Source organism: Acanthochromis polyacanthus, chromosome 9, assembly GCF_021347895.1.
Source record: "Acanthochromis polyacanthus isolate Apoly-LR-REF ecotype Palm Island chromosome 9, KAUST_Apoly_ChrSc, whole genome shotgun sequence".
Taxonomy (NCBI): Eukaryota; Metazoa; Chordata; class Actinopteri; family Pomacentridae; genus Acanthochromis; species Acanthochromis polyacanthus.
In genome coordinates this window covers 40667128-40811306 of record NC_067121.1, presented here as the reverse complement: position 1 = coordinate 40811306, position 144179 = coordinate 40667128, and the positions used below count along the sequence as shown (strand labels likewise).

The 144179-nt window shown below is 41.2% G+C and overlaps 1 protein-coding gene across 1 annotated transcript; it reads right to left on the bottom strand.

Annotated features, from left to right (window-relative positions):
* Window positions 1-31432: 31432 nt before the first annotated feature.
* LOC110954286 (cadherin-6-like) lies at window positions 31433-142559 on the bottom strand. Its single transcript, XM_022198759.2, has 12 exons — window positions 142430-142559; window positions 105396-105741; window positions 81013-81307; window positions 80773-80892; window positions 76334-76507; window positions 64098-64285; window positions 62004-62254; window positions 56059-56195; window positions 51103-51224; window positions 45166-45283; window positions 42017-42268; window positions 31433-35305 (listed from the first exon to the last, which is right to left on the bottom strand). The coding sequence occupies exons 2-12, from the start codon at window positions 105615-105617 to the stop codon at window positions 34758-34760; spliced, it is 2427 nt and encodes an 808-aa protein (XP_022054451.2). The 5' UTR covers window positions 105618-105741; window positions 142430-142559; the 3' UTR covers window positions 31433-34757.
* Window positions 142560-144179: the final 1620 nt, after the last annotated feature.

The following is a 144179-nucleotide window of genomic DNA, read 5'->3' as shown; positions in this document are numbered from 1 at the left end:
GCCTCCACGGTCACCCAGCTGAACCCAGCTCAGATGTGAAGAGATGGAGCGTGGAGTGAAGAAAAGGCAGTCAACCAGTGCTCAGTGAAGGTGGGAACTCCTTCAAGAGTGTTGGAAAGTCTCCAGAGGATGACCTCATGAAGCTGGTCGGAGGATGAAGAGCGTCTGATGTGAACGGAGGCGACTTTGAAGAAAGTAAAATTCAGAACATGTTTCTCTTAGTTTATTATTTTTTAGCTACTAAAATATGTACTTTCATGGTGTTGATCTCTTCAGTTTAAAAACAGAGTAAAAATAAAGAAAAACCCTTGAATACGGTGATGTGTCCAATCTTTGGAAAAGGACCGTACATTTGAATTTTGCACATGAGCGATTCCAGCCACAAAGAGGCAACACTGACATGCACAGATGCTGCAGGGTTATTACTGAAGTACATCATGTATTTATTGCACATTTAGTATAGAGGAAGTACTATTTAGGATTTGCATGATGCTGCAAGTTGCCCTCTGTCTGTGATAGATGTGGAGAGAATAGAGCTTTTGAAAAACAGACCTTGTGGTCATGTTTCCTGGTAAATGGAAAAGCATGTGTGTTGTCTGCTGACATCAGTGATGACTCTTTTCCATTTAGATGTGTTAATATGAAATTAATTTGAAACAAGAAACATTTCTTTTCTAAAGCCACATCAAACAAACCACACTCTCCCTCCTCTTCAGCATTAAAAGGTGGACGGCAGAGTTCTGTTTCCTATTCAGACGTGATGCGATAAGACTGCTATCCCAATCCAATTATAGATTAATGAGTTCAACAAGATAGGGTCAGTGGGATTGGAGGTGTCCAGGGAAAAGGCCTAATTACTCTCAAGTCCACTCTTACTGGTTATTATAGTGGAGTAGTACCACGATCTACTGTGACTGAAAGCTCATAATCTTATTTACATGAACATCACGTGTAATTATGTTTTCAATTTGCCAAAAGTTGATCTTCAGGTAGTGCTGACCGTGCACTGGCACTCTCAGCCATTGGGGCACCTTTTACTCTGAACATACGCTGGCTTTGGAGCCGTTTCTTTGTGGTGAGTGCTGACTAAGTGTGTGGGCTGCAGGTCATTGTAGGTTTGTCTGGATTATCGCCACTCCAAAGCTGACGAAGCCGTGACTGAGCTGAACCTGATCCGCAGCAGATTTAAAGTATTATCCTGTATACAACTGGAAGGAGCTGTCAGTTTATTATACCAGCACAGTGAAAGAAAAACATTAGAACCTGCTATCTTCGCCGACAGTTTTCAGAATTGTACAGTATAGCTGCCACATTTTAATAGATTCATGGAGGGAGGGAGGGTTTGAACTGTTGTTTGAGTAATTTTTTCCATAACTTCAGTTGAAGTAGTTTTCTTATTTTACAGACCATGTTTCCATCTGAGAGTGCATCCAATGGAGCATCACAATAAAATGAGCCATGATGTGTTAATTCCACCACTGGAGATATGAGATGTTAGCTAGAACTAGCTAAACAGCCCACAGATATCGGTATCGGCTGATATTGGAATTGAAAATTGAGAGTTGGACGATATCGGCGTATCAGTTATCGGTTAAAAAAGACAACATCAGACATCCCTACTTAGAACCTAGATGAACTCTGTGCAGTAACTCACATGAACTCATTTGTTCTTTGTGGCATGAAAGGTCATTTGAAGGAATTAGTACTGTTCACCAGTTTTCTCTTCTTTATATTGTAGAATCCATGAGGTCCATAAAAACGCTGTTCCAGGAGTGACAGAGTTTACCAGACTGCAGCAAATACAATGAACACTGCTGCTGCACACAAGAATCACTGCATTCAAGACATCAAGACAAAAGAAGTATCTCCAATAAATAGCCGCTCTCACACTTTCCTTCCTCAAACTAGAGATAATACTTTTAAAAGACGGCAGTAAGTCACAGCCTCAGCAGCTATTGTTGAGGTGACTGAAGCCCAGCCTGCTCCTATAGAGCCCGAATGTCCTGCAGCTGAATGGATGTGGAGCAGAACGCTTTGTCAACTCTTTTGGACAAGAAAAGAAAGAGAAAGAAGAAAATTATTCATAGAAGCCTCTAAAATCCACCATCATTTTTTTCTAGGTGACATGTCTGACACGGACATCGCTGTAAATTGTTGTGTTTTCAAGTTAAGGGTTTGGGTTATCAGTGATTTGGATGGATCAGCAGTCAGAGGCAAAGGCTGCGGATTGGACCGAAGAGCTCGAGGATGCACAAACAGCTTTAGGCGGCACAGCCCACACAAGGCTGGCACAACGGCTTCTGAAAGCGTGAGTGGGTGGGTAAGCGTGCACATGTGTTTATATGCATGCATGGTGGGTGTGTTTGTGAGTGCTGATTGTGTGCGGACGTGTGCTCTGTTACGCCAATAAGAACATCAAGACTTGGTGCTGTGCACTGAGTGACGTGAGGCTGAGTGTGTGTGTGTGTGTGTGTGTGTGTGTGTGTGTGTGTGTGTGTGTGTGTGTGTGTGTGTGTGTGTGTGTGTGTGTGTGAGGGCAGCGTCTCTATCTGCCTTCTTGTACGAGCATGAAAAGAGAGGCTGAGGGTGCGCCGTCCCTTTAAGTGTTGGTGGACTTGTGCGTGTCCGAATGTTCGCCTGTCAGTTCTAGTTTTTGTGTTTTACTCTTGAGCATGCCCCACGAATGTCAAGTGAAGCATGAAAGATAATACCGCAAATCAATAAAAGCTTGGCTCGGATGGTGACAGACAGCCTCAAGGAGACCTGTGTTTTTGGACACATCTCAACTTCTGAACCTTTTCAGGCCTGGCTGATCAGAACCAATTTTCTATGTGGCTACACCAGAGCAGCTGTGAACACAGCACATTGGATGTGTGAACGTGTTTAGCCAGTGGATCAGAGAGCAGCAGTCCCAGCCAGACAACAGGCTGTCACAGATCTTAGGGGACCGAGGACTGGAGGAAAAACCGATTCGCTGCCTGCAAGCACAAAACGAGCACTTGGGACAAACACATTTCTTATTTGCCCGTCCTCGCTGAATGATTTCAGCGCCAACAGGACATTCTCTTTAAAACGGACTTCATCAGCCGTGACCACGACAAATTCTTCCCTGTTTCCTCGTCCATTGTCGTCCCTACGTGACCTCACATTCTGGCCCTATTTCCATCTTCTGGAGATCTGTAAACAGAGGAAGATCATGTGTCTGGTATTATAGTCAGTATACAGAGGTAAATATGAAAATACCTGCTCCATCTGCCGATCTGCTTTTCTTCTCTTCACTTTTGTTGTTCACAGTTCTGATATTCTCTCACCTCTGAGGTTTATGAGGAAAACATTTAGAGTTTCTGTTCACCTGATCCAATATTCACTCTCTTGTAGTCAAATATCTGCCAGATGGAGTGTTTTTAGGTGAGTAAATCCTGCTGCTAGGTAGAAATATTGAATATTTCTGCTCGAACTGAGCAATTTTAATTTTCAGTTTCATTTATTTATTCCATTCATGTCTATGTAGAATTTAAAAAAACAAGCAAAAAGCAAAAATGATATTTTTTCCCTCAGTCAAAACATAAGTAAACAATAGGAACAGACGGTCTGCCAGTTCTACCTACGGATCAGTCAAAAACATAATGGTCATGCAGTCTAAACGGTTTTCTCTGCACATTTTCACACAAACAAACTCAACCGTAAAGAAACATTTCTACATTTTCCAAACTGCATTTAAATCAGCTAAATCTGTTATTTGACATTATTTTACAAATATTTGCTTTTATTTGAAATAAAATAATGTTTATTGTTCAGGATTTGGAAATGGTGGACAAATTTTTATTTTTATTTTTACAGATTTTCCAGTTACATCAAATTATAGATTATAGCGAGTAAAATAAAAAAAGGATAAACGTCTTTAATTTAAATGTTGAAAAAAAACCTGCCAAATATGCACATAAGGTTGACATCAAAATGTCTGTTTTTACTAAATAGTAGTCTGATCTGTTAGAGTGCATGTGCATAACATTACTCTGTTTTACTGTATTTAAACCGGTAAAAAAACATCGTTATTTTTAAGATCTGTGACGTTACTTTCACTGGTTTTAAAGTTATTGACTAAAACTTTTTCAAACACATTTTCTCTTGAAGTACTGCGTGTATCCTGATGCCTAACATAAAATATCTTCACCCTCAGACCTGAGAACAAATAAATTCTGTACATTTCATTGCAGTGTTTGATGCTTTTCAAGGTAATGTTTGGTTCTCAGCTGGTTTTCAGTTTAAATAATTAAAACTACCGGTGGCCGGATATGATGTCAGTGATGAATGAAAGAGATTGTGATGAGTGGAAAAGAGGAAGTGATGCAGTCGATGTAAAAGCAGGACAACAGCATGAACTCACAACTGAAAGAGAAGTGAGAAGATGTGAAGCCGAAGCAGCGTCGCCTTTCTGTTGTTCTGCTGCTGAAGCTGAAAGTTTTCTCCATCTGAGCACAAACGAGGCCTGTAAGCAGGTTTAATAAAGCTCAACGCATCATGATGCTGCAGCTTCTGTGACTCTGGTGATGCAGCAAACTGAGACCAGGTTGAGGATTCAGAATTAAACTCATTTTCTGCCTGAAGGAACAGACTCAAATTCAGTCACTTCACAAATGGAAATGAGATCCAGACGATTTGTAAAGTCTCTCCGTCAGCATCAGCAGGCTGGAGACGACACTTTTACTTCTGCTGAATCAAAATTATACATTAAAGAGTGAAAACAGCCTGATAGCAGTTCCTCATGAGACACTGAGACCTGGTCTGCTCCAAAAACTCTCACCTGCAACTCCAACGTATTTGATGCAACGAGAACGACGCTGCAGCCATTTTCATCACTGCGGTTTCCTCATTTTAACCGTTTAAAGAGCTTTAGAGAGTCGGTTCTGGTTATTTGTCAGGGTGGAGACGGTTAAACTGCAAACAGATTGGCACTGCTGACCGTAATAAACTCTGTACTGACGCTACAAAACTCTTTTCCTGCGAATAAAAAGCAGGACAAAGCGGTTGTTTTTGCTGAGTCTTCCTTCTGCTGCTGTACATCGCTGAGTGAAGGTTTCCCTGAATGAGTCTCTGGAGGGAAAATAAGGTCAGATTAAAAGAAGCGTTTGCTGTTAATCAAAAGAGGAAAGGGCAGAGGAAATGAAAAACATTAGATGGAGATTAAATTCATTTGTTGTAGCCGCAATAACCTGTCAGGTGGTGCATCCGTTCATGGCGTTAAATTAAATAATCGATTACTTTAATGGAGAAGTCAGATGGAATGTATTGCTGCTCATGCTAATGCTACCTTTCACAACTGGTTATTTCCCACCGTGCTCTGATGAAATATATGGATTTCAAGGTCAGAATTTCCTCTTGTATTGCATGAAAACAAATATCGCCCTTGTGTCCTTTTCTTCCCCACTGCTGCTTTTTTTTTTTTTTTTTTAACAGCAAACAGGATCAGTGGTACAAGAAAAAGATGAGTCAGTGATGTCCAGAGGTTCAGTCTCAGGACTAATAAAGTCATAGAAGAAGGACCTGAGACATGAAATGAGATCACGGAACATTCACTTTTTGTTTCCAGATTAGAAATGACAGCATCAAACTACAGCAGGGTAACCAGGATTAGACTTAAAACATCTTCTGTTTCCTGCTTTTCCACTGTTTTGGTGTCATAAAAAGGAAATGAAGAAAATATAAATACCAAAAAACTAAAAGTGGAACACCTAATAGTTTCATTGGTTTTCTTTTTTTTTATTATTCTAACAGCTAAGATGGTTTTTGCATTTTGAATTACAGATGAATTATGCATCAGCGCTGTGTCTGCTGCTCACAGAGCTGCCAGCAGGTCTGCAGAGTCCACGCTGTGTCCACTTTTACAAGAGATGCACAAAAGATCAGCTGTTCAACAGGATTATTTCCTACTATGTTTCCTGTTACTGTTCACACAGTTTCTTCTTCTGTGTCTGAGTTCTGTCAGAGAACGTTTTCCTTCCTTTCAATGAGGTCCAGAAAAGTTCAGTCCCTCCAGATTTATCAGACAAAACCGCCACTTTTATACTAAAACAAACAAGGAAACCGGTTATGATTTCATGACAGATTAGCTTGTGGTGGATTGCAGTCGTAAGAAAATTCCAGACATCTAATCTGATTTAGCTTCTTGTCATGTGGACGCTCACTTGGACCGTTCTCTGATTGGTTGGTGTTTGAGTCCGATGAAGACAGAATTTTAGTTTATACTCTGCAGGGGGAAGAGAGAACAAGTGGAACAAGCATGACCTAAAGTCATACGGCACTGGCACAGAAACTATTCAGCTGAACGAAGAAAGGACAGAACAGATGATATTTGGTTTTCAATATAGAAAATAAAAGAAAACAAACCTGAACCTCTCTGTGATTTGAGAAAAGACCTTATTGGTGTTCAGCAGCAGAGCTCTCGAAAGCCTCTCAGGATATTATGTGCACATAAGGACTTTTTGAAATATTTCAGAACTATTCTCCTAGCTTCCAGTGGTGGAGTCTGATGGTTTTTTATAGATGTGGTCACACTGAGACCTTTCAGCAAATCACTGCAGGATAAACGGACGTTTCTTAGAAAGCAACTCATCATTTGTTTCTGCATTCAGGACTGTCATGTAGAACTACAAGAGACCTCATACAGAGTGAAACGGGCATTTTTAAGTAGACCTCTAAAGATTCAAATCTGGAATGGTTTCTAAAGTGATGCCTTTTAATGGCTGATAAGATAGCTGCATTTTAAATGACACCAGATAAATACAGACTCCCATGTGGAGCTGCTCTGCTCAGGAAACTCAGTGTGGTCATCCTTTGGTTTCTCTCTCTTGGCTGCAGGTTCTGGATCAGTGCTGTGTTCTTCAGCAGTTTGTTTTCAGAGTTCTTTGAAGCAGATTTTGTCTCTGAAGTCTGTACCAGAGCTTCAACCAAACCCACAGCTAAACCTCAGAAAAACACACGGATTCTTTATTTACATGTAAAAATTAGTGCATTCTCCTCTGTCAAGAACAGAAAAATGTTTGCATTAAAATCATGCCGAGCAGTGTCTGGTGTATGAGGATGGCTGTACTGTTAAAATGCATCTGAATCTGCAGAGAAATGTTCTGCAAAATGTTCTCACAAAATAACAGGACTTACTGGATTTCAGTCTAGTTGTACGAGCACGCGGCGGCCAGAGATCCATCGGCTCCGTCACTGCTTGTATTTTATGAATGTTTGATAGATTCTGTCTAAGGTTCCCGCATCTGAAAACCTCCCTCTTGGTGCTCGTGTCCTTCAGACCAGCAGTCGGTGTTCAACTCCTGCTTCCTTCTTCTCCAACTATTCTGCATCTGACTGGACAATCACATCAACTTCGGAGCTGTTGGCTCGGTCGCAAACTTTCTCTTTTATTACGAAAACAGTTCACTGAAAAGTATTTCTGAAAGCATTTGAGGTGAGAAATAATCTGTGCAGCAGCTGAATCTGTCCTGGTTTTAGATGTTTGACCAAAGTGCTGCCATGCGTCGGGCCTCCGGACGCTGCATTGATCTGCACAAAGTAGAAGTGGAGTCTACTTTATGACGCACCGGATCACAGCTCAAAGCGCACCGCAACCGGACCAGCATGCAACACGGTGCGCTTCACATAGACAATGAATGGGAAGCAGGAAATTACAGTATCTAGTGGACACATCTTCACAAATAAGACACTCAAGCTGTGTCTCTTTTAGCATTGATTAGGAAATCACTCATTTAATCAATCAATGAATCAATCAGTCAGTCAATCAATCAATCAGAGTTTCTTTCTATAACCTTTTCCAGCAGCCCAAAGGGTGACCAAAGAGCTTCACAGCAAAAAAAAACAACAAGAAAATAAAAACACTACACTAACTTAAAACAGGCCAAACACTCACAGGTAAATTCAGAGCAATCAGTTAACTTCAGCATGTTTGTTTACTGTGGGAGGAAACCCACCATTTACAGGAGAACATGGACTCCATGCAGGAAGATCCAGGAAGGCCAGGACACGAACCGGGGATGTTCTAGCTGTGAGGAGACAGTTCTAACCACCACTCCACTGTGCAGCCCGTGAAATATACAAAAAAACCCACAATAAAATAAACAGCTCTGAAATACAACATCTAGAAGAACTAAAAGTAATGTGACCATGTCGCTGGGTGTAAAAGTCATTTCAAACAGGAAGGTTTCAGCTGTGATTTAAACAGAACCAGGTCAGTGATGGTCCAGAACCTGAGGGCAGCTACACAGAAAGACTAAAAAAAGTTCAATAAACTTGTTATTTAGATGCAGAAAGTGTGCTGACCTCCTCCATACGGGTCACATGGTTCCTAAAACAAACATTCACAGCCTCGTTTCCTTCAAGTAAACTTTACATTAGTGTCACACACCCGGTCACACACAGCTGCTGTTCTCTTTCATCAGAGGGCTCTTCCACGTCTTCTAGATAATCAGGCAGCAGGCTCCAGCAGCATGTCTCAGTCTCATGGCCATTCAGAGATACGTTGCACACAATGCTGCAGGTTAAGGCACGCCGTCAGCCTCCATAGCAGTGAACGGATAATGGTTGATGCACAGCTGTGGGCAGAGCTGGAACAGCCAGTGCAGCAGCTACTATCTATTATTTAGCAGCAGCACAGAGAGTGTGAGGAGGTATGAAGAATTCAGAGAGGTGCAGGAAGAGTTCCCCTCTTCACAAGCCTCAGAGGCCGCCTGCCGCACACACACACATGTACAGCAGAGAACAGTGTGTCCTCCGCTGGGAGGTCTAAAAGCAGATACCATTAGTTCTCTAAAGTCCACACCTGGGTGGACTTGAATCAGTGATTTGTTTTTCTGTTTCAACTTCACGGGTGGACATCTACTTTCCCTTAAGCATCCCCTGCTTCTTTTCAAAGTTCACAAAGTTTGTGCCCAGAGTGTTTTGATAAGTTTATTTCACATAATGCCAGTTTGACGAATCCATTCATTTTCATTTTTTCTTTGACAACTGTGCTCTTAAAGCTGCATTATATTCATCTTTTTACTTTATTTCATCTGCTTTAATATGAGAATTAGTGAGTACAAGTTCAAAGAGCCCAAGGTCTATTATGTGATTTTTCTAAGGGGTTGAATCAAATCCCGGCTAATGTTTTATGTATGGGACTTTGTAGCTCGTCCTTAGAAAATAATAGAGAAAAATTAGCATTTACAATGATTACAAAAAAGCTAAGAGTTGTAAAGAATTAAAATAGATTAAATGTTTACTAGTAAATTTAATTTAGCACCCTATTTATGTCCTTTCTTGTACAAGCACAACACTGAATCTGTCGGTGCTTTTTCCACTCATCCCTTATTAAACAGTTTGGTTAACGCTTTTGCAAATATTGCCTTTTTGCACATACAGAAGCCACGCAGCATCATTATCATTAATTTATGTTTGTGTCCACCGGATGAATCTAAGTCCAGTGTGCACTCTTTTCTGCTCTCTGCTGTTTGTTTGTCTGTCAGTGAAATTATGCAAAAGCTACCAGGCTGAAGTTCATGAAACTTGGTGGAGATGTGGAACACGGGTGAAGGAAGAGCACTTTAAAATTCTGAGAAACACTGAGAAAGACTGAGAGAGTGTTACATGGTGTGAGATAGTGTGAAATAATGTCAGACAGTGTGACATAAACCGCTACCATCAGGCAGGCGTTTCAGGAGTATCAGAGGAAAAAGGAGAACGATAAACAGTTTCATTACTCAGGAAATCTATGATTACAGTTTTTCTCGATTGCTAAGACACATTCCTGGAAAGCTGCTCTCCTTTTCCCTAAACTGTGAACACAAAAGCCAGTTTTCAAGCTACATTCACAAAACCTCTGACTCTTCTTGCAAAACCAAACTTTCACCCCAAAACAGTTCAATCTGTGCTCAAAACTGAACTCTGCTGTCAAATCATGCCTCAAGTCAATCTAAATTAAATACTCTACTGAGCAGTCACTAAACACTGCATAGAAAAAAGGAAATGCTAAATGCATGTTGCAAAACTAAATACCTGGGCATGTGTAACACCTGTACATAGAAAAAAGAATTTGCAAAAAAACAGAAATCCTGTGCATTTACATGGAGCACTTGTATGTAAAAATAAAGCACAAAAATGTACAAATGAAGTCCAAAGAAAAGAAGTGCATTACTCTGCCACAGCATCATTTCTCTGTACTGGGTCAGACCACAGGACTTCATCTACATCACAGGACACATTTTCTCTGGCCAGGCAACGAAGGAAAACCCCTGGCATGCCGTATCCATGCTCCTCTTCTTAGATTTCTGTCCATTGTAGTGCCTCACAAACCAGTGCTCTGGCTTATATGTACCCTCACATCATTAGCCACAAGTGTGATCAATTTTCAGTTGTTGTGTTCAACTGGTGACGCCTGAGCTTTAACTGTGTTTGACTTTTGCCACCAGTGCTCACCATTATGCAACACAATGACAATGTGTTGACAAGACGTGTCTAAACAGGTGAAAAAGGTTTATGGTTCAGCCAAAAGAGTGACTGATTCAATAAGTGGGTTCAGGCAACTCAGAATTTGGTTCAGACAATAGAGTTTAGTGTTTTAGCAACTGAGAAAAACTGTATATCAGAGTTAATCCAAACGAGGAGAGCAGAGCCTCCTCCATAGGACCTGTCAATCATTCCAGATCAGACTGTACATCAAGTAGCCCCGCCCCCTGGCTTCACTAAACTTTATCGCTCTATAAAAAATTCAATATTGATTTATTTAAAGCCTGATCACCTGATCTCTCATTTGACCATGAAAACTAAGGAAAAAAATATTGTATACACTCTCTGTGCTGTACTCTGTTTGGCGCCTCACTTGCTGATGACCATTTCCGGTCTCAGAAAATGAAAAAAACTGACCTTTTTTTGTTTCTGTCTCTTACTGATTTTATTTTCTTGTTATTGTAAATACAAAATGAAAATCAAAGCATTTTTAAAATGTCATTAGCAAGTTATGTTATACTGTGAATAACAAACTTGCAGACTACAGGTCAATAATTATTCTTTATTCATGAGGATTAGATATCCAAATCTGTGAACACCAATTTGCTTGATATTTCATATTGCAAAAAAGGACATTGTGATGTTGTAAAGAATAGTGTTGGAGATTAGCCCTTTAACTGATGTTCTCATATTTGTGAAGTTTAAGTTGTGATGGAACTGTTTCCTTGCAGAGAAAAAAAGATGATAGTGTTCCTAGAAAGTGGAACACCTTTTATTTTAGTTTTAAAATGTATTTCTTCTTTTATTTCATTTTTAAGGTTTGGATATCCTATTTGAACAGAATATAGAATCAGAAGTTGTAAAGAATAATGTTGGAGATGTGCACTCATGTTGGAATAAATCCTCATTGTGAAGCAACCCTTACTTGAGCTAAATAGGAAATATTTTAGAAAAACACACTGAATTACAAGACAAGGCCAGAATTACATGATTTAATAGTAATAGGTCGTGATCTAAAGCGGGCCCGTCTGAGGTATGAAAGTCCAGGGCTGAAAATGAGTCCCACTCTGGCCTCTCTCTGCCTCCTCTGTCCTTCTCAACCCCCCCGGCCAGCAGGCAGATGGGTCCCCCCTATATAGAGCCGGGTTCTGCTCGAGGTTTCTTCCCTGTTTAAAGGGTGTTTTCCTGCCACTGTCTCCTTTGGGCTGCTCTGGGGGTCAGGCATATGGGTTCTGTAAAGCGTCTTGAGACGATTTGACTGTAATTGACGCTATATAAATAAAACTGAATTGAATTAAATTGAATCTGACATAATTGGAGATAATATGAGATATTGTGAAATAATGTGAGAAAGTATGAGAAAATGTCAGATAGTGAATGATAATGAGAGATGTAAGACAGCGTGAGATTGTTTGAGATAATCTGAGATAATTTGAGATAACATGAGATATTGTGAGATATTGTGAGATAATGTGAAATACTGTGACATAATGTGAGATAATTTGTGATGGTGTAGGGAAATGTGAGTTAGTGTGAAGGAGTTTGAAATAATCTGATATAATATGAAATAGTGTGAGATAATGTGAGATATTATGAGATACTATGAGATTGCATGAGATTATGAGATAGCGTGACATAACGTGAGAAAGTGTGAGATAGTGAAGGAAAATGTGAGTTACTGTGAGATACTTTGAGATAATTTGATATGATATGAGATAATGTGAGATAAAGTGACATAGTGTGACATAGCATGAGATAATGTGAGGTTGTGGGAGATGGTACAGGAAAATGTGAGATAGTGTGAGATAATTTGCTTTTATATGAGATAGTGTGAGGTTGAAGGAGATAATGTGAGATACTGTCAGATTGTGTGAGATAATATGAGGTAGTGTCAGATAGGGTGAGATAATGTGAAATAATGTGAGATAGTGTGAGATTGTTTAAGACACTGTGGCATCATTTCAGAGAGTGTTACCTACAGTGAGATAAATTGTGTGCTTTGGCAAAGATCTGCAGTCTTTGTTCAGCTCTGTATTTGGGCTTCATCAGTTCCAGAGGGAAATGTCTGACTCTTTATCTTCTAAATGCTCCTCTGTGCTCATCAGCAAGCTGCTAACTTTTCATTTGTTTCAGGTTTCCAGCAGCAGGAAGCTTACTGTGGGTTCATCAGCGTCCTGCTGCTGGAAAAACCAACAGGATGACAACAGAGTGGCAAAATGAGCTGAAAGCAGGAGGGCAGTGCTGCTAGAGAGGAATGACAGAGTATTTGCAGGTCACAGAATCCATTTTGAAATCCATATACAGTTTTTTAGGCTACGGAAGCTTGAATCATCATCAAAGTGTATGTCATGCAGGATAGCCACTAAAACAAAAGGAACTGTCAAAGTTTGAAGTCAGTGCTTGAATTCATTCAATTCAGGAACATGCAAGAAAACATTTCACCTTCAAAGTTACCAACATCCTTTAAGCAGCTCAGTGAATGGGATCCTGTTTCTGCTCAGATAACATTAACTAGTAAAGATGAAACACTAGCAGAACATCCTGTCATTCATCACTCTCTCTTCTGATGGTTCCTCTTCATAACTAGTTGGAGCTGATTTCTTCATTTACAAAGAACCACTCCAAAGCCGCCCTCTTAAACTTGGGCAGCTCGTGCTGCAGTCACAGCGCCTGCAGCAGCTCAAAGCTTGTGTAGTTTTGTTTCCAGACCCGACCTGTCAGACGAGCCCGACCTCTGCCTGAACTGCAGCATTTCCTCAGAATGGATGTTTTGAATGGAGCTTCATTTTCTCTGCACAGGAAAATAAATAAAATCATTCAAAACACAAAGTGCTGGTGTTGATTTGCATGTGTTGCTGCCACAGTAATGGATTAATGCTGTTTGGCTGTTAATATTGTCAACATGAAGAAACTCTTCATGAAAGCAGCAGAACCAATGCACAACACTGAATTTTGCCAATATTTAATAGGGTGATATTTTCCTACCCTGTGAAACTTTGCCAAGAACTGTACATGTGCATAGTTTTTCACATAAAGGCAGAGAACACCATGTTTTTCCTGTAGTGGAATCAACATTTTACTGTATTTGCTCTTACCACGATTTTCCAAAGGCAAATGCAAACAGAAAATTCAATATTTTCATATATACTATATATAACAGTATTCAGCTTACATGCCATCGGCTATTTATTCTATCCATCTGTCTGTGAGTGTTTATTCTGGGCTGATGAGATTTCATTTTAAAGTCTTTCTCAGCTCATACCAATGATGTGCCGATGTCACTATGGCTCTGTAGTTAAAAATACACACTTTGATTTGTGAAGTTTGTGACTTTGTAATCTGAAAAATAAATGCTAGTTAAGTGAGTTTGAGTTGCAGCAATAATCACAAGTCTGTGTCCAATATAATGCAACTCAGAAAATGTTTTTGATGCATTTTTAATAGAACAAATAAAGAGAGAATTATACGATACCCAAAACAAAACAAACAGTGTTTTTCTAGTGGGTTTTATTACAATACAGTTAAAAAAATGATTCTTTTCAGTGTGGCGTTCCTTATCATGTATTTGTGATATACACTGCCATATTACTGAAATAAAAGCAGTTTTTTTTCCAATGAAGTTAACATTAAATGAGTGATAAATCCAGTGTAGACATAGTTAATGTGGTAAATGACTATTCTAGCTGTAAACAGCTGATTTTTAATGGAATATCTCCATAGGGGTACAGAGGAACATTTCCAGCAACCATCACTCCTGTGTTCTAATGCTACATTGTGTTAGCTAATGGTGCTGAAAGGCTCATTGATGGTTAGAAAACCCTTGTAGTTATGTTAGCACATGGATAAAAGTGGGAGTTTAATGGAAAACATGGAATTGTCTGGATGACCCCAAACTTTTGAACGCTAGCGTTTTGGAGGTGAAACTCACACTCTACATTTATTTACCAGGCTTCTAATAATTAATCAGCAAATTAGAAAGTAAATGGTGCAGTTTATTTTAAAAAAATGAATAAATAAAATAATGATAAATGATTAAGAATCCAATATGGTAAGGCAAAAATAACACCAGTAAATGTCAGCTCTGTGCTGGCTCTGGGTGTTAAATGAAAAAGCAATACATTTGCAGAATGAAAATAAATGAATAAATACATTTATAAAACAGCGTATAGCAGTGCTAGTCCTATTGCTACTATACGTCACCACACAGGCTCCCCTCTATATGCTACACACGCACGCACGCACGCACGCACGCACGCACGCACGCACGCACGCACACACACACCATACCAAAGGTCCAGCTCCCTGAGCAGTACAGTCTTGATAAGCTAATCTCATAAAAGGCCCAGAGACTGCACAGAGACCAGCCCGAAATAAAAAAAAAGAACCCAACTGGTCTGAGTTACACGATATAAAACAGTAAAAGGTAAGAGGGGAAAGATTTAATATGATGAAAGTAGAGACAAGACTGCCGCAGGTTCATAAAGTATCGACTGCAAGCAACCGGAAACAGCATCAAGCTTTTAAAAGTTACTCCTAAAGACTAATTTCAGTTCTTATCTGCCAACCTTCTTGTCACCTCTATGGAGGAAACCAAGACACAAGCTGCAGGAACAAACCTCCCAAGTCCAACTCTGCTGATTACCATGAGGTCTGTAATCGCAGCTCTGCAGAGGATAAGAGGCTGGAGACAGCGCTGAGGGCAGTAGGTTGTAGAACAGCGGCTGATATTTAGGTTTGAAGCCTCCTTATGGACGTAACAGGAGTGGTGAGGCATTCAGGTTAAAGTCCTGCAACATAAACCCCAACTGGACTCTGCGTGTTTCTGAAGGTGGCCTGGAGTTTTTTTGTTTTTGTCAAGTTTGAAAGAAAACCACAGTGCACCGGTCATGTTTCAGTCTTTTACGGCAGCTTTTTAGTCCTGTGTTTTTCAGTTTAGTCTGTTTTTTCTTGATGCCAAACGCAGAGGAAATGGATGGAAAAGACCATTGCTGCCGTTGCTCAGTGGAGTTCTACCTGCGGAGCAACAGAGCCAGCCGGATATTATTTCCTCCCAACAGGACACTCTGATCTCACTGAGATCTCCTGAACTGACGCAATGTTTAGACGTGATATTCTGGAGGAATTTCTATGGAAGAGACGTAGAGGGAGATGAGCTGGAGTAGAAAGGGAAAGAGGAAGGGAGAGAGAGTTTGGAGAGAAGCTTATAGAACGGCTCTTCATCTGTTTTCATTTAAACATTCTCTCTATGGGTGATAAGATGGAGGAGTTGGAGACACTCGTCACTGGAAAGCAGCCTCATGTTTTACACGGAAACATGGCTGAAAGACTGTATTACTGAGAATAACACCAGAGTCAGAGGCTGTGGGACTCTACGAGCGGTAAGAGGAGAGGTGGAGGACTTGATGGATGATGGAACCCTGCACATGTTAGCATCAGAGGACAGATCTGTGGTAGGACAGTCAGTCTGAGATCATACTATCTGACATGGGAGTCCACTGTGATCGTTGCTGTTTCCATTCCTCCTACTGCACACGCTCAGACTGGAGAGACCTGGTCCTCCATCTCCTCCACCCCAAACTTCTACCTTCAACCTTGACCGCTCTGGACCTCTACTGCAACCATAAAATCAGTGTTGTTCACCTCACGCTGTGAGTGGTTTTAATGTTTTGGCTGTACATTTTTGGTTGCGTGTCCAAAAGGAGCCCCGAGCCCTTATTCCTGACAATAGAATGTTCTTTCGTCCTATTTTTATTCGAGGTTTTATTCACATGGATTCTAAATCAGGAAATTTACAGTACACCCCAAATCCAATTTAGCAGCCGTGTGTGAAATGCTGAGAGTGTAGCGCTGAATAAAATACCACGTGTTGTTCTGGCTTTTAGGCATAAATAGAGCATCTTATCCCGTCACAAACCTCAGATCTCGTTTCGCTGTGTCAGAATCAGATTGAGGGCTTATGCATGGAAACAAAGAGGACTGATCTGCTTTGCATCATTGGCAGGTCGGCTCGTGATTTGTCTGTACTGTATTTGCTCGTCTTTAATTCGAACAAAGAGGCCACGGAAATAATCACGTTTAGCCTGTGTTACAGTAGAAAGGTCTCGCCTTTGATGGTGAAAAAGAGAATTACGTAGGCGTGCTTAGTTCACATTTTACTTTTACCCTCGCGTCGTCCTGTGGGTCAAAACTGATCCGTTTTAAAGTTTGAAAATGTGGGAAAATAAATACTATCTCAGTGAAACTTCTGATGTCCACATTTTCTTTTTTTTCTCTCTTTTCTTAATTTGTCTACATCTATTCTCATTGTTTAAGCCCACAGAAGGGGAGTCAACATTTTATGAGATCGATGCATGTTTTAGTCTTGCAGCCAAATATTTTAATATTTAGTGCATGTGTGTGACCATCACCAGCCCTCCCTGAAAGCTAAGCTGATATTCTTTATTAGAATTCCCTATTAAGAGCCAGGGAGGGCAAACAAAGGGTGGACAGGACGGAACAGGACAAACAGGGATACGAACTAACAGGTGGTGTGAATTTTGCTGGATTTTGGTTGATTTTTATGTGAATTTTCTTAAAGAAAAAATTTGAAGATTTACTGATATGTTTGTAATCATTTTAGATATTTTTAGGATTTTTATGGAAGATTTTTACTAATTTTAAAAAAAAATATTTACAAGAATTTTCTTGCCAAATTTGAGGAAATCTAAAAAAAAAACTATGAAGGGAAACTTTTAAGGAATTATTGTAATTTTCTTCCTGAAGGTTTTGCAAATTTTCTGAAATTTGGGTAATTTTTTTGCTAAATTTCTGGATATTTTTTCGGACACGGAAACAATATTTTTGGTGCCCATAAATGAGGACAGCAGCAGGGTTAAGCAACAGTCAGGTCAGAGTGGTACCTGTGCAACACGGTCTCACGGGGATTCGTGAAACTGTCACGTCAGTTTTTGTTTCGGTTTCGTGCGCACCAACACGATGTCGTCATGTTTTTCGTGCCGCTCACCACGAGCGAAACCCGCTGTGGTAATCACATCTGAAAGTGGTTTATACCGGCGGATTCATGACGATTTAAGCTGTCGCCATTGCAGCCAGATGTCTGGCGGCCGCCGCAAACGCCGATGGACAGCTTAAATCGTCATGAATCCGCCGAATTTGCATAGGAATTTAAAGAATGTCCGGCGGCCGAAGTGGCGGCCGCAGCGGCGGCCGCAAACGCCAATGGACAGCTTAGATCGTCATGAATCCGCCGGTATAAACCACTTTCAGATGTGATTACCACAGCGGGTTTCGCTCGTGGTGAGCGGCACAAAAAACATGACGACATCGTGTTGGTGCGCACGAAACCGAAACAAAAACTGACGTGACAGTTTCACGAATCCCCGTGAGACCGGGCTGACCTGTGCTACTTAGTCTGTGCAAAATTCAGCACTTTGGCTTCCGCATGCCTTCAGATGGTCTCAGTCGATGGGACAGCGGAGAAAAACGTCCAGTTTTAGATAAAGGAGGGATGTGAGGTGGACATGATGAGTTTTAATTACTGCATTCAGAAATAGTCACAGCGCCTTCACTATGTTGTCCTGCAGAGACGTGTCTGGTTTCAGCTCAGCCGTCCGTCCCACGTTGGACATAATTGCAGAGTTTTATGTTCTTCAAATGAAAGCGCCGCTCAGCAGCCTGGGAGAGGATTACAATGCTGCTCCACTCTGTCCTGGGGTAAGCAGGTCACAATGAACTCATGAATTTAGTTTACCGTAACGCTGGAATATGAGAAAAACACCCCATCTACTTAATGCAGCACATTATTCTGATTTTTCTTGCAAACAGGGAGCAGCGTTAGCAGACAGCAGGGCACAACCTAACGCATTTTGGCTCGTCTAGATAAATTTAATAACATAAGAGCTATATTAATCATGCTTTTACACCAGCAGCACAGAAATCTTTGTTAGACATGGACTCTCAAAATCTGCTTCTAGGACCTACTGTTTTTGTACAAATCCACCAAAGTAGAGAGAAATAAAATGTTAAACTTACCCAGTGGATGTGTTTAAATGGAGTTATGCGTGAAAGGTAAAAGAAACACTTGTTTGAATGAAATTAAGTTCAATAGAAAAGGATAAATATGTGTGTGAGTGGGTATCTCTAGATCTTTCCAGCTATACCATGGATGGATATGGACACCTATCCATACAGGTCTGTTTATCCATCATCTATCAGCCTTTTTCACCCCATATGATGACACCTCCACCTCCGTGCTTCACTGTCAGGACTCTGCGTTCACTGTGGTGGTCCTGGTCAAGTTATTACCAAACAAGCTGGAGCCAGCGTGAGTCAAACTAATTTATCTGAGCTCCTAATATTCATCAGGCTTCTCCTCATGTTCCTGAGCAAAGCTTGCTCTTCTAAAGAGAAAGCAAAGGTGTTTTTATGGCTGCTGTCCCTAGAGGTTAACATTAAAACAGAGTCCTTAAAGCTGTTTGAGTTCTCACAAAAAAAACAGATTTCCTCTAATAGCCCCTGAAGCAGGTCTGAAACATTTGCACATCTGTTTTTCAGAGCTAGATAGTGGAAGTAGTGACTGTCTGTGTTCATTTTAGGGGATGACTGCAGCCCTGGTTATTGCTGCAGCTGTGTTTCTACTGGTTTTTAGTTGGTAGTTGATCTTTCTGCATCATTTTCTGTCTTGGTTAAGCCTCACAATTAGATACTTTCAATTCCTCTTACTATTCCTCTCCTGTGCTCATATGATTAGTTTAATTGGAAGGTCTACTCGGTTTAGTTTCAGCACAAGTGTATTTACGTTTATTTCCTGTATTTTTTATATAGTGTTCATAAAGCATTCGTTCTGTAAATTAGAAGTAATGCAGTTATCAAGTGATGTAGTTTAAATCATTTGGCTTTGAAGTGATGTTCTGTTTACATTATAGCTGCAAAAAGCAGCTCTTACTCTTGGACAATTACTAGTCTTTTCTTGAGTGCTCTTCAGAAATATGTGTAAAGGAAAAATGAAGTGATATGAAGCTTTGCTCTGCTATTTGCAGAAAATGACTTCAAAATGAGTGAGTCTATATTTAGCTGCTTGTTCTCCAGAGCCATGTTTAATTATCATAAGCAGACCTGAAAAGGAGCTGAGAGTCACTACTGCACAAAGAATGAAATGTTTCACAGTCAAAGCATCTTTGGCCTTTTTCTTTCTTTTTCCACTGCTGGAGTTTGACTTTCAAGCAGCTGATATTAGCAGCGCAAAGCGCAGCGAGATGTGGTTTCAAGTGCTGGTCTGAGGTCAGCAGATGAGAAAAGCTTCCTGACACTGAACTGACAGACAGGATTAAGGATGTCTGTTGTGTTAATGCTTATACATTGAACACCATTTACAGTCAGGATGGCGTGCTTTCAGAGCTACCACTCCTGCTGCCTGCTGCCATTCTGAAGATAACCGGTACGTCTTTGCACCTGCATGAACTGTGTCACTTGTTTTATTCATCATGCAGCCGGATCGAGACAGACTGGAAAGTGGAGAGACAATTATGCATGCAGGGAGGTCTAAGACTGTGATCCTCAGGTGGAAGTGAAGATGTGAACTCACTTGGATTTAAGAGGCAATTTATAATGAAACATCACTTCATTAACTCCTAATGAGCCTGAATCAGTCATCTGATGCTGGACGTTTTTAATTAGATTAAAGGTTCCTTCAGGCTTCTTTTAAAATATCTTTCAACACTTTGAATAATGTTTCATGTCTGATTTGGTTTTTCTGTTCAAGTGTTTAACTACAAATTCCTCACTTAATAACAAATCAAGAAACTAAGAAGATAAAAATGTTTTTACCGACATCAATGGAAGTCCATTCCCAGTGTTTATGCCATGCAGGCTTCAGATTTGGGTGCTTTTTTACCACAACACATCCTGGACAATGAAGCTCAGACATCCAGGGGCAGGAACAGCCATCAGCTGTGAGTGGAAGAGGACATTAAAGTAATCTGTCTTCCTGTGTTTGGAGAGGTCTGGATGTCTCCCATCTGATGCTTAATGGTCCATAAACGTTACTGGGACTTCTGGGACGTCCATACTGCACCTATCCATTTAGATTAAGGACTCAGTTCATGCATATACTGTCACATTTCTAGCACCACCCGTACATCTGTTGTCCTTTAGGATTTTTCCAATCAGCCAATCGTGTGGCAGCGGGACGATGCTTCAAATCCTGCAGATGCAGCTCAGGAGCTTCACTAAACATTCACATCAAACATCAGTGTGAGGACAAAACGCCACCTCAGTGACTGTGATCCCGGCGTGACTGTTGGTGGCAGATGGGTTGCTCTGAGGGCTTCTGCAACCGAATCTCCTGGATTTTCACCACAACAGTCTGTAGAGTTTACTCAGAATGGGGCAAAAAAAGGCAAAACATATCCAGTAAGTGTCAGTTTTGTGGGAAGAAAAGCCTTGTTGGTGATAGAGGCCACAGGAGAACGTCCAGACTGGTTAGAGCTGCAGCTACGCTAAATCACACGGTCACTCTTTCCAGCTGTGCTGAGCAGAAGAACCTCTCAGAGTGAATGTCTCATTCAGACTTAAAATGGATCATTTACAGCAGCATCAAGTGGGGAACAGAAAGCTGAGGCTGCAGTGGGCACAAGTTCACCATCACTGGACATCAGAAGCTCTAATGAATCTATGGAATGCCTGGTGTCGACAGTCAACGCTGCTGCTGCTGTTTTGGATGTTTGTGGACTTTAACACCAACAGTGTTGTCACTGACGTTGTGCATCCCTGCATGCTCACAGTGTATCATCTTCTAATGGTCTGTCGAAGCAGGCAGCTGGTAACTGATTTCGTGAAGATGACAGTGAGTTCTTTGGGCTCCACAGCATCCAAACCTGAATCCAGTACAACACCTTTGGGATGCGGTAGAGCAGCATGAATTTGCAGCACCAGTGATGTTAGGAATCAGGTCAATGTGGTGCAGAACCTCAAGGGACGGTTCAGAACATCCCATCAAAAGCTGAGGGAGCAGAGGAAGGCCTGACTGACCCAGTGCTGGTTTGCCCTTCCCGATAAAGTTCTAGGTGAGCATATTGCATATTTTAATAGCTGGCAGGAAGTGGGACAACAAGCACAGGATAGGATATTAGGATATGAAGAAGACTGTCTGATCAGGAGATGACGATGTGACATTTTATCCCAAAGTGGCCATGAATACAGATGTGTCTAAACTTTCTGACCACCTCCACTTTCAGTCATCTGTAGTTTGTCTAAAGTAAATAAGTTGTAAATGTGAGTTAACTTTGTGGATCCCGGTGGATATTTCCACAACATCTCTGCTCAAAGACTTCAACAAATCTTGATTCCATGTGAGAGCCGGCCCTCTTCATCATGCCGTTTTTAACAACACACTCCAAGCAGTTAGTGTTTGCTGGAGAAGACTTCAATCGCTGCTGAGAAGTTTCTGCTTCTTCTTGTCTAGCTGTACTGGGCTTTTCTCTCAGGCCATCTGTGGCGTGTCTGATTCACCAAGAATCTCACCAAAGACAGTAAGATCCACTGAGTCTGCTCTGAAGCAAATGTTCAAATCATCTGTTTCTCTTTTTATATCAACAGCCAGAAGGAGGAGGATTGTGCCATTTTGATGTGCGGCATTGCCAAACCTTCAACAAGAGTCTACATCTTCTGAAACTTAATATTATTTCACACTGATTTTGCAGCAGTTTCAGTGACACACACAGACACACACACACATATGTACCCATCATATGTGAAAGTGGTTTTTACATGCTGAATATAATTGTCCTTTAAGGCTTATTAGCCACGTAATGCTTCTGTATTTGACCGAATGCTCAGTGTCTGTTTCCATTCGACGGTATTAAAGGCTGATCTGAGCTGGCAGTGTTTCCTCACACTGGACCGCCCATCATCTTCTTCTTCTCTTCTTCTTCTTTGCAGTAACAGATGCTCTTTGGTTCTGTCCCCCGAACACTTCACGCTGTGCTTCACACTCAACTTCACAATTTCACACACAAAGAAGAAGCTCTTCAAAACCTGCGCCGCTTCAAGTCTTTGCTCTCTTGGCATCTTTACCAGAATCCATTAAGAATTTCAGCACACCCCCACACACACCTGAAAACACCACTTCTCCGTCTTCCAGAAAGCACTTAAGGGCACCTGACCCTCCCTTCTGTTCTTCCCTCCTTCCTTTCTCTCCCACTTCCTGGAGGGTTCTCAGATGGAGGCTGCAGCGACGGATGGAGAGTAAAAAGCTTTGTTCCACTGTTTGATTATGGGCTGTGATTGAGTGATAATCTGTGTGCTTACTGTATGTGTGCATTAAGACGCCTTAGAATCAAGGAGGAGAGATGATGAAAATGAACCGACATAAACCGAGTTTGCCCGTTCTGTGTGCAGAGTTGTTAGCCATGTTTAGTGTCCGATGCGAACCCTTACTGAATTAATGGTACACGCGATAGTAAAACAGATCTGAGCTAATTTAATTAAAGCTGCTCTAATATATAAATATATATGTATTTATATCAACAGTGGATCAGATGAGAACGTGTTTTTTGAAATGGATGCTCTTTTATCTCAGTGGTAGCAAACTACAGCTGTTCTGAGTGAAACAGGTGTGCTAAACCCACCACAGAGCACCTGCTTTCCAAAAAAAAGCAAACACATGAAGGCAAGCTGGTGAACACAGTGGAATCATTTAACAGTTAAAAATCCACACATTTTTCTCAGAAATTAGTGGAGAGCAAAACAGAACCATAAAAGACTAAGCATACAGTGTCTATAAATGGGTTTTTTCTGTTTTTACTGCATGTCAGTGCATGCAAGTGTCAAAGAAAAAGCCCTTCTCAGCCATGATGACCCTGTGCCCGGCCCTGTAGTAGAGGACTTCATTCAGTGGTGCAAGTCGTCCTTCCTCACTATTAATGTTCAGAAAACCAAGGAAATGACGATTGATTTTAGGAAGTCCCGTTCAGTCATCGCTCCTTCGTCGATTAACGGTCAAACTGTGGACTCAGTTCAGCAGTATAGATACCTTGGGACGATAATTGATGACAGGCTGTCGTTCGAGCATCAGGTTGATGCTGTGTGCAAGAAAGCCAACCAGCGCTTGTATTTCCTTAGGAAGCTCAGGAATATTAAGGTTGAAACTAAGTTCATGTACATGTTTTACTCAGGTTTTATCAAGTCTGTCCTGACATTTGCTTTTATCTGCTGGTTTGGCTTAGTCAACCTTAAAAACCAAAACAGACTCCAAGGTATTGTCAGAATGTGCAGCAAAATCGTTGGCACTCGACTAACTGACATTTCTGTCCTACCAACCCGGTCTCACGAGGATTCGTGAAACTGTCACGTAAATTTTTGTTTCGGTTTCGTGCGCACCAACACGATTTCGTCATGTTTTTCGTGCCGCTCACAACGAAATGTTTTTCGTGTTGCTCACAACGAAACCCGCTGTGGTAATCACATCTGAAAGTGGTTTATACCAGCGGATTCATGACAATCTAAGCTGTCCATCGGCGTATACTGTTTGTGTAATTGCGTTTGCAGCCGTCGGACATTCTTTAAATTCCTATGCAAATTGGTAAGTGTACCACCGGGTTATGGTTAGGTTATGGTTATGGTTATGGTTAGGGATGATGTAATGCAAAATATAGCGTTGGATTCGCAACGCTTTTACATTAAAAATATAATATACACATTCGTTTGAAATACGTTCTGAGTGGCACGAAAAGTCCGCCGTTTAAAATACATTGGTGCGCATTTCGTTGTGAGTGGCACGAAAAACATGACGAAATCGTGTTGGTGCGCACGAAACCGAAACAAAAATTTACGTGACAGTTTCACGAATCCTCGTGAGATCGGGCTGGTCCTACATAAGACAAGATCCTTAAAAAGGGCAAATCTCGTCCGGTCCGACCCTAGCCACCCTCTAGCTTCCGAATTCAGGGTGCTTCCTTCTAGACGCAGGTTTCAAGTGCCTATATGTAGGACAGTTAGATTTAAAAAATCATGGTTCCCACTGGCCACTGGCCTTCTTAACAAAGAACGGTTTTTAACGCCTTTATAAGGCAGTCCGCTCTGTGGTCATTTTAACTTTCCTTTGGTTTTTATTTATCTTGTATTCTATTGTATTTAACTGATTATTGTTATTGCTGTTTCTGTTGTGTATTTTATTATTGCGTATCGCATTTTATTGTGTTTTGTCTGTTGTTTGCTGCTGGCTGCACCAAAAATTGCCCCGCGGGGACAATAAAGATTTCTTGACTTGACACTGCTGATAAAAGCTTACATTAACTATCAACTGGAGATCACCAGAAAGCTTGCAGGAGACTTTGAAGCCAACTCGAAGACGGTTCTTTATTCTGATGACAACTTACCCTCTCTGCTTTGAAAGCACGGTGGTGGCGGCATCATGATGTTGTAAGACTTATAAAGGTGGAGTAAATTCAGCACTGTTTAGGGAAACTGTGGAGGACAACCTGATGAGGCCTACAAGAGAACTGTGAGTTAACCTGAAAACTAGACTGAAATGGTTTAAAGACAACAAAGTTATCATTCAGGGGCGGTCAAGTCAGAACCCAGACTTCAATCCAACTCAGAATTTGTGACTTAACTTGTAAAGACTTGTTCACTCAGTTTTTTCTCTTGGACATCAGTCTTTTCTCATGAATTCTTGTCCAAAATCTAAAACTGTATTCATCACGATTCAATGTTTGTAAGCCATAAAGCGTCTCGGTCAGGTGTTGGGTCACCATGTGCTCCTGCAGCAGCTTCCACACCTCGCCATTCATTCTCCAAATCTAAAACTCTACATGCAGCACCGTTTACAGGAAACACAACAGAACAAGCAGAACTTGTGCATCAGCAGAACAACAAGGGCAGAAACGGAGCATCTAGATCACAAGAGCTCCATGAAGCAGCCCACATGTTCTTAGTGCTCAGAAAAACACCATCAGACCAACCGTAGAAGCTCAAAGTTTGAAATGGAGGTTAAAAAGTACATGTGCCACATTTATAGGAGCTCAGTCTGCTTATAATCATCCACAGCGTGTCTTCAAGTGCAAACCTCATTCAGAAAGCAGGATGGCAGATTAATTATAAAATCTAATCATGTATATGTTTGGAGCTTCAAATAATCAAAGCAGAGGATAATCCTTTAATCATTGGGAAATATTATTAAACAATTTGCAATTAATTAGTAGGTATCTGATTAAATATCGAGTATTAAACATTAAGATTAGGGATGATTTGCTCTCTCTCCCTCTGCCATCTGTCTCTCATTTCTTCTTATATTCCGTCAGCGTCTTTACTGCCTTTGGAGTTTCACGGCTTCCGTTTTTTCGGGTTCTGTTCCACCTGCTCATCGTTCGTCTCTAGCTGAGAGCTTCTGATCATACTTTCAGTGTGCTTTAACAGAGACTCTGCTGTCACATGTCAAATCTCTGTCATTTCTACAGACTGGGAAAGAAACTGAGAGCCAATTCTGTTTTCATAATGTCTTAAAATGGAACAACCAAGTTAAAGTAAACCGATATGTTTCATCATTTATGGTGTGATTCATGGAAAAGATCCTGCAGGAATGATGAGTGTGTGAGCTTTGTGTGGCCAAAATATATTCAATGTAATAACTGTATGAGCTATTCTAAATGAAAAATATTTAATTCTCCAAAAATGCAAATAAATGCTAATGAATATTTGGACAACAGCCAATAATTTCCTTCCATCCATTCATTCATTATCCCCAGTTTGCTGAAAAGCATGTGGGAGAGTCTAACGTCAGCTGGAAGAAGAGTCTTTACTTTGATGACATGAACACTGAGCTTTTTGGCCATCAGAGCAGACGCTACGTTTGGACAACCACATCATCACAAACACACCATCCCCGCTGCGAAGCACGGCGGTGGCAGCATCATCACATTCTCAGCAGCAGGCCCTGGAAACTGTGAGGAGGGAGAAGATCTGCTTTCCAGTAAGACAATGACCTGAAAGTTACACTGAAATGGTCTGAAGACAGCGAGGTGAGTGTTCAGGAGCGACTCAGTCCGGGTCCAGACCTCCGTCCAACTGAGAATTTGTGGGTGGACTTGAAAAGGGCTGGGCAGTAAACAGGGCTCATCCCTTGCTGGCTTCTGTTGGGACAATGCAGACATTTCCTAGTGTAGCTTGGCTGCTAAATGACCTGATTCCCTCTCTGATGTTCTGTCTCGTGCTCAGGAACAGTAGCAGTAGAACTTCAGCTGAAAGGCCATCCCCACAGGCCTCCTCCTCCTCCTCCTCCTCCTCCTCCTCCTCGTGAAGAAGCTCAGCACCTTGTACAATCCACGCCTTGAAGACTGAACGGTCACGTACTTCTGGGTGAATCCGTGCGCACGTTTCTGAGCGCACAGTGTGTGTGTGAGCGGGCGGTGCTGGCTGTGTGGAGCAGGGGTCCGTCAGTTTGACAGTCATTTTTCATCTCCTTACATGACAGCCCCATTAAAGATTAATGGCGAGAAAAAAATCCGAAGCACTAATGGAGGCACACAGTGTACTTGTAGCATGGTAAAGTTACAGCTGTCATGGCTAAACACACACACAGACACACACTCTGTGAAAGTTGGCTGACGGATGTGCTCTGCCTCTCGCTGTGTTTCTGTCCACCGGCTGCTGCTGCTGATGTTGAAACAGCAGAAAAGAGCAGTGAGGGCACACAGCAGAAACCAGGCCAAAGGTTTCAAATCTGTCCATCCCTGGAAGAAGGAAAAAGAAAAAAGAGCAGAGCCAGAAGAAAAAGAGAAAGAGTCCAAAATGTTTCTGTCAGCACTTTTTACTGCGTCTGTTTTAGTGTCTGACTTTAACCCAGAATAAAAAGTGTGAATCTTTTATGTAATTCTGTTTTATCTAACTATGTTGGTTATTTATTCATTTCTCTGTTTCATTTACTGACAAAAACATGGTCATGTGCTGTTAAAAATTCATACCATTGCAACAGTGGCCCACTTCTCCAGGATTCCACCGCTGAGGCTCGGTGTGAACAGGAAAGGTCCATCTGACCGACGTGTGAGCGGCTGTTCACCAAGCAGACTCATGACTAATTCAGCCACAGATACGGTTTGTGAGGACAGAAGATTTTTGGAGTGATTGTTGGAGCAACAGTTGTAAAGCTGCACACCTGAATGGAAAGGTCTGGGTAGGAACAGAAACAGTCTGAATGAGCCAATCGCTGCAAAGCATCCTGCAAACACTGGTGTCAATCAGCCAGTCAGGCTTCTATGCATTCTCACAGTGCTCAGTCTTTATTTGCAGCCACACCAATTAATTCTAATTGGTGACAAGCTTTTCTCAACTGAGATCTTTTGTCCTGATCTCGAGGTCTTTGAGCTTATAAGACTTCCTCTCCATCTCCTCTGTCTTCAGTTCATCCACCAGTTCTGATGATTCAATCTGAACTCATTTCTTCACCCCGTTCTTCATCAGTGTCTTGTTGGAAGTTTTTCTGCAGATTGTTGGACCTTGTTAAGCCGCATTTCGTAATAACGGTGCATTTTGTAATAAACGTCCAAAATGTAATAACTTTGTCGTTTCATTTCGTAATAAACTGCCGCATTTTGTAATAAACTGACCCAACGCATTTTGTAAACATTTTTGCCGCATTACGTAATAAGTTATTACATTTTGAGAGAGGGAGAGAGATACAGAGAAAGAGTGAGAGAGAGAGGGAGAGAGAGAGAGAGCGGGAGAGAGAGAGAGAGAGAGATGCATATGGATGCGTCTTAGAGCAGTGTGTTTACAGGCGCTACAAACAAAAGTTCTTTTCGATCCATAATGCTAAAACTTATCACGTAAAAGGCACCAAAAGCATGAGTTAACTGAACTTAAGCGCTGTTGTGCAGTGAGATTTGTTTGCCATCCCAGGCTTTGGTTTCAGCTGTGCGTAGACGGCTGCGCTTTAATTCTGTTCAGTATACAAACAGTGCATTGACTGTGCACAAAGGTGGGGAGAAAAGTCAGATATTTATAAATATTTTGAATGTACTCAAGTAAAAATAATAATAATAATAATAATAATTAGTACCAAGAAGTAAAAATAGAAGGCTACATCAGAAAAACATCTGAAATATTAAAGTAAATAGTTAAAGAAAATATTATAAAACATTAAAAAATACAGGCTACATATTTTTGAAAGAAACAGCAAATCAGTGACTTAGAAAAAATATTAAGGAAAATATATTATCTTTGGAGTATTCTGCCATACAGCTTTATTAGGCCAAATAACTACAAGAAAACATACATACTAATCAATAAAGGTCACTCATCTATTAGTTTATTGTTTAATGTACAATAATAATACCTTATTACATAATGCACCATGTTATTACTTTTTACAGAAAATCTAAAGATTGCAAGTGCATTTTGTAATAATTTTCTCAAAATGTAATAACTTATTACGTAATGCGGCAAAAAATTTTTACAAAATGCGTTGGGTCAGTTTATTACGAAATGCGGCAGTTTATTACGAAATGAAACGACAAAGTTATTACATTTTGGACGTTTATTACAAAATGCACCGTTATTACGAAATGCGGCTTAACAGACCTTTTTCTGTAAGATCTTCGTCTAGTCCTCTTTACTAATACGATATTCCAACACTGCCGGGTCTGTTGGCTGAAAGATGCCTCCGATTCCTCACATTCCCTCCACACGAGTTTGGATGATCTTCTTGAAGTTGAATCTTACTCCTTTCTTTCATCCCTTTCTCCAAACAACTCTATTTTTATCTTATCCGACCACAGAACTAATGGCCAAAAGCTCTCTTCTTTGTCCAGGTGAGTTCTGTGTGTCCGTCCTGAGGAAGTGGAGTCCTTCTTCGTCGGTATCCATGGAAACCAGCCTTGTTCAGCGTCTCCTGGAGTGTCCACTCCACATGTTGTCACCTGTTGTTCGGATTCTTGAGGATGCTCTTGCTGCTGATCCTTGGGTTCTTTTCCGCCTCTCACACCGCCATTCTTCTCAGCACAGCGGTCACTTTTGGCCTCCTGCTGTGACCTTCAGAGATTTTTCACAGCGCGGAGCTCCTTGTCCGTCTAAACGACGCTCTGCCACTGGCACTTGAAAACACTTGGAAGTGGTTTTATAGCCGTTTCTCGTCTTGAAGCAGCCACACTGTGCAGCTTTGTCTCTCAGTGACGGACCCTAAAGCTGTGCTTTTTGGCTTTAACCTGACTTCCAACACTTTGCATCAGTTTCATGGGGTACGGATAGGACTAGACATTTAAATTTAGCAATAGAAATCGTCAAAAATATATCATTCACGCTTCCAACACAATGACTGACTGCTTTTTTTCCCGCTCATTTCTGTCATGTCCAGCAAGATAAAAACTTCAAGGTCAAATAAAAGTTCACTATGTATCAAACCTCTATTGGGTGTGAATAATTTTGGGCTTAACGGTGTATACAATCCAGGATGGCTTCTGCAAAACCCCACAGACTTTAGACTGTGATACATCATGAGAACAAAACTCCCTTCTCTTGTCGCCAGGAAGTTTGTTTTTTTCTTCTTTTACAAATGTGAAATGATGACTCGATAGGAGCCTGTTTCAGACTCCGTAAAAAGCCAGTGTGAAATAGTTTCTAGTAAGTTTTTTTGAACTATAAATCATGCAAAGAGAAAGTTTCTGAAGAGGGATCAGCGCTGCATCTGGGATGATCTGGTGGTCGGCATTTTGTTAAACTTCTTTTTGTGTTTGTGTATTTAAAAGGCCACCTAAAGAAGGGCACTGCAGACTATCTGGAGCAACAAATGCTGCTGTACGTGACTTTGCTTCATACTATAGCAGGGGTGTCAAGCATGTGGCCCGCGGGCCAAAACTGGCCCTCCAGAGGGTTCAATCTGGACCACTTTGTAAAGTGTAAAAATTCCAGAGAAGACATTCAATTCCGTTTTATTTATATGGTGCCAATTACAGTCAAACTGTCTCAAGATGCTTTACAGAACCCATATGGACCCCCAGAGCAGCCCAAAGGCGACAGTGGCAAGAAAAACACCTTTTAACAGGGAAGAAACCTTGAACAGAACCCGACTCTTTATGTGGGGAAACATCTGCTGCTGGCCGGGCGGGTTGAGAAGGACAGAGGAGGAAGAGAGGTAGAGGGATGACAGAAGAGGGGGGTGGGAAACAAGGAACATAGAACACACAGGTGGATCCATGTATGATCAGACAGATGATTCATACAAAGTAGAAGCTAACATGTAAACTGATCCATAGTTTCCTGTTCTGGTGTACAGCTCTGGCATTAAATCTACTACATATATAGCTGGTAGTAAAATTCAAACAGTATGTAGAAGAACAGATCAGGTATAGTGAGGGTGATGCAGAGCAGACTGGTGGAAATGAGCAGATGGAAGCAGAGGGCTGGAGGAAGGTCAGCAGCAGCATCCCACAGTGGACATGATGGAGACTGGACCAGCTGGTGGAACATCAACCACAGATCTGAAGCATCCAGCTCTGGGACCAGGGACACTCGGAGAAATAGCACAGGGGGAAACAGAGTGAATGTACTGCAATAACGGTATACATATTAAATATAAAGGTAGAGAAGGGCTCAGTGCGTCCACAACTCCTGAACTAAGACGGGTTTGACAGCCCGGTGCTACAGTAAATACTTGTGCATGTGCAAATAAACCCTAAATGAGCGTATCTGTACGTTCACATTCACGTGTCTACAGGAGATTCAATGAATGCTACATGCTCGCCCCAACTTCACTTTTAAGGAAATTAATTTTTTACTGAGCTTGTTTCAGCGGCAGAACCTGGAAGAAAAAAGTGCAGAAAGTGTTCTCCTGTTGACTTACTTTTTGGAACAGTCACCTTTAATGAGGGCGTTTAGCAGAAGAGAAATGTGCAACAATGACAGGAATCAACACATTTCCTCGGGCTGCTAGACATCAGACACAAAAAAAAGACACTTTGACTGTAAAAGTTTATTTTGATAAAATTAAACAACTTGATAATACATCGTATACAGACTGGAGACTGCCCACAGAGTTTCACACCTCCAAAAGGACATTAAAAAACAGTGAAGCTGGACGGTATTCAGGTTTTTTTTCTTTTCTTCCAAGAATATCATCATTGTGTCCTATAAATATTTGGTACAAAAAGAATGAATCACAATATAAAGAAAATATGTGGACGATTTAGTTTTTAAGCCTTCAGAGCAGAGCACAGTCACAAAACACAACTGGAACAAACCGGTGCTTTTACTGAAACTGCCAAAACACACGATACAAACTCCTGATACCAAATCAGAAAAACTAAATAAAAAATTTAAAAAAGGAAGAGAAAAACAATCAGTAAACCAACGCGACCTCATAGCTCCTTCCCTCATCTGAAATGGTTTTCTTTAGAACGTAGCACTGAGGTTGACGGTTGTGATTTTGCTTCAGTAATTAATGTGACATCAAGGCAGATGACAAATACACTTCCTTCCAGTGTTGATTAATTACAACATTTAACAACAAACCCTCGTGTCTCTGGAGGACACACAGAGGTGGTCTGAATAAAACTAAGCAAACAAACCAGTGAAGGAGGCGAGCGCTTCCTTTTTTTTCTCGCAGTGAGTGAAATATGTGCCAGAATACCTTTGGGCAAAAACATTTGGATCATATCCTCAAAGTGTGCGAGTACATGGGAGAAAACAGGTACGAGCGGGAAATAACGTGGAGCTGAAAATGAGGTTAGCAGTCACCGAAAGACATTCAAGCTGTGAAGAAGGGCTGTCACTTTTCCAAAAAATCAACCTGGAACAAATGAGGACGCATCACAAGTTGGCATTTATTTGAATGCGCCACACATGGGCCAATCAGAAAGTCAGGCTACACATCACACTGATCCAGTTCTCCTCATCTGTGATGCGTTCGCTGCCTCTTTGGTGGCGAGTTAACAGCTGACTGGGTTCTTCTCATGTCACTGTAAGGCAGCTCGTCCATTAGTTAAATTATCTGTTTAGAGCGCTTTGCTCTGCATAAATCCTGCATTTTATTGCTTTCTGACATCTCTGAAGTCGTGTCAAAGGGAGTTTTCTGGGCAACTAGTTAATAGTCCAAGAAATAGTTTTCAGTTTGTGCATAGAAAAGAAAAAAATCATTGTTTCAATTATAGTTTATCTGTTGGGCTGCTTGTAGTTTTTTTTGGTTACTTTAATTCTAATTCATGCTCTGTATTTGCAGGGGTCCATACATAGTAAATGTATTTAAAGGGGGATTCCTGTGTGGATTTCTGTGTGCAGCACAATGCACACTGTCCACACTGCAACTGCACTGAACGCACATTTTCCAGGAAAACAAAGCGTGCTGTAAAGAACTGCCTGTTTTAAGTAGAGACTATGTCTGGATATCCGTATCATTATAGCTAAATTATAGAAAGAGTTGTAATTGAAGAAGTTGCTGTTGGACTTCAGAGGTGCTCATGCTTTCCATCGACAATGCCCTAACACAGTTGGAAGTTCTAAAATCTCCACACATCCTGTGCCGTGTCCCATCGACACAGTAACACCATATCACCACACCAATCAGACATCGTGTAAAACTGAATGTCAGAGCCTTTCAGAAGCATGCACAGAGTCCTGGATGTTTTCCTGTCTGCCGTATGACAGTCTCATGCCATCTGAAGGCATGAGACTGTCTGTCTGCTGTCTGCTTTCAGACCACGCTGGTCCTGCAGACGCCATGAACTGGCCTTTAGATGGAGCCCAGCAGAAACAGCTGCTGTTTCTTTTTGTTAGTCTAAGCTGATTGGCTGCTTGCTGTCACTTCCCAGACATGAGAGTGACGTTGATCTATTAGAACTGAGGAGAACGCAGACTTCTTTATCAGTCATTTGTTGCAATGAATTCTAAAAAAGTGCAATTGAAATGTTTTACCTAAGCCACAGTCTTAGCCTTACAAACTGCTTGATGCATTTAAATCTCAGATGTTTTGATCATTTCCCTCATGTTTAAACAGTAGTCAGAATTTTTGGATTCAAAGTGACATCCCTACTGTGAAGGTAGGGCTTCCCATGTCCATGTAAATAAAAAGCAGTATTCTGAAAGAAAACATTGTACAGCGACTGTCTGTCCGTATGGTAGCTGAAGGTGTGTTTAGTTATAGAAAAAGACTCCAGTGAAATTAAAGATTTATGGAGCTTAGTATACTTCCAAGATAACTCAGTTCAACCACAGTTCTGACACAATATACACCTAATCAAGAAGCTAAAAATCTAGAAATGGTGCTGTGAACATATATCTTCTTTTGTGTGCAGCACATAAAAAAATGACCAAAAAAAAAAGAAAGAGAAAAGGAATCTAAAAAACCTGCATAAACAGAAAGTAATCAGTGCATTTAATCATACAAGTCGTCTTCTTTTTACTCTGTGTCCCGAAGAAGGCGGTTTTCTCCTCTGGAATGGTCATTTTGTACAAGACAGCAAAAAGACAAAAAAGCAATCATGTAAGAGTCATTAGCCCCCTCCAGGCTCCAGCAGCCAACAGACATCCACAGTTCAGCTCGAAGGGCAGCAGAAGGGCACTTAGTCAAAAAGAAAAAACACAACAACTCGTCTCTCCACACACTTCACTTCGTATCTGCAGCGTGAGTGTGTCTGGTCCGGTCCTGAAATTACTACGTCGGGGTTTTTGTTGACTGACCTGGGTCCAAACACTCCGTTCAGTTTGCCTGGAATGGCAAACGTAAAGCCACAAAAAAAGAACAAATCTCTCCAAAATAGTTTTTGGTAACTTAGGAGAGATTAAAGTAAAGCCAAAGAAAGTATGAGAAGTCCAATTCTCATTTAAAAAAATGAAAAAAATCCAGTCCAATTTTGATTCTGAACTTCACTCAGGCCTGAAATGAGTCTTTGAAGAGGTTCGCACCGGTGGAACTGAACATCTTTGGGCTCCACCGTTGTGCTGGTAGATTTACATTTCTACATCCATTAGTTCCCATTCCCAAAAACAGATATTCAGAACTTTTGCCCCTTTTTGAAAATGACTTGATAGGCTCCATTTTTGGATGGATGTGCAGTGAAGGCAGGTCTAAGGTCAGGTGGCCATCTTGGATGCCAGCATATCTGTGGGTTCATCATGTCGAATGCGTGTGTCTGTTCTTTTGAAAGTTCTCTCGTTGTCTTAAAGCTCATCAGCAACGTTCTCTGACACTGAGTTTGTCGTTAGATGTTGCTGTCCTCGGCCCTGCAGTGGTCAAAAATGTTTCCTGAACCCGTCTTTGACATTGAAGTGATTGGGGTGTGTCGTCGTTAGGAGAAGTCACTGTCCTCGGCCCCGTACAGGTCGGCCAGTTTCCTGAACCGGGGCCCCCAGTCACTCAGGTAGTGGTAGTCCTGTTCAGCCTCGGACGAAGCCGAGCCCAGCGAGCTGAGCGACTCGGCCACTGATCCCGCGCCCTCGTAGGCGTAGGTGGCCAGCGAGTCGTACGGCGGCGCTGTCGGGTTACAGTCGTTCTCCAGCACTCTCTGGTTGATGAACTCACGTACGTCCCCGTTATCCCGTGAAGCCATGTTGACTGGGGGCATGATGAGGCCGGAGGCAGCGGGGGCAGGTCGGCGGTGAGGCGGGTACAGCAGGGTATCAGTGGGGATGATGTCACGCCTCTGTTTGGCAGATTCCTCCAAGGCGGCAGCAGCATCCGGGTGTCGAAGGGCTCCGATGTCAAAAGCCTGGGTGTCCTCCTCGCCACCGCCCTCATCGTTGTAGCTAACAACATTGTCCCGCACGTCCTCTTTGGAGATAATCAGAGGCTCCTGCTTCCTTTGACGTTTTAATGCTGTGAACAGAACCACGATCACTGGAGGAAACGAGAGAAAGATGCAGGATTAGACAACGTCACAGTGATGAGAACAGACCGCTAACTGTTTTTGGTAGCTTTGCTTTTTATGCAGAAAGAAAATCAAATAATATCACCATCAACCATGAGTATGTGTGCACATCTCATCCACACATACAGATGGTATGGAAGCCTCCTGAATACTGTCGATTATCTTGTAATAAGCGTACAGGGTGGGGAAGCAAAAGTGTCCAATTGACAAATTTGAATGTCCCGCCCAAACGGTGAGGGTAATGAAAACGATAATTAAAATCAAAGTTCCTTACCATTAACCAATCTTTTTAGTATTTGTCACACCTTGGTGCATTGTGAAGTGAGCAAGCAACAAGCAAAACGCAGTAGGGTTTGTGATCTCCTGGATGCCCAAATCGCCAATATGGATTTACTTAAAGGCATTAGAGGAGATTTAATTTCCTATGACTTTGAACGTAGCATGTGCACATACAACCTCTCCCTCACCCCCCTCTAACCTCCCCCCTCTTAACATTTATGAAGAAACGCCCCCCTCCAGAAACTTGCGTAGGACTCGTGAAGTTGTCTTTTACGGCTGGGTCCCCCTGGATCTTTATCTGCCATTATGTAAAAAAGATGAGCAAAACAAGTCTCCAGCTAACTACGAAGCTATACCAAAGCAACACATACAGAAAACACGTAAGTCCAAGGCGTACGTAATCTACGTAACTAGGCCTGAGCCGGAAGATTTTTGATTGACAGTAAAGGGAGCAAACCAAACGCCTCGGTCCGAGCACGTTGATTGGCTGATGTTTTTCAGGTCCTGCCATGTCCACAGTTATTTTTTTTTATTATTTTTTATTCTTTTAGAGACCATACATACAAGTCCACTAAAGGTCAGTATATTCATTTTATGTGAATCAGACAAATTAAACAAAAAAACCCCAAACATCCTCCATAATGCCTTTAAGGCTGCATTCTCCAGGGAATGGGAGGCCTACCCCAAGGAGGATATCAGGAGGGCCTGTGCCTCTTTCAGAGGCTGTATCGAGGCCTTCATCATGGCTGATGGAGGACATCTTGAATAAACATGTTCTGAAAGCTTTAAATTTGTGTTCTTCAAGAAATCAGTTAAAAATTCCAAAGAATAAAGAAGTTATACCCAGTCATAGTTGTTTTTACCTGACAGGACATTTTTGCTTCCCCACCCTGTACATGTGACGGCATGGGATATACTGGATGGTAGGTAAACAGTTAGTCAACATGCTGGATGTGGGAGAAACAGGCAGGTGGAAACAACCTCAGTGTTATGGCCTGATGACTGTGTTGGAGTATTTGTGTGACAGCAAGGCTTGTAGGGTGTTTCTATCTACAGACAGCAGTCCAGGGAGGCTGTTCAGGAACAAGTCTGATGTACAGCTCCAACTTAGAGAATCACTGGTCTGGTACAGCTCATGCAGGGGGGATCATGATACCTTGTACTCTGCATACAAGGAGACTGTTTTCTCAGGCTGACAGGGTTCCACAGAATAGCTGGTTCTTCAGCAAACTTGTGTGTATTTTTGTTTGCATCTTAGTCGGTTCACAGTAGTCTGTTAAAGTTGTTTTGTCAAGAATTGGGATTCTAATCAGCTTTTTCTAGATATTATCTGAAATAAGTGTAAGGATTGACCAGCATTAAAGAAGGTGATAACGGGTTCCTGCTCTACAAGAAAGTGAAGAAGATCATTACTAGTGCATGCTGTGTGTATGGGAAGGATCAGCAATGATAACAGGCATTAAATGGTCTGATAACGAGTCAAACAGATGGAATGGAACTACACTACCGATCAAAAGTTTGGGGTCATCCAGATGATTCCATGTTTCCCTGAAAACTCCCACTTTTATCCATGTGCTAACATAACTACAAGGGTTTTCTAGCCATCAATGAGCCTTTCAGCACCATTAGCTAACACAATGTAGCATTAGAACACAGGAGTGATGGTTGCTGGAAATGTTCCTCTGTACCCCTATGGAGATATTCCATTAAAAATCAGCTGTTTCCAGCTACAATAGTCATTTACCACATTAACTATGTCTGCACTGGATTTATCATTCATTTAATGTGATCTTCATTGAAAAAAAACACACTTTTCTTTCAAAAATAAGGACATTTCTTGGTGACCCCTAACTTTTGAACGGTACTGTGTATGATCAATCAAAGTTGAACAAAGTCTGAGGAATAAAAGTCACTATTCGCCTTTATTTTCTCTTCTAAATGAAGCTAACATTCTGTTAACAAATCTGCTTGTTTGATTCTACTGTTTCTCAGATGATCAGACTTCCTCGTGCTCTGTCATGTCGTTACACTCCCACAGACAAACATGTTGAACACTATCTGTAGCGGCACTGCGGTTGTAAACGATGGACAAACTATGAAAATAACAGTTCAGCTCACACAAATGGAGGGGATTATATGAACGCAGAATGTGTACGGTGTTAATATGTAACATCTAAGCTCTGACCTCATCACTCCCCGCAAGCTAGCACCAAGCTTAGCACATGAGGGAGCGATGAAAATAACTTGTCCCTTTGGGCGATGCAGATGTAGAGCCCACAAGTGGATGGCGGGGTGGAGGTGCAGCTTTTGAAACGCTACATGAACAGCAGCGAGTGACAGCATAGATTTGAGGTGAGCGATGTGGCAGCAGAAGAGAAAACAGAGCCCTGACAGCTTAAGTACATCAAAAGAGTGCGTTGGATAAATGCGGCTGTGAGAAGAATCTGCCGTGTGAATGTGGCTGCTAATAAATCACAATCAGAGCAAACGTGGAATATAAAGCACATTGCAGTGTCATGTGAAGATGTTTAAGGGAAACAGAGGCAGATTGGGAGCGACATTGTGCATCACACATTGCTCCTTTTGGTTCACACAACATGGGATGTAAAAATGAGTGTAAAAAGGAGGGCTGCATAGAGCGGGCAGAGGCAGACAGAGAGGACAGCAGCCTTTGATTTCAAAGAGGGCTCAGCCATAAATATCATGCAGAACATTTGATTGGTTAAGCTCATGCAGGCCAGTTTGAATTTAAATCAAGTAAGTGCACAGTGGCAACAAGAAAGAGCAGAGGCGGAGTTAAGGTCAGGGAACTGAAATAAGTGATAATGCATACACAGTAGCCCTGCAAATCACAGCATGAAATGTCTGCAAAGGAGCAGGAGAGCGTGAGCTGGGACGTGAATGAGAGAATATCAGATAGTGAGAGAATTTAAAAAATAAAGGTAGAGTCAGAACGACGGTGAGAAATAAGTGAAGCCACAGAGGGGAGACAAACAAACACGACCGATGAAAGAAAAGACGAACAGAAACGTAATCTAGATGTGACGGTTGAGGTAATGGTGAATGCATTCATTTGCATATCGACATGACTAAAATGCTGCAGCTTAAGGCTGTGTTGTGATTAACATATAAAATATAATTCCACACAATGTGATTTCCCGCAGGGACTCGACCGAGAATTGGCTTCACCGTTTTCTTTTCTTTGTGGTAGAAATATGCGTCTGAATATATTTTCTTTTTGCTTTTGTATAAGTTGAACCTATGTTCCTGACGGCAGCGTTCTTACAGCATGATCACACAGAATGCTTTTTTCTTTAGGACATTAGCTGATCAGACGGGCAGAGGGATCTATCTGTCCTCTTTGCTATAATTTCTCCTCTCTAGCATTCATTCTGCTTGAGAGCACTTGAAGAACTATTGTAGCTGAATATACAGCAGCTCTGACTCTGGTTCCCTCTCCGTTCATTTTGGAACTGCTGGCTGTTATACACACACATGCAGCCACATCTATTTCCCTCAATCGGAAGCTCCACTTTGGGCCCAACAGTGGGAATTACGTGGGTACTTCTGAGCCACAGTTCTGGGGGGTAATCGACACTCGTGTCCACATGGTGATTATATGGTGATACCTGACATTAGCTGGCTGTGATCTACTCGAAGAAAGAGTCTTCTTGGTGACGATTCATGATTTTGTGTTTGAAAACATGGAAATCAAACATGGAAAAATAAAACATGCTTTCCTGGTGTGCCTGATAAAAAGGCACAGCAGGAGTGTAGCTGCACAACACGTGACAGAAGTGAGCTCCTTCCTGAACAACATCACTGAAATGTTCAATGAATCACCTCTCAGTATCACCTCCAAGTCGACAGCATTGTGTTTGCTCTCGTGTCAAATTAATAACTAACAGTTTTAAATAATTATGTTAGAACTACAGGCCCCACAGAAGTAGATCAACCCAACCAAAGTCAGATAACCTCACATACTGGGATTCATAGCTTTTATTTTTCCAATCTTTAATTTCTAATGACAGACTCAACCCTGCTCAGCATGAAGGACACCACATTTCTGGACAGATGTTGGGTCATTCTTCAGAGACTTTTTTCTTCAGTTGTTGAATTGCCCTTCTCTAAAATACCTCAAAGTTTTCATTAGATTCAAGTCTGGCAACATGCTCTCTTATTTCTTCTGAACCTCTTGTGTGGTTTGCTATCCTAAAAGTCCCTCCAGACTGGCAGATATCATGTCATGGTGCCATCTATGAACTGTCATCCCACTAACAACAACACATCACCACCGTCCCACATCTGTTCTTCATCATCAGGACTATGAGTTCAATGTGGCACCAAACATGTTGAACCACATCTGAGCCAAACTCATTCATCTTAGTCTCATCTGAGCAAAGCATGTGCTCTAATATTCACCAGCTTTCTGTTCTTCACTGCTCCTTTTCTTCATTTTGCACTTTTCTGTCGAAGAGCAAGCAAGGTTTTCTTGTCTTGGACACCGTTTATAGAGACTGATGTTATTCAGTGTCCAGTTACACACTGGAAACTCTCAGGCTGCTTGGAATTCCACATGTTTTGTCGTGATAAGAATGCACTGACTTGACATCAGCTTCACATATCCAACTCAGGTACTAACGCTTGTGATTTCAAGATTGACATTTGATAAAAACAAAGAGTTTGATTACTGGAATTTCAAGCTTAAATTAAAATAGTGACGGTGGAAATCACATCAGGGGCATTTCACCCAGAGAATACTACAGCCTTAACCAGGTTAAAAACACTGCAAACTAAACTACAGGAACTTACTCATGGTGTGTGTGTGTGTGTGTGTGTGTGTGTGTGTGTGTGTGTGTGTGTGTGTGTGTGTGTGTGTGTGTGTGTGTGTGTGTGTGTGTGTTGGCTGTTGATGGCTGGCTGCTCTCATCTCTTTGCATGTAAGTGTGGACACTGCATTAGAACACTGCCTACCTCCTGTGTGTGTGTGTGTGTGTGTGTGTGTGTGTGTGTGTGTGTGTGTGTGTGTGTGTGTATGTGTGTGCATGTGTGTGTGTGTGTGCGTCCAATAAGTCTGCAATGACTGCACTTTCAGAGGCGTATGTATTCATTCTCCCAGCAGCCCACTGGACTGTGACCACTGCATGAATAAGAGGATAAGTGGGGCTGTGGTGGCAGATGAGATGCATTCATTTCCATACGAGGTTTGCTTCAGACGAGCAGCAGCAGCAGACTGGAGCTCTGAACCAACATTGTTTTCCATTAAAGCAATTGGAGAAGCACAATAGCTGCTCGTGTTTACGACGCTGGGAGAATGGAACCTCTGCAGCGGCTTAGACAAAATATATCCTGAAACATACGTCTAATTATGTATTTAATTATTTTATACATGCTTATTGATGTTTTGAACTTTTAAAACTTCCTTCGTGTTGAAGCGTTTCACAGTAAATCACCAGTTTGTCTGTTTTGTATGACTCAGTAGGAAGATGCTGCTGGTATCTGAGTTCAGGATGTAGTGTTTTTATGCAGTTTTTCATCAAAAATAAAAGTCTAAGCTGTTTGGAATTCTAGTTAGCTTGTGAATACTAAGAATGAATTACTAGTTTAGTGAGCTGCTGCCCTGTGTTTTGGTTGATAAAGTTTTTTTGTATCTGTTATCCCCCCCCCAGTTTTGTCATACCACCTTCATTCATGGTTTGCTGCATCTGTTACCACCTTTAAAATAAATCCTGCACATCATTCAGGAATCCAGCACTGTTTCACTTACTTTTTCTTATCATCCAGTTACCCCAGACATCTGGGTCGTAGCAGAGCACTGCAATAACTCTAAATCCTACCAAGTCTATAGTTTTAGTCAAAATGTCTCATCCCATTTAATTTAAGATAAATTCACTTACCAAGAGAGATTTCAGCAAGATGGAGGGACTTGTTTTAAGATCATGCATCTCAAATATCATGTTAAGTCAAACAATGTTGAAATTATCTTGTTTTATATTGAATTTTACAAGAAAATTCAAAGCAAGTTTAAAACATCTCAAATTAGGAGGTTATATGAAAGCAAAAATCGATTATTGAGTGAAAAACTGCTACTTCTTTTAGCATGTCTGGCTTATTTTAAGACATCTAAGCTTGACAATCCCAGTAAAATAGATCTTAAAATAAGCTTCCCAGCTAATTTTAAGATCTCAGTGTTCTAAATATCACATCTTATTTCAATAAATCTTACCAAGCCATTTTCACTTGTTCTGTTGGCAGATTTTTTCACTTTTTTCAAGGTAAAACTTCCTTCAAATAAGTTATTTTTTCTTGTTTTGAGGGGGGCATTTTTTCCAGTGAGGAACTGTGAGAAAGTGACTTCATATGTGTCTCAGGTGGACTTTTGCACACGTCTCCCCACTTACTCAGCAGTATGATGGCACACAGGAGGATGGCAATCAGGGCTCCGGTGCTGAGGCCGGGCGAGCTGCTCAGAGCCTCGGCGCTGCACAGCTCCATGTTGCCCTCGCGGTCACACGTGCACACCTTCACAGTGAGGGTCCCGGTGCTGCTCTGCATGGGGTAGTCGCCGTCAGTGATCACCACGGGAACCAGGTAGACGCTCTGGTGCAGGCGGCTGTAGCTGGCGCGGCGAGTCAGGATGCCAGCGGTGTTATCTGAGTCAGAGAGGGTTCTGTTAGAAGATGATTACGGCACACCTGCAGAGCACAGAGCGTCTGACACTCCGTCACACTGCAGACGTGTGAATAAAAATCACTTCATCACCAGGAGAAATGTGGGTGCAACAAGGCATTAGTCGCTCATTCTGCCTCAGCATGGAGACAAAGCATGGGGATGAATCTGTTTAACTACTTGGGGCGAAGGAACTACGACACAGCAGATCAAGGAGTTTGAAAACTTTGGGTGTATTGCTTCAGAGCATACAGGCAGCCAATCATATCGCTGAAAAACTATTCCTAAAGAATGATGAGTTCAAGAAATATTTTCATATATTCCACTGTCAAATCTAATCATCTCAAATATCTTTTCGCTAATGGCTACAATAAAGATTTATGAGCATAACTGCCACAGATGATATATACTTTATAAAATGAAAGAGAACTGTTCAAATTCTTCCTTGTAAAGATTTAAAGAAGATATAAGACATACGATATAACTTGCTAATTAGTGAGTTTTATTGATGCTGACAGATGGCTTTAGTTACTTTATGGCAGGGCAAAACTAGCTCTTTTCAGTCTTAATGCTAAGCTAAACTTTTCTGCTGGCTTTAGTTACTTTATGGCAGGGTAAAACTAGCTCTTTTCAGTCTTAATGCTAAGCTAATCTTTTCTGCTGGCTTCAGTTATTTTACAGCAGGGTAAAACTAGCTCTTTTCAGTCTTAATGCTAAGCTAAACTTTTCTACTGGCTTCAGTTATTTTACAGCAGGGTAAAACTAGCTCTTTTCAGTCTTAATGCTAAGCTAATCTTTTCTACTGGCTTCAGTTATTTTACAGCAGGGTAAAACTAGCTCTTTTCAGTCTTAATGCTAAGCTAAACTTTTCTGCTGGCTTCAGTTATTTTACAGCAGGGTAAAACTAGCTCTTTTCAGTCTTAATGCTAAGCTAAACTTTTCTGCTGGCTTCAGTTATTTTACAGCAGGGTAAAACTAGCTCTTTTCAGTCTTAATGCTAAGCTAATCTTTTCTGCTGGCTTCAGTTATTTTACAGCAGGGTAAAACTAGCTCTTTTCAGTCTTAATGCTAAGCTAAACTTTTCTACTGGCTTCAGTTATTTTACAGCAGGGTAAAACTAGCTCTTTTCAGTCTTAATGCTAAGCTAATCTTTTCTACTGGCTTCAGTTATTTTACAGCAGGGTAAAACTAGCTCTTTTCAGTCTTAATGCTAAGCTAAACTTTTCTGCTGGCTTCAGTTATTTTACAGCAGGGTAAAACTAGCTCTTTTCAGTCTTAATGCTAAGCTAAACTTTTCTACTGGCTTCAGTTATTTTACAGCAGGGTAAAACTAGCTCTTTTCAGTCTTAATGCTTAGCTAAACTTTTCTGCTGGCTTCAGTTATTTTACGACAGGGTAAAACTAGCTCTTTTCAGTCTTAATGCTAAGCTAAACTTTTCTGCTGGCTTTAGTTATTTTACAACAGGGTAAAACTAGCTCTTTTCAGTCTTAATGCTAAGCTAATCTTTTCTGCTGGCTTTAGTTATTTTACAACAGGGTAAAACTCGCTCTTTTCAGTCTTAATGCTAAGCTAAACTTTTCTGCTGGCTTTAGTTATTTTACAACAGGGTAAAACTAGCTCTTTTCAGTCTTAATGCTAAGCTAAACTTTTCTGCTGGCTTTAGTTATTTTACAACAGGGTAAAACTAGCTCTTTTCAGTCTTAATGCTAAGCTAAACTTTTCTGCTGGCTTTAGTTATTTTACAACAGGGTAAAACTAGCTCTTTTCAGTCTTAATGCTAAGCTAATCTTTTCTGCTGGCTTTAGTTATTTTACAACAGGGTAAAACTAGCTCTTTTCAGTCTTAATGCTAAGCTAAACTTTTCTGCTGGCTTTAGGTTGTTAATTCAATAGAATACATCGATTTGCAGCAAACTTCTAACCTGTGGCCAAAAAGCAAATAGATTATTTTCAATAAAGCCCCTTGATAAGCAGCTTTGACAGAAATATTGACTTCTACTAAGTATGAGCTTTTCAGCTTTAAATGATAGCAAAAATATGTCTGAAGAATAAGTAGAATCAGCAGGAATTGTTCTATCTGCTTAAAGAGAGCAGTGCCAGCTTTGTACTTATGATGCTGTGGATAATGGTGGCTGCTTCTTATCCATCAATGCAGAAGACAGAAATGCCATTATATTCCAATGGAAATGTTGCTGATGCAGGCCACATTAGCTAAACGCCTTTCCTTATGTCTGTTTCACACAATTTAACCCTCCTGTTGTCCTCATTTACAGGCACCAAGGAATATTGTTTCCTTGTTGGAAAAAAAATCCAAAAATTCAGCAAAAAAAATCCCAAAATTTCTGAAAATTTTAAAAATCTTCAGGAAGAAAATTCCAATAATTCCTTCAAAGTTTTATTTTTTTAAAAATCCTCCAAAAAGCGCTATTTAAATACAACACAATACAACCTCCAAATTTGGCAATAAAATTCTTGTAATTTTCAAAAAAATGAGTAAAAATCTTCCAAAAAAATCCTAAAAATATCTAAAGTGATTCCATATACATATCAGTAAAACTTCTGATATTTTCTTTAAGAACATTCACATAAAAATTGACCAAAATCCAGTGAAATTTTCTGGATTTTGGTTGATTTTTATGTGAATGTTCTTAAGAAACATTTTGAACATTTCTTTTTTCCACCAAAAAGTGTTCAAAGATTTCCCAAAAATGTTGAAAATGTGGACATCAGAAGTTTCACTGTGAAAATATATATATTTTTTCCATATTTTCAAACTTTAATACAGGTCAGTTTTGACCCACAGGATGACACGAGGGTTAAATAATGAATGCAGCTGAAGTCTGGTTTCCAGCAGTCTGCCGCCCTGCGTTCGGCCGCCTACCTCCGTTGTCTCGGACGGTGAAGTTGCTGCGGTGGGGCACCTCAGGAGCGAGGCTGAAGAAGAACTTGTGTCCCGTCGACGGCTCATCGGCATCGATAGCGCTCACCGTCTTGATCCGCTGTCAGAGACACCAACATCCATTAGCATGAACATCCCAGTGGAGCGAATTAAGACGAGTCAATGAGTGGAGGAAGACTGGCAGGGTCAGAGCTTCCATTCATCGCTGTGTGCACTGTAAAGCTGCCAAACCAAGCAGCTTGGATGTCATCAGGATCACTGCTGTCTGCACTAAATACAGCATCAATATGTCTGCCCACAACACAACTCATAAAATGATATATTACACTGAAAAGGCATCGTAAACAGCTAGTAAACACCCTCCTCTTTCCTGCCATTATTCAGACCATGTTACTATTACAACTGTCAGCTGGAAATTATTATACAACCCTGTCAGAGATATATCCTTTCTGACATTCTGTGCTATTCTCATATTTCTGTTAAAATGCGACTAAATACCAGCTTCCTGCGGAGATTTGAGGAATGTAGCAGTATGACACAAAAGCAACGAATTTAGTCTTATTTTAGCAAAACAATGAGCGTTTGGATCACACTGAGCTCCTGAATTGACAGAGGATAAGTGGATTATTGTACGGCAGTGGCTTGAGAAGTTTCTGAGGGTGTTTTGATGCCGTTTTCCCACAGCGCTAACTTGTACCATTGGGATCCATTGTGGCCGACTGAAATCAAGCTGAGCACAGCTGCTGTCCTCTGTGTGGAAGCAGACGGCAAGGATTTTTACAACTATCTTTCATGTCTACGGCGGAGGAGGAGGAGGAGGGTGTCATACTCCAAAGGTAGATTCTGGGTGGGGAATCACTTTAAGCCAACAAAAGCTGACAACAGCTCGATGGAATCTCAACAGATTTCAGGGTGTTTGTTGGAATCAGACTCAGCATAATGTACACCGTGGGCTTCAGTTATCAAACAATAATAATAATATGACAGCAAAGAATCCAGTGTGTTTTCTGTGACTAAAGAAGGAAACATCAGAGGTGGGCGTTAATATTGATGCAAATACACCTTTGGAGATTAAGGATGGAAAATATGCTTTCAACCTACTCACCACTGTTGAATTAGGGGAGATTGTTGAAATAAAACATAGGCTAATGTTAAAATGTGTGTCTCAAATCTCACCTGACCTACCTAGGGCTGGACCCGAATATCCCAAATCTCAGAATATTCGTTTGCTACGGCGGTATCCGGATATTAATTTTGGTTCTCTAATACTTCGGCTCATCTCGGCTCCTCCATTCCTGTTTGGTACCACCCAAATGGCCGGGTGGCTGCAGACTCTGACGTCACGCTTCACTTCGTTGCATAAACACAAGACAAGATGCTGAAGACTTCCGCTGTTTGGGAATTCTTCAGTTTAACTGAAGACGAAATGAAGGCAGTGTGCAAAATTTGCATCCGGGAGACCAGAAGAATGGATCCAAATACTCAGGCGGGTCTCCTCTGGTCCGGGAGACCAGAAGAATGGATCAGAATATTCGGGCCGTCTCCGCCAACCCCCTCCCCTGGACGTTACAGGGCGGAACGAATATTCGGATATTCGTCTATAATAGGGCCCAAATATTTGGAGGCCAGAAACCACTGTTCAGACCAGCCCTAGACCAACCTTTAGAACTTTAAAATGTGACGCTCTGGACACATTCTGCCTCTGGTCACTACTTTTAGTACTGAACTTGAAGAATTTAAGCTCAAAAGGTCAGAGCAAGTCAGACAAAGTGTAAAAACCAACTCGCTGAAGTGCGCTTGTTGCAGCAAAATCAATGTCTGTACGTCTGCAGTGGATCCACTGGCTGTGTGGAGGAGCCGGCAGAGGAAAAACATCGGACTCGCAGTATATCCATCAGGTGGATGCAAACAGGGCTTCAAATAAATGACCAATGATGTGCAGAGACGCCACTATTTACAGTAGAAGGTAGGGACATGACACTGTTGGAGCCAAAACAACAGAAAATCAATGGATGCAGATCTAATATGGAAATAAATGCAGTGTAGGGGCTCTGGGTGAGTGATCCCTGAGGAGCTGTAGGTTCCTGTTATTTCTCTGACGGTATGTATTTTAACTACAGTCTTACTTAATTGAATGGGAGACACTGGTAGAGAGATTAAAGGCTTTAACAAAGATCAGTGCCAATAACACATACACACACACACACACACACACACACACACACACACACACACACACACACACACACACACACACACACACACACACACACACACACACACACACACACACTAAACAAATCCAGAGCCTGAGGGAGGCAGCGGAGGATATCCGTCGAACAAATACTGATGATTAACGCTGATGGACAGATGAAAGGGCAGAGGAATTAAAGGATGAAAGGATGGCAGGATGACAGGGACGCAAGGAGACCAATGGCAGCGCGCCACCACACCGGAGAACGTCAAGATGATGCTGGGTGTGCATGTGTGTGGCATCAGCACGGCTGCAGCTCATTTCGGTTTGAACCTGCGCGCGTGTCGTTTGTGCGTACAGATTTGTGTTTTTATCCCATTAACTGGTGCTTTACATTAGATGCGTCGTATACTTGTGTGCATTCGTGTGCGTTTGAAAGCTCCTGTCAGCGTCCATGACAGATTAGCACATCAGCCACCACAAAAGAAGAATCTGAGCGGTCTCCAGAAGCACGACCAATCAGCTTCTCAGCAGCGGTGTGTGTGTGTGTGTGTGTGTGTGCGCGCGTATATAAGCGTGCACACTTTAATCACATTAGTTGAATCCCATACTGTATGTGATAAATCATATCAAGTGGTATTACAGCGGTGTACAATTACTCTAAGTAGTGTTTAAAATACTCAAATCCAGTTTTTTGATGGATAAAATGATATCACGGGGTGTCAGAAAGTCAGAGCTGTTTCCTGTTAGACATTAAAGTCTATTACAAGCTCAGGTACACTAATTAAAAACTACTGCTACTGCAAAATACACCTGTGTGGTTTTTAACCCTTGTGTCGTCCTGCGGTTCAAATTAACCCGGTTAAAGTTTGAAAATGTGGAAAAAAATATTTTCACAGTGAAATTTCTGATGTCCACATTTTTCATCATTTCTGGGGAATTTTTGAGCAATTTCTGGTGGGAAAAAAGAAAGAACATTGACATAAAAATCAACCAAAATCCAGCAAATTTTGCTGGATTTTGGTTGATTTTTATGTGAATGTTCTTAAAGAAAATATTAGAAGTTTTACTTCCTGCAGACCGCCACTTTTTACTTCATTTAATGTCCTTTAAACAGCACAAGTTTCATTTCTCTTTGTGGTTCATTAGCAGTTTTTATCGACACAAAAATCCACACGCGAAGTGCATTTAGTGTTTTTTTTTATGGAATCGCTTTAAATATTTTTAGGATTTTTTTGGGAAGATTTTTACTCACTTTTTGGAAAATATTTACAAGAATGTTATTGCCACATTTGAGGGATTTTTTTAAATAAAACTTATAAGGGAAACTTTTGAGGAATTATTGTGATTTTCTTCCTGAAGGTTTTGCAAATTTTCAGAAATTTGGAGATTTTTTGGGGGATTTTTTTTCCAGACAAGGACACGATATTTTTTGATGCCCATAAATGAGGACAACAACAGGAGGGTTAATGGGGAAAAAAGTTCAAGGAAGACGTGTTTCACTGATCAAACGCAGCACCAGGGTCGCTCCTGTTGTGATGGCTGATTCCACATGAATCCTGTTCATAAAAGGGGATTAGCAGCTCGGTTTAGCCTCATGCACTCTGACTGTCCTGTAAGTGACTCATAAAAGTACAACAGCTCCAGCACCACCTGCTCCGTCGGGCCGCAGAGCTGGAAGTCATCCCACTCTGAAACCACGTCACAGAGCAGCAGAGTACACATACGGACTATTTTATAATCTGATTTTAGTGTTTTAAAGCGGTATTTATGCTGTGAACAACTAAGTGTTGTATGCCTTCTGCTATGATCGGCTTTTTACTGCTTTAAACAGAGAACTTAAGCCGGGATTTAAATTCACTTTGTTTAACTTGGACTCGTTTCCTGCTGGCAATAATTCAAGTTTAGTCACAGTGAGGAAAAAAAACACTACAATTCAAATTTAGAGGCTTTTTAGAGTGAAAGCTTCTATTATATAGCGATAAAAGCATCTGGGTCTCATGTCTTCAGTATTTCATGGTCATTTTCCTGCAGCTGGGGTCATCAAGTTCATAGTTTTGTCCACAGTTTGCATCAGTTATAAAAACACTGCACTCATCAGCCGTGGCACTGCTGACCCACAGATCAGCAAACAGCAGCAGTGTGATGACGAGGCGGCCTGCAAACAAGCCAACAGTTTATCAGGATTATTTCGCCCACTTTATTTGGAGGTCAAACTGGAAATGAGCGTCCTTGAAACGTTGCTGGAAATCTGTGTGAATGGAGAAGCTGTAATAAAGACAGCTGGCCGGATGGAAATAAAGGGTGATTATTCCAGCGTTTGCCTTCATTTTCTGTCTGTACGAGATGATTCGGTTAAACCCGTCTCATTATTTAAAGGCTTGTTCTTTAGAGCTAAATGTTTATAGACCTAACAGAAACTGAAATGACAACAAAAACCTTTTCATTCTGTGATGCTGCTCCCCCAACAAAACACCACGCAGGTCTGCAGTTGTTCTCTTGAAATCAAAAAGGCAGACAGGAAATATGTTGTTGGGTGGAGCTGAACCAGGAAAGTTCTATGTTTGATGTGCTGTGACCGTCTGATTACAAGAGAACTTCCCTCAAGTGCTTCCTAAAGTGACTTACTCAACAGGCTAACGTGCACGATGCCGGCGCTGTGCTGATTGCTGTGATGGAGGACTTTAATTAACTGTTTTTGTAGCAGGAACACTCTCAAATGAAAACTGCTTGTGCTCCCAATCAATAGCTTCAACGCTGGCCAAACATCCAGAGCTGCAGCAGGAAATTACTCACAGAGCCAGGCCTATTTTAGCGTCTTTAAGTTGGTGTTCGTGTTTCTTGTACAGGATTATTATGCTAGTTTAGAATCTAATGTACTTTTTGTCTCACGGCGCTGCCTTGTCCTGTTCCACCCGGTGGTCTGTCTATCATTCTCCCCACGGAGAGTCCCTGCTGGCTGAGGTGAAGTAATAATTAGCAGCTTCTCTGCGTATCCTCAGCAGCCGCTATAATATTCATCAGGTGATTGCCGAGGAAATAACCAGTTTAAAACAGGAATTAATGAAATTACTGCTTTTTTTCTCACTGTGGTTTCATTTGTTTTTTCCACAGTCACAAAGGCCTGCAGTGAGCCTCTGTTAAGACCCAAGGTTAAAAAATATATTGAATTGTATAAGCCTCCTCACTCTTTTTTATTAGCAGTGAAAAATGTACAAAATATTCAGGTAGCAGTTTGAGCCGACACTGACCTTTGATTCTGGCTGCTTGAAATGACAACCATCGCCAGCGGCGGGTTTTATCAGCTGTAATGTCAATTTTCTGCAAGCCAGCGTCTGCACTCGGCCAAAGATTGTTTGTTTGAGAAAGAAACAGAACTTTGTAACCTCACTGCAGCAGAGAGTGGACTGTGGGCGACTAACAGGGTGCGGCTCAGAATCCTCCATCTTATTTCAAACCAATTATCTTTGTATGAAAAACTCCGCTGTGCTAAAGCTAGCAGGCTCAGATGTCTCTCTAATCAACACTTTATAATTTCTTCTCTTCAGCTTGTCTTTGGTGTTCAGCTGAGTGTGAACATTAATTATGCCACCACTCAACAAAGACAGTGTCTCCACCTTTGCAGCCAGAAAAAGTCTAACGGTTTAGATTGGCTCTAACCTGAAGGACATCAGTCCTGTACATTGTACATCATGTGATAAGACGAGCTGACAAAGCTTTCGTACCTGTCCAGCCTTGGTTTTCTCGCAGACAAAAGTCTCATACGTGTCGGCGAATGTGGGAGCGTTGTCATTGATGTCCAGCAGGCGGATGTAGACGGGAACATGGCTGCTCTGACGAGGATTACCTGAAGGAAAAACAAGAAAAATGCAGAAACTTAACACCACGTTTCACGATCACAGCCTCCAGCTATCCGGTGTAATATCTGCTGTTCTGCTAAAAGCTCCCACTGCCTTGCTTAAGGGCGGCTCGTCAGCAGCACATGGGGGACGGAAGTTAAGAAGGCGAGTCGTCCACTTTCCTCAGATACATTTTCTGCCTCTTTAACCTCTGAGCTCACACATAAACAGAAGACTTGGAGTACGAAAACATGAAAGAAAAGAAAATAGGTTTTCAAGATAGAACACTTAAAAATTGCCCATATTTTTCCTTAAAGCCCATGTCCAAGCAGCCAGTCCTGCCATTTTCACAGCATGTCGCGGCTGAAGTGGGGAAACCAATCAGGCTTCCATTTCACACTCACGCTGGAGTCAAATTGTTTGTGGAAGATGAGGTTATTTCATGTTAATTAAAGCTGAAACCTTAAAAAAATTAATAATTTAATAAAAACCAAACAAAACAGTTCCTTTTTCTGTATTTTTTCCCTTTAAAACAGGCTTCAGTGTTCTCTCATTGTTTACTGAGAATCATCAATGTCCAGCAGCAACACTTAGCAGCACAGCGTGACCGGAAACCACTTCTTCCACTTTAATGAGGAGGAGAACGGCACAGATTGGTCACTCTGCTTGGTCTCCATGGTCACAGTGATTTCATGACAGAGAACATCTGAGCTGTGGAGTTAACCCTCCTGTTGTCCTCTTTTATGGACACCAAAAAATATTGTTTTCTTTGTCTGAAAAAAAATCCAAAAATTCAACAAAAAAAGTTCCCCAAAATTCCTGAAAATTTGCAAAACCTTCAGGAAGAAAATTCCAATAATTTCTTCAAAGTTTCCCTTAAAAGTTTTATTTAAAAAAATCCCCCAAATGTGGTAAGAAAATATTTTCAAAAAAATGAGTAAAAATCTTCCAAAAAATCCTAAAAGTATCTAAAGTGATTCCATATATATCAGTGAAACTTCTCATATTTTCTTTAAGAACATTCACATAAAAATCAACCAAAATCCAGAGAAATTTGCTGGATTTTGGTTGATTTTTTTGTGAATGTTCTTCAGAAACATTTTTAACATTTCTTTTTTTCCACCAAAAAATATTCAAAGATTTCCCCAAAATGTTGAAAATGTGGACATCAGAAGTTTCACTGTGAAAATAAATATTTTTTCCATATTTTCAAACTTTAAAACGGGTTGGTTTGACCCGCAGGATGACATGAGGGTTAAAACAACGAACAAGAACCTCGATCAGCGGTTACGTACACGTAATTTTAGCCGTTTGCCTGTTTCCTGTACATGGAGCTGCATTAGAAGTAAAACTAGAGAAGTCTCCGGAGTCCCACTGATTTGATTTCTTTCTCTTCTCTTTTTGCTGCTGGGGATGTCAAATCTGCACATTCCCTTCTACGGACACATTATTTGTTAAGGCTGAAGCTAAAGCGATAACAGAAACCCAGTGGAGTTCTGTACATTGATTTGTTTTCTGCTATGTGCAACTAATGCATCCTGCTAACAAATGCTGTGCGTGTCTGATTCCTCAGTGCCATAAAGCTCCGTTGTGGATGAACTCGGTTACTTTTCTTCATTACTGTGAACACACAGTGCAGATTATGTCGTCTCAGCCCCACTTACACCATCCCACAGCTGCAAACACTCACTTGTGAAGCAAATGTGTAATAATGTGCTGCCGTAAACAGTGCACAGTAAATATGCTATTTTCTCCTCCTTAAGTAATGTGCCATTAACACAACAGTGGCAAATCACCTAAAAAATACTAACTACACACAGTTTCTTAAATTGCTTGTGTTTAGCTTAGCCGTTTAAGGACATAAAGCAGTTTTTAATAAAGAAATATCCCAGAAAATGACACGTGGATTCAAACACCATTTACTACATTTAATAATGACTAAGCTTCTCTCATGTTTATTACAAGAACAAAACTGACAAATTGTGTTTAAACTGTAAATTTAAATAAATGTGATATGAAAACACATCAAATCTGTGCATCATATGTGGACAGCTGTAGTTTGTTTTTGCTGTTGCTCAACTGATTTTTTGTCCCAGGTTTTGAACAAAGACTGTATATATAGTGGACATAGCATCTGGCTCCAGAATTGAAGCCCACCCAGAAGTGTCAAAAACTTGCAATATCACGCCGTCCGCTAGGGTTGGCTCCAAAAAGCTTTTTCTCCATAGACCCCAATTCATTTTGGGAAAAAATAACATTTGATAGACTGATGTTCTACAGCTCAGGATTTTTTTCCCGTTAGTTTTCATGGTCAAAATGAGAGATCAGGTGGCCGATCTTAAAATAAATCATTACTGAATTTTAAATAAATCGTCAAAGTTGGCGGAGCCAGGGGGCGTGGCTATACTTGATAGACAGCAACAGAAGCCTCTGTGGTAAAATGTGGGCGGGATAAGAGAGTCCTCAGCCAATCCTGCCCCTAGTTGCTCTCTGGTCCAGCCTGTTTGATGACGCTTTTTACGTCACTGGCTCCAGAAAATCCAAAACGGCGACCAGGAAGTAGCAAAATCCGGGCTTCATTTTCTCGGCGTTGAAACCAACGTGTGACGTCACGGTTAGTTCACACCTGGTTTTGAAGAGCTACATCCCTGTTTTGAATGAACTGTGTGCATCCTTGTGACAGCAGGTCTGACAGATTGTCCCTATCACAACGTACTGTGGTTCCTTCTCTGTGAGCACTACAGTTGTTCTGCACATTCAAAGAGCTAGAGCAGACACAACAACCAGAAATGTCCTCGCTGTCAGAAAACCTTAAAGAGGTCCACGGGACCCTCGTATCCTCACGTTTAGGTGTGAAGGTGGCTCAGTCAGTGGAGCAGTCAGTGTTAGCCCTACTGTTGCTCTCATAATTCTAGGTTCTCTTTGTCAGGTTATTTCGCTGCTGGGAGACGTTTACATTCAACGTTCTCTGCCAGCAAAGCTTGAAGACATCTGGTGAGGCGGTATAAAAAGCAAAGTGCTTATTGGCAGCAGGATGATTGGGTCAAATGCAGCACTTTCACTAAGGAGTCTGACACAGTTTGAGTCCTGCGTCAGGCAATCAGTCTTATTTTTAGACCTGCTCAGCTGTTTATAGGTTACTGGAAAAAAAATCCTTTAGGTCTGAGTTGCAGCTTGGTGATGTTCATGCAAAAAGCTATGAGGTTAGGACAGGACTGGCTGAAATGCATCTTTTACCGTTAACCGTGTGTTAGAGCAAGGGTGTCCAACATGAGGCCCGTGGTCCAAAAGTGGTCCTCCAGAGGGTCCAATCAGGTCCTCAAAGTGTAAAAACTACAGAGAAGACATTAACTGCAGATTGTACCACAACAAGTTGCTTGGATCAGAAAGTAAAATACTAGATTGTTCATTTGTTATTTTGTGTCTCATATTTATAATATTGTCTTGTTTTTGTTATTTTTTGTCAGACTTTTGTCGTTTATCTCATGTTTTTCTCGTTCTATATCTCACTTGTGCTTTTTCTCTTATTTTTGTCGTTTTGTGTTTTGCTTTATTCATTGTTTTGTGTTTTTTATCATCTCGCTTGTGTTATTTGTCTACTTTTTGGTCGCTTTGTTTCTTTTTTTGCCATTTTTTTGTCTCGTTTGTGTCATTTTTATCATTTCTCGTCTTGCTATTCTCTACTTTTTGTCGCTTCATAACTTTTTTTGTATAATTTTTTGTCTATTTGTGTTCATGTTTCATGTCGTTTGTCTCACTTTTTGTCATTTTGTTTCTCGCTGTTGTCATTTTGTGTCTCATTTTTGTAATATTTTGCTTTGTTTTATTTGTTTTTTGTCTGACTTTTGTCGTTTTGATCATACAGTAAATCCTCTCTGGTTCAGGTCCAGGTGAATAAATGTTGTGTTCCTTTGTAGACACTCTGTGATCTGGAAGTCGTGATGTGGAAATGATAAACTGAGGATGAATGCTGATGGAACTGAACTTATTTATCTTTAGAAATTTCAGGTTGGTCATGATGTTTAGTAAAAAGTTAATTCCTTAAATGTGAACATTTTCTGAATGTACTTTCTGACACTAAAACAAAGGAACCATTAGGAGTTGTGGTTATTTATGGTTAATTATGTTGTGGTTTTACTGGTTTTACTGGAGATCAGACTAGACTGAATGAGGAACCTGGACTAAGATGAGTTTGACTGCCTGTGTTAAGGCTTTTAAGACAAACTTCTACTGTGCATTTGATTCCTCAGAATTCACCACAAGTCATCATTGAAAGTTTTTCTCCTCCATGTTTGGAAGATGCTCCCTGTGGTTTTGCCCAATTTAACGCTTCATACTGTGCTTCAATATGGATCACTGACTGATGGACAGATGCTGTTTTTCACAGTGTTCTTCTGGAGTGGATCAGACAAGTGTTCTACTCAGACATTTTATCAAGCTTCAGACAGACTGTTTCCTCAGTTGATAAAGGAAATGTATAACGTGTTCATATCCAGGTCTGTGGAGCAGACACTCATCAGAAGGCGCTTATTTCTTGAAAAAATAAAATTTCTGTCCTATCCTATCGCTGATCCACAAAACCAAATCCTACTCAGAATCTTCACAAAAGGCATATTTTAAAATCTAAAGTATCTCCACGGTCAGACCATTAGAGGCCAGAACTAGTGTTTGTGGGGAACTCAACCTAAATCACTTCCCCCTCAGCCAGTCTCTAAATTTAGTGGAATAACACTGGTCATTGAACTCCCTGCATGAAAAGTGGCTGTGAATGATCCAGACATGCTGACTGGCTCCATACGTATGTTCTCCACATCGATATACCGCCGGCCCAGCTGGACTTACTGTACTCGGTGGCGATGATGGTGATGTTATGCCAGGCAGCCTCCTCTCGGTCCAGGCTTCTGAGCAGGAACACGGATCCATTCCCCGGATGGATCTGGAACACGTGGTCCATGTCCGTGCGACGGTCGATAGAATACCTGCAACAAGTCAGACAGCGGGAGGGTGAGAAGGGCTAAGTTAAGCCAGCGGGGGGGGGTGAACTCCAGCAGCCCCACCAGGGAGTCTCTGCAGCAGGGAGAGGAATTGATTTCTCTCAATCTATGATGGAGGGGAGCGCATGGTGATAGAGACAGGATAAAAGTGATGTGGTGCACTGAGGAGCCGCTGTAGACGTGTTTAAGTCTTTAAAGCCGTTGAAGGGACAATGTGAGCTCATAAACTTTGCATTGCTTTGGGCCTGAGCTGCTGCGTGAAGCGGTTTGGGTTCCCACAGGAGTCTGTGGGTTAAAACGTGCTGCTGTACCTGTGGCCAGATGAAACAAAAGAGCACAAAGGTTTCTAGATGTACCAGCTACAGAAATACCTGCATGACAGCCTGTGAACCTGTGAGTTATAATAACATGCTGTTTTTGCCATAGCAACAAAAATGCATGAAAAAGTATCTTAATTAACCTTTGTCTTTGCTAAAACTGGCCCACGATAAACAAATTAAATGTAGGTAATCAAAAATGCTACCACTTTCTCTCCCAAACGTTTGTGCCCTGAATAATGAGCCTGTGCTGCTTTTGTTCAACCTATAAATAATCAGTAATGTGTGGTGGTAAATGAGAATTATTCATTTCTGTCTTTCTTTTTGTATTTTTGTCAGAGCCGGGCTCCCTGTATCCCCGAATTCAATCTTCATGCTAAGCTACATAGGCTAACCTTGTTCTAACTGCAGTTTGTTATTGATCCCCTTATGTCAGTCGCTGAAATGTTCAATGACATATTTAAGGTACTGGATTTCAGCATGAATTGTCTCGTTGGCCTTCATTGAGATGAAAAATGAAAATGCACAAATGCACCAACAGTCTAGGAGGGGAAAGGACGAAGAACGTTGAAAACTAGCAGCATGCTCCTTCATTTTAACGGGATCACTACTTTAGCATTAATGCTAGTTATGGCTGTGACAAAACAACTCCACAGCATCGCACAGTCCTGCCTCAGAGTGCTGCAGACCTCCTCGTTTTGTTGAAACTAAACTCGCTCTTCTAAGCAACACCTGAACAGAGATGCACCTGAGAACAGACCTCGTTGTATTTTGTGAATGTGGGGCTGCTTATGGTCTGATCACCTGGTTATAAGAGTTCACACACACACACACAGGGCGTTTGTTGTCCATAAAACAATGAGAATTACACATACATTAGGCTGAATCCACTCTAAACCGCCCGGTAACGTCTGACCGGTGGGGGGGCAAATATTCGGATACCAAAAGTAATATCCGGATACCGCCATAGCGAACGAATATTCGGATATTTGGATATTCGGGTCCAGCCCTACTCTAAACATATTTATGCACTTTTTCCTGATGTCTGAAGTACAGCACCCTCCATACTTATTTTCTCCCCTGGTTAAGATGTGTTCTTTAGCTTCTAATAAATTCATTTTTTTCCTAAGTAATATAGGACCACAGTGACAAAAAGAGGAAAATCCAACCATTAATTAAAGTGCATTTATTCAGTGGGGGGAAAAAAATCACACACTAAGAAATAATTCTTTTACATCAAATCATGTGTGCCACAATTATTAGCACCCCTGATGTTTGTACAACCCCCTTCTGCCAACAAAACAGCACCTAATCTTCTCCTATAATATATTTTTCTACAATTTTCAGTGAGAGTATACGTCTGCAATAAAAATTGAATTTATTTGAAGGCTTTTCAACACATCTTAACCATCGGTGCCAATAATTATGGAGCGCGCTGTACATTCTAAACCAAAAGATGTGGCACAAACTTTAAATCTGTGAGGCTGATATTCAAAGCAGCAGAATCAGATAATTGTGGAAGCTGCAGCATTCTGTCCTCTCTTCCTATTCACTCCCACTGTAGCCTGCTCCAAACATCACAGCCACTTGAAAAAATCTTCCCACTGTCTACGGACTGCTCACAGAGCGTTCTCTATTTTTGAACTAGTTGCTGAATGCAGCTATTCACACCTTCAAAGCACTCCACAGATAATAGGAGTGAGATGCCTTTGCCTCAGTCTTTTTTTGCCTGCCTGTCAAAGCGGAGGCAAACTGCTCTGTGAACAGGAAGTGCACGTTGTAGCGTATGTGAGCGTCTGCAGCGTCTGGATCAAGCCTGGTGTCGCTATCCGCTCAGCATCAAACCGCTATCAGTTCATTATGTATCTTTCAATCCTCATTATTGTTTTTGCATAAAGAGATATTTGAATGTAAAACAGAAACACTGCCTCAGTACACGCAGGCTTGATCATAATTAGAAAGCACTCAACAGTAAAATAATAGTTCCCTGACACAATGTGGATGGATGATACGGCCTCGTACGCAAATGCACAAACACAAGAATAATGGGAACTGTGTGTGAGTGTGTGTGTGTGTGTGTGTGTGTGCGTGGCCCCTTGTGACACATCATTTTAAGAGCACTCCATGGTTCCATGCTTGTTTTAATTGGAATATGCTCCTCATCAGTTTGCCTGCTTTAAATGGAGACACATGACGGTCCAGCTCCAGCCTCCAGCCGCGCTCCGTCCTTCCTCACACACTTGAACATACAAACTGCTGTCATCACGCTCATTCCCGTCCAGCTAATCCGAAAGTTTTCTGTGCTTACTCTCGATCACTTTCTACAGTCTTACGTTTTAACTCAAATTACCGGCTGAGATGAGGGAAGCTCCAACATGCTACAGAGCCGTTCCTCTCTGCTCACTACCTGCAGTAAAAAGAGCAGATTTCTGAAGGCGTTTTATTTTGAAAACGTCACAATATTCCCTGGACGATCTGACGCCGTGTGAGTGATGGGCAATTACTAACAAGAGAGCAACAGAGCTCAAACTGTCCTAATACGGCGCATCAATAATGAACAGCACCGCAGTAAGGCAGGGGGTTTAAATATAGCTTCCAGCACACGTTTCTGCTGCGTACGCACTCAGCAGTTTAACACAGCTGTACAGTCCACAGACGGCTTAGTTTGGAACAGTGATTGCTGTGCCACCTATTGTTCAACCTGCTAATCTTTATTCACTTATTTTCTTTATGTCCAGACTCACACTTTTAGGAGCACTGAGGTTCATTTGAAGTCAGATGTTTGTGTGGTTCTGCTGCGATTTCTACACAGCAGAACACAACGGTTTTCCTGTTTAAACCCTTCTGTTGTCCTCATTTATGGCACTAAAAGATATCGCTTCCTTGTCTGAAAAAATCCACAAATTCAGCAAAAAAAAATTCCCCAAATTTCTGAAACTTTGCAAAACCTTCAGGAAGAAAATTCCAAAAATTCCTTCAAAGTTTTATTTTTTAAAAAAACCCCAAGTTTGGTAAGAAAATTTTTGTAAATATTTTCAAAAAATGAGTAAAAATCTTCCAAAAATCCTAAAAAATATCTAAAGTGATTTCATATATATCAGTAAAACTTTTAATATTTTCTTTAAGAACATTCACATAAAAAATCAACCAAAATCCAGTGAAATTCACTGGATTTTGGTTGATTTTTATGTCAATGTTCTTAAGAAATATTTTTTTAGCATTTCTTTTTTCCACCAAAAATGTTCAAAGATTTCCCTAAAACTTTGAAAATGTGGACAACAGAAGTTTAACTGTGAAAATATATTTTTTTCTTCACATTTTTAAACTTTAAAACGGGTCAGTTTGACCTGCAGGACGACACCAGGGTTAAATCTAATACGAGGAATGGCTCCTTTATAGTCCAAAACAGAACTAAATTAGTGAAAAATATTGCTTCTGTATACATTTTTGTAAGCAGAGTTCCATTTAATTAAAAATAAATAACTGAAATGCATAAAAACGCCATTGAGAAACTCTAACAATGCTTCACTCGTGTCCATCTTCTGTGTTTGACTGACAGGCTGAGGTCTGATGGAGGCAGGACACACACAAAACACAAACTGCGTCCTGGAACAAGCTAATTGTGTATTAGAAGCAGGCAGACTATGAGCACTGTGTCACATCTAAACCGGCTGCTGCTGCTGATGCCGTTTCATGTGCTGCATCTGACCATCCTTTATGTCCAACCTTCAAACCGAGGCACCAGCAGCGCGCTCTTCTTTGCTGGATGCTTGTTTGATCGCTTATTCACCAAGCTAAGAAGTAGGACGAGACAAGGCTTTATTTGTAAGAGAGAGACATTCATTAAACATCTAATGAAAGTTGTTTTTGTTCAGATCCGTGCGGAATGAGAGGCTGCTGTTAGTATGAGTGAGTATCTGCCAATAATAGAACAGTGGAATTAAGTGGCACTGAAAAATGCACGACTTTTCACGATTACAAAGTGCGGCAGAGAACACCTTCCCCACTGACGGATCCACGGAGGATTCACCTGTTTTTGTCTAAATTTATCTGCATGCTGGAAACTGGGGGGAGGTTTTTATGCTTAGGCTCAATCCTGCCAGAAATACAGTAAAGCTGCCACAGCAGCTGTGACATACTGAGACCACATTTTTATTTATAATTTATCTTTTTTTTCTAAATTGGAAAATATATTCAAACATTCAACAGGCCCCATCTGGCTGCTCTGCTGTTACCGGCTATGACACGAAGATTCTTCCTCCTCTGTAACAGCAAAAATAATGGTGTTTAGTCATCATTTAAATAATAAATGCACTGTGTTTACAAGATAGTACCAATTAAATCCACCAGAAAAACCAAAGCACAGAGTGTAGCTGACAGAAGTTTCGGTTTGTATTAAATAAAAGCTGGACTTTGAGTCCGGTGAGACTAAAACAAGCATGAAAATCCAAAACTGTGTCCTACAAGAACCTCAATGAAGCTGCTGCACTGCAAAAACTCCAAGTCTTACCAAGTGTATTTGTCCTATTTTTAGTCTAAATGTCTCATCCCACTTCATTTAAGATAAATTCTCTTAACAGGTGACATTTCAGCAGATGGAGGGACCTGTTTTAAGGCAACGCATCTTAAATATCTTGTTAAGTCAAACAATCTTAAAAGAATCTTCTTTTAACCCTCATGTCATCCTGCGGGTCAAATTAACCCGTTTAAAGTTTAAAAAGGTAAAAATAATTATAGATTTTTCCAGAGAAAATGTCCACATTTTCAAAAATTTTTTGGAAAATCTTTTGTACATTTTTTAGTGCAAAACAGAAATGTTAAAAAAATGTTTCTTTAAGAACATTTGCATGAAAATCAACCAAAATCCAGTGAAATTACGAGAAGATATTAAAAGTTTTACTGATATTTATGGAATCACTTTAGATATTTTTTGGATTTTTTGGAAGATTTTTACTCTTTTTGATTTTTTGAATTTTTGATTTTTATTTCTTGTCAAATTTGGGGATTTATTTTTTTAAAAAATAAAATTTTTAAGGAAAACTTTAAAGGATTTTTCTTCCTGAAGATTTTGCAAATTTTTATAAATTTGGGGAATTTTTCTGCTGAATTTCTGGATTTTTTCGGACAAGGCAACAATATTTTTTGGTGCCATAAATGAGGACAACAGGAGGGTTAAGACACCTAAGCTTGACAATCCTGGTAAAATAAAGCTTGAAATAAGTTTTCCTAGCCAATTTGAAGATCTCAATATTCTAAATATCACATCTTATTTCAAGAACTCTTACCAAGCCATTTTTCACTTGTTCTGTTGACATATTTTTTCCCTTATTTCACGTTAAAAGTTCCTTCAAATAAGTTTTTTTTCTTGTTTTGAGAGGAGCATTTTTTCCAGTGTGCAGTAGTTTATTGCTTTCATAACTCATACAACTCAAACATAGAAAAAAAAGCCACTACTCAGATGGATTTGCTGCCTTACTTGACAATGCTGCGAGCGCCATCGGGGTCCACGGCGCTGACTGAGCCCACGGCCACGCCCACCCCAGCGTCCTCCTTCACCTCCATCAGGTAGCTGGCTTTGTCGAACAGCGGCGGCTCGTCCACGTCCTCCACGGCGATCCGGACCGTGGCCATGTCTTTGGAGCCTGAGGACATGAAGCGAGGGTCCACCTGGGTGTTCTGGACCTGGATCTCTACTGTGTACGACGGCTTCTTCTCAAAATCCAAAGGCTGCAGAGACAAAGAGGAAAATGCAGCTTTAACAACGCCAAGCGGAGAGGTTAGTGCAGCTTTCGATATTGGTGATGCATATTAACCCTGCTGTTTATGGGCAACAAAAAATATTGTTTCCTTGTCTGAAAAAAAATCAAAAATTCAGCAAAAAAAATCCCCAAATTTCTCAAAATTTTGAAAAACTTCAGGAAAAAAATCCAATAATTCCTTACAAGTTTCCCTTAAAAGTTTTATTTAAAAAAAATCCCACAAATTTGGCAAGAAAATTCTTGTAAATGTTTTCAAAAAAGATTAAAAATCTTGTAAAAAAATCCTAAAACTCTTAAAAAGTGATTCCATATATATCAGTAAAACTTCTAATATTGTTTTTAAGAACATTCACAAAAAAAAAAAAAAAAAAAATCCAGTGAAATTCGCTGCATTTTGGTCTTAAAGAATCACTTTTTTAACATTTCTTTTTTTAACCAAAAAATGTTCAAAAATTTCCCCAAAATGTTGAAAATGTGGTCAACAGAAGTTTCACTGTGAAAATATATTTTTACCTCACATTTTCAAACTTTAAAACGACACCGGGGTGAAGACTGTGACGCCTTCTGCAGAGAACAATTACTGATCCACACGTTTTTTTTCTTAGTATGATGGTAAAAAACTTCTAACTATGAAGCTGAAAAGCCTGAAGCTCCGACTGAATTGCTGCTGCACTCTTTTAACTTAGTGATGCAGGATCCAGGCGATCACAAACACACATCGGATTTCTAGAGCGCACACAGTCAAAGAAACGCAAAGTCAAGCAGAACACAACACTTACTCATAATCCTGCAAGCTATTCAGTTACTTTATATTTCATTTTACAGTTGAGAAATTGAGCATCAAAGGCAGGATTTATGGGATGTGAGGACACATCTCTTCTACTGTATCGCTGCTGCTGTCTGGATGATAAAAGAACGAGAACAACCTGCACCAAAGTCGAACATTAATAAAAATGTGATACAAAGCAGCTGACAGATCCAATCTGGTGACAAATTATAATAGCTTTGAGAAAGCGCAAATAATTCTGATGAAATCTGTTCCCTGACACCATCTCTGACAGTGCAGCGTGGTTGTTGTTTCAGACAAGAACAAAGCTGGAGATGAACTTGACCGGCTCCTCATGTGCCGCTTCTTTTCCTTGAAGGAATCCTGGATATTACCATCATCTTGCATCCTGCTGACAGAATATCACTACGTCTTTGTTGAAGCTAGCAGACTTTCTCGGGTTTGTGTCAGCACGAGGAACAAAAGCATTTCTAAATATCAGTTGTGATTGTACATGAGCAAACACACGGTCTGTGAGAACACTGAATTACTTCTACACTGGGTAGCATGAAAAGCTCCAGTCCTGCTGCAAAGGCTCGGACAGGGGGCTGTGAAGGTAAAGATGAATAAGTTTAATTTGGTTTCTTTCATCTGTCAAGCATGCCTGGGCTTTGCATATTTAACAGCATGTGTAAAACAGACTACGTGGGCAGGATCCTTATGAGTCCAAAGTGTGGGATCTGCTGAATCACTGCTTCAGAATTCATTTGATTTAACCAATGCGGTGGGAAAGCATCAAGATAATTAAAAGTCGGCCTCATTTGACAATGGGCAACAGCAAAGCTATGGATTTCACATTATTTACAAGAGATGCAGTTTGACTTTGAGCGAATGACACCTGTTTGTTTCCACATTAACAAACCCTAATAAGGAGCTGTTTTTCACTGTGAGTCCCATTAGTGCACTTTTATAGATCCGGTTTTCAGGTCGGTGCTGCAGAGGTGATTACTGCTCTGAGCTCACAGTTTGATCTTCCTCCCCTCACCTTGCTGACGGTGATGACTCCCTCCTGAGTGTCTTTGTCGGTGGAGATGTCGAACATGTCCATGCCGTCTCCGCTGACGATGGTGAAGTACATCTCCGCGTTCCTCCCGATGTCCCGGTCGGTGGCTTGAATCCTCCCAACTGGAGAGCCAGACTTGGACGACTCAGGAACTCTGAACTGGTATATACCTGAAAACAACACAGAGGGTCAGCTGCAAAACTAAGGCCAACATACACCCCCTGTCAAAAGTTTTGAGACGGGTTCTCATTCAAATGAATGAGAACCCGTCTCAAAACTTTTGACATAATTACCATACATCTGTATAGCATACAGATAAAATTATAACAGCAGTTTTTTATGTCCTTCCCATTAAAGGGGAGGTTTTTTGTTTTTCTCTCTGTCGTTCAGTGCTTTCTTGAAGGGAATCCAGAGGAAACTTTGGATTGTTTGGGTTTCTCTGTTTAACATTTCTAAGCTCCTCACTTTATAAATTGACACTATATGAATAAAATAAAGTCATCAGTGAAGCATCACGGCTGCAAACAAGTTAAACAACTCTGCATTATTGCTGTAACTCTGTAGGCTTTTCCTCACATATACATATTGTAAATTTCCCTGCTGTGGGATTAATAAAGGTTTAATCTATCTATCTATAGAACTGCATTCAAACAAAACACAAACAAAGTCACAAAAAACTACAAAAAGAGGATTCTTAAAGCATTGCAGTCATTTAAAAAGATGCTTACTGATACATTTCTTTGGCTGATAATTCCTCTGGACCTGATTGTTTTGATCAATAAGGAGCAGATCGTATTATTAATAAAGCATACTGGCTAATCATATAGTTTGAACCTGTCATGACACTTTGATTGAACTGATAAGCTTCATCTGTAGGGTGAGCCGAGCACAGCCCTATCTACACCATCTAAATGGAAAATCCATTGAACCATGTCAGATGCAATAATGTGCATCTCCAACAAGCAGCTTAGCAGCAGCTGTTAGCTTTAACTTTACACCTGCTGGAGTGACGCAGAGGTTTACTACAAGCTGTGTCTGACAGTCGCTTCAACCACAACACACCTAGCCTCACTACCAGGTGTGTCTAAGTAAACTCTGACACTCCTAACGTGAAGAACACCTTGCAGAGAAAAAGAGAACGCCCCGTTACATCCCTCTGCAGCCTGCTAGCTTTGAAGTGGCAGCAGAAGAGTCTTTGGGAGGTGCATGGACTTCACTGCCTTAATTATCCACACCTAAAGACGCGTGGATAAAAGTCATGCTCAGGGAGACTCGCTTGGTCACCACTCTTTGTGCCACGGCTGCTTATTGTTTTGCACTTTACTCTATACTGTGGCTTATTTACTGAAATAAAAATGTTATTTGCACAAACGCTGGTGTTGGGATCCACTTTTCTTAGAGCTGGGTCATAACACATCACAAAAACTCAAACTAAGACATCAGGAAAGTTTCTCTCCTTGGAAAGAAAATGACAGTATAAATGCTGAATGGAGAAACAACATCGTTCTGTTGTCTCAGAGCTTCATAAAGAAGGTTAGACAGGTAGCTAGGAAGAACAAAAGAAGCATTCTCTGTCCAAAAAAAGAAGAAGAAGTGTAAATGCTGATGGAAGCTGAAACAATGTCTCTCTGCCAGACTGCTGACGATCATTAAAAAAAGCATTTCAATGTATTTTTTTGGAGCGTGATGCATCCTTTTGTTCTCTGGAATAAGTGCTAACACTGTGTTTTGCCATCAGTTTGTTGCTGAGAAGTGATGTCTGTTGCTAAGATTTTCTTTTTTCCTCTTTCTGTGGAAAAAACAGCAGCTCGTTTGGGGAACTAAACGCAGTCCAAGCACACAAACACTCCTAAATGAATGCAAACGAGACGTCACTCTGCTATAGGAACCCGAGGCAGTTCCATATCAGGACACCTCCTTAGCCCAGGATGTGTGTTTATGAGCTCCATCTCGTGATGTAGCGGTGTGTGCAAACCACTTGAGAGTAATTATATGCTGCTGAGCCACAGCAGGCGTCTTACACCGTGGCAGCTAGTCAGTACCCAGCCTGCCATTGTTTTGGTGGTTTTGTGTGTGTGTGTGTGTGTGTGTGTGTGTGTGTGTGTGTGCAGCTGTAGAGACACTCTATAAAGGATGTGTTTATGTGTACACACAGTTTACACATATTGTCAGGAGAGAGGAAAAGATATTTTCTAACATCCACTTATTCAATGAAAGATCACTTGGTGGCCTTCGTAGCGTGTGTGTGCACACACAGATGGGTGACAATCTAAAAAGAAAACAGCTGAATAAATCAGGGAGACACAGCAAATGTAGACACCTCCACACAGGCGCAGTGCATCGCAATAAACGTCCAATAATCCTGAGTTTGTATCAATATGGTCAGAAGAAAGCGACTCTGAGGGTTCATTGTTGGGGCACAGATGGCAGGAGCTTCAGCCACAAAGACAGCTGCTGTTTCAAATGGAACAGTGACCGAAGCAACATTTTTATTTAACTCTAAAGGAAATAAACAAGAAATAGTCTAAAACTGTGATGAACAACATATTTGTTGACCGAGATGCTTGTGCATCAGTGCGACACTCAAGAAAAACAGAAGAGGAAGCCATCCTTAGGTCCATGTTTATGCAGAACATAATCAGACTGTCAACAAGAACGGTCCATCAATTACACAGAGACGGATCAGACAGTTGGGCTGCAGTGCATAAAGCAGTCATTAGAAAGATGAATGCACCAATGAGAGCTCAGTGGTGCAAAAACAATAGGCTGTGGTCCACGGAGATGTGGGAAAAAGTGATGCGGCTTGATCTTTCGTCACCATCTTCCTGACAGCTGGGTGATTGTATGTGAGGCAAGAAGTACAACCCTGATCCATTGACCCCCACAGAGAGGAGACAAGGTGCCTCTGTCTTTAAATAAATAGAATTTATCAATCAGGAAACCTGTTTCATGCACTGATTTCAGGAGCTTCAGATTATGGTGTACATATATGTATGTATACCTATGTCTATATATGAAAGCAAGAAATGGGGAAAAGTACAAAGACTACATGGAACTAGATCAGCCCACCACCTTTAAAGGTTAATACAGGATCCTAAAGGTCCCATGATCTGTTTCCTATTGATGTCTGGATCAAAGAAAAATGACTTCCCTTTGGTCCGCTGTGGGTGGCGCTGGAAGCCCTGTAAACACATGTAGCTATGATATGTGGTAGTAATTTAATCTTAATAATTAACCTCAGCCTTCATCTGCTGGGGCTGATGTGTGAAAGGCCAAACAAAGGAAAACATGCAGTTGGAAACAAACAGATGAGCGATTCTGAGCGACATGTCTGTCCTAGATGGAGAAACTTCTGTCAGAAAAGGCTTTCGGTTGTAACGGGGGATAAACTGGAAAGTGATGCAAACTACAGAATGGGTTGGCAACCTGTACTGGTGAAGAGGAACACACAACAAAGCCTTTCCTGCATTAAAAAGTGTCTTCTGTGCATGGATACAGCGTGCTAGTGTAACAGGGTCGATTATATGTTAATATATGTGTGTGTATATGGAATACAGTATATTGTACTTTAGTTATTGTGATAATTACACAAAATCTGTGTCTGTGGATTTGTTTTTGTTTCAGTTAATGCCTGACCAGTTGAGGCTCCCTGTCAGTAAGTGGAACTTTGGTTCGGTTTGTATTACTACAGCCACATTCTATGTAACACTGCCCTCTATAAGTGGCGTTTTCACGCCGATTTTCTCCCCTTTTGTCATGAATCTCTGTGGGAGAGGTAAGCGGTTTTGCTGTCCGGTGAAATTCCTGTTCTAGCAAGCTAAAACTTGTCACAAGAAGCTTACTTTGTTATCATTTGATCTGTGTAGGGGCATGTGTTGTGGCGATCACTGACAGGAGGATTTTCTGTTAATATTTTCATGTCAGGAGCCGGAAAATAAATGGAGACTGCCTCCAAAAAGATGCACGCCTGAGTCTTTCATAACACAACGCAGAGACAGAAACAAACCGGTCACACTAGCACCACCATCCAGGCTCACTAACAAACACACTGCGGTGCTTCATCAGTCACATACATTTCTGACGTTTGTTCATTACAGGCAGTTATTGACAGAAAAATAAACATCCGTGGTCCTGACTGAATACACCTCTTGAAGTTCACATTAAAAGGTTCTCCTTGGAGATCTCTCATAAACAAACAAGTTCTATTTACATCCGCTGTTATTTCAGGGCATTGTGTTTATTCTTGATGTTGGATGTGTGTTGTTGTGTGCTGTATGCATAATGTGATAATGATCGATTTCAACCAATCACAGAAATATTCCACTATTTCTGCTGCTGTACATAGAAGCATACTGAAACAGCGTGGCCACAAAGAGCAAATGTGCCTTTTATTCAAATACTTTCGGCAGCGTGTTTATGTGCCCATCTCTTAGTAAAATACAGACACAAACAAGTGGGAGCCTGGTGAAAGCCTGCAGAGCCCAGAGGTAAAGAGAGGAGAAGCAGATTTCATCTCCACTCAGTTTTCTTTCTGGCTGGGTGGAGATTGTGCTGCCTCTTGGCTCTGACACCGACAGCACTGATTGGAGTCCTGGTGTGAAGTGAAATGAATTGACATGCACGGACCGAGGTGTGTGTGCGGCTGTGTGTGTGTGTTCAACCCGTTCCTGACCTTTTGTGTTAGCAGACAGGAAGCATACAGTGTGTGGCCCTCATGTGTGTGTCTACATGTGCGCCTGTTAAGCACAGACAATGAAAACGCCACATGCAGTCTGTTGAGCAGATCCTGGGGTGATCTGGTTTGCACCCCACGCCGGTGACGGAAACAGCGGCTGAACGGGTGCTACTGCTAATGGGTGGAGGGGAGGAGACGGAAGCTGCCACTCTGATAGTGACTGTGATTGAACGAGGCAGAGACAGAGGGCGAGAGGGAAAAACAATCAGAAGATGAAGAGATGGATTCAGAAAGCTAGAGTGCCAGAGAGCGAAGGGGAGGGAGCTCTGACTTTACGGCAATTCACGAGGATTAGTGGGAAGGCTGACTGATGTGATCGAGGCCAGCGGTGCAGCACTTCACTTACTGCTTTTACACCGCTGCAGCCGGAGAAAACGCTGCACAGAAAACTACGATGCACGCTGGGATTGATGGATGAAAAGCTGAGATGTTTACAGCAGCTGTTCATAAAGATTATCACTGAATTACACTTACCTGCTCCACGCTAAAACTGTGCAACTAAACAAATGATAACAGAGCTATCTGACGCCAGCTGAACTTTTGTCAAACATCAAATCATAACAGATGATGGAGAAACATTAAACATGAAGATGGGGGAATAATTCATCAGACTGCAGCATTTTTACAGACAGTGTGCTGGATTTACAGTTTCATCAAAATTATACTGAGTTTCAAAAAGCTACTTGGCCAATTACATGTTTTATACACAACAATGCGCTCTTTACGGACACTGATGTGAAATTTCTGGACGCATTATATTTTTTTCCCCAATATATGCAAAATTCATTTTCTTTTTAAAATTCCAGAGCCGTGTTTGCAGGCCAGTTTTTACCAGATTGAAGCGCGTATGGCCTTGAAACTGCACAGATTCTCACAGAATTATTATGAAGTAAGAGATCAAATACTGGTTAATTATTTAAGGTGTGCTTCTGGCAGGTGGTATTTAAAACGTTGACAAACAAACAAACAAAAAACGTCCAACATGTGTAGCTTTTGATTGGCTGTATTAAAGACAATTCCCCCCAAAAAGCATCCAGTCTGGAGCAGGTCTGTCCTCATATGCAAATGGATGAAGATACAGTGTTTCTAAGTAGCTTTATGAACTACTAAAGTTACTCTATAATTTAGAGTTTGACCCCCTTCTGTAAAAGAGGCTGTCGTTAGATAAAAAGTCTCCCGGCGGCTCTGATACTCGGGGTTTTCTCCACCATATATGCAAGTCCTTTAAACTTCAATCCAACTGGCAAATGCTATAAAACATTCAGTCAAATCACACAATCTTCTTCAGCACATCTTCTGCTTTAAACTCACCACCATCAAAGAACGCATACGGCAAAAGCAACATGAACACCACGGCGACTGGATCAGGACCGACTACACCGACTGAAAACTGAACCTCTGCTGTGAACACAAACGTATGTACACAAAGACTGACTCACTGCTTCTCATCTCGTTTCAGTGACGCCTCACCATGCACATAATATGCATACTTTGGGTTTCTTCTGATGCATCTGTCTCTAGAAATCTTAGAACAACGGAGGTGAACAGAATTCTCTTTGTCCTACTCCTGGTCTCATCTGAAGCCCTTCATCTCTTTTCAGTCTCTTAACCCTCCTGTTGTCCTCTTTTACTGGCACCAAAAATATTGTTTCCTCGTCTGAAAAAAATCCGAAAATTCAACAATTTTTTTTCCCGCCAAATTTCAGAAAATTTGCAAAACCTTCAGGAAGAAAATTCCAATAATTCCTTGAAAGTTTTATTTAAAAAAAAATTGGCAAGAAAATGCCTGTAAATATTTTCAAAAAATGAGTAAAAATCCCCCCCAAAAAATCCATATATATCAGTAAAACTTCCAATATTTTCTTAAGAACATTCACATAAAAATCAAACAAAATCCAGGCTGATTTTGGTTGATTTTTATGTGAATGTTCTTAAAAGACATTTTTAATATTTCTTTTTTTCACCAAAAAATGTTCAAAAATTTCCCAAAAATGCTGAAAATGAGGACATCAGAGGTTTCACTGTGAAACTATTTTTTTTCCCACATTTTCAAACTTTAAAACGGGTCAATTTGACCCACAGGACGACATGAGGGCTAAATCTTTTGCCTTGAAGAACCCATCAGGTGAAGACTGGAAAATGAACACATTGTAATTTAATTTGGTGACAAACAGCAAAACAATCTTCTGCTGGTGTTCTAACCTTCCCAAAGTTGGCTGTGTGGCCCTCAGGATCGGACAACATGTGAACATATATTATGTAAGCAGAATACCAACTGAGATCATGAACCTAATAAAACCAAAAACACCAATGTTGGGTAAAAATGCAGCAGCTTCAGGATCCACAATCGAGTTTCCACACAACAAACGTCTGAGCCCCGGAGGGTGTAGGGCCCAGGGGGTGGTTGCCTGAGTAGCTCTGATCCAGTTTTGGCTCACAGCACTGAAAAATTATATTTAAAAAAGAATTCAGCACCAGCATGTTTTTTTTTCCTGCCAGAGATGTGATTTTTGTTGCTCTGGATGCTCTGAAGAACATGCTGTCATTTTTTATACTCACTATTTCAGCTGAAACTGTTTCCACTGAAACTTGGAGCTGTGAAGTCTTGATTATTACTGAATAACCAAATAAAACCAAAAGCATCTGCATGGGAAAATGATTCTTTACAGGCTGTTTGGAGGAAACAAAGTAAACCGGTGCAGTAGAACATTAAACGTGGCATTTCTGATTCTGTTAACATTATGTTCTGCTGAGATCATTACAGTCTGCACAGCATTATGTCTGAATTATTGGATCAGCTGCAGCTCATCTTACAAGCTCCCGTTGTAACATTTAGCTCAGGTTCAATAATTAACCCCTCATTTATAGATTAAGTTCCAATCATGGACATTAGATGGCAAAATTGGACAGTCTAATCTGCTCTCACACGGAACACCAGCTCTAATTAACGGACTATTCTGGATCCATAAATGCATTTATTTATGTATTAGTGCTGACCACGGTGGGCCTGTTGCTATGGGAATCAGTGCCAGAATTAGTATTCACATTATTTGTTTATTCCCTCCCTGACGCTCCTGCTACACTCCGTGTCATTTTCTTCATTTATCTGAAAAGGAATGCTCACACCGGCTTCTCTTTACCGGCCACGAGGAGCCGTTGAAAGTGCGTGCGTAATGAACAAGTATCATCGGGGTTATCTCTGCTCGCACAGCCGCGCTGCAAACGAGGCGTGTGTGCAGTTTGATGAAAGCGGCTCAGCAAATACACATCGAGCTGCATTACAGGAAATGTAGGAATCAGTGTTTCTGCAGCAGCATCCCAGTCAGTCAGCGTGCTGCCTTCAGGGGCTCAATGGGTGCTGAACTATCCGACTTTTTGCTCTGCTACACTGCTGCGCGCACAACAGCAACTTGGAACCACCATCACCTCGGACAATGCCGAGGCACAGGACCGACTGCAGTGGAGAAAGTTTGCGGCCCAATGTTCTACGCAGAACAGGCGGACCTAAGTGCTAAATAAGTAAACTACTGGATTATTTTTGATGCAATAAAACTTTTGCTGCTTCCACCAGAGCAGGACAGAAAAAAAACACACCACCACCGTTCAAGTCTTCAAACCTGTCACAATTTCACAAGTTCACTTCTGAGGTCAGCGATTTTAATTAGCCCTAAATAAAGACAGAAATTTCATAATTAAAGCCTCTCAAATGTGACAACCTGCTACTCTCGTCTAAACAGGGACTGCTGGTTGGTAATTTAAGCATGACTGTGACGGGCCCTTCTGCTAATTTCCCGACATTTTACAGAATGAATGATGCTAATTATCCTGAACAGTAATCTACAGATTAAACAATAAACACTTGTTAGCTGCTGCCTTAAGCCACGGCAGTCCAAACTGTAATTTGAGGCCAGATTTGGAGAAGGTTTTTATAAACAGACAGTGCTGCTGTTGAATCCACAGAGGTCTTGAGAGAGTTCTTGGTACAAAGCCTGCATGTTTACAATGAGACTGTTCCAGTGATTAAGGATTAATTAAGTTTAATTAATTAAGAAGCTTTCGGGAAGAATTAATGTTAGTTGGAGTAATTCCCTGGAACGGCGCACACAGCTGGCAAAAACCATTTTCCAGAGAAGCAGTGTTTCAGGGCTGGGCTTTGGATGGTCTGACATGCTGGGAGTGAACGGTGCTCCTGCTGTGATGGACAGGATGACTTATAGGGTCAGCGGGAAACTTCATTAAGTGTGTTGCTACGCTTGTAGTGCAGCGATTGTTGGCCTCTGGTATGTCAGCTGAACGCATTATTTACAGGTCCACAACAACGCAGTGAGCAGGAGCTGAGAGCACGGAGCGTCTTCAGCGAGCGTTTATGGTCTGTTCTGTGATTGGCATATTACGGTCCATCATTTAAACTGGCTTAATGTGGTTTTCCCAGCTCATTCTGGAGAACATAACGGCCTGGCTGTGCATCGCTATCATTGTGCTACAGGCGAAAAAACCCTCTGCTTTGATTGTGTTTTAAATGCAACGCCTCATTGACTCCTGAGGGTAAATTTGATTTGCGGATATAAACTCTGCGGCATTTCTCCAGCTTCTGTTTACACCTTCTGTCCATTTCTACTGCAGACCAAGTAAGAGCTGTTCAACTTAACCCTCCTGTTGTCCTCATTTACGGGCACCAAAAAATATTGATTACTTGTCTGAAAAAAATCCAAAAAATCAGCAAAAAATTCCCTAAATGTCTGAAAATTTGCAAAACCTTCAAGAAGAAAATTCCAATAATTCCTTAAAAGTTTCCCTTAAAAGTTTTATTTAAAAAATACCCCAAAATTGAAAAGGAAATTCTTGTAAATATTTTCAAAAAATGAGTAAAAATCTTACAAAAAATCCTAAAAACATCTAAAATGATTCCATAAATATCAGTAAAACTTCCAATATTTTCTTTAAGAACATTCACATGAAAATCAAACAAAATCCAGAGAAATTTGGTTGATTTTTCTGTGAATGTTCTTACGAAACATTTTTAACCTTTCTTTTTTCCACCAAAAATAAATATGTCCAAAGATTTCCCAAAAACGCTGAAAATGTGGACATCAGAAGATTCACTGTGAATTTTATTTTTCTACATTTTCAAACTTTAAAACGGGTCAAACTGAGCTGCAGGACAACATGAGGGTTAAACGCCTTCACTGTCACCAGCAGCTCTTTTCAACATCTTCATCTTGGACCATCTCTGTGTTTGTCTCAGGTTTCCATCCCTTTGTAATCCCTCTCCCTCTGGTCTGTCCTAAACCCAGCCGTCTCCACTCAGTTTTGCTGCTGGATTCTTCATCTGCCAGCTCTATTCTTTCTCTTTTGCCACTTTGCAGTTTGCTGTGTTCCTCCTGGAAGAACGGGGATCAAATGCTGCCTGCATCTGTCCAGTGGTTCTGCGTTTTGAATGACGATGCTGTGCAGGCATGTGAGGGTGGCGGTCAGCCTGTCTGTCCCTGCTGCAGCCGTTGTGAACATAACGGAGGAGCTTGTTGTCTGAAAGCACCTGAACCCAAAGCCACACCAAATGCTTCCCCTAATCACTGGGGCTGAACCAGAATATCCTGAATATCCTGAATATCCGAATATTCGTTCGCTACGGCGGTATCCGGATATTAATTTTGGTATCCGTATATTCGCCCCCGTCTCCGCCACAAGCCCCCCCGGCGGACGTTATGGGGCGGAAAGAATATTCGGATATTCGTCTTTAATAGGACCCGAATATTCAGAGGCCAGAAACCACTTTTCAAAAACAGCCCTACTGATCACACAACTTTACTCAGATGATTATACATCTGAGCAAATTATATTATTTCATACAAACAAGCTGCTATTAGTTTATTTTGTGTTTGAATCAAACAGTGTTTGTCATTTTTAGATGCTGGATTCTCAACATGAAAAGAATGAATAATACATGGAGTCTGTTTCCTCTTGTTCAGTTAATGAAAGCTGTCAATAAAGGTTCAAGAACGCTGTGTGTGAACAGCGACTGAACAACACGCCTCCATCGGTTTGTGCCCTCAGACCATCAGAAGTGAGGCATGTGAGTAGAGCTCATCTGTGAGAGCAGAGTTGGTCTGTGGAGGTGTCGATTCAGCCAAAGAACAAACTGTCCTACACCTGTTTAGTTCTTCTTATTCCTGTGCCATTCTCTGGCTCTCCATAGATCCAGGTTCTTGCTTGCAGCCGTTTGTTCAAACCTCTGCAGAATTCGTATGGAAGGACTTAAATCATGACAGTGACCGTTAATAATCTGCACAAACGAAACAACAGATTTTGATCAGAAATGAATCAGATGTTGGGGTCATTATTGTGAACTTCAGCCTCCCTACAGAGCCCTGCATCGGTCTGCTTCTCTGCTGATGTTCAGGGGACTTTTTAACAACAGTAACGCTGCTGATTCCATTTCAACAACATTTAAAACACTCTGTCATCATCTTAGCAGCGACTGCTCCGCTTACATCAGGGCTGTCCAACAGGAAGTGTTTTTCCAAGATTCCAGAGAAGACATTAACGAGAATTACTTAAAATTGCACCTTTGCAACAGAAATAGTTCTAGCGAGATAAATAGTAAAAGAATGGGTGACTGTCAAATCTGATAAAAATTTAATTGTTAAATCGGGGTTTGTGCTATAATGGCGTTGGGTGTATTGTCTAAGGGAAAAGAAATTTGAGTTTTGTGTGACCAATATACATAATATATGTAGATCTATGTAGATATGATATGTAAATATTACATATCACTGCTGACCTGGGAGTGTCTGTGTATTGTCTGTGTATTGTTGTGATGTGTATTTTTTTGTTTTATGTTGCATTTGTATATGGATTGTATTGTAAATAATGTAACTGCATTGACACATTGTAAAGATGTTGTATGGACCCCTGGAAGAATAGCTTCAGCATTGCCATAGCTAATGGGGATCCAAATAAATCAAATCAAAAACATTAACTGCAGACTGTAAATTAGTAAAACTATATATTTAAAATAATTTCTAGACCGTGTAAGTTGGTAGTAAGTCGGTGACACGTGCACCTTCTTTGATTACAGCCACCATCAGGATTCCCTTCAGAGTGTACACATTGTGCTGCTCCCTAAAAATCACACTTTTTCTCCTTAAAAGGTAAAATATCAAATGTTCTCAGAGGTGTCTGCCATTTGAATGCAACACCTCATTGATTCCTGAGGGTAAATTGGATTTGCAGATATAAACCGTGACATTTCAGTCTCTAACTTCTATTTTCGTGTTCCGTCGATTTCTGTTACAGGTCAAATAAGAGCTGTTCACTTTAAATTACGTTTAACCTCAGGGAGAAACGTCAGCAGACATGACTACCAGCGTTTGATGCTGGCGCTTCACACTGACAAACATAACAGTTTTATGAGCTTTTTGTGCTCTGAACCAGATAATTAATGCATGTGTGTGACTCGGCGTTTCATCATTTGGTGTCTTACTCTGGGTGAAGCGGGGAGGATTGTCGTTGACGTCGGTGAGAGTGATGTTCACCACGGTGGTCCCGGTGAGGCCTCCTCTCTGCCCGGCCATGTCTTTGGCTTCGATCACCACCTGGTAGTGCTCCCTCTGCTCACGGTCCATGTCGCCAGGACCCAGGGCGGTCCGGATCACGCCTGAACAAAAAGGACAAGTTTGTGTTGACGTTCTCCTTTCACTTTGCTTTGTCTTTCCACTTTCTCTCAGGCTGATGTGAAGCTGACTTGTTTCTTCAGTGGGTGTTAGAGAGATGAACCTGCCATCTGTTACACTGGTACGCAGCTTTTTTAATCAATACACAGCTCGTTACGCTTGTTTTGCAGATAAAGTCAGCTGCATCTACAATGGGACTTCTAATCAACAGATAAGGACGCCAAAAACTGTTTTAAATCTTTGAAACTTCAGTCTGGGTTTGCTAATCACTCTACTCACAGGTAAGAAAACAAAGACACTCGTTGTAATAAGACAACAGAAATGGTGAAATTTCTCCAGCGGACTTTGATTTTGTTTGAGAAAAAACTGCAAAATTCGGGTGATTTTCCTCAAAAGGAGCTCTTCTTTTTTTCCCACACTGAAATTTAGTAAATGATACAAGAATGCGATCAAGAGAAATGAAAATCTCATTTATATCAGCCTTATTTTTATCTATTTACGCTCCTACAGCTGAATCAAAGCTGCATCAAGTTACACTAATAACACAATGTTTGCTGCTGCTGCACATCTGGATTTCAACCACATTCAGCTGCTACCTGCATAGTAACTAGTTCCCCTCATACCAAAGCAAGGAATAATAAAAGGATATTGTCTGGGTGTAATACTAGTGAGAAAACTCAACTATAAGCTTCAAAATGTTTGAAAGCCTCTGTGTGAGTCTCTGCGGCTGATAACTCGCTGCATAGCCAGATTTGTAAATCGGTGCTTTTCCGTACAGCATCACCTACAGTTTGACAAAATTGAGGTAAAATAGAGGTAAGCTGTAGGCAAATGAACGTCTACAGGCTACAGCACACTATGTGGAGAATAAAGTTACTCAGCAACCACAAATGCCAACAGCAGGCTCCAGACTCTACAGTGGACCTTTTGATAAAAACTGTGATTTCCTGCAGACCGGTAGTTTTATTGAACCCTCATATCGTCCTGTGGGTCAAACTGACCTATTCTAAAGTTTAAAAGTGTGTGTGTGTGTGTGTGTGTGTGTGTGTGTGTGGGGGGGGGGGGATCACAGTGAAACTTCTAAAGTCCACATTTTCAACATTTTTGGGATTTTTTAAAATTTTTTGTGTAAAAAAAAAAAAAAAGGAAGGCTAAAAAAAAGTTTCTTTAAGAACATTCACAAAAAAACCAACCAAAAGCCAGCAAATTTCACTGGATTTTGGTTGATTTTTATGTGAATGCTTTTTAAAGAAAACATCAGAAGTTTTACTGATATATAAAGTAAATTAGATATTTTAGGGATTTTTTTGGGAAGATTTTTACTCATTTTTTGAAAATATTTACAAGAATTTTCTTTCCAAATTTGGGGATTTGTTTTAAAATTAAACTTTCAAGGAATTATTGGAATTTTCTTCCTGAAGGTTTTTTCAAATTTTCAGAGTTTTGCAGAATTTTTTTTGCTGAGTTTTTGGATTTTTTCAGACAAGGAAACAATATTCTTTGGTGCCCGTAAATGAGGACAACAGAAGGGTTAAACAAATGTAGAGTTTATATGACCCATTTCTGTGTAGAAGGGTTGCACAAACCTCACGTAGTAAACTCATCTAAGACTCATCTATTCTTGCATTTGCAGTGTTTGTGTAGCACTCAGATGCTGCTCACATCCCTGCTACAGTCATTGATTACAGTGGAAGCACAGCGATGCTGCATCCGGTCCCATCCAGTATGACATCTTAAGGAACTACAGCACATATAGAGAACGGCATCAGCTTTCTCGTTTCACATTTGTAAAAAAATAAAATAAAAAAGCAAAAGTGTACTTCTCAAAATGCTAAATTACTCCTTTTGTAATTGCGCCACACATTCCCTTTGTGTCTCAGTGTTTGCGTTTGTCTTCATGTTCCACTTTCAGCATCAGAGATCACGGTCTATCATTACTGTATAATCCACAGCAGCAGTAATCTGACCATGGCCCTGACTCCTCCATTTGTTAGAAACAAACAGATGAGCAGAGAGGGAGATTAATGAACTGATTATCTAAAGGGATGAGAACAGGAGATCAGGGCCGAGCCGGGTTTTTATCGTACGGCAGCAGAAATAACAGTGGAAGATATTACCATTTTCTTTTTACTAGGTGGAGCAGACACATGAAAGTGCAAGGTGATGATGCACTAAGTGTGTATTTACTTTTCCATACTGCTTCTTTCTAGACTTTTATGTAGCAGAAAAACAGGCGTATTGGCTGAAAATGCGATATGAAGCAGCAACAAAGGAGGGCATCCTATTCAAAGTAGCACAGATGATGATTCACGCCGTTCACACAAATTAAACTGTGGTGTTGGTCAGACACTGGAAAATGCACTGTCTCAAAACCTGAGATGGGAAGCAGACACATTTTCAACTTTACAGACAAGGCTTAAAAAAACGCTCTTTAAAGTTAGTGCTGGCTTATGTGACTATGAACCATCCCATGGTTCCTCTGCTGCAAATTCTTCCATGATGTACCCAGAACCTCCCATCTCTAACTCTAACTCTCCATTCATTATTTGGTACTATTAACATCCTGTCCCCTCTCTTCTGCAGTTTTTGCTTTGTCGTCTTCACCACAAAGTGCTAAAACTGACTCTTGCTAAAGTTATTTAGAACCCAAGAAGCCGTTTGGATCAGAGGAATGTCTTTAAAAAACCCTCAAGCAGCCCATTGGCCATCATTTTAGCATCTAGATAAACTTCATTACGACCTGAGAATCCACACAGGCATGTCTGGTCTGTCCATTCTTTCCCTAAATCTCCCTGCAGGTTTCTCAGATCAGATCAGCCACTGGCAGCACCGACCCATCCACAGTTTACTGTGGGTCATACTTTCTCTCTTCGCTTTCATCTCACCCCAACCAGTCGAGGAAGACACCTGCCCTTCCTTTACCTGGCTCTATCAGTGTTTCTTTCCTGTCAAAAGGGATTTTTAACTCCCCACTTTCTCCAAGTGCTGCTCAAGGGGGAACTGTGGGGTTTCTCTGGATAACACTGTCCTGGGATTACTTCTGTTATTATTTTGAGCTATATCAATAAAACTGAAATGAGCTGTTTTTCTGCTTTGTTTCACGAGCAGAGCAAAAACGCTGTAAAGAGTGTGATGTTTTGGATATGTTAATTTACCCAAAGGTGAGATGAACACGTGGATTATGTCAGGTTCCTCTCTGTGCACCCACTACAGGTTCAGCTAGGGCTGGGCGATAAATCAAATTAATTCCATTAATTCGCCTTTTAAAAACCCGACGATTTGAAAATTTGCCAAATGGTAAAATCGAGGCGAGCTTAAATATATAACAACACAGATTCTTCTTCTGTCTTTCATGACTTGTGCACCGGCGTTTGCTTCCGCCTCTCATCTCCTTCCACCAAAACACTCACACCTCCGTCATGGCGGACAGAACAGCAGACGAAGAGTTGGTCGCGAGAAAAGGGCCTCATGTTCCATCGATTATATGGAAGTGGTTCGGCTTTGACAAGACTGACACAGAGCAAACTACAGTCATGTGCAAGGTTTGCAAAAGTACTGTGAAAACGAAGAGTAGCAGCACAACTAACCTCTTTCAGCACCTCGGACAGAGGCATCCTAAAGAATGGGAGGAGTGCGGCATGGCTAGCACTAGCCATAGCAAACAGACCGCAAAGAAACAACAGAAATCCATTAAAATCGTCCAAGATGACTAAAAAAAAAAAAAAAAAAAAAACCCGAGATTTTATTTTTTGGCCATATCGCCCAGCCCTCGGTTCAGGTTTCTGACAGGTTGAGACTGGATTAGAGGAAAACTACGGCATGGACCAAAACATCAGTCCAATCTATTTTAAATTTCCTGCTGGTGCTGCACATTACAGCCACTAAACACTTTCAAGCTGTAACTTTGAAACAAAGCATTGAATTCGTCTTTGCATCCAGCCGCTAACTCTCTGATTCATGAATTCATCTCAACAGGACTGACGCTACTCGTTAAAAAAACTTGCAGGCTACGTCTCAGAATGATCACTATTTTAGTACCGGTGTAAAATCAAGCTGTCGAGTGTTAAAAATGCTTCACCCATGATCTCTGCAGCTACACTTAGACACTTCTACATATAATTATTGGCTGATTTATCATGATTCAGGATTTATTATAACGCAATAAAAATCCGTGCATGGTTGACGCTCTGCTCTCTAAAGAATCCAAACATTTGAACCTTTGGTGCATCGTTATAAGGTGATAAAATACCTGTGTTTGGGTCCACAGAGAAGTACGGGTGTCCCTGGCTGATGCTGTAGACCAGCTTGGCACTGTTCCCGTACATACTGTCATCAGCGTCTGTAGCCGTCACCTGCATGACCGAGGTACCTGTAAGATCCGGATTTACACGGCTATTACTGACAAGCATCGCAAGAAAACCAAGCAGAATTCTGTGGAGATGGATCAGGAGCACACTCCTCCTCTTCCTCCAACGAGAGCCGTCCTTACCGATGTCAGACCTCTCGGGCACGCTGCCGGTGTAAACCTCTTTGCTGAAGTGAGGCTCGTTGTCGTTGATGTCGTGCAGTTTGACGGTGAACTCGGTCTCCGGCTCCAGCTTTTGACCCGTCCGTTTGTTGATCACGGTGGCTCTGAGGATGTAAGACGACTTCTCCTCGCGATCCAGGCGGCGAGTGGCGTGCAGGTTGCCGTTGTTCTCATCGAGGACGAAGATGGTGCCGGCACCTTCACCGGAGAGAATGTACTTGACCAAGCCGTTGCCGTGGTCCTGGTCTGACTGGAGCTGCAGATGGACACACATTCAGCACATCAGTGTCAAACCTGTGATGTTTTATACATCTGACAACTACAGAACAGACCTCAGAGCTTCGACATGTCACATCTGTTACACGACAGAAGACGCAAGACGAGGAAAATGTCTCAGACTTTTAGAAACTGTGATAACTCCACTTCAGGGTAAAGGAAACAGCCCACTCTTTCCACTACAGTACACTGCTTAATTGAAGTTTCACCCTCAGTCTTTAAAGTCACGGCAGGGCTTTTATCAGACAAATAAAGCCAATTTTTCTGTGTTCTCTGTTTCAAAAAACTGAAGGTAATACAAATGCATTCAGGAATGGCTGGACAAAAGATTCTCCAGTCTGCAGCTGCAACACCAACTGCTTGTGTGAACGCTGCAGAGACATTGTGTAAGCTTTTCTATGACAGTATTTAGCTTTAATTTACTCTGAATGCTGTCTTTATGTCGATATATTGTGAGCACCAATGTTAGAAAGAGAAATCTGAGCTTTGAAGAGTAAAAGTGAGAAGTTAATGAGAAAATGTCACAATATTTTAGAACATTTTGGTTTTGCGGCCTCAAAATTCTCACCTTTTTTTTCATCTGCTATAATGTAATCTGATCACCTTTTCCTGACATGTAACCTTTTATATTGCTGCAGATCAGAAGCTGAAACAAGCGTAGTGACAGTCTGGGTGCCCTCTTAGCCGTAGATTCCACCGGGAGCGGGTCTATGGCGTTTTGCTTCATCGTCTGCACGGCTTCATAGCTCACCAGCAGCACTGCAGAAGGGCTTTGTCAGCCCAATTCTGCTTTGGTGATTTGGTCACTGTTCCTTGATTTCTGTGCTTTCGCCACGGGTGAGCAGGCCATGTAATTAAATGTTTTTCTTTGTTGTCAATTTTAATTGCTTGTGCTTCAGCCTGCAGTCTGAGTTAACACATTTAAGTCCATTTCTGAGCGACATGGACCCAGGGCTGCTAAAAACACATTCATCCTCTTCATTTTTTCTGCACGTGTGTTTCACATACAAGCAGGATGAAAACACGTGTATTGTTTTCAGATAACTGCATTCTGACTTGCACTATAATAAAAAGTTCAACATCACTATGTAACTGACTGGAAACGTGACAGAGCTTTGCCACACGGGATGCCGTCCAAAGTGTGACTGTCACACAAAAAGGACGGCCTGAATGTGTAAAAAGCACCGATGTGACAGTTCAAACCCCGGGTCAGACGTGCTGCATATCACATTTTCTCAATTGCAGTCTTTGCAATTTGCTAATTGCATTGTTCCAAACTGTGGTTTGATTTGAAGTCAATGGCTTGAGTGGCTGTGATCAACTTTAGCAGCTTTTCACGGCCAGAACGAGCTGCAGCAGCTCCCAGGAGGAAGCCATGAGTTTGGCTGGAGGTCGATGTGGATGTTCAGGTTCTAAAGATTGGTTGCTTTAATCCTCCTGTTGTGCTCATTTACGGGCACCAAAAAATACACTTTCCTTGTCTGAAAAAACTGTAAAAATTCAGCAAAAAAAATCTCTAAATTTCAGAAAATTTGCCAAATTTCAGGAAGTAAATTCCAATAATTCTTTACAAGTTTCCCTGAAAAATTGTATTTAAAAAAAATCCCCCAAATTTGGCAAGAAAATTCTTGTAAATATTTTCAAAAAATGAGTAAAAATCTTCCAAAAATTTTTTTTTAAAATCCAAAGTGATTAAAAATATATCAGTAAAACTTCTAAGAACATTCACAAAAAATCAACCAAAATCCAGCAAAATTCGCTGGATTTTGGTTGATTTTTTGTGAATGTTCTTACTGTGAAATGTTTTCTTTTCTGTCCACATTTGCAAACTTTAAAACGGGTTAATTCTGACCTGCAGGACCACAGCAGAGTTAAACATTAGCCGTCACAAATTACAGATCCAGTGGAAAGCCATGATGGATTTGCCCATTTTACAGGCATTGTGTGTGTGTGTGTGTGTGTGTGTGTGTGTGTGTGTGTGTGTGTGTGTGCACTGTTTCCATTCAAACATGAAACCCTGCTGCGTTGGGTGTCACGTTCCTTTGCTACCATGAACACACTGGACTTTATTTTGAGTCCATCCTGCTGCTCCAAATACTCACCACAGCACCAAACTGCTCTGTAGCTGAAAACAATTCCCCCAAAATGCACTATTTCCTCCAGTTTGAGTAACAATTACAGACAGTTTTCTGACTCAAAATGGAGCTTTGCAGCTGTTTCAAAGGTTTCAGTCTTCAGTAGGACAGGCTACGGGTGTCAGGCTGCATTAGGACTTTTACTTTTTGCTCTTTGAATAGGATTTGTTGACAGCAGCAAAATAGAATATTAACAGCCTCGTGCTCACATCAGTCGGTGTGAAGAGCAGTGACTAATTAAGTATTTAGTCGTTTAGTTAGGAGAATATGTTGAACCTACGAGAACAAGCAGCTTTATTAATGCCTGAAACCGTACATTTAGGCTGATTTATTCATGAAAAACATGCCTCCTTTACTTATTTACACCAGTACTGTGATAGCGTTCCACTTCCTCAGTTTGCTGTGAGCAAACATTTACAGCATTTCTGCACATTAGATGTCCTGTGAGTTAAGCACAGATGAATCCACACCTCTTTTACAGTGCACAGAGCAAAAAGAAATAAATCTAAACCCTCTCCTTTCTCACGTGGATGGAGGGAGAAGGTGGACATGCCGGTGTGCGATGGCGACAGCTTTATATAAGACAGAAGCAAAGAAGAGCAAAGGCAGAAACACCAAGAGAAGGACCAAGAGTCAGCTCCAGATTGAGAATCAAAACAAGACTCTTCTGAAGGCAGAAAGCGCAGCTGAAAGTGAAGAGAGAGCGGCAGAAAAGCCAGAGTTTGTGCTGTGCCTGAAGGAGTAAACATCTATTGGATGTGCTGTGAGTTCTTCTGCTTCTGCTCTCATACCTGCAGCAGTAACCCGGCTCTCTCCCTCTCACCTCTTATCTTTGTCTTTATCTCTCGACCTCAAGTGGCTCGCTGTTCACCTTTCATCCCTTCATCCCTGCTTTACTCCTTCAGGCCAGGTGTTCGGGTGAAGCCTTTGATTATGAGTGTGTGTGTGTGTGTGTGTGTGTGTGAGAGAGCCATTACAGCTGCTACCTGTGGAAGATGTGAACTACTTACAGACACTGACTGTGGATGGATTTATGTCAGTCTTTTAGTTCTTTTTTTAGCCTGGTTCATGCAGCGTTTGTTGCCTTCTATAGGACTGATGGGATGTGACTCTGAATGTGCTGAAGAACCGAATGCTGTGCTGCTTTTCTGTGGGTACCCACATCTAATCTAATTCTACCTAAGCTAACATACTGCGTGTTTTCTGGGCTGTATTTACGGACACCCAGCACACTGTAGCAGTAATGCATGCTCGGCTCAGAGATTCTGGAGGATTCTGAGACCCAGAGGTTGGTGTTTCCTGGTACGCTGTGAAAATGTGAAAACAGCGCACAGGTTGTCGCTGTGCTTTGCTGCAAACACATTCATAATCATTTGGAGAAGCCGTTCTCTCCATTTATTTGTCTAAATCATGCACACTCCAGGGGATATCAGTCAAAACTGGTGTTGGTTTGCTTCCCTTTCTCTAAATTGTTCTTTTTTTGTGCAGTCAAAGGAATATCAATCAAACTGGTGTTGGTGTATTCATTCATTTCAAGTGGCTTTTATGTGTTTTTTGGCAATGAACTCTTCATATCAGCCTCCCTTCCCACATTGTCTATCATGTCCTCTGTAACCTCAGCCACATTAGGGCTGGACCCGAATATCCCGAATATCCGAATATTCGTTCACTACGGCGGTAACCGGATATTCAATTCAGCTTTATTCCAGACACTGGGTCCAAATACACACACCATAAGAACAAGGACACAACAAGACACAGAAAAGATACAATCAAAAACAGTTAAAACGTCCCTTTAAAGAGACAGCTGTACCAGTGCTTCCACATCCCAGACTGATAGCGAATGGCACCACAGCCGATATTCACCAGCGACACAATCACTTCATTATTTGAGATATTCAGTCTACAAATAAAACTGTACATCATCTTACGCAGTGTGGTTTGCAGAGTGTTAATTCCAGCTGAGACAAACATCTCACTCGCACTAGCCCATCTTGGTCTCCTAAGAAGAACACGCAAGGCGTCATTGTAGGCCACCTGCAGTCTTTGTAATGTTCCTTTCTTGTACTTAGTCCAAAGGTGAGCAGTGTACAAAGGCGTGATATACGATTTAAACAACATTATCTTCATTTTGTCAGTGCAAGAACCAAATTTTCATGCCAGTGTATTTGCTTGAGTGTACAATGTTCTACATTGTCTATTTATGTCATCATCATCAGACAAATCCTCTGTGACGATGTGACCAAGATATTTTATTTTGTTTGTTACTGTCAGCACATATTAATTTTGGTATCCGAATATTTCGTTACCGGGCGGAACGAATATTCGGATATTCGTCTTTAATAGGACCCAAATATCCGGACACCAGAAACCACTATTCGGGCCAGCCCTGAGCCACACGCAGCACTCAGACGAAGCCTTCTGCTGCCCTTAAATCCTGTGGTTGTTGGACATGTGTTGGTTCATACACAGCGTGGAAAAATCTGAAAACAAGCCTAAAAATAAAAAGGAAACAAAGTTATGGCAGCTTCTGTTCTTAATGAGTAGTCAGAGCACCAGAGACCGGCCGGTACGCTCAGAAGCAGGAATCACACACTGCTGCTGTTTAAATGAGAACACATGACAGACTTCTGTATGAACTGCAATAATGCAAAAACAAAAGTTCCAAGCTACAGCCGTGCTAGCAGCTCTGCGCCACTGTAGCCTGTCCATCCTCAGATGAAAAATTAAAGGTTTTATCCAGTGAAAAATACTAAACTATGCCAGCTCTGACCACCAGACTAATAAACAAGTAATAAAAAACTAACGCAGCATTTTCATTTGGAGGTCAATTACCGTGACAGTGGATGCTTTAAAATCCCATTGCATTTCAGTTAGACAAACTAAAACAGATGGGTCGCTTCTATTTTAACCATTCTGCTCCTTGATTTCAGTTCTTAATGATTCTCAGTTCTAATAGTTGGACATGTGGACTGGTGACATTTACAACATGAATGTATTAGTGATGATAACCGCTGGTAAAACAGTAAGTGGAGACCGATACCATTCAGAAACAATCACATAGTTTTTGTTGTTTTCCTGTTAATCAAGAAACTCAACAGCAGCTGATTAAGGGAGAATAAAGCTGCATTCTCTATCTATTAACCTTCATGTCGTCCTGTGGGTCAAACTGACCCGTTTTAAAGTTTGAAAATGTGGAGGAAAAAAACATATTTTCACAGCGAAACTTCTGATGTCCACATTTTCAACATTTTTGGGAAATGTTTAAACATTTTTTTGTGGAAAAAAGAAATGCTAAAAATGTTTCTTAAGAACATTCACGTAAAAATCAACCAAAATCCAGAGAATTTTGCTGGATTTGGTTGATTTTTATGTGAATGTTCTCAAAGAAAATATTAGAAGTTTTACTGATATTTATGGAATCATTTTAGGTATTTTTAGGATTTGTTTTGAAGATTTTTGCTCATTTTTGCAAATATTTACAAGAATTTTCTTGCCAAATTTGTGGGATTTTTTTGAAAATAAAATTTTTAAGGGAAACTTTGAAGGAATTATTGGAATTTTCTTCCTGAAGGTTTTGCAAACTTTCATAAATTTGGAGGAATTTTTTTTGCTGAATTTTTGGATTTTTTTCAAACAAAGAAACAATAGTTTTTGGTGCCTGTAAATGAGGACAACAGGAGGGTTAAGATAAATGCAGCCGCGTCACACACAGATAGTGGTAGATATGGAGCACATGTGATTTTCTACATTTACATTGGACTTTCTAAATGAACTCTGCTCTCCACTGGTGTCGCCTTCTAATTAAAATAACATGTAGAGCAAACAGTCAAGCCTGTAGATTGCTTTAAATGACAGCTTTAACAGGTATGTGTTCTGGAGGTAGATTAATCCACACAGAGATGAAACTGACAATGATTTCCTTTGGGTTTAATTACAAACCATCTAATGCCTCATGTCAGAGTTCTCCTCTAACAAGCACAATCAGAGCAGGGCTGAGAATCCCAGTCAGGGTTTGGTGTGTGCAGGGATATGCCAGGAATGGAAATCAGCAGCAGACATCTTTATGTAGCATCCAGCTGATGAGACACTGAGCTGTGCAGTGCTGGAGGTGTTCAGGGATGCTCCAGATACTGCAGCTCTGCAGCATCCTGTGATAGTTGAAGGCTGGATGTGCGGTTTCTTCACAAGGCCGTCAGAGATCATTATCCACTAATGCAGGCTCATGTTTCATTTGTACAATGGCTTTACATGCTAAGAAAGCTGCAGTTCATTATGTGGGTTGCTATCCTAACCCAGAACTCGATGAGAGCACCAGCCTCAGAGCTTTCTGGCCTTCAGAACTCACTTCCCTGCCCATACCAATCAGCCGTGATGGGAAACAAGAGTGCTGACTCACAGCCTCCACTTCCTTTTCAACAAAAAATAAATAAAAAATCCAAATCTGCAGACTTGGCCTGCTGGAATTTTGCTGGGTTGTCAATGAGAGGATTTTGCTTTCAACTTAATATCTCTGTCCCCACAGAAGTCCTGTTCCTCTGAAGGAATAAAAAAAAAAAGCCCAGTCCAAGGTCTGCTTCAGCCAGTGATGACATTACAATGAAAAACACCATGAAACCCTTGGAGCTACTTTCAGGTCTGCTCCGGAGGTTTGCCTGTTGCAAATACTTAATATGTGATCTGACCAAACGCACTGAAGGTTCTGCCCTCCTTCATCGTTCTCTGGATTGATTTTTACTGGTTTCGGCCTTGGTAGCCCGCCTCACTGTTATTCTGATGAGGTTCACATTGATTTCAGCGCCCAGGGGCCCAGCGGACGGCTAACAAATGAAAGCAGTAACCAGTGGAAGCTCTGAGGGCCAACGTACACAGAGCTGGGCTGTGGGGGGGTTCTGGCTGTCAGAGACGATGTGCTGCTTTGCCAGCCGTCGCCTGTGTGATCGCTGGCTCTATCTCACACATACCTCCATTTTCTGTGCTGCTGTTTTAATGTGCCAGCTCTATTTTTACACTGCTACTGCACTGACTAGATTTACCACAAACTGGCATACTAATACAAAAAGGAAAACACAAATTACGTACTTACTTGCTGTATTTATATGCACCTTTTGGAATTCTCTACAGGTGAGTTTTTACTGCTTAGTGCTGCACAAGTGAAGATAACTGGCCACTGACAGAACTACATTTCTTCTGTCAAGGCTAAAAGCGTGCAGAAACAAACTGCCACTCATGAGGTTTATGTTGGCGCTGCAGTGAGAAGAGGCTCTTTCAGGTGGAGGACAAAGAACTGTGTAAATGCAGATGTCTATTTTACAAACACCAAAAACACTTCCTCGCATATTTATTCATTCCTTATTTTATTATTCTTGGTTAAGCTGAATCACAAACTCTTTGATTCTAATTTACTATCTAATTGTTCATTTTATGTCCATGCCTCTCTGTGTGTGGGGAATATCTATAAAATGTCACTATGCATAAAAAGGATTTTTGTCTTTGGAGGGATGGACTGCCCAATGAAAGGGAACCTGTGATTGTCTGTTATATCAGCGCGGTGTGACAGACTGTTACCTGTCCAGGTGTCCCCTTCCTTCACCCGATGTCAAACTGGTCCAGCTTCCAGTGACCCTAATGAGGATTAAGCGGTGTGTAGATGACGGATGGATTGTCGAACAGCTTCATTATTCAGTTATAAAAGTGGCTAAATAATACTACATGGATACTTATATTTCCCTCAGAATAAACCCTCCTGTTGTCCTCATTTACAGGCAGCAAAAAATATTGTTCCCTTGTCTGAAAAAAATCCAAAAATTCACCAAAATATTCCCCAAATTTCTAAAAAATTTTGCTAAATCTTCAGGAAAAAAAATCCAAACATTCATTAAAATTAAAAGCTTTATTTAAAAAAATTAAATTTGGCAAGAAATAAAATGTTAAAAAATAAAATAAATAAATAAAAATTGTAAATATTTTCAAATAAATAAAAATATTCCCCAAAAAAATACTAAAAGTATCTAAAGTGATTACATATATATATCAGTAAATCTTCGAATTTCGCTGGATTTTGGTTGATTTTTTTTTTCAAATGTTCTAAAAGAAATGTTTTTTTTGACATTTCTTTTTTTTTCCCACCAATTTTTTTTTTTTTTTTTTTTTACAATTTCCCAAAAATGTTGAAAATGTGGACATCAGAAGTTTCACTGTGAAAATATGTTTTTTTCCCCACATTTTCAAACTTTAAAACGGGTCAATCTGACCCACAGGACGACACAAAGGTTAATAAAGTATCCATCCATCCATTCATCCATCCATCCATCCATCCATCTATCCATCTATCCATCCATCCATCAGCCATCCATCCATCCGTCATCCATCCATCATCCATCCATCCATCCATCATCCATCCATCTATCCATCGATCCATCATCCATCCATCTATCCATCCATCTATCCATCCGTCCATGCATCCATCCATCATCCATCCATCTATCCATCCGTCCATGCATCCATCCATCATCCATCCATCTATCCATCCATCTATCCATCCGTCCATGCATCCATCCATCATCCATCCATCTATCCATCCATCCATGCATCCATCCATCATCCATCCATCTATCCATCCATCCATCAGCCATCCATCCATCCGTCATCCATCCATCATCCATCCATCCATCCATCATCCATCCATCTATCCATCCATCCATCATCCATCCATCCATCCGTCATCCATCATCATCCATCCATCCATCCATCATCCATCCATCTATCCATCCATCCATCAATCTATCCATCCGTCCATGCATCCATCCATCATCCATCCATCTATCCATCCATCCATCAGCCATCCATCCATCCGTCATCCATCCATCATCCATCCATCCATCCATCATCCATCTATCCATCCATCCATCTATCCATCCATCCATCATCCACCCATCCATCCATCCACCCATCATCCATCCATCATCCATCCATCCATAAGTAGCATAAACCTGAGCTTATTGTCAGAGTTTTACTTCCTGTGTTTATGAGTAAACAAGTACAAATTTCATCATCTCCCCAAATCCGAACACTAGAAACGTAACAGAACAAGAACTGAGTCCACAGCTGTCCATGTGAACATCCTCTACTCTGCACTCATGACAGTTTGTAAGTAGTTTGACCTCTTTGTTTATCTCCTCTGACATTTCTTTTTACATCTCTTCTATGTCCTCCTTTTGCTTTGCCGCTGCAGCTCCATCTAAACCTGCTTGTAGATGCTCCACCTGTGATGTTCTTCCAACACACATTAAAAGGGGACAGGACACAGCCAGAAGTTGTGAGCTGCTGTGCCACCACGCCTCGCCAGAACAGCATCAATAGCTCTTGTTCCATCGTGCTCATCGCCGGGTTCCTGACCTCTGAATAACTATCAAAATACCCATTGTTTTTCAGTGTTGCACTCAGAGCTGGCTTCTGAGAACAAAAACACCCACACCAATCAGAGAGGAGGCATTATTAAGCCAACATCATCTGCTTTTGCTGGAGCCAGAAAGTCAGGGGCATGAAAGCGACGACAAAAACTGAGACAAGTGTGAATGACTCACACAAGTCTGCGCGAGTTGATGCTCAGGAATAACTCTTAGCAGCCACTACTGATGTTTTTATGTCAACGGAAAACAACGTCAGCACGACAGATAGCTCAATAACGGCTAAAAAAGCTAAAAAAAAATCAATATCAATTTAAGGTACGTCAGGTTGTTCGATGGATGGGTGAATTGTAGCGCTACAATGTAAAGAAAAAAGAAGCATGTAGAACTAGAGGCACATTATTAACCTGTGTTATCTTCACAGCGTACTTATGACCTGTGTTACTGCTAAATTATGGCGTAGCATTTAGCATCATCCCATCATAATGACAGTAATACTAAATGTAGTCATGGTGGTGCTGCAGCATGTACATCTTTTTAATTTGTCACCAGTCTAACTTATCTGAAAAGTGTTTTTACACTCTGTTAACTTCTATTTAGAGGATGTGTCATTAATGAAGCAGAGCAGCACCAGGGTTTCTGCAGAAATCAGTCAAATTTAATGCTTTTTAATGCCATTTTACTGTCAAAATTTAATGCCATGACTGTGAACTCAAGACAACTTGCACAGGTTTTATTTTTATTTTTTTTTTGTAAAAGATGACTTTATATGAAAGCTGTCCCTACATTGTACTACTTCTGAATCCATAAACACTGCCTGGAACAGTTCAGAAAAGCCTTCACTGGGTGCATATGTTCAGACATTAAAGCACCTCCGTCTGCATTGGACCCAAAAGACCGCTTGATTTCCCGACGGTAGCGGTGGTCACTACAGCTGCAGTTGTGCTGCTTATGAGGGTCGAAGAAGATGCTGAAGACGTTCCGCCGTTGGTCAGAGTAAAGTAACTAGCCACAGTTAACCGCTGTCTGCCTCTCACAGCCGGTTTGTGGCTGCATGTCAGATTTCATGGTTTTATTTCTTTTTTCAAGCACTGCAAAATCCTGCTCCGTCTTGACCACCAACAGGATTGAGCCATTCTCTGAATTTCATGTTTTCTAGCCATTTTTGCTTGTATTTGCATTTCCTCATTTCCCAGCTCTCCTCCTCCTGGTCCAGCCTGTCGGTCATTTTACAAACATCCAGTTTTTGGTAATTGTACCTGACCGGCCAGAACAATTATCACAATGCTTTGGCACATTTATGCGGATCTACATATCTGGTGAATCGCAGTCTATAATGATATATTACTATTATTATTAATGTTCTATATTATCAAATATTTTTCTTGAAAACTGCAGAAATTTCTAATGCCACTGAGAGTCAAATGTAATGGTTTTTAATGCTTTTTAAGCCCTGCAGAAACCTTGACTACTGTAATGCTGCTCTCCTGCAAAGTTGAAGGACGTGTAAAAACAAAAGAATCAGAAATGATTCAGCAGGTTGAGGAAAGCTTACATCTGTACTGAATGCGGCACAATGCAACTAGATTCTGTCGGCTTCCCTGTGAGACACACAACCACGTTGAGATAACCTTAGTGACCGACTGCGATGTGTAAAACTGGTGCAGTTCCTCTGAAAATGAAGAAGGACGGATGACAAATGAGCTCCAGCAGCTAAAAAGCTTCTTCTCCAGTCCTGTGTGAACGGAGAGCAATAACTCCAAGCAGGAAACAAACACTAAGCCGAATTAAAATGATTCCTCCGGTGGAGAATAATGATTTTAATAAAACTTTAGTGTGTGGTTGGGCTGGACATGTTATTCTGGTGGATGATGGATGATTCGGGGAAAGAGCCAAACCACTCCAAACACAATTCTGAGCAACTCTGATGAGACTGAGGGGATAATTAGACTCTTCCACACTCGTACCACATTTCAAAGACAGCAAAAAGCTATTTTTTTCCTGGGGGTCTTCCTGGCTCCTACTGATAACCCCCCGCCACACACACACACACACGTATGCACAAAGCGACGCTGCTAATCAGCAGAGTGGTGGGATGGGTCACACTTCATCTGCCTGGTTCTGCCGTATGAACAGAAGAAATTGCGTCAGCGAGGCCACACACTTACAAAAACAGATGCTGCTGCTGTCTTCTCAAACCGCTGAAGACATTCTGAGCCGCTATACTTCACATACTCCACTTTTTTCCCAGCTCCTCATCTCATATCACAGCCTTTTTTCCCTCTCTTCACCTTTGACAGGGATTATTTTTGAAATATTCTGATTGTGTTTTCTTAAGCCCACGAGCCAAAGGAAGTGTTGAACAGATGCTGGGATAATGCGGCATGAATTCAGGAAGACTGTGAGAGAATTTAAAATGACATCTACTGAGAGTGACAAACACGAGGTGTCCAGATGTGCTTCCCTCCTCTTCACGCCCTTCCATTGCTCTAAGTGTTCATATAAAATTATAAAACATATTCTGCCCATGTTTCTTTACCACATTTTGATTTATTTACATTCAGCTTTGATCCTATTCAGGCATAATGTTGACCAGACACAGAGAACCCTGGTTATTAACACCTCTTCAGGCTTTATTTTCTGACTGTCTGCAGTTGTTTTTTTTTTCTCTGCATGCAGTAAATCCCATGTCGTTTCAAATCAATGCCATTTTTCTACCCACTGAGCTTCCTCACAGGTGAGGATGAACTCGGTTTGTTTCTGTGCTTCATTTACCACTCTGCTGGGATTAGCTGCTCCATCTGATCACCAATAACGGAAGACAAGTGCAACAACACCAGCAGTACTTTAGGAGCAATTCTGACATTCAACAGTCACCATCACAGAGTTTCTATGGAGCACAGGACGCAGACCAGAGGAGTTAAACAGGCATCTAGGTGAAACTAGAATATGTTTTTTACACGGACAACAATCTAGAACTGAAGAACTGCAGAAGTCCATGGGATATATCTGCACACATTTTTATTAAAAGGGAAAAAAAAAAAAAGTTATGTTCATTATAATCACGTCTTCACAAATCCCATACTTATTTATCATGGAAACAATCATTTATTAATAAAAATGACTGGATATCACTAAAATGTCAGCTATGTTACACACAGTTACGTATTAACCCGTCCAGAATGACCTGAAAATGATCCATAATTACAGAAAATTAGTCCACAATGACATTAAACTTGTCCTAAATGGCTCCAAAATTATCCCAAAGACACAAAAATGATCCAAAATGACGAGAAACGATCCAAGCTGACATAAAATTTGCTGAAAATTACAAGAAAATTGTACAAAATGACTCAAAAATTGTCTGAGTCTATCTGTAATTAAGGGACTTCTTCCATGGGATATATCTGAATACATTTTTATTAAAAGTAAAAAAAAAAACTGTTTTTTATGTTCATTATGATCATGTCTTTACATATTTTATAATTATTTATTACGGAAACAATCACTTATTAATTAAAAATGAGTGGATATCACTAAAATATCAACTAAATAACGTCTGAATTTAACACCAACCACCTTCTAATGAGCTAAACAATAATAAAATGAGCTGATTCACAAATAGTTTGGATTGTGTTCTTTTATTAAGTTGAGATAATCAGGACAGAATTTTCTTTTAGGGCAATATATCAGATTTTATATGTAAAATAACAAATTAAATCCCTTTCCACTAAGTTCCCCATTACAAAAACACCTCTCCAGGAAGAAGTGTGTTAATTCCAGATCACATGACCTGCTCCACATGATGTCATTTCCTCCTGAAGAAAAGACTGGCCAGACTCCAAGGCTTTCTGACTTATTTAATTTAAAGTAGTCAACAGGTTTACTATGATATCCTTATGAATAACTTTACATTTTACTCAGTTGTATGTATAATATTTAGAAGAATCTTTCTCTAAAATGCCGTGTGGTGTTTGGTTATGTTGATTTTAGGCCTGAAAGCAGCAAAAATGTCAACTATGACACAAAAAGTCCAGCTATTATATATCGAGCCATGGGCATTGGTGACAGTACAGTCGACACGTTCTTCAACAATCTGAGGCTTTTCTTTGCTGTACTGAGATGTCCTTGGGCGTAATAGACCTAAATGTGCTCCATGAAAACGAATACAGACTACACAACCTTTAAACAACCTCCTAACTGCAGTCTTATATACACTTTAAAAACACTTAGATGGAGGATAGACGGAGCCGGTTTTACTCACGTCTTATCTTTATCCACGCTGTGTTTTAGGCTAGCTGCTCTGTTCTGCTACAGACAACATTTCACGAAACCTCTCTCATAATTGTGTCAAGTGAACAATTCCTTCATCCCATCAAACCGGGCCCGTTTCATTTATAATTGAACAAATGGAACATCCCATAACATCACTATTTACTGTATGATTTCAGCTATTCTGCTGTGAATGAAGCTCAGCTAATGCCTTCCCTTTCCTCCCCTGAATCGACTTGCAGTGTTTCACCTTTTCGCTCTCTTCTTCTCTGTGTACTTTCTCTTTCTGCTGCCCCTCACCTCGCCGTCTTCTCATAGCTGACTTTCTGTTCTCTGGTTTCTTTGCTTTTGTTCTTTTGTTCTACCTGTCCTCCTTCCTTCTTTCAACACCTTTTCTGTGCACATCCTTCACATCACAGAACCAACATTTTCTCAGTTTCTTCCCTTCGTTCCTCCTTCCTGTGTAATTTCCCCTCCTTCCCTCCTCCTCCCTCCTTCTCTCCCTTTTGATCCTCGCTGCCTTTTCTCTCCAGCAGTGTTCAGTCTGATTTGATCTGTCAGTCTGCAGGGCTGCAACACCTCCGTGCTTTCACCTAACACAAGCTGACGAAGCCTGCGGACATTTCACCACAGCACATTTCCAGAGCAGAGGATGCTTTCTGGAGTCCTTATGTGTCCCAGATCACTGTCTCCGCCACCATATCTCCACCATACTGCTGTCTCTCGTGGTTTTTCGCAATCGCCCTCATGCTGACAGCGCTACAACGTTTATTAGGCGCAACAAGATTTTTTCCTGCTCGCTGCTATTTCCAACTTTTACTAAAAGCAGAGCAGTGCCTGTTGGAAATGTGCTGTTTGGATGATCACAGCTCGCAGCATCAGTGGCTGACATGTTTTGTCGCAGGATGATGATTGGGGTTGCCAACATTTAGCTGCAATAGTTGTGTTTGGACTGCAATCTAGATATATATGACTATCTAAAATGATGAATTACAATAATTAACAATTACTGTTTCTTTACGCAGTTCATCTTATGTGTAGGGCTGGACCAGAATATCTGAATATTTGTTCGCTACGGTGGTATCCGGATATTAATTTTGGTATCCGAATATTCACACACACACACCCCCTCCCCCCTCCCGGTCGGATGTTACTGGGCGGAAAGAATAGTCGGCGTTACTGTCTTCCCTCCACCTTCGGCTCATATCGGTTCATCCCGTCCTGTGATCACATAAACATATACACATATGTCTAAGTGATCACCCCTTCCTCCTCCAGATGTAAATATTCGGAGCTCGTCTCTTCCCTTCGCCTTCGGTCCACTTCGGCTCATCTCGTCGTGTTCGGCTCATCTCGGCTCCTCCATTCCTGTTTCTTACCACCTGAATGTCCGGGTTGCTGCCGACTCTGACGTCACGCTTCACTTTGTTGCATAAACACAAGACAAGATGCTGAAGACCTCCGCTGTTTGGGAATTCTTCAGCTTAACTGAAGACAAAATGAAGGCAAAATTTGGACCCGGGAGACCAGACGAACGGATCCGAATATTCGGAGCCCCCCCGTCGGACGTTACGGGGTGGAACGAATATTCGTATATTCTCTTTAATAGGGCCCGAATATTGGGAACCCAGAAACCACTACTTATGTGTGTGTTATATTCACAAGATATGGCTGAAGAAAGCGTTGCTGTTGTACCACCAGGACAGCTGTAATGACATTTGTTGTTGCAGCCGTTCTGGTCCACACATTTTCAGACCCTGCAGTGGTTGAAAGCATGGCGGCCTTTGGGGTCCCATACAGCTGCCCGTCTCTCCTGTTCACCATCTGCATATCTGACTGCTGTCAAAGCGGAAAAGAAAACCACTTTTGGCCAAAGTATGAAAAGCGCTTATCCAGACAGCTCTAAAGTGAACAATGCACCTCCCTCAGTCCCCAACAAAACGCTCACAGTGAAGAACATCCAATGAATGGCTGTCAAGGAGAGCAAAGAACACACAGAGACTGCTGCTGTCTCCACAACACAGTGTCTGTTTGTGTCTTAATGTATGTTCCAACCATAATTACAAGGTCTGCAAAACATGGTCATCTCTCTTCCCTACGGATGCACTTTCTCGTCTTTATTTTCTCATTGTACTTTTCTTGTGATGCAGTCAGCGGTGGCAATCCATTCTGGCAGCCAGCAAATAGAAAAGATTTTATTTTTCATTGCTTTAGGAATACAGTTTGTAAGTTATGAAACCAAATTCAACAATTAAACCACTGAGATCAACACAGAGTCAACAAGGTCAAGAAACAAAGCAGCTGAGTGATTATCCAGATTATCCAGATTGTCAAACTCTTTCACCTAGAGGTAAAAAAAGATTGCACCGAAAATACTGCTAATAATTCATTACTGCAGAGAAAACTTCCAGCTGAAACTAAAGTAAGCAGAGCAGGACAAAGTTAAAGACGGAGGTTTGCTTCCAGCCTCTGATTGTGTTTTTGAACCGTCTGACTTCTTACTTGTCGTCGTGTTCCAGGATCCCACTAATTAACGGGATGAATACAATGTTCAGACCCACATGAAAGTAAGAGCCCAGCTGGAAGAGACCAGGATTATCTTTTAAGTTCTGGACCATCATAATTGACTCTGCATGAATGCACGCCACACAGGCACAAAACTTGTTTCTTTTTTTTAAATTTTGTCTTCCGATTCCAGATACTGTGAATGCTGGCGTTTGGCTCTCAGACACAGAGCTGATGATGTTTGTTATTCACTGTTTACTGTTCCTACATGGAAAAGGATGGTGTCAAGCAGAACACATGTGAAGATTATTCCAGTGTGCAGCTGTGTAACTCAACATTAATAAATCACATCATTTGATGAATATTCCGCGTTTGACAACGCTCCATGGAATCAGGAGTAAAAATATAGCGTGAATGTATTGCTGCCTGTGCTAAACACATCCCCTTCACAGTTAATCTGTCTGTAAACCACAGTGCTGTCACCAAACCATATCTGAAGCACCCAGCAGACCCCCCACAGTGAAGGCAACACCCCAGCAGGGAGGAAAAGTCTGCTGACTCTGCCTCGCTTCTCTCCGTGTTTACCTCAATCATGGCAAACTCTCGTTTGTTTCAAAGCTTACTTTGTTTTTGTGCTGTCAGACAGCAGGCTTCATACAGAGCAGCACAATACCTCCTGGCATCTGGCTACTGATCAAACAGCAGTGTTCCAACTATCATCACACTGCACTGTGTGCAAACTTCACTAATAGGCCTACGAGTGAGAATCTCCTCTAGATATTAAACACAGAAGCCAGTTAGGCAGAAAGTCCCTATATGACCCTACTAAGATGAGTGGACTTCATATACTTTATTAGAAGTGCAATAATATACCAACAAACAGCTTCACTGAGGACTCTTACTCATAAATGAATGGATGGAGTCTTTCTCTGCCCAGAGGAACACGGATGATTCTGTAAATATGTCATTTTTATTCTTCAAACAATTTGTATATAGACCATTGTTTTCAACACGTTCTCTTGCATGTCGCTCCCACTTGTTTATTCATAGCATCCATTAATTAAAAAAAGGACAATGCCTCAGAAACGTCTCATTCAGGAAAGCAAAACACCCATATTTATAATCTGCCAATCAAAGGATGGCACGAAGAAATTAGTAAAGACATCCAATTTCTAGCTAAAGCAGTGGCTTTGATCACTTATGGATTATGAATGGAATACACACAAAATATTTCCATTGAGACAGTGTCTAACTAGGCTCTGAAAAGGCCAACTCATGTTCTGCTTGTCTACAACGGTCCACGAGATGTTCCTTCTGTCATCTGCCCGTGTCCATAAAGTCAAACACGCTGGCTGCACACGTGTTCAAAACAAATGCTTTCCTGCAGGGAATCCTCCATCATCCACACCATTTAATTCATCATGAATAGAGTTGTAATTGCAGCCGTCACTGCAGGACTTTGGAGGTGCTCTGATTCGTACACGCTCACCATCGATGCTGCCAAAACACAGTAGGAAGTTGTAAATTGCCGGAAAATCTGTGCTACGTGTGCCTACTGTGCTCGGCACAGTTCAGGGATAATCTCACTGACACAGAGCTGCAGACCAATCTGTCACTAACCGCCACATCCTGCAAAAAGTGCAAAGTCACAGCCTCGTAGAAAGGTCTATGAAAGCCACGTGTGATTTTGTGCGTTTGATATTAGGGGCAGTGTGACCACATACAGACCAACATGTACACCCCCTGTCAAAATATTTCATCACATGGATGTGATCAGGACAGGACTCTGATCATACATGTAAAGTTTCAGGCAGATTGGAGCATGTTCAGGGCATTTACACAGCATTTGAAATTTCATGGCGAAGGATCAAAATTCCAGAGGCCGCCACGGACACGCCCTTTGACTTTGGAAAAAGATTTTAATAACTTTGGATCATTAAGGCCTCCTGTATGTACTGGCCCAGTTTGAGGTGAATTGGAGTTTCCCCCTAGGAGGAGTTTGCTCTAGAAAAAAATGAAAAATGGGCAAAATCTGACATTCAATGCAAAATAGTTCACTTCCTGTTGGGTTTGGAATGTGGCTGTCACTGACTTTTTTGTTCAGCCTGATGTGCTGCATATGTGTACCAAATTTGGTAGATACACCCCCTGTCAGAAGTTGTAGGACAGGTTCTACTTTATTTGAATGAGAAAGTGTCCTAAAACTTTTGACAGGGGGTGTATGTATTCCAGTATGAACAATTCCACCACCACTGTCTGCCTTCAAAGTCAGCATCTGTTGGGGTACAGTCACTCACAAGCCACGGTCTGACCTGAAAAGCTACAGATACCAAAGGTGAGAAGTGAAACGAAAAGCCAACATATTGCCTCGACAAGGTGTTGAGTCCTCGTGCACGTACAGGTGCACGTCTTCCTGTGTTCCTACTGCACTGTCAAAAAGAAAACTACAGTCTGTTCAGCAGAGACGACATTCTGAAAACCAAACTAGCTGCACTTGACATCAGAGCAGCCATGCGGGCCTCATTATGTCTAAATGTGTAATTGTGAATAAGCTGGAAATGTAGTTTGTTGTTGGTACAACAAAGTTGGATAAAAAACACAGCAGGGGTAAGTCCTCATGCTTTACATTCCTTAACTTACAACTCAGCTATGACCCCCTGGAGCTCAGCAGGCTGCAGAGTGACCCATAAACAGGGGCAATAGTCCCCACGCACCGCTCATGGGTTCTAATCCAGCTCATGGGCCGTTGCTGCTGGTCCTTCCCCCGTTCTTCTCTCCACTTTCCTGTCTCTCAGTAAAGCCGTAAAAGGCCAAAAAAGAGTTGCTTAGCTTTTGGTAGTTCTGTGAATCACACTCTTCAGCTAATAAACAAGTTCATATTGGCCAAATGAAGAATACACAGCAGTGACTATTCACAGAACTGGTACAACAATGAAATTTGACTTACAGGACGATGAACGAGCAAATCGTTTTAGGGCAAAACGTTGCCCTGAAACTTTTCTCAACTATTCTTTTCTGACTCTGTGGAGGAACCAGATTCTAAACTAACAGCAGGGCGATAATTTTACACTCAAACAGTCACTGCTTGAAGGATAAAACTTTCTGAAGGTTCAGGAATTCTCAGAGTTCTGCTTTGAAGCACTGATTGCTGCTGATTGCTCAAGTACTATCAAGTAAGTAGTGCTTGAGAGCATTTTTAAGAGTCCACAACTGCAAACAGGTTGCTTTGCTTGTAGTCAACAATAATCAGGATAAAGAGAGCCTCAGAGGCTGGGATGGACCGACAACCGAGTCCAGGAGTTTCTGTTTATCAGACAGAAACTAAAGTCTTTGAGTTTCAGAAAGTGAAACTGAGGCTGATGGCAAACTTGGAAGTGTGTGAGCTCAACATAATTCTTATATATATTGGTATGACTCAGAGAGAATTTTATTGGAGAGTTTATTACAGATGATGGCATTGAATTTAATGATACAGACTGGATAGAAACCTGGTGGAGGCTGGGCATCTACACAGCATCAGTGCTGTCAGTGCACCGACCACAATGGACAACCTTGTTCTGTCACCATCTCTGCTAAACTAAACTAAAACAAACAAAAGGTTTGCTCTTTAAAAAACTGAACATTTGGGATCCTCGTCTTGTCTTTAAAATTCCGTTTCTGACAAACTTTCCTCTGACTGGGACTCATTTTTTCCTTCAGTATTCAGGTACAAAGTCATCTGCAGCTCTAAAAGCAGGTTTTTCACTCATATCATCACACCCCCACCCACATGTGCAGTCACTGAGGCAGTCCTGGCCGGGTCCAACCAACATACTGATCCAGACTCATTTATTCTGTTCTAATTTGATCAAATAATGCGCTGCCAACATTCAGCAGTGTTCTTTTTCTGCATTCTGGCAAAGTTTGATCAGACAGTTTTGTTCAGTTTTGCGAGGAATCGTTTCCTCTCTCTGACCTGTTCTTCACACTATCGAAGTTTCTGCACAGAAACAGCTCTTACCGTCTGGTTTCCTGTGAGGCTGCATGAATTATGTGTTTTTTTTCTAGGAATCAGCACTGACTTACACTGATAATATCGATCTTCCTGTACCTCCTCATGTTCAGTAGCTACTGATGCTTTCACACCTTCTGGATTCTTACCTAACCTAGCAGAACTTGCTCACGAAATTAAACCCCAACTGGTCACAACATGAGTCGTGACTTTTGTCGCCGTGGTCACAGGAGCGCTCACATTTCTGAGGTTGTACTTTGGGCTCTGTCTCTGTTTGTTTTCATAGACACAGGATCAAATCTTCTACAGCTGAACCTAACTGTAATAAAGTTACTGTAATTTTCACTCATTTATAAAATAATTCTATAGCACTGTGTTCAGTTAAAATAGATACTGAGAGACACGATGTGATTTTGATCATAATGCAAAAGGTGAACGATGGGACATTTCATATGAATGAATATAAAACAGTATGAAATCTAAAACAATAAACAGATTAGAAAAGATAGAGCTCGGGCAGCAGACACAAACAGGATGCTGCGGATATTAGCACATCCAGCGAATGAGTCATTACATATGTACGGATGCCTCCCTGCATTCGGAGCGAGAAAACTCGACACCTTGCTGAAATATTCACTTCACTTTGCACATTCTGTCTTTGTGCCGATCCTGCCATTTTCCTCCCGTCAGCCTCTCCGTCCTCAATGTGCCAACACAAGTGTTTACGGTTTGGGAGAGCAAAAATATCGAACTACAACAGTTTTAGAGATTCCATTAATTGTGTAGCGAAAGCTTTTCATGGTGACGTCTGAGAGGACAGCTGTGCTTTCCCTGCTCCACAGCAACCGAACAACTCTGAGGCAGTCAGAATCTGAAACACAGCTTCACTAGTGTATGCCAGTGTCTATGTGATTAATCTACACTGATGTGTGCTTTGTAGTACATCTATACAAACAGCAGGACAGCTTTTATTTATGCCACATTTAAACAAATACACGTGCAGCTTTTCTTCTTGCTAATCCATCAAGGAACGCGGCAGAGTTCTGCGACAACAGTGAAGCTCCTGATGTCTCACAAAGCCTTTGTTTACGTTCAGCCTTATTCTGAACACAAAGTCGCCTTTCTGTCCTTCACTCCTTTCTTCACCATCAGAGCTTGTCTCCATTCCAGCTGCTTCTAAGTTTAGAAGCAGCTGGAAGTAATTTAGTAACATGAACACGCATATCACACGCCTGTGCTCAGCACAAGGTCATTTTTTATTAAAAATTTCATCCGTTGGAAATGATACGTCATCTGAGCAGCCTTGGAGGAGGACTGTGCTCTCTGACTGCTGTTCTTGTTTTGTATCTACCAGCTCCCCAGTGTTCACCATTCAGCTGCAAACTTAGTTTTTTGCTTTTTGGTGGATGGCAAACAAGAAAACAGTGAGGAAACAGTATCCAACATTAGGTTTCATCCCACTTTCAGGAATCTGCATCTAACCTGGTAAATTCAATTCTTTAATCTTTCTTTCTTTGCTTATCCAACCTGACGAGTTGCAATCATTTGCAAGTATCTTCAGGTCTTAGGTTCTCTTCATATGTTTGATCCCTTGTAGAGCGAGAAGCCAGAAACACAAGTGTTTCATCAGCTCACATCACCTAAAGCTCCTCTCATTGATTTTTACAACCTGCAGCTCCAACCTGGAAATGAGCTGAGCAGTAGCAGCAGCTGACTATTGATTAATATAGATTGTTCTGACACACAGAAAACAGCAGAAACCAACTGATTTTAACACTTGAACCAAGCAATGGATCCGTGGACGTTCTGATCCGCAGGTTTGAGGTTAAAGAACTCCAACGACTGACGTGATGCTGGAGATGTGGCAGTCAAACGTTTGTCTTTCACTCACAGTTTTTGACAGAGAGCACAATGACCAACACACAAAAAATACAGCTGGTTTGGAAAAAGTAATAATATAAAGACACACCTGATGAGAGACATGGACAACTGCAACTCTGCTTATTTAACCAGAGAGAGCAACGTTCAGCGAGAGCTATTCTGATAAGTTTGTTGCTTCTGTGTTAATAAATAAGTATTTCAGAAGAAGTAAAGACATTCGTTAGCATCTGAGTTTAACAGAACTGGGAATTTTGCTGAGGAGCTGAGATGAACCTGCTATCACAACCGCTCCTTAATTGACAGCTCAGGCTTTTCAGAGGGTTCAGACTTGACTAAACAGTGAAGTTGTTGAGTTTATTCCAGAGGGTGCACGATACTCCTAGGGCTCTACCCGAATATCCGAATATTCGTTCACTATGGCGGTGTCCGGATATTAATTTTGGTATCTGTCTTCCTTTCAGCACCATTAGCTAACACAATGTAGCATTAGAACACAGGAGTGATGGTTGCTGGAAATGTTCCTCTGTACCCCTATGGAGATATTCCATTAGAAATCAGCTGTTTACAGATAGAACAGTCATTTACCACATTAACTATGTCTACACTGGATTTAGCATTCATTTAATGTGGTCTTCATTGGAAAAAAAATGATTTTCTTTCAAAAATTAACATATTTCTAAGTGAGTCCAAACTTTTGAACAGTAGTGTAAATAGTGATATGAAAAAATACCAGATGATTTTAATAAGTATTTGGAAAGAAGTAATCATTTGAGAATGATTGAGATGAATTAGTAGGGGACGACAGTAAAAAAAACTATCTGAAAAAAGCTGAAGATTTTAGGAAATTGCATCATGTGACAACCCTGCTCTGGAGGGCATTCAGACAATTACGTAGTTGTGTTGTCTCGAGTATAAAGTGCACATTTTTGGTCCATGCCGTCCTTTGTGTAGCTGAAATTTTTCCAAACAACCAACCGCCTTGCATTTCTATTTTCAGCCTGATCTTCCTTTTCGGTGTTCACTTTGCTATGCAGCCTGCATGTCAACATACTGCGTGTCTTGTAAATAAATTTAAAAAGCTCAGTGTCTCCAAGAACCCTTAAAGCAGAGTAAATTATGTTCTGTCAGATGCCTCGTGGATTAGTCCTGCAGAACGAGAACGTGTGACTTTTCTTTTCGGATCAAGGAGCTGAAAAAGTTGCAGCATGACGTGCATTAATTTGCACTTCCTGTGAGGTGACTGCTGTACATGCATTGTGCAGCCCTACTTAAACCAACAAAAGAAAATGACTAGTGAGGAGCTGAGGGCAATATTGATTACCACAGCTTTAAAGCAAACCTATGTGTTTCATGAAAAGCTGCGTGTGGGGCCACGTGTGATTGTTACAAGGCAACTATCAAGGTAAGGTTAAAGCATACTGCAGCAGCAGAGAAGAGCCGCAGTGATTTTAATCAGCCTTTTCATCAGGAACAGAGCGATTATGCTATCACTCACCATTTAAATATTCTTTGTATTGCTTTTGTGCGACTGGATATTGAGATCCAAAAGCGATTAGTTTTGTTTTCTGTGCATAAATCTTCATGTGAAAGCTATATTAGCCGGTACGCGTCACTGATTTTTGGACACACTCGTGCAGCATTAATCAGCAGTGGTACTTCATTATGCTGCAGGCACAGAAGTCATGAGCAAATTAGGTAAAGAGTGATTAACTTTAGCATACATTTATATCAATAAAGCCTATAATTTAGGAGAGAAAGACAAACATAGCTGCTGAGTGTCTTTCCAACTAATCAAAGAATTCTTTTTGAGCACTGGGGCGAATATCATCAATGGATGCAGACAAAAATGAGGAGGTAAGGGGGCACAGCTCTTACCTTGCCAATGTACTGGTTGTCGCTGCCTGTATACTCCTCCTGCAGGAAAAACTGGTTCCACATCCAGCCTCTTCTCACTCTTTTGAGCAGCTTCTCTCCTTTGACGGCTGCTCCTACTCCCTCTCCGTCCAGCGCGGCGTCCATCCTCCGTCCATTCAAAGACAGTGCATCCAGGAACAGGCCGAGACAGAGCCATACAACGCCCACCAAGATAGTCCTCATTCTTCTGGAGGAGATGTAGGATGTTGGGGTAACAAATGTTCTATCTTCCCAGCTGGATCACTCTAATCTGGGAGACGGGTTCATCAGTCATAGTCCTTCAGGTTTTCACTGACTGCTGAAGGAGCTGTAAAAGAAGCAGAGAGAAAGACGTGAGCACACGACCGGGCTAAAGACTGAGACGAGGAAGTTAACGAGGCTCTCTTATGAGGGCAGTTGAGGGACTTCTTGGCACCTGAACCGCTTCATGTGGGAGTGCAGAATTTTTATTGATTTGGAAATGTATGTAAATAAAGTGGCGGTAAATAGGAGCGCCACAGAAATAAAAAGCCTCTCAGTCTATAGAGCTGCAGCACAGTGGCCTTAGTGGCAGCTAACTGGGCTTCTCAACCTTTTGGCAACTCATGAGACGATCTGTCAAGCAGTCAAACAGTTGTACTAGCCTGGAAACACAGCGCATTTCACATGCGATCTGTGAAATGCAGCCGTCTCACTGACCGTATCCTGAAAATGCTGAGAATAAAACAGCAGTGCACCATACTGTACCACTCTGCATTCATTCAGCGGCTGATCTGGGGTATAAGACGCAGTTAGAGAGAAAATTCTGCTTTCAGTCACAGTTATTTCAACTGTGCACATTTGGGTGTTTTTAAGCTTACATGTCGGCGACTGAAAACACTTTCTGCAGATGTTCGATACGCTGAAATGCTACTGCATCGGCGGATTAACTCAGATTAACTTCTACTTGTTTGCTCCGACTGTCAGCACAACACTTACTGCAAATGCTTCAAATTAGTCTACCAGGAGCGCTAGCACTTACTCATTGCTTTAGAGGGTAAATTATATAAAGTTCTCCAAATGGTACAGTAAATCAAACTGTCCTTTGGATAAAAAAATTCAGTAAAAAGTGAAAACTTTCTCATCATAATTTACTACAGATTTCCTTTACACCTGGCATAAAGGAAACGACACTGAAATGCACTCGTTGCTGCCATCGACAGTCATTCACGATGTTTCACAAAAGCACCAGTGTCAGGACCATCATTCCCCATTAAGGCAGAAAAGACAGAAATCCACAGAAAACACCACAGAGAGGATGTAATAACGGCAGAGAAGCTGTACATTACTGAAACCAATCAGAAGACAAGGTTGAGAAATAAATATGAAAGATAAGTGGCATGTAATCTTCACTATCACCCCGCACTGAAGGCGAGGACTTAAAAAGGTCTTTTATCAAGATGTGTTTATACAGTGAAAGGAGTGAATTATTCATGAATGGACGTGCTCTCACTGTTTCTATATGTAATGATGAAGGAATACTGAATACCTCCTTCATGAACAACCCGTATTGACTGTCAGATTCCTGAAGCTCCTTCGCCTCCATTTCCTGAAGAGTTTTAGTATTTTCCCTGTGAGGCTCCACTAATTGGTCACTTCTGTCCTAACAACAGGTCACATTTCTGTGTTGAATGTGAAAGGTGTTCACTTTAGTGGTGATCTATCGCTGCTTCTGCACAATTTTTGACCTTGTCAGCTCTGTTTTTCAAACTTTACTCTCATCAACCTGGATTAAACCAGCATCAATAATCAGCTTTGTTCAGCTAAAAGAAAGACGACCCTACTGTCAACTGGGGCTGGACCCGAGAATATTCGTTCACTGTGGTGGTATCCGGATATTCATTTTTGGTATCAGAATATTCGAAGACAAAACGAAGGCAAAATTTGGACCCGGGAGACCAGACGAACGGATCAGAATATTCAGGCCAGAACCCCCCTAGCAGCTGAAGAACCAGATGTTTGTGTTAGCGGAGACAAAAACCGAGTTAAAAGCAGAGTGAATATTGGACTTTCTCTTTATCTGTTGGATGTGTAAATAAGAAACTGTGTCTCAAACCAAGCGGACAGAACTGTGCAGTTTCATGTACTTACACACGTGGACAAAATTGTTGGTACCCCTCAGTTAAAGAAGGAAAAACCCACAATTCTCACTGAAATCACTTGAAACTCACAAAAGTAACAATAAATAAAAATGTATTGAAAATTAAATAATCAAAATCAGCCATTACTTTTGAATTGTTGATTAACATAATTATTTAAAAAAACAAACTAATGAAATAGGGCTGGACAAAAATGATGGTACCCATAACTTAATATTTTGTTGCACAACCTTTTGAGGCAATCACTGCAATTAAACGATTTCTGTATTTGTCAATGAGCGTTCTGCAGCTGTCAACAGGTATTTTGGCCCACTCCTCATGAGCAAACAGCTCCAGTTGTCTCAAGTTTGATGGGTGTCTTCTCCAAATGGCATGTTTCAGCTCCTTCCACATATGTTCAATGGGATTCAGATCTGGGCTCATAGAAGGCCACTTTAGAATAGTCCAACGCTTTTCTCTCAGCCATTCTTGGGTGTTTTTGGCTGTGTGTTTTGGATCGTTGTCCTGTTGGAAGACCCATGACCTGCGACTGAGACCAAGCTTTCTGACACTAGGCAGCACATTTCTCTCCAGAATGCCTTGATAGTCTTCAGATTTCATCGTACCTTGCACACTTTCAAGACACCCTGTGCCAGATGCAGCAAAGCAGCCCCAAAACATTACTGAGCCTCCTCCATGTTTCACCGTAGGGACAGTGTTCTTTTCTTCGTATGCTTGGTTTTTGAGTCTATGAACATAGAGTTGATGTGCCTTACCAAAAAGCTCCAGTTTGGTCTCATCTGTCCAAAGGACATTCTCCCAGAAGCTTTGTGGCTTGTCAACATGCATTTTTGCAAATTCCAGTCTGGCTTTTTTATGAGTTTTTTTCAGCAGTGGTGTCCTCCTTGGTCGTCTCCCATGAAGTCCACTTTGGCTCAAACAACGACGAATGGTGCGATCTGACACTGATGTACCTTGGCCTTGGAGTTCACCTTTAATTTCTTTGGAGGTTGCTCTGGGCTCTTTGGATACAATTCCAACGATCCGTCTCTTCAATTTGTCATCAATTTTCCTCTTGCGGCCACGTCCAGGGAGGTTGGCTACTGTCCCGTGGGTCTTGAACTTCTGAATAATATGAGCCACTGTTGTCACAGGAACTTCAAGCTGTTTAGAGATGGTCTTATAGCCTTTACCTTTAAGATGTTTGTCTATCATTTTTTTTCGGATGTCCTGGGACAATTCTCTCCTTCGCTTTCTGTTGTCCATGTTCAGTGTGGTACACACCTTTTCACCAAACAGCAGGGTGACTACTTGTCTCCCTTTAAATAGGCAGACTGACTGATTATGAGTTTGGAAACACCTGTGATGTCAATTAAATGACACACCTGAGTTAATCATGTCACTCTGGTCAAATAGTTTTCAATCTTTTATAGAGGTACCATCATTTTTGTCCAGGCCTGTTTCATTAGTTTGTTTTTTTAAATAATTATGTTAATCAACAATTCAAAAGTAATGGCTGTTTTTGATTATTTAATTTTCAATAAATTTTTATTTATTGTTACTTTTGTGAGTTTCAAGTGATTTCAGTGAGAATTGTGGGTTTTTCCTTCTTTAACTGAGGGGTACCAACAATTTTGTCCACGTGTGTATATCATCACATTCAAAGCTGTGAATTTTTAAGAGTTTTGTGCCCAATGTGCTGTTGGTCCTGCATGTTCTTTGAAAACCGTTCTGACTCTCCAAGAAATGCTCTACAGAGCTCTGAAGGAGTCCAGTGGTGTCAGACGGCAGATCCTTTAAGTCCTGGAAGCTGCTAGTTGGACTCTCTATTGATCCGACTTCTTCCAGCACATCTCCCAACACCTCGTATCACTGCTTCCACGTCTGTCCCTTCTGTGGACTGTTGGCTGCTCTTGCAGAAAAGCTCAGACTTGTCGATTTGTCCCTTGTAAAATTTGCTCAGGTCTTTACACCGGCCTATTACCAGGATGTTGAATATGAGAATCGACTGATAAATCAATGTTCAGTAAGTCCCTGACAATGACGCGCACAAGCTAGCTAATCAACATTATTCACTGTGATCAGTCAGAATGAGCCGGCTGGTCAGTACAGCCGCTGTTTAAATGAAGACTGAAAGCCTCTTCAAATATTAGTTTGAGGAGAGACAGACACAGTGAAGAACAGCTTTAATACTGCAATTAAATAACAGGAAAGAAGTTACCTTCACTTTTAAACATGCAAGTTTGATGAAAATGAATCTTAAAGACGCCAGATTTGAAGCAGTTCAAATGATAAAGCACATAAAGGAGTGAAGTTTTTGATTGATAATACAGAAGAAAACAACATGATTCTGGCTAATAACTTATTTAGTTAATTAGGATCAGTGTTCTGAGAAGCTCTGAGAAACTATTTTTATCATTTGTAGCTCAGAATTCTGTTAGATTTTTGTTGACTTTGGCTCATATTAGTGGTCATGGATTAGATGAATTTATTGTGGAAAACTGTGTTGATGTGTGAAATTATCACAGAAAATTTGAGCGGTGTGAAAAAACTAATTTTGAATAGTTGTGATCCTAAAGTTGCAAATCCAGGAACTGAATCGAGGACGGATTCATTCCTGACACCAACAAAACACCAGAGAGCAGATTTCTGTCAGTGTGATCAGTCCTTTAGTCTCACAGTGGGAGGAATACGAAACATGAGCTCCATTGTTACATCTCCTTTGTTTTGGATTTAATCCAGGTGTCAGTGTTTGTTCCTCAGGTTTAACAGTTAAATCTTGATTTTCACTGACATAATCCTTATTGGTTCAACCAGGCAGGAAGATTTAAGCCTCATTTACAGTTTGCTTCTCCGTCTCTTTCATCTCTCCTTCATGGCTAAGGCTTTAAATCTCCAAATTTAAGCTTATCCTGCTCTTCCTTTCCACCTCTCCTTCATGACGGATGTGGATTTAAATGTGAAACTCAGAGAAAGGAGCTTTCTCCAGGAAATACCTGTTCCCATGAAACAACATGTCGCTTTGTTGTATATGGAGTGGATTTGCAAGGATCGCCTTTTTTGTCATTTCCAAACACTGATCTTTCACTGTGATCAAAGAATGAACACTTTTTTTGTCTCTCCTACATACATGTTTCTGGTGAGACAACTCGTCTTTGCTTTAAAAAGCTGTCTTCCTGAAAGCCTGACAGCTAAGTTAGTAGGACCCATTCCACACAATAAAAGACAAAACCAACCGCTGATCCCGGTTTGATTCACGGACCTTTGTTGCACGTGTTTTTCTGGTATCTCTACATTTGCACTATCTGGAAAAAAAAGACCAAAAAACGCCCAGATAGATCATCTTTTAAAAATACGTAAATAAAAAAATAAATGCTTTCCTCAAACATCAGATTGAACGCTGGCTTAGTGGTTGGAGCATCTGAAAGAAACTCATCCCAAAAACTGCACCGGATCAATAAATCCATATGCGTTCACGGTGAAGGATCTGCAAGGAAAGCTTACGCAGCAATTACAACCCTGAAAGGAAATGTGCTTTTATCTTCCCACACAGAGCTTCTGTCAGTGCTGCAACAAGCTAAAATAATGTTCTTTTTCATCCGAGCTACTTTCCATACAAATACAATCCATGTCGGTCCGTTGACACACCGCTGTTCACACCAGAGCACTGTGACGTTTCTTTGCATTTTGTAATGACACAATCATGATGTGACTGATTAAAACCACTAAGTGACTAATCAACTAATTGCATGTATTGTGCACTGGCCATAGGGGTTCATCTGAAGGATGACGCCCCGTATTAGTTCACATTTTCAGCACTAGGGTGCAGTCCTGACAAGCAGCAGTGGTTTTCACCTTTCAGCCACCACAGAATGACTGCAGCGATCATCAGCTTCAGAAGGGCAGGACATTTCCTAATAAAGCCATCTTCTTCTCATCAAGATTAACCTCACGCTGTTCTGTAAACAAATCAGAACGTGACATGACTGGATGAAGCAGTCTATGGTATCAGGCTGAAACACTTCCACTGGTTCGCTCCTTTCCCGTCTCTATCTTTCTCTAATGATTCCTCTTCGTCTCTACTGCATTAGTCCCATTAAGCTGGTGCTTTATGAAAAAGCCTTAACTGAGTCAGGTGAAGAACACACAGGAGACTGACTGATTGTGGCTGGACGCCTTTGCTTCATTTTTAACGAGCCTCGCCGCTCCATTATGGCGCGGTGAAAGAGGCTGGAGCCTTCAAGTTTTCCAGCTCAAAGGGATTTCCTCCATCGCCGAGTTCTTTAAGCGTGTATTTCAGTGTGTCACCAAAATGTGCCCACAAGAAGCCAACACCGAAATCAGAGCAGAGCAGTTCTCCTGTAAGCAGACAGTTGGTTTGTGACGCAGACAGCCACCTATGACACGCTTCACCTGCCAGGATGGGATTTTCAGCAACCAAACAACAGACTCCTACATCTGCAGCGTCTGAAAATGAATGGTTTTATATCTTTCCATCACAAAACAGTCTGAGGCTTTCAGGGAGACTAAAAAAATAACGGTAAAAAGCTGTTCCTCATTAAGGCGCATGTTTCTACATTCACTGATCAGCCGCTGACAGGTAAAGACATTTGCTGCTGTCTCATTACACTGGCACCTGTCTGATGGTGGGATATATTAGGCAGCATGAGAACAGCCGCTTCTTGAAGGGGAAGTGTTGTTTCACTGTGAGGAAGAAACGAGTTGTTTTGGGCGCCGTCCAAACACACCACGGCCTGTCAGTTATAAACTAAATTGAATCAGTTTCTGACAGCATCAAGCTCAAATGAAATCATGTCATTTTACTGTGTCAGTCGCATATTTTTAACAGTAGAATCTCATGTTAGATATTCATACATAATAAAGTAACATTTTTAATTAGCTGACAAATTAGAAACTTATAAAAAGCACAGAGAGAAATATTGTAAATAAATTGATATTGGAAGCATATATTTTCATAACTGAGGTATGTATAACCCTTGTCAAAAGTTTTAGGACACTGTCTCATTCAAATAAAGTAGAACCTGTCCTCCAGCTTTTGACAGGGGATGTATTAGTATCATAATCAGATCAGCTGTCCACTAATACTAATGTTTAATTACCAAAGCTCTTCCACTATTGGTGTACGTCTAAATGGGTGACGGAAACACTGGAAGGTGTTTTGTTGAACCTGTACGGTCACAAAGGCACAATTATAATGAGTGCAGGGAATACATTCAAAACTGCAAACATGGAACATGTATGAAAAACTAATTCGGAACAAAATGGACAGTTGACATGAATATTATTCCTATTACTACTAGGGCTGGCCCGAATAGTGGTTTCTGGCCTCCGGATATTCGGGCACTATTAAAGACGAATATCCGAATAATCGTTCCGCCCCATAACGTCCGACGGGGGGGGGCAGTGGCCGGTGCGGTGCGGCGGCAGAGCTGCGGTAGTGACGGCGGCGGTTTGTGACACAGAGGCCCGAAAATTCGGATCCTTTTTCATTTTTAGAAAGTTCTGGCAAACATTTCCTGATGAAAGATTGAACCCAGTGTAAACCGGCCTTCATTGCCTTCGTTTTGTCTTCAGCAGAGGTCTTCGGCATCTTGTCTTGTGTTTATGCAACGAAGCGTGATGTCAGAGTCAGCAGCGACCCGGCCATTTGGGTGGTGTTTACAAACGCGAATGGAGGAGCCGAAATGAGCCGAAGAACACGGCGGGACGAGCTGAAATGGGCCGAAGGCGCAGGGAAGTGAGTTTTGAATATTTTTGTGTGGGGGGAGGAGGGAGTGATCACATAGACATAAGTGTATATGTTTATGTGATCACAGGACGAGATGAGCCGATATGTGCCGATGTGGGTCGAAGGCGGAGGGAAGACAGTAACGTGGGATATTCTTTCCGCCCGGTAATGTCTGACGGGGGGTGGAGGGGGCGAATATTCGGATACCAAATTAATATCCGGATAGTGCCATAGCGAACGAATATCCGGATATTCGGGATATTCGGGTACAGCCCTAATTATTACCCCGTGGCAGTGTCCTCCAGAGCAGCACAATGTGTCCCAGCACACCAGAGCTGCTCATTAACAGCTTGAGGAACAGGACAAAGAGCCACAGACATTGGCCCTGCCTCCAAACTGCTCACATTCAAATCCGATCAAGTATTCACAGAATGTACTGGAACATATTTAATTCACCAAAGCCACACCCCACGCCCCCCCCGTAGGACCCAACATGCTACTGCAGAGCCCACAGGACACCCCCAGAGGTCCCATGTTCACGTCCACAAGTAGTCCGAGCTGTAACGGCAGCATGACGGAGACCTACCCAACACCAGGCAGGTGGTTTTAATGTTGTGGAAGATCAGTAGGTTTCGGCTTGCAAGGATTTCAGTCCATATCAGTGTGAAAATCAACTACACGTCATATTGCTAAGTAGCAGGGAGCTATATCCATCACACTGTTACAGAAAAACATTACCAGATTTGATTATATCTTGCAAAACTGTCATTCCCTAACGTGCTAATTGTGTGTGATAATCAGATGCGCTACTAGATAGGAAAGTCTCCGAATACGCTGCTTTGCTTCCTCTTTCATCCAGAGGAGCTTGTAAACATGTTGACAGGAGTGTCACTGGAGAAATATCAGTGGAACTCTTGACAGTTATTTAAATCTATCAGCAGTTGATCTTGAGTACCATCTGCTCAAAGGGCTTAAGTGTACAAATGCAACCAGTGCAGTGACTGAATGTTAACAACAGATACCACAGCGATTAGTCACACTGAGATTACAGGAGGAAAAGCTAGCGGAGGAGTGATTAGAACATGTTTCTGACCATGGACACGTGGATGACTGACTTTGAAAATAAAGTTTCCTTTAGAAAGCCCATTTTCTCTCAGACACTTTTCTGTAGAAAACCGTGCTGCTTGAACGTGCACAAGAATACTTTCGGACATGACTCGCCGCTCAGAGCACACACCAAACAGCACGTCGGCAACATGTTGGAGTAATTCCAGCGATCTGTGTTGGTCTAGCCAGTAGGACTGGACCCGAATATCTGAATATTCGTTCACTACGGCCCCCGGTTGGACGTTACCGGGCAGAAAGAAAAAAATTGGACCCGGGGAGACCAGACGAATGGATCCGAATATTCAGGCCGGCCCTACTAGCCAGTGCTGTCTGGCAGCTGACTCAGACGGTGGTGGTGGTGGCTTGTGGTTGTCACTGTCAAATCTGTGCTTTTAATTCCCAACAATCACAATGGACTCATTATTTATTTATTTTATTTTATTTTCCTTTATTTGTTTCGGAGGGACACTGCACACTAATAAACATTTTATATTAAAAAAAAATGTAAATGCACCCGAGTTAGCCAAAAGGCTAGTTTACATCGGCTGTCCCTCCTGCCTGAACTAAAAGGCCAGTGCCTGGTGGGGAAAGACTTGATGAGTTCAAATGAACATCACCACCAACACATTGTGCTTTAGGTCGTTTTGCAGGCATTCAGACTGAAAACTAGTCATTTAAAAATACTGAGCAAAAAGATCTAAAACTGGAGTCAAGATCGATTAAAGTTCTGACATGAACAAGCAAAGTGTTTGTGTCACCTTTTCTACAGCTCAAGCCATGAACTACAGATGAACTATATTTGTGAAATTTAAGCAATATTTCCCAATGAAGACTTTTGAATGAAATATTTGCACCAGCCCAGACTGAACAGTAACAGTCAGATAATATTTGTCAGGTTAAAGACTTAAAGTTACGCTTAAAAGATAAATTTGATGTTTTAAAAGTCATTTCAATGGGTTTCCTTACTTTGACCAGTCTACATGTACATTTGAAAAGCGTGTAAGTCTGGAAACATGTCGACTCCACCACAGGAAAGACATGACGTTCAGTATCAGCACTGGCAATCTGGCAGACCGCACTGGAGAACATATCAGATATCAACAAAAATCCAATATTGTCCATCCCTAGCATGAACAGTTTTGAGAGATTGGAGAACAAACTGGCAAATATTTCCAGCCAAGACATCCAACCGAGCGATGCGTTCGTCCAATCTGGTTCACGGGGGTGTTTGGGTAAACTGTCAATCACAATTCTACAACCTACTTTAAATGACATCTGTCAAAAGCAAATGTCTGCTGAGCTCCACCGACACAACAACAATGACGCGAGCTGAAATTCTGCCGCCACAAAAAACCCGGTGATTCCACTTCAGGTTTATTCACTTTGCTGCAGAGACGCTGCAGTTAAACGTGTAATCAGTCATTCCCAGCTGCTCACATGCAAAGCTCCATAGGCTGCAGCCTCCACAGTACAGCCAGAATACCACGGCCTTTTCAGCTAAACATCCTTAATAACTAGGCGGCTTGTATGAGCTGATGTGTTGGAAACAGCAGTGGGGCTGTTATTAGAGCAGTCGGGACTCATACGACGGTCGACTCGCTTTGGAACAGCAGCCCGGCCCGACGTGATATTTCCTCTTCAATCTCTTCTCCTTTGTCTTTACAAACAGTGATAAATGTTCATGACCTTCAGGTGACAATCACAGCACCTCTCCTCCTCTGTTTTCTCCATCTTCTGCCTCTCCTGATGTATAGCTGTGCGAGTGTGTGTGTGTGTGTGTGTTGCCACCTTGCAGACAGCCATTGAGACCTCTGACAACTCCCAGAGGACCAATTAGAGGTGAAAAAAAGAAAATGTCAGCCACCATGCAGCTTGTGCACGCGTGTGTGTGTGTGTGTGTGTGTGTGTGTGTGTGTGTGTGTGTGTGTGTGTGTGTGTGTGTGTGTGTGTGTGTGTGTGTGTGTGTGTGTGTGTGTGTGTGTGCATCAGTGTGTGTGTGACAAGTACAAACCCAGCCACCCTTTTCCATCAGAATAGAGCAGCCATCTGAAGGCAGCCAACAGCATCCACACCGCCTGTCCGGTTTTACCCTCACACACTCTCACTGTCTCCTGCACACACTGACACACACACACACATGCACACACACACGCTCGCACAGCCGTCAAATAGTCCAGTCCCTGGTCCTTGGGAGTATGAAGACTCATTATGAATAAACCATAAACGAGGTGCAGAAGCAGCACCTTGACTTCAGACACTTGGCTACAAGTTTTAAGAGGGGAACTTTTTCTGTAACTTTTTTTTGTGTGTGATCCACATGACATGGGCATGAATCATTCTCTTTATTATAGAGCCAACATTAGGAACACGGAGGCTCACTGTCGTTTCGCTGCTCACTCAGTCAGCCGGTCAGTGCATGTACGTCTTCCTAATCCATTTTCTGGTCGGCCTGTCAGTCACTCGTCTAGTTAGGGATTCAGTCTGAGAGCAGCCAGCCAGTCGCTAACCCACTTCTTGGCTCGGTGTATGTAAACATCCTAAGTGGGTTATGATTATGAGACACCCATTTAAAATAAGTCACATCGACATGAAAACGCCTCCTCTCTGTTCCAGTTTCAACATGTGTAAATTCAGACATTTTCACATCCATTACCACCAGTGGACAGGTTTGTATTTCACACAGAATAGCAAAAGGATTAAAGATTTTCAATGCAGACACTCACAATGAAAATAGAAAAACACAGAAATGTTAAATGCATCAAAGATTAAGCTGTTTGTCAATATGTGACATTTGATAAGTGTGTATTGTCTCTGCATGCAGTGTGTCATCATGAATAGATCGTATTTATTCTACTTCACTTCACTGGGCTTCTAAATCAATAATGTTTCAGGCTTAAAATGAACCATGTGGCAGCAACTGACATTTCCATTCAGTGTATTGGTAGACGATCTTATATGCTGCATGATTTCTATATTTTTTGTAGCTTTCTCTCACCTACACATGTTCCCTGATGTGCTCTTCATGCACAGCATGGGGAATCTAAAGATAGCCCATACAGATATTCTTTCAGCTTCACTCAGTTTTTTCTCTTTTTTTGAGCTCTTACAAACACGACAGTCAGAAACTCACAGACTACTTGTTGGTTTACACGCAGGTCATACAAAACGGTGCGCTATGATTGGTTGGGGCTCCAAATGTAGAACTGTCGACTTTATAATCGCATGATCTGACCCAGTGACCACGCTGTCAGACAAAAATTCTGTGTTCGGCTAAAAACGACTGACTGGATTTGTGCAAATCCCAATTATGTTATGTGGAGTCTCTGCAAGGGCTCCTCATCAAACATATTTTATTTCTGTTTGTAGCAGAGTATTATTTTGTAATCTTTCAGCAATTTCAATTGAATCCCAGAGATGCAGACTTCTGACCTTTCTGATTTATCTAAAAAATATGCTCTCTAGGTCAAACTTGAGGACTGCAGACAAAAAGCCATTCTAGTCAGTGCTCTGTGCTCTGCCCTGGAGCACAAACACACCAACAGGACACGACAAAAAGCAGTCCTGTGCAATACCACTGAAATGTCAAAGGATTCACAACTGTACCACCTTTACATTTTATATGGAATTTAGAGGAAAAAGCGTATTTACACACGTGGACAAAATTGTTGGTACCCCTCAGTTAAAGAAGGAAAAACCCACAATTCTCACTGAAATCACTTGAAACTCACAAAAGTAACAATAAATAAAAATGTATTGAAAATTAAATAATCAAAATCAGCCATCACTTTTGAATTGTTGATTAACATAATTATTTAAAAAAACAAACTAATGAAACAGGCCTGGACAAAAATGATGGTACCTCTATAAAAGATTGAAAACTATTTGACCAGAGTGACATGATTAACTCAGGTGTGTCATTTAATTGACATCACAGGTGTTTCCAAACTCATAATCAGTCAGTCTGCCTATTTAAAGGGAGACAAGTAGTCACCCTGCTGTTTGGTGAAAAGGTGTGTACCACACTGAACATGGACAACAGAAAGCGAAGGAGAGAATTGTCCCAGGACATCCGAAAAAAAAATGATAGACAAACATCTTAAAGGTAAAGGCTATAAGACCATCTCTAAACAGCTTGAAGTTCCTGTGACAACAGTGGCTCATATTATTCAGAAGTTCAAGACCCACGGGACAGTAGCCAACCTCCCTGGACGTGGCCGCAAGAGGAAAATTGATGACAAATTGAAGAGACGGATCGTTGGAATTGTATCCAAAGAGCCCAGAGCAACCTCCAAAGAAATTAAAGGTGAACTCCAAGGCCAAGGTACATCAGTGTCAGATCGCACCATTCATCATTGTTTGAGCCAAAGTGGACTTCATGGGAGACGACCAAGGAGGACACCACTGCTGAAAAAAACTCATAAAAAAGCCAGACTGGAATTTGCAAAAATGCATGTTGACAAGCCACAAAGCTTCTGGGAGAATGTCCTTTGGACAGATGAGACCAAACTGGAGCTTTTTGGTAAGGCACATCAACTCCATGTTCATAGACTCAAAAACCAAGCATACGAAGAAAAGAACACTGTCCCTACGGTGAAACATGGAGGAGGCTCAGTAATGTTTTGGGGCTGCTTTGCTGCATCTGGCACAGGGTGTCTTGAAAGTGTGCAAGGTACGATGAAATCTGAAGACTATCAAGGCATTCTGGAGAGAAATGTGCTGCCTCGTGTCAGAAAGCTTGGTCTCAGTCGCAGGTCATGGGTCTTCCAACAGGACAACGATCCAAAACACACAGCCAAAAACACCCAAGAATGGCTGAGAGAAAAGCGTTGGACTATTCTAAAGTGGCCTTCTATGAGCCCAGATCTGAATCCCATTGAACATATGTGGAAGGAGCTGAAACATGCCATTTGGAGAAGACACCCATCAAACTTGAGACAACTGGAGCTGTTTGCTCATGAGGAGTGGGCCAAAATACCTGTTGACAGCTGCAGAACGCTCATTGACAAATACAGAAATCGTTTAATTGCAGTGATTGCCTCAAAAGGTTGTGCAACAAAATATTAAGTTATGGGTACCATCATTTTTGTCCAGCCCTATTTCATTAGTTTGTTTTTTTAAATAATTATGTTAATCAACAATTCAAAAGTGATGGCTGATTTTGATTATTTAATTTTCAATAAATTTTTATTTATTGTTACTTTTGTGAGTTTCAAGTGATTTCAGTGAGAATTGTGGGTTTTTTTTTGTTTTTTTTGAGGCGGCCTAATGCACATCATCCTGTAACTCTACATCGTTATAGATAAGGTCTTATTTTGTTAAACTAGGTGTATACAGGGATGGAGTTTCTGTTGTGTCTCACAGACCTTACTTGGTATACTTTATACTTGAAGCCAGCCTGGTATAGCTTTGGGTGAAAATGACATTGTTTGTGAACATCTCTTCAGTGCGTGTGCTGCACTGCCCCCTGAGAAGCTGAGAATTTAACTGCAGTCGGCCAACCGATAGATTTTCGGCACTTCATCACGAAAACAATCTGGGCCCAGACTGTTTCTCAGTTGTTTTGATGCTGCTATGAACGCCTATAAAATTGTTTTATAACTAAGCCTCTTAGAGTTCAGCCTGAGAACAATTTTGCCAGACGAGTATGAAGTTACAAACGCAGTCTGATAATGTGCACATCAGGTGTTTTGAAGAGACAACAGTCAGCAGACAATCTATCCACAAGGTAGCATTTTTGGGCCGAATAATATGCCAAAAAAACGACAACAAACAAAATCAAATTGCAATTATTTAGACAGATATTGCAGCATGAATAACAATTTCAGTGAGAAAGCCACATTACATGACATCCCTGCTGGCTGTTTCACCCTGTAGCAGCATCACGCTTTATTTATGACACGTTCTAAATGCTGACAGTGTTTTAAATGTGTCCTTACAATAAAAGCATCTGCAATACCTGATCACTGTTGAAACAATCACAGCAGTAAAAACTGTATTTCCATTCTGCCTGGCTGACTGACACAGCAAAGTCAAATGTAGAAATGCTATCAGCTGTTGACATTTATCCTGGTACATGAACCAGTGACCTCCAGTACGGCCACAAAAGGGCACATTACATCACATTAAAGCCATGCTGCAAGTGAGCCACCCCTGCCCAGGTCATGAAGACACACAATCATTGCAGAGATGGTTGCATTTACTCACACAAACACAAATAGCTGTGAGCTTGGGCGTATACTCCTGGTGTACGCAGTTATTTCTACAGCTAAAACAGGAAAATGGGAGGAAGAAGCAGCTGCATGTGAGACAGAACACGCAACATGAGCGGTCCGTTTCATACAACTGCTGAGGAGGTAGGATTCATTCATTTTATCGTTGTTTTTATTGATTGCACCAGAGGAGGTTGGGGTGGCAGGACTGACAGTGAAAAGGGCTTTGCATCCAGAAACCTGTTTGCTGTAAAGATCAGACAAGATTTTTTTTCTATGCATTTTTCTGCATTAAAGCAGACCTCAGTCTTTCCTAAAAACAAGATTTCCTTCCAAATGTACTTGATGTTGAAACTTAGTTGTACACAAAGTAACTTCAATAACACAGCAGTCTAGTCAGACTTGCAGAGTATCTTTAACAATGTTAGGTATAAAGATTTTTTAAGCAAACTGCCTCCTTATTGATCCTGATGAATACAAATCAACTGTTCTTTTGACAGCTGCTACAGCTAGGTTAGCTACTCGGCATTCATTCAGCTCGTCACCCACCCAGACGGCTCTACAGGCCTCTGTTCCAAAGCTCAGATCAATAATTCCAACACACCACTGAACACAGCACACAGACGCACACAGGAGCGCTGATATTTGTGTATGAAGGGCGTCTCGTGTGAAGACAGTCGGTGCTCTGAAGGCCGTGACATCACAGCGGTTCTCATTGCTGCTGCCATAATCAGGACATGAAAATTCCCTCTTTGTCTTTTCACACACTGTGTTTTTTATCGGATGAATCACCTCTGGAGAAACACCCCAACAGTTGTTTGCCTCACAGGGTAGCGACACTAAACCTAAGAAGATCCTTCTTCTGGCTGCCTCAGGTTGCTGAAGCTTCACGTTAGCTTTGCCTGATATTAACTTTGCATTTTGTTATTTTTATCCTTCAATTTACGGCTGCTTTGGGAGTGCAATGCAAAACTTAAGTACGCTGCTGATTCTTTAACCTAAACCTAGCCTTTTTGTTTTGTTTTAATGGAATACATTAACTTTAAATGTAACAAACACATGCTACTGGTGTGCCAAGTTCTACCTATTATTGCATCATTTTGAGGTAAAGAAATGATGGACTTCACTAACAAAAGAATTTTATATTCAGGAATATATTTTTACAGTTCTGGCTGCTAAAAAAGTTTTTTCTTTGTATTGCTGTGTGATCTTATTCTGAGCTCAAAGTTGCAAAAATCTGATAAAGATAAGATAAAGAGACTTTATTGTCATTGTGCAGAAGCACAACGAAATTTATCTGGAAGAACTCGACAATTAGCAGCAGAGCAAATAAGAATAAAAATAGATTTAAAAGAATCTGAACAAAATAAAAAGAATCAAACAAAGTACAACATCAGAATAACAAGACATACCAGAACTCTGTGTTTGTAGCTGCTTTATTCTGCTGCAGAAACTGGAATGGCTCATTATTGACTACTGCAGTAAATTGTGTGTGTGTGTGTGTGTGTGTGTGTGTGTGTGTGTGTGTGTGGGGGGGGGGGGGGGGGGCAGCCATTTCTGATAATTACTTAAAACCGCAACATTCTGCTTTTTCACTATAATTCACAAGCGGCTATTCTTCTACTGAGATACACCAAAAAAAATGTACTGCTTCTTTTATTTCAATATAAATTCAGACTGAACACATATATGTAAAATAATTTCCAAACCAATTGATTGGTTTGGTGTTTGTGCACCTATACTGTACAAAGTATTTTACATACTTTTTAACCCTCCTGTTGTCCTCATTTACAGGCACCAAAAAATACTGTTTCCTTGTCTAAAATCCCCCAAATTTGGCAATAAAATTCTTGTAAATATTTTTTAAACAATTAGGAAAAATCTTACAAAAAAAACTAAAAATATCTAAAGTGATTACATACGTATCAGCAAAACTTCTAATATTTTTTAAAAACATTCACAAAAAAATCAGCGAATTTCGCTGGATTTTGGTTCATTTTTTTGTGAATATTCTTAAGAAACATCTTTAACATTTCTTTTTTCCCACCAAAAAATGTTCACAGATTTCCCAAAATTAGAAATTTCACTGCAAAAATACATTTTTTTCCATATTTTTAAATTTTAAAACAGATCAATTTGACCTGCAGGATGACACAAGGGTTAAATAATTATAAAATGAATATTTAAAAAAAAGAAAAGAGAAAAAGAAAAAAGAAAATGAACATTTGTCCAAACCATGAGTCTATTCAAAAATCGTGTTTAGCCCTGCAAAGCATGCACACATTGTTTACCTGCTCCTGTAGAGAAGCACAAAGCAGCTACCTCCGTTCTCCCCTGACACGTTTAACTAACGCTATACTTTGCTGACTAAATGCACCTTTAATTGCTTCTGGCACATCAGAGTACACAGAAAGAAACTCCGTGCTTCTTCATACTTATAACACAATCGCCTGCTTCAAAGTAATATCCAGGTGTAGAAGTCTCATTTGTGTAGCTGTGCTGCTCCTCACTTGAAGGTATTTTCAGCTAAAGTCTGCAGCACTAATGCAGGTTTGATGTATGGCTGGATGCCCCTCAGCAATCATCACTGCTGCTTCAGCTATTAGAAGAAAAGCTGCTTCCTGTGTGGCAAAAATCACATCAAACCTTTCGTAAATGATACAAAATTAGGTGGTTAAATGTCAGAATATAAGCTACAAATTAGTATCTGAAACTAAGCTCATTTAGTTAATGCTGAGCAAAGCAGAGAGTTCAAATGTGTGCACACAAAGATCCAAAGCCAGGCCCGACAAACGGCATCACGCTCGTTTATATTCAGTAAGTTTTCTATTACATGGTTGGAGATGCTGCTTTTTTTTTTGCTGTGCCAGTGCTGATGATTCTTCATATTTGACATCTGCTTGAATATCTGACCTTACTTTTGCAATCAGAAATACTGGAACTAATTTGGATTCTGTCTCTGCGTTAAAATCAGGAAAAGTAATTCTGACAGTTAACGAGGCAGTGAGCAGCATTCATATCAGAATCATGAAAATATTTGCTTTAGAACCACCAGTAGTTTTCCTCCCCACAACATTTTGCAGATGCAGATTGGGTAGCTGTGAAACCCAAAGTGCTGTATGCAAATAACAACTGCAGGTACAAGCTGAAGTCCATCCTCAGAACGGTAAAAGAACACATTTTTATTTGCCTGAGAAGCTCCTCATGTGGCAGCTTGAACTGAGGGAGAGATGTGGACTCTTTAAACTGTATCAGAAAGCATGATGGGGAATATCAGTGTCTCATTTCACTAACTGCAACCTTTTCAACATTGCCAGAACAGGTTCGGTTGTAAAATGTGAAAGCTTCCTTCATTGCTCCCTGTAGACTCATTTGATGTGCAAGAAGCCAGAGTTGCATCTAAGCTGAAGTCTTGAGCTGCTCACGGCGAAATCGTATTAATACTTTTCAGAATTTCCCACTCAGGAAGAGCCTTTCCTCGTAAGGTTTAATGCTTTACAAAAATAAAACAGAATGCTGTGTAAATGCTGAAAAGTGAAACTTAAAGCTGCAATCATCTTTATTTCAATATTAACAAGTAAACATTCCACTTAACGCTACACAGGACTGTAGCCAGAGCAGCTTTGCAACATTACAATGTATTAAATATTGTGTTGGCCATCAGTGAACGCAGCTTTAAACTTAGTCAGCTACTTCAAGGCTTTAAATCGACTCTGTCTGCGAGACGATTGCCCACAGAGCCATTCCAATACAAGCGGCTTTGAATGGCGATATTAAACATCTCTGTGATCTTGGCTCAAGCCGGTTCATTCACTGTGGAGAGTTCAGCTCAGGTCTCGAGGTCACGCAGGGTTTTATAAAATCAATGGACTTGTTGATGGGGTAGCTCACAATGTGGCAGCGGGGTTAGTGACTGGAATCAGCCGACTGGCACTGATACCTCGTTTCAAGGCAGCGCACCGGGACGCTCGTTAGGATGTGTGTGAATGTGCTTCCATTTAGTGCTGTTTACTGCCCAAAGCACATATTGTCATCTTAAAGACCTGCTGAGCCTCCACTTCCACCCCTTTGGTACAAACATGTGATGTGGGGGTGGGGGTGTACAGAAAGTGACCTACAGATACACCATAAAGAGTAGTAATTCAGACAATGCAGGCTAAATGGATATTAAGATCTGGACTGCGTGAAAACTAACCTCTATGCAGGCTGGGATATAAACATCTGGATGTAAAGCTCTGAGCTCCTTTGCATTACAGAGGCCATTTGCATGAGGCTTTTAGTGGGAGTGTAAAAGGATCGCACACAACAGGACATGTACATCGAGGGTCATGTAATCTCTGCCCTCTGCGCTTGACCCCAGCACACACACACACACACACACACACACAAGCACTCATTGGGCGACCCGTTCCCAGCAGTTACAGAGTCCCAACCAGCCTAATCCCCCCACCATGCAACCTGAGCTGCTTTAATCTGAACAAAGGGGAGATAATAGATGCTGAGATGTGACAGAAACACACAAAAAGAGGTGGTTGGTTTTGAAATCCGCCCAAAGATCCACTTCAAGCTTTACAAGTGTCCTCGTCATGTCTCGTGTACTTTACGGTCGGACATCTGAGCACGAAGGCCCTGGCGAGGATATATGTCAGTGTTTATCTGTGTGTGTGTGAGAGCTCTGATGACTGCTGCCATGTGCATCAACAACAATTAGTGATGGGTAGTGTTGTTGGTAGCAGATGGTACTTTAGGATTTACAACGTTACGTAAGCACAGAGAGGACTTGGGGAGGGGGGTCAGCAGGACTGAGGAAGATGAGAGACCTGACACATCATGAGCAGCTTTTATCGCACACCAGCAGTCCCAGAACGCAGCAGGAGAGAAAACCATTGACCTGAAATCCTGTGAAGTGACGTCACAGCGCCTTCCTTTGATAGAATAGAGGGCACTTTCTTTGACAGAGACACTTTCCATAAGTCCAAAAAGCAAAACGGTGATGGAGTTTACAGCCGCACTGGTGACCTGTTATGAAGCTTATTCCAGCTTTGATAGAGGGGACATAGTGTTTACAAATAGGACATAAATCTGGTCATCCATATCGATGTATACGTGACACACACTGGTACTGCTGTGTTCGTGCAGGTGTCTGTGATACTTTCAACACAAACGGGCAATTTAATGTGACGTTACCGTAACTGTGATCCCAACCTTAAATCAATTCATGGCTATTGAAAATGAGACCACGTTGGCTTATAGCAGGCTTAGCACTATTAAACTCCAACATCACATTACGGATTTGGCTTATCCACCTTATTGCCAGCAATGTGAGACGAGAGCAACGAGAAACATCCAACGTGTCCTGCTCTCTGACCGATCTCAGCCTGTCACCGTCCCGCTAACCACAAAGCACCAGTGGATGGAGACACACAGACGTGACCGGTTGGACACGGCTGACAAGACGGACTTCACCCACTCCAACCGGGGGGAACATTTTGAGCCGGCCATCCTTTAACCGGCGGCGTGGCACAGTTGAATCACTCACAAGAGGTGTACCAACAGCAGTAGAAGCACTAATTCCACTGCATATGAGAGTAGGAAAAATGTTGCATACAGTGAATAGTTGTAGGTAGTGTCGGGGTCGTTTACGCCACACTGTCTCCTCAGGTACATTGTGGCATACTTGTCAGGTAAAAATATAACTTCAAAGCCAACATATGCCCACATATCAGCAGAAATCCCCGTCCTAACAAGGTGGACATACACGAGGTCTTTTTTTATGCTCTTTAAGGGGGAGCTTCACCTTCAAATATGATAGATTTGGGTGAAAAGGTCAAATTTAAAAAAAGATGATTATCATATACCTAAACATGTATTCTTTCTCCTGATGATTTTTTTTATTTGATTGCTTGTATAATGAATCATTAATCATAAACTTTAAGTGGTGATTTCTCAAAACTTGATTTCCGGACACACATAAACTGCCCCTTATTTTATCTTCTTACGCTTTTGACCAAAACTTCCCATTTTTGGCATGCTGCTAGTACAGGCTATGTAGAATGCACCTATTAGCCATTTTGTTGATAACTTCATTCTATGCTGAGTTACATACAAAAATCTTTGTAGCAATTGTTTGGTTTCGTTACCACGGTAACCACAGTGAAATATGACAAAATGCCTAATAGAGGCACAGGTCCATACTTAAAGTACTATGTGGTGCATTGGTATCATTTTATGTTAAATATTGCAGGAGATTTTGCTTGGGGCAAATACAAGATGTTCCATAATTCAACAGTATTTAATTTCAATCCAGTTGTTCAAAATGAAAACAGTAAAGTTGGTGTTTAGAGGTCTCTAAAAATGTACAGGTTGCATACCTTATCTTAAGAAGTGTGTGCAGTATGAAACTTTCAACACTGGTCATTTTTAGTACTCGGCCGGGTGAAGCTCCCTCGTAATGAAGCACAGACTGCACGTCAAAGGCCAACTCATGCTGTCCACAAAAGTGAACTCGGTCTTCCATCTAATTGGATGGGTACATTTGTTTGGGTAGACAAAGAAATACACTTTTCACTGTGTAGGAGATTCTCCACCGTCCTGACTTTTGAACTTATTCACTAACAGAGTAACCAAAGCTAGCTGCTGCTGCTGGGCTCTGGAGCTGCTTCCATTTGTCCGGGCATGCCACAGTGGGAAGCTCTCCAGAAATGCTGCGCTGTGTTACTTGGTAATGCATTACCCTCAGCACTGGTTGTGGTGAATGCTACCGTTACCCCACTTGGCTGAAGTCTGCACAGGGAGTTGGCAGAGATCAGAAACCAGGTCAACGTGTGCACAGTGAGTACGCCAGCTAGCAACAGAGTTCCTCTACGGGATTATCCTGGTTCCAGAAATCAGGCAGTGACTTTAAAAAGCACAAACAACGAAATGGGCTTCTTCAAAAACTTGATCAAAACAGGAGTACTGAAGATAAATGGAGAAAAACAGTGAATCCACACATTTATCAAACTGTGATAAATGATTGGCGAAAACGTCAATAATTAATCAATCAACTGATAACACCTTAACTATAATTTAGAATACAAATACTACTTTTTAGGTCAGTCCAGGACATGGACATGAGACCTTTGGCAGGGCTCCAGAATCCCCACTAGTGACTGATGCTGTCAGCTCCTTAATTAGATCACACAGCACACGACTGGATAAAGTCTATGGACACTGTACCCAAATGTCCCCAAGCAAACTGTATCTGTGCAGTTTCTGTACTGCGACGACCGAATATAGACACAAATAATGACATATCTGCAAATGTCAAACCAATTTACACCAGCACTAAATGCTTCTGGCTGTGAAAAAAATCTAGAGAACAGGACCGTCCAAAATTAAGGAGGCTATCATATAAATCATGTGCACCAACCAATGACAAATAATACTTCTGCATCTTCCCTCTTATTATTAATTTTGCTCCAAATTCTTCTCTTTACGTGTCCTTCAAGAACATGTGGGTTTTTTGTAACAGCCAAAGACAAATAAAAAGTTCTGTTTGCACCAGGAATCTAATAATCACTGCATGTATTTTCCAGTTAACCATCCTGTTGTCTTCATTTACAGGCACCGAAAAATGTTGTTTTTTTTGTCTGAAAAAATCCAAAAATTCAGCAAATTTTTTTTTTCCAAATTTCTGAAAATTTGTAAAACCTTTAGAAAGAAAATTCAAATAATTTCTTAAAAGTTTCCCTAAAAAGTTTTATTTAAAAAAAAAAATCCTCCAAATTTGACAAGAAAATTCATGTAACTCTTTTTAAAAAATGAGTAAAAATCTTCCCAAAAAACCTAAAAATATCTAAAGTGATTCCATATATATCAGTAAAACTTCTGATATTTTCATTTAAAAACATTCACAAAAAATCAACAAAATTCAGTGAAATTTGCCGGATTTTAGTTGATTTTTTTAATGAATGTTCTTCAGAAACATTTTTAACATTTCTTTTTTTTCCCACCAAAAAAATGTTCAAAAATTTCCCAAAAATGTTGAAAATGTGGACATCAGAAGTTTCACTGTGAAAATAGATTTTTTTTTCTCACATTTTCAAACTTTAAAACAGGAAGACATGAGGGTTAAACTTGTCACGTCTACAACATCATATTCGTTACTTTTTCCCGGCTTTAGTCACAAAGTAGCTGCGACATCACATCATCTTTTGTTCCAGTGACCCCAAATAAATAAAAACTTCTTCTGGCTTTAAGCTTAGTTTGGAAACTCTAAACTTTTCTTTAAAGTCTTGTCACACATTTTACTAAAACCAACACAAGGGACAAAGATTTTTCTTTAAGAAAGCTAACATGTACTCGTTAAGGCTTTGACTGCAGAACTGAAAAGGCTTTGGTGTGACTTGGTCTGGTGTAAAAGCTTGTTTTAAAGGAGGACCACTCCTTATTGTGCGTGGCTGTTTACGAGGGTCTGTAGTGGCGCTCTGTTTGCAGTTCTTTCATTCACAAGGACGTTTTATCACGAGAACTCCTGTTTTATGGCTGCCACAGAGCTGAGAAACAGCAGGAACACACGTACACAGAGACAATGCTTTTGTCGCTCTCCTCTGGAATGCAGCAACCCATTACTATGCAAATGAGCAGCATCTACCCCTGTAGACTGCTGTGTGTGTTTACATGAGTGTGTAAGGAGCAATGATACGGTTAAGAGAGTGGAAAAAACATACAGACAAGACGAGGCTTGGTTTAAAGAGAGATGAACGTCTAAGATCATCTTCTTTAATTTCCCCACTTTAGCAGGGAGATGCAGCTGTTTCTATACATTACACCCTCGTCCTCACCGCGGGAAGCAGCGCAGTTTCCTCAAATCTTAAATCTCTTCTGCAAAGAAAGAATCTAATTTGGAGGCAGTTTAGGAGTCTAGTGAGACAAATTGACTTGTTCCAGAAACCACCATCAAATATTCATGTTGAGCCAGCTTCATCTTCCAGGGCAACCGTTTCTGTGTCACGTCAAAAAAGCGACTAATACTGAGCAACTCTGGTGACCGGTCAGGCTCATAACCAGCTGATAATGATGTAGGAATGTGAAGATGTGTCTCCGTTTGAATCCACACAGGAGGCATTCAGACTGTGGAGATGTAGGTTCACCTGCATCCTGGACAAACTCAGAACCGATTACACAGTCACTGCTGCTACATTTTTAAAAAAAAAAACACTCACGTTGAGGGGCGTATAGCATTAGTAAACCTGAGCTGTTACACCTCCTCCATAAACAGCTGAACTGATTGAAATATGAGGCTGTGTGTTTCATCAGATGCATATGAGATGAAAAATTAAAGAATACGTCTGGAATGCCTTTAGTGGACTGAGGGCAGGAACATACCACCAACATCTTCCTGATGGGGTCACTACCAATAAAAACACACATGGTTGTAGGTTTATTAGAGGTGCCTACCTAAAACTAATGCACTCCTGCAATAAAGCAAGCTTTTATGGCACTATTTCTGTGATGTTTCTGCTGATTTAGAGTGTACTTTGTTGCTGTATGGTTCAGTGTTTCTTGTGTTGAAACTTTAAAACGTGCTACGTGCAGCGATGACTGCATCCGTACATGATTTCTGTCACTCTAGTTTACGTCTGTATTCTGGTTCGGCAGAAATCATCTGTTAATCAGCAAACTGACAGAAAATGTCGCTCAACTCTGGAGAAGCTGACGTTACTTCAGTGTGATGTGGAGCTCTTACTATCATTCCCTGTGGAGTTTTCAGAGAAGAAGAAGTTTTCAGAGAAGAAAAACAGTTGCATGTATTTATTTACTTGAAACTCGCCCAAAATGTCCAGAAATTTGCCCTCGAACTCGCCTCGACTGAATGAAACCTGTCCGATACTTTAGAGTCTTTGGAAGCACCTTCAGAACAGCTAAACGCTAACAGAGAAGAGGCTCAGTTCCAGGATTAGAACATATAAACGGACATCTATCCCTTATGGAATTAGTACGATGCCCGACCACGGAAGGACAGGAAGTGGGGCGTGACGGGTGGAGGGAGTGCAAAATGGATCTTGTATTGTAAAATTGTTCTGTTCACCTCATTCCCCATGCAAACACATAAAGCTGTCAGGATGCATCAGATACAACGTGCTGCTTCACGTCATGAATGGGATGAAACCGTTATGGATTTTCTGCGAGTTTTTTTCCACCTGTTTAAAATGGCATCTCCTTTTGTCGACTTCATCTGCAAACGTTTACAAATAAGCAGACTATTGAACAGCTAATGAGAACTGGAGCACGACCACAGCTGCAAACACCTGTCACTTTTATCTCCATGACAAATGCTGCCTCCTGCGTCAAGATAAAAATGTCGTGGCTGCTCTTGTTATTAACTCATTTCATAGCAGATCTGCAGAAAACAAATGTGAGCTTTCAGAAATCCACTGTTCTCTGGCTACCTGACCAGGGCTGGATTCACCTCTCAGCAGATGCATGCTGGGATAGCCCCCAGCCTCAGTACAATCGGTGGGGATGGTAAATGGATGGATGAAGATCAGTGAGTGAACAGATCCCTGCTGTGGCGGTGGGTGGCGGCTAAAAGAGGAGTATACCGTCAGTGCATTATCTAACAGAGAAGTATATATTCTAAACAAGGCTATGGAAAGTGGAGAGCCCTCGGCTTTATGTGGTTGTCCATCGTCCTAAGAGATTAAAGCCTCGTTCCTAACTCAGCCTGACTCACGCTAATACCCTCACAAAACCTCAAAACAACTGCCAGTCAGGTTAAAGCCACCAAACAGCACTAAAACATCCACAACAACCAAAGCTGAAATGAGCCAAATATGAGCCAGATCACAACTATTTAGAAAATCAGCCATCATTCTAAAATAAGTGCTAATTAGCACATTACTGACACATTAGCAGGACTCCTGGTTGAATTTCTCCTGATGTGGGAAAAGTGTGTAGTATAATCTATTTAAAGAATCACAGAGGAATGCACTGAAGATGAAAACTGGGCCAGAAAACAAGTAAAAAAACAACAACTGACAAGCCATCTAGAGCACAGTAATAAAAGCTCAATCTGAAACACAGCCGCTTTTATTCTACAGTTTTATCACAGCGGCGGCCCTGTCCCATCCAATCCAGTGAAAGTAAACCGTAATCAAAAGAAGAAGGAAATTGAACAACTTAACCTCTGTTTTAGTGCACTCGCACCATTCAGCTGTTCTCCACAAAGCTACTGAGAAGCACAATTAACAGCTGTCTCGGTTAGTTTGTGGGAGAGTCTATTAGCTACTCTGTTTATTCTCAGCTAACCTATAGGCTTTGTCTCACTCGCTTGTTTCTTCTTTGACCAACAGTTAAATCAGACAAAGGCTGATGATGAGAAGCACTTCACACCAAACAAATGAGACGGTTACATGTGGGAAGAGAGTTTCCCTGTTTGCCTTTGTGCTTTTTACAGCCCGTGAAACAAGATGTAGGTAAACATGTGGCTTAAGAGGCGATGCATCCTCCTGATCCGGTGGTCTCCTGCATGTTGCGGAGTGTCTCTGTGAGAATCAGGCATTCATCTGTTCAAGTGTCAGTGTGAAAGTTATTACGGGTTCACTGCATGTTTTCTTCCTGCCTGTGAGCCATTTTAAGATGAAGCACCATCAAGACTTCCCCTCTAATTTCCACCATTTTCCACTCAGATGAATCTGTCCAACAAATCTTCCTCAAAATAGAAAAAAAAAACACATTTTCTCTCTCTTTCCGTGTGATGCAGCGTCGATAGCTGCAGCATTTCTCCTCTAAAAGTTCTGGTGTGAATTTAAAATGTGACGCTTAGTTATCATACAAACACAGCAAGACTTTTAAAGGAAGATACCAATAAAAAGTTCTCATTTGAAAAACAAATCCGAACCTCCTGCAGGCGTACACAGTGAAGGTAGAAGTTTGACTGCTGTATGAGTTGTGGCAGCTTTACTTAGCTTGCAGACACAATATTTTAAAATGAATTCTACAGTCACAGCAGACAAAAACTTCTCTGCAATTCATTCACATGTCCAAACGAGTAAAGTTCCTCTGCAGCACATTTAAAGACACATCTGTGCGCTGCTGTTGTCTCCACTGGTTGTAGCTATAATATCTTATCTGAACAGCTTCTTCAGAATTTCATATCCAAGCAAACTTTTCAAAGCCACCTTACAGTTTTATTGGTGACAAGTTGTTAGTTCTCAAAAGGCAGAACTCCCACAAACGTGCACTAAGGCTGGACAAAAACATGACTTCAGATAAAAGCTCATGTGGCTTCATGTCTGTTTGCATCTGGAGAATGCAGAGACAGTGATTATCTAGTGCTGCTATGACAAGAAATATCAAAGAAATTCAACTTTCCTTTATTTCATTACTGTGGCTTATGACACTGTAATGGTGTCACACTGCGCAGAAGATCATTTTCTTCTAGCCATAGTTGTTCTGTTTCCATAGAGGTGCAGGACTTTATAGACATGGGAGAAAAATGATCCCACAGTGAGTAAAAATGTGACGGGAGCCAAAAACGTCCAGAGACTGTTTGGAGTTCAGAGGGCTGAATAATTTGGCCATTAGATCTGCTCCTCTGCCACTTCAGGATTGTTACTGCTTCGACAAAGTGCACGAGGTTACAGCACAGACCGTAAGATCGCAGTTCTGTGACACTTCCTCGGTTATTTTCAGCGGTTCGGTGGCGGTGTGAAGCTCAAAACGTCTTCGCTGTGCAGCACAGTGCCAATGTGAAAACTGCAAAGCCCCCCGAGTGAAATTATATTCTGTGTTCTCATCATGTACCAGCATTTCCCTCCTTTTCACAGCTAATTTTCTCCCGTCCATTTTTCTTTTCAACAAAGTTCTCGTCTTTGTTACCTCAGGTTAGCTATCAGACGCTAATTAGATAGCTTGTAGCGTAAAAAAAGCCCCTCATCTGATTTCAGTCAAAGTGCTGGAGCAATCTTGAGAATTTCGACATGCTGCTGCTTCTTTTCATTCTCTCTGACCCGGCTTTGATGAACAGCGATCTACTGTATTTGCAAACACAACACACTGGGCCCAGAGAGCTGTAATTGGAGGAGCTGTCAAGCCAGCTGAGAGGAAGGCTGAAGTTGTCTTCAAACAACAATTTAGCAGCTCTCCTCCAGACAGATGCAGCTGAACACCTGTCAGAGGAAAACTGTTTTGATGTGAATGCTTTTTGCAGTGTGTTAAAAGCTGCTTCTATTCACATGCACACCAATTTGGGTTCTGCTGTTGCCTGGAGATATGGACAAGGAGGTGATCGCTAACCGCTACGGTTGTCTTCTATCGCACACACAAAACATTGCTTCGCTCTATGCTTTCCATGTGATTTTTCTTCCACGTGATGATCGAGGGTCTGCAGGTTAGAAAAACAAACCTGGCCCGTGTTTGAATCAGCAAATTGACCGGAAAAATGTGAGCAGGAAATGTGCTTTCCACGGAGAAAAAATGATGATCAAAGGGACACAAACACACACTCACAGCTCCTTTACGGCCGTACTTTGTGCTCCTTAATCCACTTAATGTATCTGACAATGCACCTGGACACAATCAGCGTTATCACCTTCCACACACACAGAACACAAAGGCTATTGTCGGGGCGTTTGTCGGCCATCAGTGTAAATTAGCACACAGAGCAGTTTGGGGCCTTCATTAGCATTCAGAGCTTCTATTATTAAATGTGAGTGGCTGCTCTGTCAGACGGCATCATGTACCGAGTGTTTTTGAATACCATTAACGTCCATTCCATCTGATATCTGATTACAGCAACGTTTCTCCATGAATGAAAGATGCAGCAGCTCCCTCTGGTGAACTCCCCAACGATTCAGCAAAAAGGAAGCAATCATGGGCAGTATTCAAAGCAACTTAGCGTTTTGTTCTAATATGTTTTCACAACTTACTGGAAGCTTTTAAGGAAGAAATTCTCACAGCGAGTGGTGAATATTATGTCTGTTTCATTCATATAATAAACCAGCTTGACAGGTCCACTGGTCTGAAGTTTATTCTTCAACTGTTACACTAAACCATACCCTAAATATACACCCCCTGTCAAAAGTTTTAGGACGCTTTCTCATTCAAATGAATAAGAAAGTGTCCTAAAACTTCTGACAGGCGGTGTAGCTGGGTTAAGCTAATTCAGCGAGTTAAGCAATGATTAATGATTGATTCTGATTAAATAAAAAGACATCTATGCTGCATAAACAAGGCTAGGCAGTGCTGTCAGAAGGCGGTGAGAGCAGGAGAAACCCGCTGATTGCAAACTGACTAAAAAATATCAAGTAGTCCAGCAAATTCTGGAATTGTTTTTAAATCGGTGAAGTTGTAGTTATTCTATCATGACAGCTGGTTGACGGTTGTTTGACGCAAAGCTGAAGACAACAAGAAGAAGTGAAAACAGCTGGTTAGTTGCATGAGTTCATCTTTTTGGGAACAAATCTGAAAAAGCTGTTTTTCATTTCCCATCATGTGTATTTACTGTCAGCAAAAATAAAAAAAAATGCCTCAACTAAGCGTAAAAACGTGGGCACAGTTTGTAAAATGTTGCTGTTTCCTCTAACTTTATCAAATACTTCAACATGTTAAACAAACACAGCTGCTGTCTGAACATTTCACACCAAGATCCACGTGAAAACACAATTATTTAATCCAAAAGATTTTCCCCTTATTTCACAGGTTCACAAAGCCATTAAATTGTATAGGCTCTTAACAATGTTTGATATGACCCAATTTAACATGCTATGCATCATTTTAAAGCTTATGAGTTGCAAATGATCATTTTAACAGTTAGAAGTTACATGCAGTGATCCCTGGGGACAAAATCTTGTCCTAAACATGCCAGTACACATTTCCCGGTGACCCATCTTTAGATGCTATCTACTCAGAGTCCATACATTTTGGCTTAATGACTATTATACCTTTTGATAGAGTAACCTACTGTAGAACAAATAACGGGTGCTTTGGGGGTAACTCTTTTTCTGATTGCCACAGCAACCATTTCAATATAAATAACTCTTTACCCCAGAATGAAAATGGTCTTAAGTGGTCAGATTATAAAGTATTTAAAAAAGCATCCATTATTTTAAGAAGTGCTGTCTTAAGAACAATCTGTGAAAAAATCAGCATGATTGCTCAAATAGTTTAAAAGTTATTAGGTTTTATGTAACGCCTGTCCTAAAAAATAGATTTTGAGAAAATGACAGATAAAGATTGTGACCCATGCACAAGTACTCACCAAGCTGCTGTTTGTCACTAACTAAACATTTCTTTGATACCTAATGAAGAGTTTAAGCACTTTTTGAAGAAATATGAGGTGTACTCCCTCCTTAGTGCAATAGTTAATATAAACTGGAAGTATTATGACGTCAAATGATGGAAGATCTGAGCAGCTGAGGCTGTTCTGAAAGAAACCAAGATGGAGAGAAGAAAGCTTTCACTACATTTAGATGAAAGTTTTGCCTTAAATGTGTCTGAACGCTTCTGAACAATCCCAGGTTTTTATTTAGAGCTTATCAATCCTTCCCTGGTGCCTTGGTCTTCTGGAAAGTTCAGCGCTAATAAAACTGAGGCCATCACAGCCCTGCATTTCCTGATCCTGTCCTCACGCTCATCATTTGTGCAGTGCCACACCGTCTTCCTGCACTTTCTAACACAATTTCTTCTCTTGTAGATCTGCCAGTGTTAAGGCTTTTACACAGCAGACTGAACACTTTATTATGATAGAGAGTAAGGGGTTTTCAAGCGATGGCTGAGACTGGTTGTGCACTTAGTCACGTAACAAAATATCTCGCCTTTTCTCTATTTTTAAAAACAGTTAAAGCCATCTGAATGACAGCTACACCCGTTCAGCACTGCTGAATCGTAGAAACTGGGCAATAACTGTGAGCTTTCTGCATGAGTCTAACTGTGAAAATCATCTTAAATGTAAACAAATTCCAGAGAAGTGGTCGTAACCCGGTTGCTTGAGTTGAATCTCCAGCGACGCCAAGCTAAACATGCCAAATGACCTCAATACACTGTCGTCTGTGCATGACTGAGAGCTGAAAGAATGAACTCTCTCCGTAGCTAAATAAATAATAAAAATATCAGTGTTTCCAGCCAAATGGAAGCTGCCCTCAGTCAGTTTAATAAACACATTAGGCCTGCTTCCAAGCCCTAATTTGGAATGACACACTAAAATACATGCTCATTCAGGCTTTCCTGGTCATCTCAGGAGCATTGCTATACTTAGATCCATCCTGAGTTGCAGCGATACAGAGGATTACACGCTTTTATCTCTCCTTGCTTTAACTGCTGTGGTGCCATGTTTGTTTGCCCTGACACACACACACACACACACACACACACGCACACACACACACACACACACACACACACACACACACACACACACACACACACACACACAAAAGATGCCTCCAGTGTGGTGAGAGCACTGATGCAAGCTTTTACCTACAACAAAGAGCAGGAGCAGATATCTCCTCTCCTCCTCACTGATTTCTGTAGTGATTGTGTGCAGATGTTTCCTCAGCCCGTGCTTCAGGTCACATAGATAGAGACAGACAGATACTTTAGATACTTTGTGTCCCTGAACTTTTGACTGGCTAAAGGCTGAAGGTGGCTGAGCTTTTTGCCATCACAACGCAGATGCTAGCAGTCTGTCTGCTTCAACTAAATCCATACATTTATTTGTTTTTACTGAGGTTACCTTGCATGCTACTTTATTTGATCCTTTAATTTTCCATTCACCACTTTGCTCTTTTACTCCTATTTGTAGAACAATAAAAATGTTTTTTTCAGGTCAGTAAAACCCGGCATATCCACTTTTGTATCTGACAATAAAAATGAACCGAGAGTTAAGAGTTTTGTTCTTGTTTGTTCTTTATTGCTCACTAGAAAAGCCTAAATATGGGATCCACTATGTTAAATTTAGGAGTTTTGTTTAACTGAGTCATGCGAGCTTTGTTGTTTCATCCCCAGAGTTTAAGAGGAGGAACATTTGATGCTTTGATTTTTACATACATTCTGCTGACTATTTCTGGCACGGCGTTGAACCGTGAACTGTGAAACGTGCCCGTGTTAATCGCAGGGGAGATTGGCAGAGCAGATTATTGATTTTTCCACATTGTTGTAAGCGTGCTCCAGCTCTATCGGCTGTCAGAGTTGACATGTTTTGTCACCGTGTACCTCCAACAGACACGCTACGGTTGGCTCTGGATTACAGACAGTTAAGGGTAAGGTGAAGACCACCCTGGGTTTGTGTTCAGTCTGAGAAAAGCAGTGTAAGGAAACAAAGCCCCCTATTGTAGTTTTGAGAGCTAACCATTATGGCCACAAACAATACATCCTGGTACATGCTGGTACGTAGGGACAAGCTTTCAGAGTCCACTCTCAGTCAGAGTCAGTCTCCTCCAAGTAGTTGTGCTTTTAATGGACTAAACAGACCACTGGTAAGTCTATATGGACGACTACATACAGTTGTGCTCATAAGTTTACACACTCTGGCAGAATTTGTAAAATGTGCTCCATTCTTTAATGAAAACATGAATGATCAGAGCAAATACAATTGCATGACAATAAACAGCTTTGTCTGAACACCAGCCCTAAATGAAAGAAAAATGTTTCCATTAACAAACATATTTGCTAAAAAATAAAGGACAATATTTCACAAATTTGGCCAGGGGATGTCAACTTATAAGCAAAACTGTAGCTACAAAAACCATCCAACCATGATGGATGCTTGACAAAAGACTTTTTACACATTCACTTCTGGTAAATTTGGCATATTTACATCTACCAAATAAACTGCTGGTTAAATGTGATCAAAAGTTAAAGAACACATTTCAATGAATGGTGCATTAAATGTGATTTCTCAGCCTTCATTATGCGCTGAGCAGTCAGCAGCAGCCTACTTTTGGCTCCAGAGATGTCCTGCTAGGCTGTGCTGAGGTCGCATCTGAGTCAGTGAGGAATGTCTAATGTGAGGACCGATGCAGGCCTCCTAATAGGGACGATGGATGGAAGCACATTTCTGAGGCACTTCCTAAGGCATGCTGGGAAAGCCCAGATTCCTGCAAAGCATAAATCAATGCATCTCAATGAGGGGTCTGAATTACCAACCAGTGGTCTTTTAAGGATTTCCACAGTTTAATTGCAAGGATTAAAAGCTAAATTTCATTAGAATGCAATTCCTTTGAATTCCAGAGAATGAAAAATAAGCATTGGATCAGGAAGTCTTTTTATATCAGCTCGATGTTTGTCGCAAAATATTTTACGTTTCTTTTGACTGAGCACTTTCAGATGCATCATTTAGTAAAAAAAGGCAAAAAAAATAAATGATAACAATCCTGCTTCATCCTCCTTTAACAGCCATGGACTCAGAATCACCTCGATGGTTTCATCAGCATTCTTTCAGAGGGATTTTTTTTTACGCTGAATAAACTCTGCTTTCAGAGGCTAAAATTATTCAAGCTGAAACATCTTGAATACATATTTTGCTATGAAAGCTGGCCTTCAAACCACTGAAGTGGCCTTGATTGAACAATAAACATGTAGAAAAATTGGGTTTCAATTAGTTAAATTCAAAATGACTCATGTAATGCAGCCTCATGTTTTGCTTCAACCACGTCATTCTGCTCCAACGGCTGAGAGGACTGCAGGCACATGTATGCAGGTTTACGCCTGTTCACTGAATAAACACGGCTTTTATTCACTGAAATTAATCAAAATGAAATTCATGGACACATATTTTGGCATAAAAGTTGCCCATGAAACCATCAAAATGGCCTTGATCAAAGGATAAACTGCATTTTAATCAGCGAATCCAAAAGTACTGAATGTATTTCTGCTTCACTGGTCCGTCATGCTTTAATTCAACCATAAGCTAGTTTACTCCAGCAACTAGAGAAGACGGTAAATAATCAGATGGAGGTCTGCTTACATGTCTGAATAAACACTGATCTCAGAGGCTTCAATTATTCAAACTGAAAATCCACAAATGCATATTTTGCCATTAAAATTGGAAACCAAGCCATCAATGTGGCCTTGATCAAGCAATGAATGTGTAGAAAATTGGATTTGAACAGGTTAAATAGATAAATGAGTGAATATAATGTAGCTTTACCAGCCTACTCACAAGCTTATTCTGCTCTAACAACTATGAGAAAGTTGTAAATGATTAGATCTATAGGCTACGTCTCTCATTTTACGCTGAATAAACTCTGCTTTTAGAGAATACATTATTCCAGCTGAATACAGATTTTGCCATGAAAGCTGGCCATCAAACTATCAAAACTGCCTTCATCAAATTATTTTTTTAATTAGTAAATCCAAAATTATTCAAATAATGCAGCTTCACTGGCTGGTTATGTTTCATTCCAAACTCAAACTCCAATGACGACGAGAAAATTCTAGATGTAAGCAGTTTGTGTCCTCCAAAAACCCTGAACAAACGCTGCTTTTAAGGGCAAATTCATGTTTTTTTGCCTTGAAATTTGGCCATCAAACCCTTAAAATGGTGTCGACCAAACAATAAACAAGTAGAAAGTTAAATATCAATTAGTTAAATCCAAACTTTCTGATGCAGGAGCAACTTCACAGGTCTGTCATGTTTCAAATACAAGCTTCAATGAGTGTTGGCAAATTTTAGATAGTGTAGGTAGATATAAGTAGGTTATCCCCTCCAAAAAACGAAACAAAAATGGCAAAAATTAAAGCACGTTTTGCCATGAAAGTTGGCCAACAAACCGTCAAAATGGCCTTGGTTGAACAATAAATAAGTAGAAAGTTGGATTTCAGTCGGTTAATTCCAAAATTACTGAATGTAAAGTAACTTCACTGTCGCGTTCATCTAAACCATGAGTTACAACTATGAGAAGATAAAAAGTATGCAGACATAGGCAGGCTGTGCCCTCCACTTACAATAAATAAACACTGCTTTCAGAGGCTGAAATTCATGAATACATGTTTTGCCATGAAAGTTGCCCATCAATCCATCAAAATGACCCCAATCAAGCAAACTCTGCAGGTAGGCTGTGCCCCACACTTACATTAAATAAACACTGCTTTTAGAGGCAAATTAACACAGATTTTACCATGAAATTTGGAGTTCAAACCATCAAAATGGCCTCGATCAAACAGTAAACGTATAAAAAAAAGTCAGAATAACTAATGTAATGGAACTTCACTGGCCTGTGGCGTTTTGTCTAAACCATGAGTTACAACAACTATGAGCAGATTACAAGTAAACAGATGTAGGTACAATGACCAAACTCTGCTTTTAGAGGCTGAAATTAATACAGATTTTGTCATGAAATCAAAATGACCTCAATCAGACGGTAAACAAATGAAAAAAGTGGGATTTCAATTAGTTAAATCCAGAATAACTAACGTAATGGAACTTGACTGGCCTGTCTTCTTTCATCTCAAACATTATCTGTTCTTCTCCAACATGCTGAATATTTATCACATCGACCACTTCACCACCACCACCGCTGCCTCCACAGCTGCCCAGATACTGGAAACCCCACCCATCTGGCTTTTTACAAGCAGGTCAAACACAGCGGCAGCCTGTTCGACCCAGAACCCGCTGCCACGTCCGTCCGAGCTGTCCAGTCTGAGATAACACCGAGCTCCCATCAGCCAGGCTCAGCAAGCAAACAGAACCAGCAGAACCAGCAGAACCAGCAGAACCAGCAGACAGGTGAAAGAACTCAAACAGCACTGAGCAAAAAGGGGCAAAGCGGAGGGATGTTTGCATTTTCATATAAATATGATGCAAAATGAGTTTGACACTCAGTCTAAGTGATGCTACAGGAGAGGTGAGGCCGTAATTCTCTTCATACCTATACATGCTCTAATTACTAACTCCACAATGAGGGGAAGGATGGAAGATGGAGCCACAGAGAGGGGAAGAGAGAGAGTTGAAAAGACAAGAAAATGAGTCGGAACAGATCAGCATCACTCCATTCTGCTCCAGTCTCCCTGTAGGTTTCTCTCCGTGGACCCTCACAACCACAACTAGAAGACAAACGCCATCTCCTTCACGTTTCGATCTTCTTCTGCTTTTTGTTGCACTAATTAAATATTACGCTGAGCATTTCCTTCTGTCCAAGTTCACCACGCAAGCCACAAAATCACATTTCTTTTTTGATATTTACTCAGGATAGGAAAAAAACCCTAACGACAGGAACTTCACAAAACGCATAAAAAATTGTAATAAAGAAAGTTGATTTTTAACATGGCTTGGGTTCATTTCGACGCATTATTTTTTTTATTATTTTTTAAACGCATAATTTAAGGGGGTCTCAGTCCGTCGGTAACATGACTTCCTCTTATTTTATCCCAAATTCAACATAAAAACACCTGTCAATTCATGAAACGGCACTTTTTTTTAAAGCAATAACACACAATATGCGAACTTTAACTGAACTTACAGCGCGACGTGGAACTTAAATGTAATATTAGGATGGAAATAAGGATGGAAAAGAGAAGAAATTAGGATGAATTGACAGCGTAACTAAGACTGTCCCTAAAAGTGCTAAAAAATGAAGTTGCTATCTACACAGCTGAATGTTTCTCCTCACTTTAAGGCAAACATAAATCCGAGCCGTGCTGCCCTCCGTGAGCACCGTGCCAAAAAGCTGCGACTAAGATCCAAATTACGCGTCTCCAACAAGCTTCCAAATTAGAATTTAGGGGCGGAATGGGGGAATAAATAAAGATAAAATGACACTGGTAAAGGATTTAGGCATGAAAATAGTTGCTTCATGTGGTGTGGAGCGGTAGAAAAAGAAAAAAAAGAAGCGGAGAGCCGGTGACACTTACCGCCGCGAGCCGAGGATGGAGCTCTCCCAAGAAACAACCCGCCGTGAATAACGGAGCCGGAGCGCTGCTGCTCGGTGTGTCCCCTCTCTCTCTCTCTCTCTCTCCCCTCCTCTCTCCCCTGCTCTCTCTCACCCATACAGCTCCAACCTCTCTCTACCGACCTCCCCCTTTGCCCCACGGCCGCCCTCTCCCTCCCTCCTCCTCCCTTCCCTCAACACCAAATCAACAAATTGAGGAGTTGAAAAGGCTGCTGATTGGTCATTACGGTTCCCTCGGCGATTGAAGGGACACGTGGACGCGCACACGCACAGGGTGGCAGCTCAGGCTTCACTCCACCCAGCAGACACATTTCAATCAGCGTTATTTTCACCGGAGATGCTCCGGTGTTGTTTGAAAGAGCCCATTTTCAGCAGCAGGAACATATGAAATGTTGTTTCTGATTGTATGGGGGGAAAAGCAGGAAATCTCAACCAACACCTACAGTCTGCAGGTGTGCAACATGCTACTTTCAAATTAACAAAAAAGCCACCATGTTGAAGATACTCAAGGATGCTCTAGCTGTTTGTGGTGCCATCAGACCTCCAAACATCTCCCAAACTTACTGTCGGTTTAGTGAAACTTAAGTCAATAAATAGCAGTTATCGGATGAACTCCAGTTCTATGAGCACATAGAAATAAAATGATTTAGCTTGTTTTGTTAGCATGCGTGGTGACTGCTACTTTGTTATTCTTAGAGGACTCGGCCTCCAAACATCCACTGAACTTGGGAATGTGGCAGAAGTAGGGCTGGGTATCAATCTAAAAGTTTCGATACCGGTACCAATACCTTCACTTCGATACCGGTTCCTAAACGATAATTTTTTCGACACCAGTTTTACAATATATACTCTAGTAGAATGAAAATTGCATTACATATTACTTTTCACATCTTGAGTTTAATTTTCCAGTGCAAAAGAACATTTGCAAGCAATGTCCAGTTCAGTACATACTGAGCCACCTTCACCCCCGGACCCTTCCTGGCCGACCCGGAGCCGGTTGCGGCGCACCGCCGCGGAGGAAATGCGCCCGGCGGGGGACGGCCCGCACTCGGCGAGAGGTCCCGCGAGGGGACCCTCCCGCACCGAGCGGCCGCCCCTGGCCTGCCGAGTTGAATCCCCCGGGCGGACTGCACGGACCCCACCCGTTTACCTCTTAACGGTTTCACGCCCTCTTGAACTCTCTCTTCAAAGTTCTTGTCAACTTTCCATTCAGGTACTTGTCGACTATCGGTCTCGTGCCGGTATTTAGCCTTAGATGGAGTTTACCACCGGCTTTGGCATATACTGCACCGCGCACTATTGGCATCATTTTACAAAAGTGGAGCCACGTTTTAGACCTCAGAGGCATCTTTTCCCACTTCGACGGAGAGGGACCTCCTGCTGCAGCCAGGTACTCTTGCTTCGACGACACGCTACACAACTGCAGTAAAGTCAATGTACCCAATGTGAAACCTGTCTGTGAATGAGCAGCATGTTTTTTTCCGGCTTGCTGCAATCACGTGTAATGTTACAGCCAATTACAGGTTTGCTTTATCATAATCACGTGATAAGTACCGGAACATGGAACCGAAAGACGAGGCTTATTTCGATACTCATTAGTACCGAAACATTTCGGTCGGTGCCATTAAAGAACCGAAGTTCGGTACTCAGCCCTCGGCAGAAGAACTCCGGATGGGCACGAAATGGTCCAAGAAGCTGACACGTTGGACATT

Bases quoted from the DNA above. Each gene is read 5' to 3' on its own strand.
- LOC110954286 (XM_022198759.2), bottom strand. From the start codon at position 105,617: ATGAGGACTATCTTGGTGGGCGTTGTATGGCTCTGTCTCGGCCTGTTC. The intron at 45,284-51,102 runs GTACGAAAGCTT...TGTCTCTGACAG, and splicing joins AGAAAACCAAGGCTGGACAG to CGGATCAAGACGGTGAGCGC. The intron at 42,269-45,165 runs GTAGGCGGCCGA...TCTCTGACTCAG, and splicing joins CACCGTCCGAGACAACGGAG to ATAACACCGCTGGCATCCTG.